Below are 123,120 nucleotides of genomic sequence, written 5' to 3' on the forward strand. Positions count from 1 at the left end.
CGATAAGTTTGTACATGATAAATTGGGAGTAGCTCAGTCAATGAGCTGAATCAAACGGTATCTATAAGTAGTTAATTAGTTTTATGAAACATCATTATCTACATTAATGCATTTTTGTCGATAGACATCAATCCAATCTCTACAAATTAATGCCTTAATGCGTACAAATGAATATAATCGAGATTATTGCGCGTTGGAGGACAGTGTTGTGTGTCTGTACTAATAGTAGCTGTTTGACATGAGTTTGAAGCTGGCTAAACAGTAATGGCTTGCAGTTGAGGCGTCGACATCGTCACGGCGATGCAGTTATGATCCTCTTGAACAATTCCTCCACTATTCTTGCCGCGCAAAACGAGCAGATTGATTTATAGACTGATGACGAGTACATTTTCAGGATGGATATATGTGAATGGTGATAAAGTTATCGGAGTATACTTTCATGTTTGCTTGAAAGTTCACTATAAATTCAGAGCTAGGAGAGGGTACCGGATGCAGTTATCTACTCCTATCCATGGTGGCTAAGAATTAAAATAGAGACTCGCATAATTAATTAAGTTGACTTTATCATCTTACGTTCCTGTTGTAAATTTATTAAGTGTTTATTGGCATGATGCTGATGTATAGTGCATGTGTATATGTGTACGTATGTATAGCGCGTGCATATGGAGACTTTGTTCAACAGTGCGCATGTGAATGATCTAGCAACTGTATATAGCTAATGTGCACGAATTGATGTAGGTCAAGGACGATATACATATAGATCGGATGAAGACCCTCTATTATAATGTCACTACTATTAATCATCATAATAATACGGAACATCTAATTAGTGATCATATTGTTTTTTTTTTGTTAATGTGAGAACTCCTGTACTGAGATTGATTACAGGAAGGGATTGGAAGGCTAGCTTCCCTTTTTAAACGAAAACTGTAAAATTTTGAGGTTTCAACATGGAACGAAAGCACATCCTGAAGTGAAACTTAAAATATTTTTTGAGAGTTCAAATTTGCGACAATATTAAAACAAAAGAGAGATTTGGATGAAGAGACGTCCCGACATCTCAGGATTAAAACCACACATCCCTTGCCACTGCACTATCAAGTGTATCTCTAAATTTGCAACAATAGGTTTGACTAAAGTTTAATCAAATTTTGGTGAAAATCATAATACCGCTGGGATCGATCAGGATCCAGCACTTGATAATCGAAAATGTGATCACTCTGGCGCGCTTGTACTACATGTGAAGAAGTTGGTGAAAAGGCAATTTGAATGAAGGAATGTATGTTGGGTCGGTTGGCGGGTGCATGTGCAGTGGATCGGAGCAAACATCACACGAGATAGATGCTCGTTTTGATGGCGATGCCAAGTTAATAATAATGCATTGCTAGCTAGCTCTTGCGGTCACACACGAGATACCATCGGTGGCCACATTGCCTGTACTCGAGTGCAGAAAACTTGCTAGCTTGCCAACACTATTCTCGATCTGTCACGGACTCACGGGAGCTCTGTCTGTTACTCCACAATAGTTGAAGGGTTATGTAATTGTTGGTAGAAAACATTATAGAAATTTAGAATAGTACTCCTTCCATCCTAGATATTTGACGCCGTTGATGACCATTCGTCCTATTAAAAAATTTTGTGAAATATGTAAAACTATATGTATATATAAAAGTATATTTAACAATGAATCAAATGATAGAAAAAGAATTAATAATTACTTAAATCTTTTAATAATATTATTCAAAAAATTTATGGTGCACCATAAATTCATCCACAAGAACATGCTCTTAATTAGCACAAACTAGGATGAGTAGCTGAAATCTTATTAAGGCATGTGAATATATAATTGTTCCATTTTACTACTACATTCCCACGTCACCGATCTTGTTTTTTTAATATTTTTTTATAACTTTTTAAACTTTTAACTTCAATAATGTATCATTCCAAAACTTATTTCTAAAATGTGAACATGCCACCTGTAACGGACGTGATAGTTTTATTATGTCGTGCCAGCTAGAGTAGCGTGGTAAGACAACGCTGTCACACCAACCAAACCTATGTGGCCAAATAACGCTGCCACGCCAGCCGGATTAGCGTGGTAGTATTGTTTTGCCATGTCAGCCTGGTTGGCATGACCAAAAGATTCAAATCGTGAAAATAAGTTTTGATAGTGTTTATTTTTAAATTAAAAATTAAATAAAAATCTATGATGGGTTGGAAGTATATGAATTAATAATTCAAGATCTAACCGCTTAGAGCGGTAGGGTGGGAGAAGGAGACGAAAGGAGAATCAAAATCCAATCTTTTTACGGACAGTGGGAGAAGAGGAAGGAGAAACGAAGAAATCCCTTTGTGAAGTTTTATGAGATTGTAGGTGTACGTTCTAAACAGCTAATGGCCAGTACAAATTATTCATATCACATTCCCAAAACTATAATTTCTCTAAAAACTCTGTATAACCTTTCCTCAACTTTTTGTTAGCTTTATATTATTTGATTTTATAACATTTAATTTATCCATACGCACAATTTTCCTCTATCTGTAATCAATCAAATCATCCCATTAGAACTTTGAAGTTAGAACATGCCTGTACGTAGGGTTTGAGGTGATGTGTAAGGGTAAGGAAGAGAATCAGTATAGTTCAGTACTAACCGGCGTCCCTTCGGTTTTAAATGGGGGGGAAGAACATACATTGAGCAACATACGTACCAGCTGAATAGCTGATGGCGGTGCAACCACTAAAACACCGTACCCATCTCTCTCTCTTTCTCTCTATAAATTTGACACAATAAAAAGAGGGGTCATGGTTGGGTGCTCCTCATTTCTCTAGTGATCTTCTTTTTCTTTTCTTTTGTTTTCTGTCTCTAGCGAACTACTAGTTCTTGGATCCGATCGACCGACCCTACCACCCTTGATTTCATGGAGTGCATGGCGAGTACTGAAGAGTCTCTCCCAGCTTCTTCCTCCATGGATAGTTGCAGCGGCGAACTGCCGACGACGACGACGACGGCGCCGCAATCCACGGCGTCTTCCGGCTGCCGACCGCCGGCGACGGCGGCGAAGCGGCGGAGTCTGATCAGCACAGATCTTCGCCTCGGGCTCACCCTCTCCTCCGTCGTCCACATCGACGGCAACAACCCTTCTACCCCAAGGCAAGATTTCGATCTCTGATCATTCTGCACACCTACTGCTTTAATTTCAGAGAAATTTTAAGATACTTGAGAAGGTATTCGATACATAGTCGTAAGAAGTTTGCTTTCGGTCTTTTCGGTTTTCGATTTTTTTTCCTCCCTTGTTCCCTGGCAATGGCCATTTGACCGGTTGCATCGTGTAATTGAAATCTTGCCTTTTCTAATATATTGACATGTAACTCTTTTGCGCGTTTGTGAAAAAAAGAAACATGATAAAGAAATTATCTTTATGTGAAGATACCAATTTTTATAACATAGAAATTAGAAAATGTGATATATGTTAATAACTTAAGCGATTAACTTGGTTGCTACTACCTGTTGATCGAGCTTGATCTTAATTTCTTAGGAGTTCCCTCACGACGGCGACGGTGACAGCTGATCGAGGCGGCGGCGGCGGCGGCCATGGACGGCGACGGTCACTGTTCGTGAAGGTGTACATGGAGGGCGTCCCCATCGGCAGGAAGCTGGACCTGCTGCCGCTGGACGGCTACAAAGGTCTCGTCGCACGGCTCGCCTCCATGTTCAGAGCATCCATCACCTGTACGTAACATTATTCAGGCATTGATCGATTTGTCTATATTGATTGATCACTAAACTCTGAAATTGCTGTGGCTAATTTGCTGTTCATTTGATCATATATGCAAGATCATCATTGCCATCGACAGTTCGCCGTCGTCGGGATGAAGACGAACAAGGTTCATCATGTTCTGACATACGAAGACCAGGAGGGAGACTGGATGATGGCTGGAGACGTGCCATGGGAGTATGGCAAGCTAGCTCAGCTCTGACCACCTAATTTTATATTTATTTAGACTGATTATATGATTAAATTGCATGAATTTTCAAAACAACGAAACACTGATATATTTGTCTTTTTTTCTTCTTTATTAATTCTCAAATTATATATTTTGAACTAATTATTCTCCTTAATCTTTTTTTTTTGGATGAGGCAGGCTGTTCCTGACAAGCGTGAAGAGATTGAGGATTGCAAGAGCGGATGACAAGTACTGCTATAGCTGTTGAATGATTGGTTAACCAGGATGGTCAATTAATTCTTCCAGAGTTCTTGGATTTCATTCATTCTTACTTTGCTCATTTTGGTGGAGCAATTTAGATTTGAGATGATTGTTTTCGGGAGCGAAAATTTACTAGTAAAAGCATAGTGATATTGAGCAGAGGATATTGTACAAAATATATTGTACACACTAGTAAAAGAAAAGAAACATATACATAGAAATACCATTTTACTTCTCAGTCTAGAATAATTTATTCCGAACTGGCAATTTTACTGTATGAAAAATAATTTTCTCCGGTTGCACATGTTTTATTTGGGAATACACAAGACACACAATTTTTATTAAGAGGAATAAATGTATTTACATAGCGGGCCTGAAAAATAAAAAGAAGGGGACATGGTACAGGAGAGAGGAAAAGAAAAGTATAAGCCTAATCTCCCGAATGATTCGGCGACCCAAGAACAAGCGAAGGGACTGTCATGGTCGGTATGGCTGATCTAGCCATCCGTCGGAGGTCCGCTTCCCACATCATAGCCCTAGCTATCTCCATCCAAGGTCTGCTCTTCTGGTTGAAGACCTGATTGTTCCTTTCCTTCCAGATTGTCCATGCTACCAGTGTCGCAATTGTGTCAAACCCTCGGCGATGATCCTTAATCATCCTTTTGCGACTGTCATAGGCATGAAAGGACTACTCGTTGAGAGGTAGACATTCGGAATGACCGATAGCACTAAGAGCAATCCACCAAAGCTGTCGGGACTCCGGGCATGCGACCAGGAGATGATCAATCGTTTCGTCGCATTGATCGTAGAGGGGGCAACGATCCGGGTGTGACAGGCCTCGGCTTCGAAGGCGGTTCGCCGTCCAACATCGGTTGAGAGCAACCAGCCAGAGGAAGTAGCGGCATTGAGGAGGGGCGAAAGACTTCCAGATTGGCTTGTGCTGGAATTGAGTTCTCCCCAAGAAGAGAACACGATAAGCCGAGCGGGAGGAGTACTGCCCTAAGTTCTCCCAACGCCAAGAAAGCTTGTCCGGCTCATCAGACAGCTGCACTGATCGAAGGTGCTCCCAAAGCTTGAAGTATTCAAGGATCGCTTGCATCCCCAACGCCAAAGAGATATCGCGAATCCATCTCCTATTGTGCAGCGCCTTAGACACCGTGCGTTTGCCCCGCAACCGCCCTGGGACAGCCGCCCAAACAGCCGGTGCCAGCGACCGAATTGAAGTGCCCTGTAGCCAACAATCTTCCCAGAACAACACCGAGTTCTTGTCTCCCACCGAACATGTTTTACTCACTTGAGTGCGTGCATTAATAAAGTTGCCACAATTTTAAGCACATCATGCAACAAAAATCGCTATAATTTTATTGTCTTAAGAGTTTGGAACGAAAATTGGAGTTCTAAGGCCAAAATGGCCCTGATATTTTTTTCTATTAATAATAGATCAATAATTATTATATATCAGCTCATGTGACCCGTTGGCCCCAGCACAAGGAGACCCATGTAAGTCTACAATGTTTATGCAGGGCGAGGTAAGCTCTTTTGCATTTAAACCCCTAATCCGGACCGCTAAAAAATGCAGTTAGGTTCTCAGGACAAGATAGTAATTAGAAGAGGAATTTTACAATACTTGAGAAAGTTTCTTAAGGTATCTAAATTTTACATTAAAATTTTTGGTACCTTACTTAGTACTTAGAGGTAACAAATTTTACACTAGAAAATATGATACTTCTAGGTACATTCTCAAGAATGATAAAATTGGTGTAATCAGAAACATACTTCTCTCAAGTCACCCAAAAAAGTACCTATATATTACTAACTCAGCTCTTCATCAGAAAAAAAAATATTCGCAAAAAGAATATAACCGTGAAGAAACAAACAGTGATCCCTAGAATTTATGACAGTTCAGATATCACTCTCTCACACTTCTCCTCAAGGATCCTCACGGCTTCTGTGAAGAGTGCCTCTGGCGGTAGCCCTCCAGTAGACTCGATTGTAACTAGCCAGGGGAAACAATAGACAAAATTATAGTGAGTTGAACAAGACAATTAGCCTGATGCAACTACAAATTCTACAGAAGGTGTCAAAATCAAGAAAGGAGTAGTATAATAACAAATAATTAGGTTTGTCCACTACTTACAGATGAAGTGATCTCTGACGCGCCGTAGTTCTACTTGTTCCCTGCTAGGTCCCATAACACATTCCCTACAAAGGGTGCATGCTCTTGGCCTAGCAACAACTGCTCTCTTTTCCCCTGCGTATGGAAAGATAGGGGGTGATATTGAAGTAAAGGCGGCGACCATAGCTTGAATTATATGAGTTTGAAGGCTAAAACCATATTGATGTTACCTACGGTTTTTGATCTTTTTAGTGCTTAGTACCCTCAATTTTGGCAGTTTCGTAAAAAGTTCAGAACACATAATCCTATGAATTTTCTTTGGACATGATGTTTGTTTCCTTGCTTTTATTGTTTGAACGATATAAAGCTCAGAATACTGCCAATTATATTCACTTCTACTGAAGGGTTATTTCGAAAGAGCAGGCCTAAAAACCTACATCATATTGCTTAAGAAAATTTTAGGAATTGAGGGTCTACAAGGTGTTCATTTAGGTAAGAGCTTGTTACATTTATCATACGCTCTTAACGTGCATATTTGAAACATGTTTACATAAATAAAATGTGTTTATCATGTTGCAGTAACAACTGGTATTATGAGTAGAATTCCTTAATAAAGTGTCCATCAAACACATTAAAGTGACCACAAGTATAGAAAAGTCAGTAAATAGATGGCAATATGAAGTGATAAGCGTATGGCAAATCGTCACAATAGACAAGGTGATTTGTGTTTTATTATTATGAAAAAAAATCCCATTATCCCCTTATCCTCCTATGAGCACCTGCATTTCAATCGCATACTCATATATATATTACAAACAACACACCCACTTTTTCTCACTTCTATAGTAACTAGTGCTATGCCCATGCAGATTGGGAGGGATACAGATGAATGGTTTTATGGGGTTCAATTTTATCTATTCGGTTTTTCTAGTGGGTTGATTTTCTCGTGAAAACACTGCTTCTTGGGTGGGATGGTTTTTAGGGTTTTTTTTTCTTACGTGATGGGGTAAGTACAATGGTGGGGGAGGAGGATGAGTCCGCTTTTATACCATAGTAAAGAAATAAGTGCAACAACAATTAGGATTGACAATAACTCCCTTACTTAGTATAACAACAGTAAAATAAGTAAACAACTAATGGAAACAGAAGTTACCGTTTCCCAGGTCTTCAATATCAAAAACATTGACCGGGCACTTTTTCACTAGCTTCTCTGCGTTATCACCTTTGATTTCTTTACGGAAAACAACCTACGTTATAATAGAACACTAATACATGAAGGCAAAAGCAAAACATGGCAACTCACGATTTTCTTACTAGAAATTCCCACGAAAGAATTTACCTCGGGGAACATTCTGTACCATGCTGTAGCAACTGGAGACCACTTGGCATGCACTTTCCCCATTCCCTTAACAGCATGCACCTCGAGTTCAATAGCCTAAAACATAGCTGATCTATATTAGAAGGTACATTAGTTTGCAAAGAATCACCCCCACAAAATATAAGTAAAACAATTTCAAAGTAACAGGTCTCCATAAGAAAGTATCTTTAGAAAAGTTTGTATCAGCACGCACATGAACTTAGGCTTGGTGAGTAATTAAGCCAAAAAAAGAATTCATATATAGCTACATATAACAAGACTCCATGAATTGACTGGATTGAAGTCTTCTCTCTATCATGTGGACTCAATAAAGCACCTTAGTCCAAATAGTTAATCTAAAACAATAGATAATATATAGCTACCAGGTACTCCTGTCATAATACTATCATGGAAAATAACCACAGTAACAAATTTACCTGGCCTGGCCCAAGCCTTGCAATAGTTATATCTTTAAATTTCACACCAAGAGGCTTTTCTAAGATATCGTTCTGGCTTCGACTGAAGGAAGTGTAGGTCTTTTGTTTGTCCCTAGATTGAGCAGGAGATGCCAAAGGTAGTCGGCTGCCTTCTGGCAACCACTCTAAATCACCAGACTTCACTGTGCATAAAAAACTATGTGAAAACTTGATACGGTAGAAGATATCAATCAACATTCTAGGAAATACAATACAGGCTTGTGCTGCTCACAATTATATAGAAGTACAACAAGAGAAATAATAACAAATACTTAATTTATCATTGGCATACATTGTTGGCTTTACCAAAGTAATTTGTTAGATGACTGATTAGACTGGTGGAAAGTCTGATTGATGTGGCATCAAAGTAGTTTAAATGATTTAGTTGTCTATAAGCTTCATAGCATATAGTGTGATGTTTCAACCAGAGAACAAATTGGATACTTCATTTATAAGATAGGACTCTTTGAAGGTTTACTAACAGGATCAAATAAGGTTATTAATATTAATTTATCCGATTGCAACTTGCATGTGTAGGGATTTCCCATCAAATGAGAAGCATATTATGTAATTCAAGACAAATTTGTAAACATGATGCTACTACCTTACTTATTTAGTAACAATGAGAAAAAGCCAAAAATATGACATTTAGTTTTGAAAAGCAATGAATAAAAATGGCTCAGAAGAGTAAATTGGAGCAGATACACATCAGAGGGGCAAAAATCCGTATGGTCGACTTAGTAAGTTGGAAACTGTAAAAGAGTCTAGGTTGCAGGGAAGTAATATATACCAGTAAGCCACGGGGAACCCTTTTTACATGAAACATGGAGTTTGTACACAATAGTGTTTCTTTCATTTGGGACATCATTTTCTACAAAATACAACAGAGGAATAGGACAGCTATATTCGTGTATAACAACCAATTTATGAATATGAATTACAACAAATTATGTTACTGACCTGACATATATTCAAAATGCCTAGGATCTGCATCAAGTGGAATAAGGCCAAGCCTATGTAATAGAACTTCATCTGCTATAACTGAGGTGTTGTCAACCATTAATACTTTCTCGATTGCCATTGTAGGAAGCTGAAAATTTGAGACAATGAAGTACATGTATTGAAACAGAACCCCCAAATATATGACACATTTACAAATTTAGAATACAGCAAATAGCTTCTAAGATGGCACAGATGATAACATGCGCAAACCTCTGCTATAAGGATTCTCCGAAAAGCATTAGCTATTGATGCATCAATACCAATCATATCAAACTCCATATCATCTTCTGTAAGTCGACTTATCTCAACTTTGAAGTTTTTGCAAAATTTCTCCGCTGACACGCTATTATCAATTCCCATAGCAGAAAAAGCACTAGCGTATTGAAAACCTTCAGTCTTTAAACATATAAAACAATAGATTAGGCCTATTGTACACACACTGAAATTGCAATAAACAGAATGTTTCCTTTCAAACAGAGTATTAAAAAAAATCATGAAATAATACCCATTCTATCTAATAATCTTAAAATTAACCCATTAGGTGCAGTACGGTAGTAGAAAAAAAATACTAATGCTTAGGCTCCTTCACAAGAACAACTTATCAGAATTTCTGAACACATGATCTCTGAAGGATCGAATTTAACAAACAAAGATAGAAAGAGTTGGGATGAAAGATACATTAACGGGGGCGTCGGCCTTGCAGACAACACGCGTGCGCTGGACCTCAAGGTGTTCCGGAAGCTTCTTTTCCTGCTGCTTGGGCTCGTGATCGTCGTCCGTGTCCTTGCTCGATTTGCTCCTGTAACACTACGCCACCGCGAAACTCGCCGCCGACGAGAGAGAGAGATATTTAGACGAGATCGGAGTTGGGGATGAAGAGAAACAGAGCTGAGGCAGAGGAGAGACAGAGTTTGGAGAGAGATAGATTTGATTTCTTTTTGCCAGGTTGGCCACAGCCATTCTCTCTCTCGAGTATTTATCTCCTGATTACATGGACCATTGGCCCAAACGATTTAAGGCACGCAGGCCGCATTCTATTTGATAAAGTCTAGCCCAAAACACACACACTATCATTCACAGTTAAACCTCTTTCTCAGTGTCACCATTGCCGGTCATGACAGTGCCGCCCGCAGGAGTTTCAGCTTGTCCCCAAGCTGGAGCATCTGGAAAGCGAGTCTTCACAACATGATAGTCCTCCCAAGTAGCATGATCTGCTGGTAATAAAGACCATTTCAGCAACACCTGGACATGAGCTGCATTGCCGCGCTTCACTAGTCGACGCTCCAAAATCACCTCAGGAACAACGTCAGCAGCATCAAGAACCACTGGGGATGGCAAAGAAGTATAAACAGGAGTATGATCTGGCACCTGAGCTTTGAGTTGAGAAACATGAAACACCGGATGCACAGTGTTGCTGGCAGGTAGATCCAAACGATAAGCCGCCACTCCAATGCGCTCCAAAACAGTAAAAGGGCCAAAGAACTTATAAGCCAACTTAGGATATGGTCTATTAACTACTGAGGACTGAGCATAAGGCTGTAACTTCAAGAAAACAGCATCACCCACAGCAAAAACACGGTCAGAACGACCTTTATCAGCCTTGTTCTTCATACGCAGCTGGGCTCGAGTTAACTGCTGCTGTAAAAATTCAGACAAGTGCTGCCTTTCAGTCTGAACATCCACCACATTAGGCAGAGTAGCCAATGTCAGATCAGGAACTTGAGAATAATGAGGATCCACCCCACAAAAAGCCTTATGAGGAGAATAGCCAAGAGATGTATGATAATTTGTATTGTACCAAAATTCTGCCAAATGAATCCAATGGCTCCACTTCTTAGGGTTAGCCTGAGTCATGCATCGTAAATACATTTCCAAACACTGATTGACACGCTCTGTTTGGCCATCTGTTTGCGGGTGATATGTTGTGCTCATCTGTAATTGAGTGTCCCAAGTAGCAAAAAGAGTTGTCCAGAACTTGCTAGTAAAGAGACGATCACGATCAGACACAATAGAACGAGGGATGCCATGAGTTTTAAATACAGTTTTGTCCACCAGATGAGTCACTTGTGATGCAGTGAATGGATGATGCAAAGGAATGAAATTCGCATACTTAGTAAAACGATCCACCACCACCAAAATTGCATTATAACCATCAGAGCGCGGTAAACCTTCAATAAAATCCATGGAGATGTCCTGCCAGGCCTCTTTTGGAATTGGGAGAGGAGCTAACAGTCCAGGAAGCCGACAGTGTTCATGTTTGGCCTGTTGGCAAACCTGACATTGCTTCACAAAATTTTCAACATCCAACTTGAGACCAGGCCAAGCAAATAATTTCTTAATCCGATGATAAGTAGCAACAATCCCAGAATGGCCACCAAGTGCAGAAGCATGAAAAGCTTGAATCAACTTAGTATGCAGTCCTGCATTGGATCCAATCCAAATCTTATTCTGGAATCTAATAATCCCTTGTGTCAATGAATACCCTTGAGAATTAGGAGAATGCACAGCCAACTCAGCTAGTAGCTGCTGAGCTTGAGGATCCACTGTATAAGAATTGATCACCTCCTGAATCCAGATCGGTTGGACCACAGAAAGAGCACAAAATTGAGAGGAGGAAGGCATTCTAGATAAAGCATCAGCAACAATATTATCAACCCCTCTCTTGTATTGAAAAGAATATTGCAAACCCATCAATTTAGTCATTGCCTTTTGTTGTAATTCAGTCCCCAATATTTGATCATCCAAATGACACAAGCTTTTGTGATCTGTTTTAATGATAAATGGACCTCTCTGCAGATAACATCTCCACTTATCCACAGCCATCATAATAGCTAGAAACTCTTTTTCGTAAATGGACAATTTCTGATTAACAGAACCCAAAGTTTTGCTATAATAAGCAATAGGGTGACCCTGCTGACTTAAAACAGCACCAAGACCATAAGCACATGCATCAGTCTCCAAAGTAAAAGGAAGCTGAAAATTGGGCAAAGCTAACACTGGAGTGTTACTCATAGCTGTCTTCAACTCATCAAAAGCAAGCTGAGCAGCATCAGTCCAAAGAAAGGCCTTCTTCTTCAACAAGAGTGTCAATGGTCGTGCTATGATACTATAACCCTGAACAAATTTTCTGTAATAGCCTGTCAGTCCCAAAAATCCCCTCAATTCAGTAACAGAAGTAGGCACAGGCCAAGCCAGCATTGCTGCTGTCTTCTCAGGATCAGTACTAACTCCTTTGTTAGAAATGATATGTCCTAAGTATTCCAGTTGAGGGCAAGCAAAAGAGCATTTAGACCTCTTAGCAAATAACTGGTGTTGCCTCAAAATAACAAAAACTTGCTGAAGATGATGCAAATGACTATCAAGGTCAGGGCTATAAACTAAGATATCATCCATAAACACCAACACAAACTTCCTGATAAATGGTGCAAAGACTGAGTTCATAAGGCACTGAAAGGTGGAGGGTGCATTCGTGAGACCAAATGGCATAACCCTACACTGAAATTGCCCATGATGTGTCTTAAAGGCTGTCTTGGCTTCATCAGTTTCCACCATTCGAATTTGATGATACCCAGCTTTCAAGTCCAGTTTAGAGAAGAATTTAGTGCCTGAGAGCTCATCCAATAATTCATCAACAACCGGCATAGGAAACTTACTTTTAATGGTGAGAGCATTTAATCTTCTGTAATCCACACAAAAACGCCAACTACCATCCTTTTTCTTGACAAGTAAAACAGGTGATGCATAGGGACTCATACTAGGTGTAATTAAACCAACATCAATCATTTCTTTCACCTGTTTCTCAATCTCGTCTTTTTGTAATGGAGAATAGCGATAAGGTCTGCAGTTGACAGGAGTAGCATCAGGTACTAGAGAAATAGCATGATCAAAAACCCTGTGTGGGGGAAGACACTTAAGATCGTGAAAGACATCGTCAAAGTCAGTTAACAATTGTTGCACCGAAGAAGGAATCACATGCTGGACATCATCCTGGGAATGTTCCAACAAAGCAGCAACCCATATTTCACAACCCTTATGCCATTTCAAAAGTTGTGGCAGAGTGACAGCAGCAATTTCAGAAGGGACTGCAGCATCTTGTACTCCTTGAAGAGAAATCCAAGACCCTTGATACTGAAACTTGAGTGTTTTATTAGCCCAATGACAAGACATTTCCCCCCATTGCTCAAGCCAGTCCATAGCCAAGATGGCATCGTGACCCCCCAAAGTGACCACCCTCATGTCATAAGTAAATGTGTGCCCCTGAATCCACCAAGAAAAACCAGGAACCACATACTGACAAGGTAAGCAATCACCATTAGCAACTTTCACCAGAGTAGAAGGAATTGGTTTTAGAGGTAAACCCAGCATCTGTGCAAAGTTGTAATCAATAAAGCTGTGAGAGCTGCCAGAATCCACCAAAAGTAACAAGACTTTACTGTGAACCAATGCTCTCAAACGAATAGTAGTAGGAAGGTGAGCTTCTGTCAATGCATTCAGAGAAATATGACAGTCCTCCTCATCATCAGATTGTTCTGCAGCAATAACAGCATCCAATATGTCATCAGTGAGCACCTCTTCCAACTGCATAGCTTTGATTTGGCCTCCAACAGCACAACGATGTTCAGGAGTATATTTGTCACTACACTTAAAACAAAGACCCTGAGCATGTCGATAGTCTTTCAACTGCTTAGCCTTCCATAGATCCCCTTTATCTACTCGACCTGGAGTAGTATCAGAACTGACATCACTCTTGTACTGAGGAAGTTTCACAAATTTCCCTTTGAGAGCTTTGGTAGCTCTACTAGCCAAGACAGATTCCTGCATAAGAGCAATAGCAGATGCTTTCTGTACAGTGTCAGGCAATTGAACAACAACAGCAGCTCGAATTTCTTCAGTAAGACCATTCATAAAACGAGTCACTAACATTTTACCCCCCACAGATGGATCAAACACTCTGATCTGATAGACAAGAGAATCAAATTGTTCTTTATACTCAGTCACTGTACCAGTTTGAGTCAGAGTATCTAGTGCAGACATTTTCTCACGTTCCACAACACCCTCAAATTCTGTTGCGACTGCCATTCTAAACTGATCCCAAGAGTTAACCTCATTCACTAACTTATAAGAATGATACCATTGAGCCGCATTTCCCGACATATGCAACACAGCAGCAGAGACTTTGAAATTTTGAGTGATTTGGTACATGTCAAAATAAGTCTCACACATATCCAACCAAATCCGCACATCAGAACCATCGAAACGAGGAAAATCCATTTTAGGAAGTGGCTGATGATGCCAATAAATCCCATCACCAAAACCACGACCCAAATCAACCCCATCCAACACAGGAGGAACAGGTGGATTCAATGGCGGAGGAGTCGCGGAACCACTTGCACTAACCTGCGAGATCCCGGAAGGCGAACCCAAAATCCCGGCCTGATCAGAGCAGCTGGCCACCCGCTTCATCGAACGGGCCAACTCAGCACACTCTTGCTGCACCTTGCCGACGGAATCCATGGCGAGATCCACCTTGGTAGTCACCTTCTCGAGACTGCCACCTTGGGAATCCAGCCGCTGATCAATCTCGTGCATCCACTTTGTGATGCCTTCCAACTTCTCCAAGAGTTTGGACTCCATGGAGTCCATAGCTTGCTTCAAAGGGGCTGAAAGTTTTGCGGGCGCCGTGGTGAATCAGGAAGAATCCAACGCACGGCGACGCCCACAACCTGTCTCTGATACCACTGTAACACTACGCCACCGCGAAACTCGCCGCCGACGAGAGAGAGAGATATTTAGACGAGATCGGAGTTGGGGATGAAGAGAAACAGAGCTGAGGCAGAGGGGAGACAGAGTTTGGAGAGAGAGATAGATTCGATTTCTTTTTGCCAGGTTGGCCACAGCCATTCTCTCTCTCGAGTATTTATCTCCTGATTACATGGACCGTTGGCCCAAACGATTTAAGGCACGCAGGCCGCATTCTATTTGATAAAGTCTAGCCCAAAACACACACACTATCATTCACAGTTAAACCTCTTTCTCAGTGTCACCATTGCCGGTCATGACAGCTCCCCATCTTCCCCTCGCCTTCCCGTGTTACCAAGGAGGAGAAGGAGAAAATTAGCCGGCGAGGAGTCGCGTGGCGCGGGCACTAGCTAGCTAGGGCAACGAGCTGCCGCTGCTGCTACACGCGGGCGGCGGTGGCGGCCGGAAAGCCGGAGTTCGCGCCGTGATGATGGATGTCATTTGGGCTCTAATGGGCTTAGGTCTCGGATTTTTGGGCCATGATGGGCTTTTTATTTTGGGGCCTCCAGTGAATGGGCCTCAGCCCTTCACGCTTTAGGAAGTCCTCATCTCAGAAAAAAAAAAGAAGAAAAGAAAAAAAAAAAGGAATCCGAGCAGCCACGTCGCCGGCGACGCCGCCCGCCCTGACCGACGACGAACCGGCCGCCGCCCGCCGGCGAGGGAGATGAAGACGGTGAGCCTCGGCGCCGCCAGGCCTTCGTCTGTCAAGTTCCGCATGTACGTCGTCTCCCCCTCTCCCCTGCCCCTCTCTCGGCAGCGTTGCTTCTGCATCTCCACCTCCTGACCTCCGCCGCCTACGCGGCCGCGCCGCAGGCCGACGAGGGATAACCTGGTGCCGATACGCGTCGACGTCGAGGTGGACGGCCAGCGCTACAGGGACGCCTTCACCTGGAACCCATGCGGTATCGCCTCCTCCTCCTCCTCCTCCTCCTCCTCTGGGTTGGTTGCTTGCTGCCTCGTCTGCTCCGATCCAAATCTTCCTCTTCCTCTGTTGCGCTGGTGCAGACCCCGACTCGGAGATCATAAGCTTCGCGAAGAGGACGGCCAAGGACCTCAAGCTGCCGGCCAACTTCGTCCCCCAGATGCTCCACTCCATCCAGGTGCCCCCCTTTGGATTCCATCCTAAGATGAATGTTTCATACAGGGTGTCCTGCAAATCTTGCAAGATTGTATTCATATGTGTTCTTTGTGTGTTTCTAACAGGGGCAACTGGCCGAGTTCCGTTCCTACGAGGGAGAGGAGATGCAGATCAGGGAGAAGATTGTGCCCCTCAAGGTTTGCCTTCTCTTGCTAACCGCAGATTGTCTTTTGTACCTTTTGTTTCAACCATATGAATTGGAGTGGTGATGAATGTGCAGATTGACCTCCGGATAAACAATACTGTAATTAGAGATCAGTTCTTGTGGGTAAGTGTGCATCTGTACATTTCAGGATTCTTGTGTTTATTTGGAAGATTTTCCATTATCGAGTTGTTCGAATATGTTGTTTACTTAACTTTCTGTCTTCACGCCAATTTTTGAATTGCAGGATATAGGCAACCTGGATAGTGATCCTGAGGAATTTGCAAGGACGCTATGTGACGATTTGAACATTACAGATCCTGAAGTTGGGGTATGCTTTGAAATTCTGAATTCCTGATGAATTATGTTTTCCTTTTTGACACAGTTTATTCATTTGAAGTATCATGTCTGAGAAGGTTGGTTCCTTGTCACTTGGATAATTTTTTTTTTAAAAAAAAAAACTAATTTGTAACTGAGTTTGAATGAGGGAATGACCGTGTCCTACCGAGCATGTATGTGAAAGAAAAACCTCATGTTGGCCTGTCCTCTTCATTTTGAATCATTGGGGTTATGTTGCACACTTGTCTTTTAGTGGTAATTTTGGCTCGGTGTATATGCCATCAACCTATAGTTTTATGTGCTATTAACTTGAAACTCTTGTTTAAACCTACTTGCAACTAATGACAAAAGAGCTCTTTCAATTATTGCTGCTATTGGACCCAACTCTACTATTCGACTTTTGTAAGTATGGTAAAATCTTGTAGTGCCATTATATTCCATTGGATTTTGAAGTGGCAAAGCTTTGAGTGCTTGTGATTCTTTGCATAGTTTCTTGCTGGTGATGTTTTCCTGTAAACACATAATTTTATTATTTCTGCAACTTTGTTTTGGATTGACAAAGTATTGTGATTGATGTGCAGCCTGCAATAGCTGTCTCCATCCGCGAGCAGCTTTATGAGGTTAGCTATACTGCCCTTGCTATTTGAGTTTGCAAAAAATTGGCTGTAATTGCTTTACACGTTTATGGTTACCCTCTTATTCGGTAAGATCGTTGTTGATACGAAAAAAACAGTAATATTTGTCTTTGCAGATTGCTAGTCAAAGTGTTTCTGCTATGAGGGAAGCAGCTAGAGTTTCAAAGAAGGGGAGGCGAGCACCAGAATTTGCTTCAAATAGGTCTGTGCAAGTGTCTAGTGTTATTTAAGTTTCAATGGAACTGTGCGACAAATGAATATTCAAGCTACACTCTATCCTTTTTGGTATATTTCAAATTTCTGTGACCATGTTTTTGCAGTAAAGCCATGAACAATTCACTAGATCTATTCAAGTATTTCGGCAGCAAAGGGAGTGTCGTTCGGTAAGCTCTGCTGTTACAGAAGCTTTTGATATGTTAATTAATGCTTATATGTTCGCCTGTATGAGGGATCAGATCCATTGTTCCCCATCAATAAGCGACGAAGGCAAAGAATTTTCGCAGCTTTATCCATTGTTTAATTGTGGAGTATCATTTATCATGATTACTACTATTTGGTCTTAACTTAAGTTGCTCTTGTATTTCCTCTGTAACAGGAAAAGGAAGGAATGGTACTTGTATGAGCCTGTTGTAGATGTCGTAACTAATGAAGAAGTTGGAGTAACTGATGCAACAGAGGAGATTAACTCCAGGTGAGGAATGATCACATATAATCAGTGAACTCCATTTATTGTTCTAGATGTGACTATGAGCCATTATTTGTGGGCTTCCCTCTTGACTTGGAGCTGCAACCGAAAACAATTGTGGCCAGGAATGCATGAGCTGAAGCTGTAAACTGTACCGCATTTGATGATCCTGACGTGTTGAAAAGAAGGATGAGAGCCTCCAACCCATGTTACACCAATGCTGTTTGCAAAGCTTTCTGGTTGTGACTGCAGACCTCAGGAAAGAAGCCATTTCAATGTTTGTGTTTGGAAGGGAGGGCGAGCATTAGGAGCATTAGGTACCTGGCTAGGTTAGCTCTGTTCTGTAGATGTGTAATGTGTTGTACTCATAAAAAAACTGCATGGAAGCCATGGAATGTGACCTACCTGTATGGAGCTTGCCCTTCAGTTTGCTATTGTCTCGACCATGTTTTGGGCTTGTGATGTGTTTATTTTTTGGAAGAAGTGTTTTTTAGGCCGTCAGAGTTTAGGCCTACTAATTAAGCCTTGGACTTTTCGCATCTCTCATGGATTAAGTATGGATTGATTGTTGATACTCCTATGTCAATCAATTGGATCAGAGTATGTATTTGTATGATTCCCATCCAAATGTGGATATAGAATTCATAGACCTGGGCTACGGAATACCCTGTTTATGGCGTGTGGGGATATTCAGATAATCCGTAAATCAGATATATTTCGTCTAAAAAATTGCAAATCGGATATTGTAGTCAGATTGGTTGGAATTTGGAGAGCCTACTCCTGGCCCGTCATGTTTTCTTCATCCTTTTTTTTAATCCAAACAAAGTGATCAATTTATTATATATTATTATAATATAATAACAATTCTATAGAAAAGGAGTTGATTATCCAAAAATATATATAAGGGGTTGAATCTGTGTAATTGAAAGCGCTTGTAACGATGGTCAATGAATCTACTAATATTGTACAACATTTTATAAAAGAGAAAAATCCAACAAATATTTGAGACAACGCATCACCGCTTTCAAGGTTAGACTAGTATTTCCACTCAGAAAACGTTGCCAGATGGAGTGACAGCCAACTGATCAAATCCACTATCAACAAAGAAGGCCCACCCCGGGCCCAGACCATAATAGATAACAATGCCAGCTCAGACATCAGCTGCACACCACCTCTAGGAGCGAGTTCAATAATAGACTACAAATAAACTATATACACATGTGAAGAAGATAAGAGAAAAGAGAGAAGAAAAGCGGGCTACAGATTTGTAGTCAGTTATAGCATGGACTTCAAAATATTATGTGTGTATAAGATATGAGACCATATATTAATTATTTAGTATATATTTATATGTAACTATTGTATGGATGAGCTATCAAATTACTTTCTCCGTCCTAAAATATAATAATTTTTAGCTATAAATCTGGACATATAGTTGTAGAGAAATTGTAGCTAATAGTAGCTATACTATTAAACTTCCTCTAAGACACATTGATGTGGCACACTGGGTCCAAAAGACTAGTCATTGCCATGAAAGGCAAAAGGCACATTAGCCCATAACGGCATGAACAATGTTGTCATCTGCAAGGTTGTGCTGGCCTGCTGGGTTAGTTGTAGTTTTGGATTATATATTGATTCAGGGCAATTTTAAAGTTTGATTTTTACGAAAAATTTTAAGTAGATATTCACCTATGTTGTTGGCTATCAGCCTATCACCAAAATGGAGCTAGACGATAAAAGTGAAGAATAGAACCACTAAAATTAATTCTAAGATTAAATTCAAAACAAACTTTAGAGATTAACGCCCAAAGCACAATTAAACACAGCCTAAACTTTGTTGGGCTTTCTAAAAAAAGCCGGATCACTCTGGTGATATGTTTTATAAAATGAAAAACACAGCCTAAACTTTTCTGTTTTAGTAGTGGATGTATGTATCCATCCCTTAGAATATATCATGGGGGAAAGGAAACTCTCGTTCTTCTACATCCAGTTAGAACGAAGGAGGGTTCACTCCCTAACTTGTCAAAAATTACCATATCTCATATTTTAGACAAGTTTGATCAAGTCAACTCATTGTTTGGTTTATGATCACACTTGTGGCAAGATTCTCTCTTATTTCTCATGGTCCCACATGTCATCAACTCAAAAAAGTGTGGCACATCTTTTTTTCTAGCTAATGTGTGACTTATTTTTTTATTGACCACAACTAAGGTAAAATGTGGCACAAAAGTATGATAAATGATGACAATATTAGTACAGCATCCAAAAAACCTTATACCAGAACTAAGTTTTGTTCCTGCAAAATTTCTTCTAAAATTCTCCTTTCCTTGTGAGGACTCGACTTGACCCTACCAATTAGACCGAATCAGTTTTCCTACATACTAACCTCCATCTCAAATATAGCTACTAAGCTTATAACATAAGTTGTTATATTTTAGAATGAAGGTAGTACTTTTATAATGTCATTGGCAATTTTTTTTTACTTTCGTTGAATATAAAGATAGTTTAGCTAGCCTTTACCATTGTAGAGATGAAAATTACTATAATGGAGCAGGTATAATAGATCACGTTTATTAGCTACTACCTCCGTCCCATAAAACCTGACGTTTAAAGGTTCTACCAGTGTCCCATAAAACATGTCGTTTGAGCAATTTAATGGCCATCTGTTTTGAATTTTTGAATGTGCTCATGATTGCTTTGCCACGTGTTTTTTGTGGTCATAACTTCAGTGTGCAGAGATATATAAGTATTCCTACTGAATGCCCTGCACTCAATGAAATGACATCTGATTATTATTAAGTGAGGGCAACTTGGTTATTTTTCCTTCTAGCTAATTTGCTTTTGAAACCTTAAAGCGTCATGTTTTGTGGGACGGAGGAAGTAGCTATTAGCCTAGCTATACCAGTACAATCAAATGTGGAAGAGATAGAAAAGGAAAGGAAATATAAAGTGAGCTATTAACTTAGCCATGTCAGTACAATCAAATGCAACCGCCGTACCTTGGCAGCCACCAAGGGCAAAGGAGGCCTGCATCGGCGGAGTAGCCAACCACATGCCAGATGCGTAGGATGCTGGCAAAGCTTGAGGCGGCGGGCCGGGCAATTCCCTGTTTCGATCGACCCATGGTATAACAAGATTGTGTTGGCTGATTGGTATTGTGAGAAGGTATTTGGAGTCAGTGAAGGATTTACCGCTAAACCCTAGCATTTTTTTATAGGGACGAGAAAGATGGCACACGGGATGCAAAAGGCCCACAAAACGTGTGGTCTATGGACAGTATCGGCTGATATACAGGCTCCATGTTTGCTTATTTATGCATCTTGTTGCTCGGCCGGGCCGCCGATTGCATGAGTGCCTGCTTCATTCTCTCTCTTCCTTTGTATCTCATCCAGCTTGGATTGTGATGACATGTATGGGCTAATAGTAGGCTGATTAGCCCTTATTATACTTGCCCTAATCTACAGCTGGCTCTGGAAGGGCTTCAAGATAGATGCAGTGCAGCTGCCAACTTAAAAAGATACAAATGTGGAACCTCACATAGATTAAATTAAGTTAGAAGAGCCTATCTATTGTATCAGTTATCTCTTGAGTTGATTGTAGGTGATTTGAAAAAGAAATCGAAGATATTGGTAGATTATATTATTAGATTTACTCTTATCACCACCAGGTCAAGAGACGGTTAAGGGAAAGGCAGGCTTGGCTCGTGTTGCAGATGGCCTAAAGAGCGGTGTTGACTACTTGACTGGTGGCGCAAATCAGTGACGATGGTTACACATAAGCGAAATGACATCATGCTTCATGACCTTCCAGTTGCATCCCTTCGATCTTTAGCTGCAGGCTCCCATGATTTCCGAGAGAATGCAACAATACCGTGGCCTAAAAGAAAACATGGTTCGGATGGTAAGTTGGAAACCAAGTCTTATATATGACATTTTTGATGAGACACATGAAAGCATGGTGTGTTGGTTTAACAATGATGAGAATCGGTAACAAAGAAGACTGCGTGATAAGGGCAGTAGCTTTCCAGCTACACAAAGACAAGTTCAAGTTGCCATTAGCCACAGAAGGTGAAGACACCAAACATGTTTTATTTTCAAGGTTGAAATTAAAGTATAATAACAAAACAAACATAACAGTTTTTTTTTCCATTTTTTTAAAAAAGGGGGACACATATGCTAATTATGTACACCCTCATTTTATAAAAATATAAGTACTTTTACTTTCTCTGACCCAAAATATAACATCTTCCAGAGCTCAAATTTTATCATGAATATAACAACATAATACTTGTAAAATATGATTTTACCACTAAACTATCCATACTATCATTTGCTATTATAGTCTCAATGCAATAAGTCCGGACATATATCTCATCCACCCCAATAATGCAACCAAGTTTTTCTTTTTACCACCATTTCCTTAACACCCTATACCGAATGCTAAAACTTATTACATTTTGGGATAGGTGGAATAGAGTTTTTTTAAAATATGATTAAGGATATATGTGAAATTAAATGAGGATGGTGGTGCTAGATTAAGATGAGAAATTAGATGAAAAAAATCAAAGAGATAAAATTATGATTAGTTAAGATGAGAGAATAGGTGAAGAACTTTTAAGACAAATTAAATCCCGTAAGTAGCAATATTTAGAATAGATGGAGTAGATAACATATATTATATCCTTGGGGACAAATTTATCTCCCTTTCCTCCGTCTCTCTCAACATCTATATTTCCGATGATCCGATCTACTTAGAAATTCTTAGGATTAATCGATAAGACGCCCAAACGAAGCAATCGGTATCATATGTACAATGATTAAATACTATTACATCAGAATAAGACCATATACACGACGGATCACGGATGCTTTGCCGCCAAAGCAGGATATTCCACATCAACATGTCCAAGGTGTCTTGTGCTAAGCACTAGTGTTTCTCGATTCTTTTCTACTGTGCCTTCAAGTAACCGAAGGGGCACAGTTGCACTGATGCAGATTGCAGAGTGATGCACCATCCAAGCTGACACAACACACAAGCAGCAACATGTGGCATGCCAAAGAACATATTCCACGCGAGAACCGACCGGCCGAGCACGACGGCATCGAGGCGTACCTTTCACTGTTCACACGGGAATCGCACCATGACCGAACTGTGGAACAGCGACCCGGCTGGTAGCATGGTAGGTGTGGCTAATGAACCGGCTTGACTCCGACTTGTTAAATCTATAGATCTAAAAAGCTTAGGTGTTGGGTTTGATTTCTCGTGGGAATAAATTTTTCAGGATTTAATGGTTTTGTGCTTTCAGTGGTAATCGACGTACCCGTCAACAACGAGGCGTCTCTGGTGACTTTGTCAATCTCCAGAATAAATTTGCCGGCCCAGTCTTCGAAGATGCTCATAGGGGTAGGGTTTGCGTGCGTGCGTTCATAGGGGTGAGTGTGCGTGCATTGTGAGTGTCTGCGTTGTAGTGTGTAATTCTTAAAAAAAAACCCTTAGCTTGCTAGCTACTTCCACCGTCTAAAAATATAAAAACTAGAACTTAATGGGGCATGTCCAGCTTTGTAGTATTAGGAAATGTCTCATCCGATACTACGTTCTTATATTTTGGGATAGAGGCTACTAATCCAGATTTGTATTATTAGGAAATGTCCCATCCGATTCTAGGTTATTATATTTTGGGACGGAGGGAGTAGCCCATTAGATCCGTCAACAAGATTTACCGCATTTGCATCGTCTTTGTAGTTTTTTTTTTGTTTTTTTAGAGATGGATATTTTTTTTACCCGGCCTCTATATCCAATCGGATATATGCAACCTTTTTAAATTAGGAACTTAGCTTATCAAGCGGGTGCTACCCAGGTCACTGCAACCACTAGGCTATATGCCCTTTCACATGTAGTTTTAAAGTTTATCAATTTTTAATTTGAATATTTATCAGTTTATTTTATGTTAACATAATAGCAAACACTAATTAGTAAAGAAGCCACTAGATAAAAATAGTACAGAAATAATTAAAGTACTTAAGTCCTAGTTAAAAGGCTCCGTCCAAATAAGATAACTACTCCTATAGTTTAAATTGATATAAGGAGGAGCTCATAAGCTGACTCATTACGCTCGGGAACTAACAGCTTAGCTCGACTTCACTCGTTAAGTCGTTATTATGGCTTCAAGTTCGGACTGAGCTCAATGCAAGACGATGACGATCCATGCCAATAATTTTGAGTGTTTTTTTCTTTTCACCCCTGCCGACTAGCCGGCGACCTTTCTCCCTCTGATTTGCACAGAAGCAACAACAGTACAGTAAGGACGGTATGATACGTACCGTACCGGAGTGCAGCCGACTGGTGCAGTACTACTGCCACTGGAGTAGTACGTACACTCCACCAATGTACCGCTGGTAGCGTGGACAGATAATGCACAAGTATTTTTTTTGCTTTTTTATACCGTCCGTCCTCATTTATGCGCTTATGTGCCTAACGTTTAATCATTCATTTCATTTTAAAAATTTATAAAAAAATTAAAATATAAGTCATGCAGGAGTATTCTTCATGTTTTATCATCTAATAATAATAAAAATGCCCATCATAAAAAGTTTAAATAAGACAAACGATTAAACACTAGACATAGAAACTCATAGATAAATTTATTTTGGGATGGATGGTGTGCTCCCACCATCCTATAAAAAGCAAATCTAGACATATATATGTTCAGATCTATAATACTAGAATATCTTATATTTGGTACTAGTACTAAGCTGTTTTCTATAGGACGGTGTGTATGTATCTATCACAGTGTCAACGTGTCATTTCATTTTCGCGGCCTTGGAAATCGGTGGCACTACTGACCTGGATGATGGCTGTCATGACAACAACAGACAGGCTCACACACGCAGTCACAGTGTCACGCGACTTCCTGGCCTTGCTAGCTCTAGGAATTAGCTCTAGGAAATAGGAATGTGTTGTACTAGTACGGTGTGCTGCGACGTATACCGGTATACGTGAAAAACGTGCATCCGCTCCGTTTTTTTTCTTGTGCCGGATCAACGAGCGCGACGGCCAGTACGGAACGCATAGTGAGCAGCAGCGGTAAAAAGGTTGGCTTTTGGCTGGTCTTTTTTTTTTTTTCTGTTTCATTTCCTGGTTTGAAAACCATGCTATGAAAATAGAGAAAAAAGTGTAGATAATAATAAAGTTATTAGGCAGAAAACCACTAGAATATAGTCACCGAGAAACAATACGTGTGGCATAGCTTGTGAAAATCTTGAGATTTGTTTGTGAGGTTAGGAGAGTTTAAATTACTAGTTGCCCCTAGCTTTTGTTAACTCGAATCAGTTTTTCATATATCTTTTACATGAATTTAATGGCCCGTTTAGTATACTTACAATTTCTAAATTTAGTTTCAGGAGTTAAATCTGAAGTGGAGTTATGGAGTTGACTAAACCCAGCTTCACCTCTCTAATTCATTTTGTGAGAATGCTCCACCCAACTCTACTTCTATTTTAGATAGAGATTAAACTGTTTGGCTGAGTTCTAGCTCCCGAGAGATGGAGTTGGAGCTGAAACTGTGTAAACTACAGGTTTAAGTTGAGACATACACACCGGTGCGTGTTCATATTGGTACACGACAAGAACACAGTAAATGTTGCCAACAGTCTTCGAATTTTAGGCAGTTTGCACGCCAGGATGGACGATGAAAATTAAACGGTGAACAGTCAAAATTGCAATCCACTTGGAAACCGGCGATTAGTTGCCACTGGCTAGTCCTGGCAGGAGGTGGGCTCCACCCACTGGACCCCAAAAAGGACACTGCTCCCCCTTGTGTTGATTCCTCCTGGATATGCTTCAGTTCAGCTTAGGGGTATTTTTGCCAACAGATAATTTGCAGGAACGCTACTACTACCTTCAGATAATTTGCAGATAATTTTAGCCTATCATAGGCTCATGGTAGTAAGAATCTTCCAATGACAGCTGGATGCAATGAACAAGCTAGGATTGATACTACATCCGTCCCAAAATAAATGCAGCCATGGATATCCGTGTCCAACCTTTGACCATCCATCTTATTTGAAAAACTTATGAAAAAATTAAAAAAAAATAGTCACATATAAAGTGCTATTCATGTTTTATCATCTAATAGCAATAAAAATACTAATCATAAAAAAATTTTAATAAGACGAACGGTCAAACGTTGAACGTGAATAGTGCAAAACTGCACTTATTTTGAGACGGAGGGAGTAACTCATAAGCCCAAACAAAGCAACATTAACTATGACATCAATTTATCAGTAAATTTTTTATATAGAAACAATTGCTCATTTGACCATATTTCAGAACCTAAGTATCAAATTGACATTACTTTTTCTAGTTTGCTTATTTGATCCCTTTTTTAAAAATAAAGTGACCTTATTTGAAAAACTTATGAAAAAATTAAAAAAAAATAGTCACATATAAAGTGCTATTCATGTTTTATCATCTAATAGCAATAAAAATACTAATCATAAAAAATTTTTAATAAGACGAACGGTCAAACGTTGAACGTGAATAGTGCAAAACTACACTTATTTTGGGACGGAGGGAGTAACTCATAAGCCCAAACAAAGCAACATTAACTATGACATCAATTTATCAGTAAATTTTCTATATAGAAACAATTGCTCATTTGACCATATTTCAGAACCTAAGTATCAAATTGACATTACTTTTTCTAGTTTGCTTATTTGACCCCTTTTTTTAAAAATAAAGTGACATTATATACTTCCTCCGTTTCACAATGTAAGTCATTCTACCATTTCCCACATTTATATGGATGTTAATGAATCTATATGGATATATGTCTAGATTCATTAACATCAATATGAATGTGGAAAATGTTAGAATGACTTACATTATGAAACGGAGGGAGTAATATGTTTTGTCGGTTGAAAACTTAGGGGTTAAAAATAGATTGTGATGAAAAAACTTCCAAAATTAACTCTAAACTTTAACTTTTGTACTAGCGGTAAGCTAACAACTACTCACGCCGTTTCATGTTATAAGTCGTTTTGATTTTTTTCTAATCAATTTTTTTTTAAGTTTGATCAAGTTAATAGAAAAAATCTAACAACATCTAGAACACTAAATTGGTTTAATTAAATATATTTCAATAATATATTTATTTTGTATTAAAATGCTATTTTGTTTCTCTATAATTTTGGTCAAATTTAAAGAAAATTGGCTAAAAAAAATCAAAACAACTTATAATATGAAAGGAGAGGAGTAGATAATAGATGCCATAATTGTTTTGCGACGCCGTTCCATATTATTGTTTATGAAGTTAATCAAAAACCAGTCCGGTTAAAATTGTTCATACTGCTTGAAGAATCTTGCAGCGACAGTTAAAATAATGTAAAACCGTTCTTTACGTAGCCCTTTTTGATGACACTACATTCTATCATTTCGTTAAAAAATGCATATATTGCCTTCAAATAGAAGATAATATTTCACACTTAGCATATTTTTCAAGGAGCGTTGCACGTCTAACCTTTAGAGACTGATGGAGTGATGGTATTCTCCAAACTTTGTTCATCCTTCTAAAAGCGCGCGACTTGTACCGTATCAGCGATCTTTGTATATTTTATAAAAAAAACAGTACAAATGCAGGCATTCATAACGCACGTACATACCCTATCCTTATGAGCATATCTGAAAGACTGAGTCTAAGTCACCATGGACACCTCGCTGTCGATGGATATATCACCTAGATGAATGCACACACGCTATGAGCACCTCTGAAAGACTGAATCGGTATATCTTGAGATTGATAACTCACCACGAACGCAACAGATGTGTCACCTACCACTGAAAGGATAAGTAGCCGTAAATATAAACACCTGTATTAAATCTAGAATTTAAACTTGGATGAACTGGTTTAAAAAAATCTAACCAGTTAAATTATACTCACTTCGCGTATCAACGACCTTTTGGATTCAACTGTTCGAGTACCATGTATATTGGTGACTTTTCATGTTCTACTGTTTGAGAGACCAATTTGATGGTTGCTCTATCCTTTTCAGATAAACAACTGCACATGGTTAGCGAGTCTCGATAATATGTTTGTTTTTTGTTTGCGTCAGAAGTAATCACAAAATGTAAATTCCAAGGTAGGAGTAATAAATGTTATACCGTCCTGTCTTCTTCTTTCTTTTGCTTTGAAGATTTTTTTTTTTGAAACTTGCTTTCAATAATTTTTTTTATCATCAATTAAATTTGAGAAAAGCGGTCAACCAATCAACCATAATAAAAAGAAAAATCCTCACAATTGAGCAACTTGTTCATAATCCATGTTAGATAGCAACAAGCGTGCGAGACAACCAAATGATGTACCAATGTTTGCCCAATCCTCGTAAGTTCAAATAACTACAGTACGTTGTTGGAGCCATTATAAAAATTTCATAAGATTTGCATTATTGGCCCACTTTATTTTTTTATTTGTCATTTCGAACACCGTCAATGTATAAAGCACACACACCTTTAAGACTACTCCCTTCATATAAAAAATGCCCAGCCTAGTATTAGATGATACGTTCATCCAATATTAGATTGGTTTTTTATGGGATAGACGGAGTATAAGGAAAGATATCCAACCTATTATCTCGTGGAGCCGAGGTTAAGAGAACATATAAAAACTAAAAATGATGTGATGTGGCTGTTGTTGTCATTGCTTTATTTTTTTAATGTCATTTAGTATGTTATATATTATCGAAGCTAATATATATAGACAGTACATATCTCTCATGTTCATACTTTATAGTACGAATGATCGTTTGGTGACGGTTGAAATGATGCAACGACCTTTCCTACCTTAATTTTCCCTCAATGCGAACTGCATTCTATTGTTTCACAAAAGAAAGCGTTCCATCCTTCGTGACCAGCCAATTATCTCAAATATATATTCGTTTCATATATTTTTGTCAATGTTACTAACATTCAGAATCGAATGGAGTAAAAGAAGAACCCATGAGTCACTTGCTTACTGCTATTTTTCTCATGTCTAGATTCTAGAGACACCCTATATATAAATGGCATGCTCATCCACTTGCTGCAAGTACACTATAATCAGAGGCTTCCGATGATCGGTCGTTGAGAATGCACTCCTAAATCGGTAAGATCGCTATTTCACCACGCAACCACAACTTCGTTATTTTATCTCTAAATTCACAAACTTTATTCCATAATTTCATAATCACATTATATTATATGATTTATATTATCCTTTAAACGTAGCACCTTCTATTAGGATAGATTAGACTAGGTGCGAGATACCATGACAAACATTGCTAGGCTTGATTATTCATATATTGTGACAATCATAATATCTTCGTTATTAAATTTATGGTTGAAGTATAGCATCTGTCGTCTAATCTCTGCACCTCATCACTAGAGTTCGATTATGCCGTATATATGGGATCGAGATCCTTTAACTTTTAAGTCACATGACTTTGAGTCACTGACATGTGAGCCCTCTTTATTATGGACTCACGTGTCAGTGATTTGTTAAAGGATCTTAATGCGTATATATAAACTAGTTTGGTTACTACCCTCACACAAATATTGCATGGCCTGGTTTTTTCCTTGTGTGGTTGCTTCCGCGAGAACTCCCTTTGCCTGGATCTGTTTGTTCCTCGCACCATGTGAAAAGATCGGACGGAACGGCAGCCAGCCAGCCGGCAAGCCGCCGCAACGAGCGTCTGCACATGGCGAATTTCGCCGTATAAACCAACAGCGCGAGGCAAGGCGAAGACGAGAGAGTGAAACGAATGGGTTGTTCAAATTGCAGTCAAAATAAAACTTACCAAATTTTAACAATATCAAAATTTTAATAAGTTGGCAATATTTATTAAAATTTTGGTATGATTTTCTTATGTATCTATTGAAGTTTAGTGAAAAACTGAACATATACTTTCTCCGTCCTAAAATATAAGAATCTATTACTGGATCCGGATAAGACATTTTTAACTACTACGAATCTGGAAAGGCAAATATAAGAATCTAGAATCGGATGGAATATTTCTTAATACTATAAATTTGGACATGCTGTCTGTCTAAATTCTTATATTTTAGAATGAAGAGATTACATATTTTTGATAACTCTATAATTTAAAATGACATCAACCCCGTCACGACAAAGCGGTGTGCGAGTGAGACCTCCGCGAGGGGCAGAACGGTCAATCGGCTCGGGCCGCCACTTGGCGAAAGGACCGCGCACGTGGCGCCCGCCCTGGATCCCCCTTATCTCGGACGCAAATTACGGTCCTGCCCCTCTCTCTCGAGCAAAAAGCGCAAAAAGGGCACCCCGGGTGGGGCCCACCGCCCCCTCCTCCTCATCCACCTCCTCTCCCCTCCCCCCACTCGCTGCTCGTCTTCTCGTTCTCTCGCTCGCGCATCGTCTCTTGTGCTTCTCCACCTGTTGTTCCATTTTCTCCTCGCTTATCTCTTCCTCGCTCGCTCTCCCTTTCGCGCACCAGAAAAGTCGTTTTTTAATTTTCGAGTTTCCGTGGAAGATTCTCGATACCTGTCCCTCGTCGTCGTCCTCCTCCGCCGGCCGCCGCCGACGACCGCAGCAGGGGTGGATCCGGGGCGGCGCCGATTCGGTGAGTCCGGTCTCGCGAGCTCGAGCTGTTTGTTTGTTTGTTTGTTTGTTTGGTGGGGATTGGATTGGGTTGGATTTGCGTTGTGTAGGCTAGCCGCATCAGCACCGCTTGTTTGGTGGATTTCGTGAGCTGCTGCTGGATTAGGGGACTGGGATTGGGATTGGGAGGGGGGATGGATCATGGATGTCGGTGGATTGGGGGGGATTGGGTTTGAGTGTTCGATTTCGAGTCCGCTTGATCGTTTCTGTGGTGTTCCAGGGTGTTTGTTGTTGGGGAGTCTGAACTGATTTTTTGGTTTTCTTTCTTTTTGCGGACACTTCACGCTTTCTCTCGTGTTGCGTGGAGCGTACGTGAGTGGTTTTTGGTCCGGCTTTAGCTTTGAGCTGGACTTTAGCTGCTCAGAATTTGATTATTCTTCTTTCTCTAATTGGAGTACATACAAGTACGATGGCTTAGCATGTTTCAGTATCCAGTTCAGTTTTCAACTAGAAAATATTAACAATTTCATCCCCTCTGCCCTTTTGTCTACTGACATAATAGTCGTCTAGCGGCAACTGCGGTTAGATGCAGAAAGGAAGCCCTTTTGTATTCTTAAATTTGGATAATCTTAAAAAACAAAATAACATTTCTCTTGCTTATTTGAGTGGCTCAGAAAGTTTGTTGCTTTTATCCACACACGGCATGCTTTATATGATCAGAGAAGTGGGGTTAGTGCTATTTAAAACTTAGGATTAGTCCCGATAAAATTGTTTGTATTGTGGAGATGCATGCTTGTTGATTTACATTATTAGTGCTCAGAAAAGGTGCCCTTTTGATATGCAAAATAGGACATACCAGCGTCAAAAATAAAGGGACATAATAAAATGAGCAACCAGGATCATTGTTGGATGCACAGCTGGTGAAGTCCTATTTGTATTGCCGCTTCTAGCTCTTGCCCATGCATGCTAATAAGCCATCCCATGCTGGTACGAAAAGTGACTTTTATTAACTCAGAAATGCTATCAACTGCAGCTAGCATTTGTTTGCTGCATAGCTCCATGTTGCTAATTTCATGTTTTTCCATTGTTATCAGATGCATTGTACTGCTCTCTGCTAGACTTGTCTAGTGAATTGGTGTTATTGACCCTTATTTTTTAAACATGGATACTTTTTTTCCCCTTGTATGCTTTACAGAGAACATGCGCTTACAGGTTACAGACTGACAGTACATAGGATAGAAGATAAAACCGTAACATTTACCAAGAAGAACTTCCTGCAAGTAGTTTTGTGCCCTTCTATTTCAGAGACTTCTGAGTTCTTTATGCCCTTGCTAGCAAATCTTGGGTGGGATAATAAAACTCAAAAGTCTTCACAAATTGTTATACGCTACCTATATTTTAAATTGTTACTAAGTCAATGAATATATTGATTGCTCTTGTTGTGATACAATTGAAATGTTTCTGTTGGTTGCAGAGCAATTCAAGTGGTTCATTTCATGGCCTGTATCAATATACTTATATATCTCCAACACTTACCAAGGAATGGAAACAAACTCATCATGTAACATGGGCTGCAAAATCTGTCCCTTCTTTTCTAATTTGAAGTGTGCACATATTTGCTATATTTTCCATTAAAAAAATATACTACTCTCTTTCCATAATGTTCAATTATAAGTTTGTTGTTTTGTTACTTGTTACTGATTTTTGTTTTTGGCTTTTTGCACACCAGTATCCTGGTAGGATCCCACTGAATTCAACTGTTGAACAAAAAGCCAGGAAGGTGGCTGTTCTTGTGGCACTCAGTGCTAGTGGAAGTGCTCCAGTACTGTACAGGACCATGGATGCTCTTTGTGATTTCTGCGGGGAGCAAAGGTCAATGGTCTATTGCCGATCAGATGCAGCATCCTTGTGCTTGTCGTGTGATCGTAATGTGCATTCAGCCAATGCCCTTTCCCGACGCCATACAAGAACCCTTCTTTGTGATCGTTGTGTTGGACAGCCTGCAGCAGTCCGTTGTCTTGAAGAGAACACCTCACTTTGCCAAAACTGTGACTGGAATGGACATGGGGCAGCATCCTCAGCTGCTGGGCATAAAAGGCAGACCATAAACTGTTACTCGGGGTGCCCATCGTCGGCAGAGCTCTCGAGAATCTGGTCCTTTAGTATGGATATCCCAACTGTAGCTGCGGAGCCAAACTGTGAGGAAGGAATAAACATGATGAGCATTAATGACAATGACGTCAATAACCATTGTGGTGCTCCAGAAGATGGCCGCTTGTTGGATATAGCTAGCACAGCACTCATGAGTGATTTACCTACAGGAGACAAGTTCAAACCTTTAATAGGTTCTTCTTCAGGAGATGGGATGAATCTTCTGCCACTTAATTCAGATCAGCCAGCTGAGCCAGTTTCAACGACGCCTAAGGTGCATGCTTCTCATTCCCCTCCAAAACCTATTCAAGTATTCTGCTAAGTTTCTGCATAAGTCATAACATATTGCATGGACATATTATTACACCAAATGTTCACACTGCGTGGTTGCGGTTTCGACCATGTACTTTGTTTTGGTTTTCTTCTAGAAGTGAACGTTCAAAGGGAAAACTTTCTGTAGTTTGACCAATGGTACAATGACCATCTTTTGGTCATTATTTATTACTGTTTGCTACTTTCTTAAGAGTTCCACACTGTCAAAGCTTTCCTGGTGTTTTTCTCCTGCCGAGCAAGTTACTCTTATCTTCTAATAATTTTACCATTGAATGTGAATTCACCTAGATCTTATAATTCCCTAATGATGATGGTTGAACAATTGCTGCAGTTGGAATTTGTGTATTTCCAATATCATGATTCATGAAAATGTCATCTGCGATGCCTGTCATTATGGTGTCACTGCGTGCTTATCGAAACTTGGTTGCATAATTCAGGCACCCTGTGTCACAGACAAAGATATGTTCAATGATGGGAGCGTATATGGAGACTTCTGTGTGGATGATGCTGACCTAACATTTGAGAATTATGAAGAATTATTCGGTACCTCTCACGTTCAAACAGAACAACTCTTTGATGATGCTGGAATTGACAGTTATTTTGAAATGAAGGATGTGCCAGCAGATGAATCTAATGAGGTCCGTACCTTTCTGCATATAGTCTTTTTATCTGCTGTGTTTGTTGTAGGAAAAGAGCTCTGTTTTGCTATTTCTGACCTTCCCACCATAATCAGGGTTAATCTCGTTTTCCTCCATTTGTGCTTATATCGAGTTGACCCTACCATTTTACTGAGAATCATTAAATGATTGATTGGGTTAATTAGGAGTGGAATGTCTGCATATCTCATCGTCCATTTTATGGCTATTAATTATTTTACTAAAATTTTGGTATGACTGTTATACTTTCAGCAGCCCAAACCTGTGCAGCCAGAATGTAGCAATGTCGCATCTGTTGATTCTGGGATGTCAAACCCAGCTGCAAGGGCTGATTCCAGCCATTGTATTCCTGGTAGGCAGGCTATATCCAACATATCCCTTTCCTTCTCTGGTTTGACTGGTGAAAGCAGTGCTGGAGATTTTCAAGATTGTGGGGTATCATCAATGATCCTTATGGGTGAGCCACCCTGGCATCCTCCTGGTCCTGAAAGTTCATCTGCTGGAGGCAGCAGAGATAATGCTCTTACACGGTACAAGGAGAAGAAGAAGAGAAGAAAGTAAGTGCATCTTACTGTGCTTTTTCAGTTTTTTGAAAGTAAGTTCATACTGGTACTTGATATGCCATGGTTAAATGCATTACAGCTAAGAATGTGGCTGCAGTATCATTCAATTTTCAGCTTTGGAATTCTATATTAAAAAGCTTACTGTGCCAAATCGATATTTTCGTATACACGTGATCATTGTAGACATGTGGATGCTTGCTCCTAGTGCGAATGCTACTTCATGTTTTTCTTAAAAGAAGTTATTATATGGCCTTTCTTCACATATTTTCTTCTTAACAGATTTGACAAGAAGATAAGGTATGCTTCTCGTAAGGCTAGGGCAGATGTGAGAAAAAGGGTCAAAGGACGGTTTGTAAAGGCTGGCGAAGCATATGACTACGATCCGCTGAGCCAAACAAGAAGCTACTAAAGCCTTTCACTCGATTGGTTTCGTCTAGTGTTCAAGTAGCAATTTTCAGCAGCTGATTTGATGTTGGTTGCACGGCAAGCATGATCACTGGAGAACACAAGCAATTGCGGCAGACCTTGCAATTGAAAACGGGGAAAGGAAACCAAACGCTGTGATCAAATCAAATTAATGAAACAAAAAAAAAAAGGAAAAAATAGGATGCAAACATGCGAGAAGCTCATGGATGGTAATGCTCCATTTTCTCCTGTACAGTTCATGCATCTTCAGTTGCTTCTGGTTGAGATGTCTGAATAACTCTCTACCATCTGTGCATTAATCAAATACAAATACATGGGCCTACTGCACGACGACGAACGCACCTGCTTCTGTTGTGATGTTTTGTGTTGCGGCTGTCAGGCTGGATCTCTAGGTAACATGATTAATTATACTACTGATGGAATTTGCACCGCTGTAATATTATTTACGAATCACAATCTGCCGTGGGATTGTTCTTCTGTCGTGTATGTATGTGTATATAGATGGATGGCTGTTAAGAAAATATTGTGACGATTATAAAGTTTGCCTTTGTAAATGATAGTAAAATGCTGCATTGATCTGTAGGGTGAGCATAGAGCTTTATTCAAATTGAGACGTGATCAAACATGCGTGCTAATTTGGTAACCTAAATTGAAATCAAATATGCATGCAACCTAAGTAGATTACTAACTCGATCTAGCGCGAGGCTGCTGTCTCCTCTGTCAAACTGACATGAACGGTAAATCTAGCGCGAGGTCGCCGTCCCCGGGATCCGCCGTGTCGGAGGCCAGCGTGCAAGAATCCAAGCTCGACGCGAGAGCGTCGGCGAGAGGGTGCTGCGGCGGCGGCGGCGACTCTGACTCCGCGACGCCGCCCTCCATGGCCGCCGAGTCAGCGGCCGGCGGCGGGCAAGTGGCGCCCGTCTCGGCGGCGGGGACCAAGCCGCTCAGGCGGTGGTGCTTGATCCGGCAACCGACCGAGATGCGCGAGGCGCGGCCATCGACGACCGAGCGTTGGACGTGGCGGTGGAGGAGCATGGTCCCTTCGGCGCCGCGGGCGGCGAAGGAGTCGTGGTCGACGGCGGCGAAGACGGTGATTCGGTAGACGCGCCGGTGGCGCCGCACATCGCGGGAGCGCCCCAGCGGCGTGCACCCTTCGGCGGCACGGCGCTGCCTGCCGGAGTCGACGTACCGGAGGCGCGCGTTCTCCTTGGGCGTACGGTGCCTGACGGCGGGGCAGGCAGCAAACCTGCCCCTAGCCGCCGCACACAACGGTGTGGCCGGCGGCGGCGGCGGTGTCGTCGTCTTCCCCGTCACGATCTGGATCCTCTTTTCACAAAACGGTGACCCGTCGTAGCCGCTACTTCCTTCGATCGGGTGCCATCGTCCCAGCAGCATGTCAAACTCCTTGGGATCGTCGATGGCTGTGATATCCATCGATCCTGATTCCATGGGATCGTCGATGGCGAGTAGCGGCGACGAGGAGGACGGGAGATAAGATTAATTCTGATCGATCGGGATCGATTCACTAGATGCATTGGATGATCTTATATGGCAACGCGTCCTCGTTGGCATAAAGTTAGAATCGGACCGGGAATCCTGGATGGGCTGGCTATGCATGCATGGAACCACCACCCGCGTTTCCTGCTTAACTATAACATTTAACGCTAATGACGGCTAATTAGGGAAGATTATGAAGATTTTCTCTTTTTTTTAGATTTTTTACTAACAGATTGAAAATTTTTTAAGTTAGATTCGAAAACTTTCGATTTAAGATTTTAATTTTTAAGTCAAATTTTGAAAACTTTCAACTCGGATTTGAAAACGTTCAACTTAAGATTTGAAAACGTTCAACTCAGATTCGAAAGCTTTTAACTCGAGATCGAAAACTTTCAAGTTCAGATTTGAAAAAAAAGAAAATTTTCAACTTGAGATTTGAAAATTTGAAAACTTTCAACTCGATATTCGAAAACTTCCAAATCCAGATTTGAAATATTTGAAAACTTTTAACTTGATATTTGAAAATTTTCAACTTGAGATTTGAAAACTTTCAAATCCAAATTTGAAAAATTTAAAGTTAAGATTTAAAAATTTTCAAGTTATGGTTTAAAACTTGCTAATAGGCGTGAAAAAAATCAAAAAAAGAGAGAGAAAAAAAAGAAAAAGAATCGTGAAAAAAAGAGAAAAAGACGCAAAAGAGACGTGGTGGGGGCCGCGCGCGCCATATCCATATCTGGCGCGCACGCGCCAATTAGCAATCCTGCCGCTTTGTGCGATTTGGGGTGAGTGCATCGTCAGTTCAGGCCGTCCGCTTCGGGCGGTGTGGTGTTCTAGTTTGTTATTAATGAGTCATGACTCATTAGTATACAGTTGTAGTTTGTTGTTGGAAATTAGTGTTATGCCTAATGTCCTATTTTAAAAAAATTAAGATGAAGTTTTCAGCTTCCGGTTCTTACGAAATTGTTCCCGATCAGTCGATCGGGGGAGGGAGCAAAATCGGTCGCTCCCCCCCCCCATCCCCACACACACGCGCGCACGTGCCCCCCTGGCCCACCACATGTCCGTGACTGAACCTACCACATGTTTCCACCACATACTCCGTTGCAAAAATCACCACATATTTTGGAATTCAAGTAGTGTACACATAATATTTCACTATATATATATATATATATATATATATATATATATATATATATATATATATATATATATATATATATATATATATATATATATATATATATATATATATATATATATATATATACCTAATGTTGTAGTGAATTGAAACATTCTTTTGTTAAGGGAATTCGTTTCATTTTTTGTTCCACAAAAATGTTTCACCTAGTGTACTTATAATGTTTCACTGTGTAAGGATCAAATCTTGCAGTGAACTAAAATATTGTTTTTATATAAGGTGAAACAACGCCCGATTTAAACAATTGAAACATTTCAATTTAGTGAAATAATTCCAATATACTTGTTGGAACAGTGTGCAACATTTAAAAATAATTCAATAATAAGCTAATTTTTTTTGTTGGAATATATCCATGTGTGGTCTTGTTTTAAAGATTTAATTGCAACGAATTTAATGGTGCAATCGAATCATGATTTGGATAAATAATTTAAGAGAAAAAAATAGTTTAAAGTGGTTTTGCACGCATGCATCTTGCTGACGTCAGCATAATGGCGCCCGATTTTCCCACCCCAGGATCGAGCACCCAATTCTGAGTTGCGTCCTGGTTTTTATGTAGTTCATTTTGTGGCTTTTATATCTAAATTGATTGGAGTAGCTAGAGATTGTTAAAGCTTAGAAGCTCCCAAAGAGCCCGCTCCTCTCTTATCATTTTCAACCTATTTTAACATGGTAAGAACACAAAACATGAAAACTATTATAAACCCTCGAGAGAATGTCTACTCATTATTTAAATGCCACTCAAATATTAACTAACTAAAAGATTCGTATTTTTTCTTTCATCACCTTAATTTTTTGTCCGTGTATTCGACCGTAAACCTGTACATCCTAATTCGATTGTGTTAGGGATGGAAGAAATCGCAAAAAAAAAAAAAGAAACCCACTAAACCACCCACGGATTTGCAGCCGATTCATTACTGATTCACCTCGTTAGGAAGCCAATTCATCACAGATTCAATCACAAGGGGAAAATCAACTAAAAAGAGAAAAAAATGAAAAACAAATCTCTTAAAAATTCATCACAAAGAGAGGAGCCCTAGCGTGCCCGCCACCACCACCAGCTCGTCGCTGTCGTGTCCGCCACCGCAACACCTGCTCCAACCGCCGCCTACTCCTGCGCCCAACGAGGAGGAGGTCGTAGCCGCTGCCGGGGAAGGGGGCTGCCTCAATGAGGAGAGGAGGACGGGGTGGAGCCGGTGGTCGACTGGACCGACGCGGGAAGCCGACGTCGCCGCCGGATCCGCCCGTGGGAAGCCGCAGGAGGGCACCTCCACCGCCGCTGCTCACGGTGGGGGAGGGCACCGCCACAGCCGCTTGGAGAGGGCGTCGTCGCCGCCGCTGCTCGACCACCGCAAGAGGGGGATGGAGGAGGAGGTCATCACCGCTACCGAGGAAGGGGGCCACCGCAACGAGGAGAGGAGGACGAGGTGGAGCCGGTGGTTGACCGGAGTGGCGCGGGAAGCCGCTGCGCGCGCGCGGGAGGGGGGGGGAGGGCGCCGTCGCCAGGCTCTACCGCCGCCGCGGTCGCTTTGAGAGAGAGGAAGAGGATCGGGGGATTGGGCTGAAATAGATTTAGGGTTAAGGGTTTGGTTGACCGCTATTTATAATGGTCGTGGATCCATCGGTCCCAGCTTCTCCCGCATGGGGCCATCGCACTATTGGGCCGTATATTTGGGCCGGGCTAAAATCAGTGCTTTTTCCATCTCAATAATTTTAAGTATTTTTCTATTTCGTAAATATGAGAATTTCTATACCATAAGAGTCAATTTTATAGAGAAGTCCTTGAATTTTAAGGATATTACTAAACACACTATAATCTAGGCATATGAATTCCTAGGAAGGTTTAAATTGATGTACTAAAAAGCAAAAGTACCAAAGTAGTATGAAAATTACTTCGGTTAAAAATAAATATTTTTAGTTATAATACACCATAGCGAAACACGGGCATTTTGCTAGTAGTTATAAATTTCTTTAAAAAAATCAACAGGATAAATTAATGTGATAGATCAATCCGCAATCATGCAATGCATCTAAATGTCGCAATGAAAAAAAAATTTGACCGTGAATAAATATGATAGTTTAATTTGTTTTTTCTTTTCTTTTTTGTAATTTGTAGAAATTGAATTTTAAATTGTACTTCCTCCGTTTTACAATGTAAGACTTTCTAAATAGATTCATTAACATTTATATGTATGTGGACAATACTAGAAAGTCTTACATTTGTGAAACGGAGGGAGTATATATGTTTGTAGAGTGATATGTCACATGTTAATATATCTTCTCAATTTAACAATTTAAGTATCATACAAACAACGAGGGGTCATCTCCTCGAGAGTTTAAAATCCACTCTCCACAAAACACACCATTGCCGACATAAATCTACAATTTATTTGTTATTCTGGATCATTTTACTCTAAAAAAAATAAAAATTTGATAACGCCTCCAAATCCCCCTTTCCCCCCTTTTGCTCCAAAGATAAATATACAAAATCGTCCGTTTCTGTTTTACGACTCAGACCGACATGAACGCGAAATCTAGCGCGAGGATGCCGTCCCGGGGATCCGTCGCGTCGGATGCTAGGGTGCAAGAATCCAAGCTCGAGGCAAGAACGTCGGCGAGAGGGTGCTGCTGCTGCGGCGGCGGCGGCGGCGACTTCGACTCTGCCTCGCTCCCCATGTACTCCGAGTCATCGGCGGCCGGCGGCGGGCAACCGGCGTTTTCCGCCGTCTTGGCGGCGTCGGGGACCAAGCCGCTGCGGCGGAGCTGGATCCAGCGGTCCCTCATGATGCCCGAGGTGCGGCCGTAGACCGAGCGGCTGATCTTCCTCCAGCTGCCGCCGGTGTGGCGGTGGAGGCGCACGAGCTCCTCGTCGTCGCGGGCGGTGAAGGGGCGGTGGTAGACGTCGCGGGCGAGGTGGTGGCGCCACCTGGCGCGGCACGAGTCACCGGAGCGCCCAGGCATGCCCCTGGCGACCTTCCACCATTGCCGGAAGAGGTTCTCCTTGGCAAGCCGCCGCAGCAGCTCGTCCTCCTCCGCCGTCCACTCCCGCTCGGGCAGCCGCCGCCGGCGGGAGCACCTGCACTTCGCCGCAGCCGCCGCCGCCGCCGCCGCCGCCGTAGCCATGGACGTCTCTCCTCCTCGGGATCGTGGTTGGTTGCAGCGAGAGCAAGGGTATCGTCCCAGCTGCATCTTCTTCCTCATGGACATCTTCTCGATCAACAATCTCTCTTCTCGCCATTGCGATCGATTGCTACTCTCTCCTCGCCGTCCCCATCGCCACTGCTTGCTACTTCCATCGATCATCAGTTGAAAAAAATCCACCGGCACCGCCGGTATCGCGATCTCCTCCTTCTCCTCCTCCATCTCGATCCCCTAATTCGGATTGGGGTAGAGACGACGACGAGAGATTGATTGGTTATGATCGAAATTGATTAACCGCAGATCATCATATATGGCGAACAGAATTGGAACCGGATCGGAGTCGTATCGCGCTAGGACTTGTAGATCTAGTGTTGCCTTATTGGGCCGTAAGTGCTCGGAGATTTGGGCTGAGCCCATTGTTAGTTTGGGCCGTCCGCACCGGGTGGCGCGCCGTGTGCCGCTGTTTCCTCCCGAGTTTGATACGAAGCAACCGACTCGTGTAAGCTACTCCACCATGTTAGTTATTATTATGGCGATATGCATGGTGGGTGGCTATCTCGATGAATTTTACATAGCTGACCTACTTGTTAGTACTAACGACTTCGCTAGAACCGCAACTTTGAATGAGCTTAGCTGTAATCTTATCTGAAGGCAATGCAAACTAGTGCTATGTTGAGTTGTTGAAAATTCGGAGGCTACGGGGATACGGCTAAAGCGGAGTACTCGCACTCACACTCACACTCACCATCGACTGCGTGCAATTTATCTCGTCGCCACCGCCACCGTGCGTGGTCCACCTATTTTGATCTCCCTTTTTGCTAAACAGACGATCAGCTCTTGGTTCCCAAACAATCTCACAACCCTGGAACAAACCATGCACCGAAACGTCGCTTAAATCCAGCGAGAAAACCAACCAACCACTTCTTTTTTCGTGAACGCACAAAAAAAATTACACGTCAATATATTAGTAGAAGAAAACCGGCCAACCACACCACCTCGCGTGCCGGCGTGCCGCCACTACCACTCGCGTCGTGTCGCGTTCGCGCTCGTGGCCGCGTAGCGGAGTACGCTGCTGCGCACGCATTGATTTCATCCCACCATCTCGTGGTACGTACACGTCCGTCTCCGTCCCCATGGCGCGCGGCTAAAACGAGCTCTCGACCCCCGAAATAGCCCGGCACAAACACGCACCACCCGCCCGCGCGCCTACGCCTACCGCGCAGGAGGCAGGGCGAGCGAGCGGCCTCCCTCCCTCGCTGCTGCCGCGCGAGCGCGCCGACGCTGCTCGATCTTGGTTTTCGCCTGTCCGGGGGCGGGCGAGATGATGAAGCTGCGTTGGTGGCGGGTGGACGCGTCGGAGGTCGCGGCCGTGACGGCGATGGGCGTGTGGGAGGCCGTCCTCGCCGGCGGCGGCAGGAGGTTCCTCAAGAGGAAGGACAGCGACGCCGGCGAGACTGGTTCGTATTCGTATCGTATCGTACCGTCGATCGCCCGATCAATTTCATTTCTCACCAAACTCTTGCGCGTTTGTTGGGTTCTTCGTGGAAATCCCACCTTTTGCGCGGTTTTAGCGTTCGTGCGGTTTGGTTCGTCGGTCTTTTTCTCCGCATTTCAAGAGACGAGATCTTTTAGGCCAGTTTGGTGCATTTTTTGGTGAAATGCGGTGTAAAAACTTCTCCTTTTCTTTTGCACTTGCAGTTACTCTGCTCCTAGTTGCTCTTGCTCTTGCTCTTGCTTTTGTGCGTGTGTGAAGATTTTGGTGCTGGAAATAGCACGAAAGATGCTCCCTTTCGTGGTTGGTTACCATTCCATTCGAACGGCGAGGTTGTTGATCGACATGTTCATGTCATCATCGCATCGAACTTGCTTGCGTGCACTAGACCACGAGTGATGTCTTCTTTGGTTTTCATGGGAAAAAATCGTCTCCTGCATGGCAAATATTCTGTGAGCAAATTTAGGAAAGGAACCGAAGCAGCTGAGCATTTTCTTCTTGTTCTTCAGCGATTCACGACACACTCACTCACTCCTGCTAGAGCCCATTTTGCATCTCCTGGTGTTGGCCCCTTGTGTTGCTGCTTCTCGGTGTTGCTGCTGCGCCCGTGCCCCCCCTGAAATCAGTGGTCGTCCTGCTCTGTCGCTCTCGCCTACATGATGAAATGGTTGAATGATTCCCTGCAACGAAGGACATGCAGGTGACAGTGTTGGCATGTGAGCTTCTGAACGTTGCTTGGCACCTGTCGCACGCAGCGAATGGAAACACGATCACCACAGTGGTGTTATTAGGATTAAGGAACAGCTGGGTTCTTGTTTGTTTCAGTTACAGTAGGAATTTGGCGTAAGGTCTCTGACTGACCCACTCAAGCTGGGATATGACTGAACATATAGTATATCATACGAACTCGTGATAAATTATTATGATCCATTCTTTAACCTAATCCAAGGAAATTAAGTGCTGCAGTTCCCTGCATCAATGGTTAATCATGAAAAAGTGACCATTTTTCGATCGCTTCCTGACTGACTTTTGAACAAAGCAGGTCGTGCGTTGGAGGAGTTGCGGAGTTCATTGTACAATGAAATGCATAGCTCAGAAGGGGCCAAGCGACAGCAGCAGCGGTTCTGTGGACCAAGTGTTGCACTGACATTTAATTTTGCTGTTGCTGTTGGTATCATCATGGCAAACAAAATGGTAGTAATATTTTTTTTAAAAAAAAAGTGTACAGTTTTTTGTATACTCGTGCAAATTTTTTTTTTTGGTCTACAAGGAAACATGATTGTTCACACACAGGATCTACTGTCTTTGTAGGTGATGGGGAGTGTTGGGTTTAAGTTCCCAATTGCACTATCGCTAATTCATTACGCGGTTGCATTTGTTCTAATGGCCATCCTTAAGACGATGTCCTTGTTGCCAGTTGCTCCTCCTTCTAAATCCACACCTTTCTCTTCTTTATTTGCTTTGGGTGCTGTAATGTCTCTCTCCACTGGGCTTGCTAATGTGAGCTTAAAACATAATAGGTAAACAAGATTCTATTTGACAGCGAACTGCACTTGCATTTTATGTTCTGTCATATTGACTTTATATGCTTTATGTGTTCTCAGAATTTTCCGCTGTTCAGTGTAGGTTTTTATCAAATGGCTAAGATTGCTGTAACTCCAACAATTGTTGTGGCTGAATTTATGATTTTCCAGAAAAGGGTTTCCTCTCAAAAGGTAGGCTTTGACGAAATGTGCCTCTTACGCTATTCTGTACTACTGCTATCACATGGTATCACAGTAATTTCAACTCTGCACTCATTAAGCACAAAAACAGGCAAGAAAAATATTAAAATCTAGAAGAAAAAAAAATTAGTGTGCATGCTTTCTTCTCCCTCTACCAGACTGCACTCACGATATCTGTGTGCATGTTTTTGCTTGTGGGAGTGCTAACCTGTTGTTTTTTCTTGTCCAAATCTGTCTCCAACATTGCAGGTTATCACACTGGCAATTGTGTCATTTGGAGTGGCCGTAGCCACTGTTACTGATCTAGAGTTCAATTTCTTTGGTGCTGTTGTAGCATTGGCTTGGATTGTTCCTAGTGCAGTAAACAAAATTCTATGGTCAAATTTGCAACAGAGTGGAAATTGGACTGCCCTTGCGTAAGCTCTGAATTTACTTCCAATCTCTTGTTACATGTTTTACCTCACTAAGTAATAAGGATTGTTTAACCAGATTGATGTGGAAGACAACTCCGGTCACGATATTTTTCTTATTGGCACTGATGCCTTTGTTGGATCCCCCGGGCTTGCTGCTGTTTGACTGGAACTTCAGGAACAGCTTAGCTATTATCATTTCTGCTTTGTTTGGCTTCCTACTCCAATGGTCTGGCGCTTTGGCACTTGGGTGAGATATAATACATCATTTTACGTAATTGTGCTGGCTTCAATCATTCAAAATGGCTCTTTTTTTCCCAGGATTTGTGGTCAACCCTGCTTTCTTATCTTTCTTTTTTTTTTCTTTGTATCTTGCAATGAGTGTGATATCTGAAATAAATAATTTCCCATGGACCATATGACATTCCTAGTGGCGTGCAGAGTCCGATAAACGATAGAGTTACATCTTACTACGGGTGTGTTTAGTTCACACCAAAATTAAAAGTTTGGTTGAAATTAGAACGATGTGATGGAAAAGTTGAAAGTTTATGTGTGTAGGAAAGTTTTATTATATTGGAAAAGTTGAAAGTTTGAAGAAAAAGTTTAGAACTAAACAAGGCCTACATAGGATTGCAATTGATGTAACCTAGCTTCTAGTTTTGGCATCTTGTTGGGGGAGAGGATCATGAAAATGACGTGAATAAGATAGATGACCTGCACGTTTGATTTCTTCAGTCACACTTCAACTGAAATTTAAAGCTTCCATTAATTATAAGTAGCTGATAATTCCACATTCAAGGTCTCTCAGGTTGTTATGATGCTCAAATGTACTCTCTCTGGTTTTTAATGTTTGATGCTATTGACTTTTAAACACATGTTTGATATTTTTTCTTGTTCAAAAGAAATATAGAATTATCATTTATTTTGTTGTTATTTGTTACCTCATAACTATGCCTTTTTTTATATATGTATAGTTTTTTAAAATAAGACAAGTGGTAAAGGTATGTTTAAATGCCAACAATGTCAGCCATTAAAAACTGAAGGGAGAAACGTCCTGTGGTTTTCCGGCTAGCTTCACAAGGTGGTGGGCTAGACGACCTGGGTTCGAAGCCTCACCCCTCCTAATTATTTGATATTAGGTCCTTCCCTAATACTCGTGTTTTTCATTAAAAACTGAATGAGTAACATTTTCAGCTTGTTGGAGACAGAGATTAGCACACCACATCATGTCAACTATCAAGAAGTCCTATTTATCATGTACCATACTATTGGTTCCTGAAAACAGTTTGGCCATGCATCACTTTTCAGTCATGGCTGCAACAATCACTCCATTTCTGCAATAAAATGCAGCTTGGAGATCACTTCTAACTAACTTGCTCTTGATCGTTGCAGCGCAACATCAGCTCTGTCACACGTTGTGCTGGGGCAATTCAAGACCATAGTCATAATGCTCTCAGGTTACCTGATCTTCAGCTCGGATCCTGGAATCACCAGCATCTGCGGAGCCATCGTCGCTCTCGGTGGCATGTCCGTCTACACCTATCTGGGTCTGAAAGAGTCGACGACAACCGGGAAGAAACCGCCTTTAGCACAGAAGCCCAAAGCTGCTGGGGATGGTGAGAAGCCTGGTTTGGAGCATGAGGATTCTGTATGAGCTGAGGAGGATTATTCATCCTGGTTGGTCGATTGTACTATAAGCATACTTAGGTGATTCTCCAAGAGTTGTACGCCATTGCTGAGTCCATTGTACATAGAAACACTTCATGATTTTACCCTTCTACAGTTCTTAAAAAGTTCAAAAACATTGCCTCACAATTGTCTCTTCGTTTCTTTTTTCTTGCTGATAAGTTCCACAGTTAATGTCACGTCAGATGAAAAACATGTCAGCATGTCACATAGGATAGGAACCACATAGGAGGAAACCACGCTCTAAACCATCCGGGAAGGTAAATTGATCCGGTTTTAATAATTGACGGAGCATCTATACCCGGTTTTGTAGTTCATGAACATGAATTGGACTCGGCCTGCAGATTGAGGGAGAATATATGAACCTTTTGCCATATTGTTTTTCTAAGTTGAAACGGGGGACGCGTGCGAAACTGGCCCATTATTTCTTTGGATCAATATACTCAAGTTTTGGGCCGGCCTGGCCCATCTAGCAAGCGAGGTAGTTATAGCTCTCTCGCCGAGGGCCCGAGGCCCAGCATTAAAACGAGCGGCTCTTTCCCCTCTCCGCCCTCTCTCTCTCTCTCTCTCTCTCTCTCCCCCTCTCCCATGGCGAAGAAGGGCGCGCCGCGCAGGCAGCCGCCGCCGCCGCCGCCTCGGCAACTGGCCGCGGGGAAGAAGGGGAAGGCCTCCCCGAAGGCGGCGAAGAGGGCGGCGCCCAAGAAGCAGAGGCTGCTCGAGTCGTCCTCCGACGACTCCGAGCTGGAGCAGCAGCAGGGGCAGCTTCAGGAGGTGGAGTCCGGGTCAGACCTCGACGTCCCCTCTGATTCCGGCGCCGAGGAGCTCTCCGACTCGGACGACGCCTCCTTTGAGGGAGGAGACAGCGGCGACGACGAGGAGGAGGAAGACGATGAGGATGGCGACGACGACCCCCTCGCTGACGACTTCCTCGCCGGCAGTGACGACGAAAGTGGTAATGCACGGATTACTATTGAATCGAATTAGCTTTAACAGCGTGCTTTTCAGCCTTTTCCCCATTAAGTCATTCGATTGTAGCATTCACGCGAGCTAGTATTGTAATAATCGATAATGGGAATGCAATGCTGTATTGTACATCTAGGGGAATATCTATTGATGATTGTATTGTGTTTTGTAGACGGAGGAGACGACTCTGGTGTGGACTCAGATGAGTCTGATGACTTAGAGGCGAAGTCGCGAGCGATTGATGAAGAGAAAGAGAAGGCAGAAGAAGAGGCTGAGGAGGAGCTCAAGCTCAATATTAGATCAGAATCTGATGAGTTCCGATTGCCCACAAAGGAGGTTGATTTTTCCACCTTCTTTTATGTCTTCAGTTTTACGTGCCGCTGAAGGTCCGCAAGTGATGTGCACATATATCATAGTTTGTATGCTCTGCAGGAGTTGGAGGAAGAGGCACTTCGACCACCAAACCTGCCGAATCTTAAAAGGAGGATATCAGAAAGTGTGTTCATATATATATTTTGCATTACCAAGTTTATGAATTTTTTAGATGAATCAGAGAAAACTCAATTGAGATTTGGCATAATATTAGTGAGCTAACAAGATGTAGCTGTTCTCTTGTGTAAACTCCAAGGCACTTCGACCACCAAACCTGCCGAATCTTAAAAGGAGGATATCAGAAAGTGTGTTCATATATATATTTTGCATTATCAAGTTTATGAATTTTTTAGATGAATCAGAGAAAACTCAATTGAGATTTGGCATAATATTAGTGAGCTAACAAGATGTAGCTGTTCTCTTGTGTAAACTCCAAGGGCAAATTTAAGCTTTATAACTATGGTCATTTTGCATTGTGATAGAAGCATTGAATATTTCCCTTTCTGACTTTTCTTTGTGCCCATTGGTCTTCCCCTCTAGTTGTCCGGGTACTCTCAAACTTTAGTAAGCTGAGGCAAAAAGATGTGCCGCGAAAGGATTATGTCAATCAGCTGAAGACAGATATAATGTCATACTATGGATACAATGATTTTCTCGTTGAAGCATTTATTGAGGTGAGCTTGGTGCCGTTTGTTTCTTTCCATTGAGCTGTGCGTTTCCCCAACTGCATCAGGTTATAATTAGAAATTATTGTCTGACATGCTTATTAAAATATGACCATGGTTTACCTGCTATGAGTTAACAGTATACATATTTTTACTGCGCAGATGTTCCCAGCTGTGGAGCTTGTTGAACTACTGGAATCTTTTGAGAAAAGACCGCCTGAATGCTTACGAACAAATACATTGAAGGTAACTATTTCAGATCTCCTGATATGTATGTATGTGGTGCCATGGAATACATGATTCTTTATATGTGCTTCAGTCTTTTCTTTGCGTTCTTCATCGTCCTTACCTGCTTTGTTCATGATGTTGGCAGACCCGGAGAAGGGATCTTGCTGCTGCTCTTATACCAAGAGGATTTAATCTGGATCCGATAGGGAAGTGGTCAAAGGTATGCTTTGTTCGATCTTCTCCTTTACTCAAGTAATATATCCAAAATCCCAAAGCAACTCTCCTGGTATAAATGGCAGGTAGGCCTTGTTGTATACGACTCCACCATTTCAGCTGGTGCCACTGTTGAATATATGGCTGGGCATTACATGGTACCTTCTTCTCCGATATCATTGTGTGTAGATTATTTCATTTGCTCTCCTTCCACTAATGTTGGTATTAAAAAATGTGACTACAGAAACAAGGTGCAAGTTCTTTCTTACCTGTGATGGCTCTTGCTCCTCAGGAGAAAGAGCGAATTGTTGATATGGCGTAAGATGTTTTCCTTTGTCTCATACACTTTTGGCAATTGTTCACTATCATGACTTCTAAGTTATTATGTGATCCTTTTTTTTCAATGAACATGTAATTGTAATATGCCATGTATGTAATCTAGTCATGCTGTCTTGATATACCACTTTGCTTCTGAATTTGATGATACATTCAACTGAATTAATTATCTTGAATTCATGGAATTCATGTCCTCGTCTCTGATCAGGAACTCATTCTTTTCTTGTTTCCAGGGCTGCCCCAGGTGGCAAGACTACATATATTGGAGCTCTTATGAAGAATACTGGTCAGTATGCTGTGCCTGTTTTTAAATACATTTTGTTCCTCCATTGGAGTAATTTTGTTTTGTGTGGTTTCTTGCCAATTGAAATGCAAATATACTGTTTTATTCATTTGTCATGCACAGGAATAATTTATGCAAATGAGTTCAATGAGAAAAGGCTGCATGGACTTTTGGGCAACATACATCGCATGGGTGTTACCAATACCATAGTTTGTAATTATGATGGTAAAGAGGTGAGCAAACAGTACAAATATTGTTAACGTGCTATCTGATAGCCAAAACATAATCAACTAATTTTATGCATTAAGAAAGAATCTTGATTTGTGGTATTTGTCAAGTACTTAGTATAATGTAACTACAGTATATTGTTTTGTACAAAACGATAACAGAATGAAAACACATTATAAGTATTGTTACATAATCTCTGACCAATAATTTTTGGTCCATTTTAATCATGGAGAAGATAAATGTCAAGTCCTAATAATTTTTGGTTGCTTGAATTGGGTGCAGCATTTTCTCATTGAAAACCTATTTTGTGATAACATTCTGTTTATTTCAGCTACCTAAAGTTCTTGGGATGAATTCGGTTGACAGAGTTCTTTTGGATGCACCCTGCACAGGCACAGGGGTAAGCATCATATAGTTCGTATAAGCTCCTACTCCTGTCATATTTTCTCATTTATTTAAACAGATGCTTACTTTTTCTGCAGACCATTTGGAAGGATCCACAAATTAAAACGTCGAAGGGCATTGAGGACATCAGAGACTGTGCTTTTGTACAAAAGGTGCATTTCTTGTATTTCTAGGTCTTGTTTAAATTGAACCAACTTACCATTTGGCATATTCCCACCTAACAATTCTAAATGCAATTCTTCTTATGTTATCGAGGAAAAGAACTTACATTCCACTCACATTATTCCAATTTTGATTCTTAACCAAGTCACTTGCTTAAAACATTATTGGTTCGTCCTCGTGTTGAGTTTGTTTTTTGGGGGTCATTTCTAAGCAATTTATATTGTGCAGTTGTGCTGATTCTTACATGGAAATAACATATAACCCCAGAATTGCTATGTTCTGTTTGCTCATTTTTATGGATTATGTTTACTTAATCTGTATTTGCTAAGCTATGTGATTGTGTTCAATCATAATTTGGTCTTTTAAGCTACACAATTTTTGTTTGGTCAGTTTTTTCTAAATCGAGCTGTTATTCTATACTGGTTGAGTACCTCAATCACCTTGAAATTGGTATGTATACCACTATTTACTGTCTAACTGATGAGTTGTTTTACAGCAATTGCTATTAGCTGCTATTGATTTGGTTGATGCCAACTCCAAAACTGGCGGTTACATTGTTTACTCAACATGTTCATTGATGATTCCAGAGGTAAGTTCATTGGCCTTGCCAGTTCAATGATAGTCAACTTAGTTTCTTGAACCTCTCTCCATTCTTGCAGAATGAAGCGGTTGTTGACTATGCCCTTAAAAAGAGAAACGTAAAGCTTGTACCTTGTGGATTAGATTTTGGGCGTCCAGGGTACTGTAAATCTCTCTCCCATGACCTGTTATGAAGAATTTCTACATTTTTATCTTATTACTATCCGTTTATCCTACAGATTCATCCGGTTCCGAGAGCATCGATTCCATACTTCTTTAGATAAAACAAGGAGATTTTATCCCCACGTAAACAACATGGATGGTTTTTTTGTTGCGAAGGTAACACCAATGCTAAACTTCATGGTGAAATATCTAATCTATTAAATAGGTTGTTTGATCAGGTGCTTATTTCATTATTAGGATGTGCTGAATGTATTGAACTCTATTATGAAAAGTTTAATTTTCTTTGCTTAGTTTGGACATACCATCTGATTAGGGTACTTCCTTTGACGCAGCTTAAAAAATTGAGCAATACGATCCCAGTGGCATCTGAGTCATCTAATGTGCCTGAAGAAGCAATTGAGAAGGCTGATCCTAGCAGTGACGATCCTCAAAAACAGCCCATTCAGTCAAAAAAACATAAAGATGTGAAGACGACGAATGAAGAGACAAGCATCCTTGATGGGGTGACTAAGGACAAAAGGCAGACACATGAGACACTCAAGAACCACAAGAAGGGTGAGAAGAAACGCAATGGCCCTGAGAGTACTAAAATAAAGGGAGACCAGAAAGAAACACACAACGAACAAGAAGAGCCTACAAGTGAAAAAAAGCAGCCTGTGTCTGCTAAAATAAAAAAATCTGTTCCCAAGAGAATATCAGGTAACAAAGGAAAGAAGCTGGATACGGGCAAAGGAGAGAAGAGGAAAAGAAACTGGATGGTGAGGCGAGACTGGTGAGATAGTACAATGATGTTGTGCCTTTTCATGCCTTGGAATTGTTGTTTTCGTTGCTTTATTCTGATTTGGTGTAATGATCTTCTAACAGGGAAGCTTATAAGAAGTCGAGGAGTAAACAAGTATGAAAGGCACGGATGAAGGAGCTCTAGCCGTTGACAAATTGCAGTTAAATTTGAAAACCCACATACGGGGAAGATGTTAGAAGGAGCGAGAATACACAATTTTGGCGTTGGTTCAAGTTCGAGGCGAAGGAAAATTTTTGTTGTACTTAAGTCTAGTGAAGTGATCGTCTGTAGTTTTACCCTTTCTTTTCCGTCTTGGTTTAATGTACCAATACTAGGCACTTCTCGGACATGAGTTATGGGAGTATGTGATTGACTTCGTCATGTTGCCTGGTTAGTACTATGCTGGCCGATGGAACAGTATGATGTTCTGCTTGCTAAGGGCGACGTGTGGTTGTGCTCAGGGTTAGGGGCGGAAATCGTGCTGGCTCCGCTTTTTATTGAGCTTTCTTTGAAATTAATTTACCTTCATATTTAAATATAAGCTATTCCTCTGAAAAATATATAATCCTGTGGTCTTTGTGTGTAACTCTGATATTGTTTTTCTATTAAAATACAACGATAATATCTAACATAATTATACTAATTGTATGAAAGTATTTAGAAAGAAAAATCTACCCAAATCGTTCAAAATCGAATAATTTTTATCTTATAAGAAACCAAGCCAGTTAAACGACTAATTAAACGAGTGGGTTTATCGCTGCTTCACATAGTTATATTCCTTATGTGGTGGATGCAACTATGGCTGAAGCAGCAGCTTTAAGAGATGGATTATTATTGGCACAACAAATCGGTCGTAGTCGTGTGGAATTCCAATCGGATTGCATGGAAGTCGTCACAACAATGCAAGAGGGAGGTTTTTCTGCCACGGCAGCAGTTGTCATTGTATTAGAGATAGTAATGTCGTGGCTCATGAGCTAGCTAGGCAAGCTTTGATAGGCAAAAATTCTTTTGTTTGGATAGATGATCCCCCTGATTTCATTCGGCAACTTCTTCTTAACGATGTAACTATTTTCTCGAATGAATAAAGCTAGCTGTGAGAATTTTAAAAAAAAAACGAGTCCAAGCAGATTAGCGTTCGAATACTCGAATTGATAGGTTCATGACGTTGCGGGGGTTCAGGAAAATGAACTCCGACCAGGGATGGATCCAGAAAAGGCTCAGGGCCTGTTTAGATCCCACTCTAAAATCTTTCACTCTATCACATCGAACGTTTGAACATATGTATAAAGTATTAAATATAGGCTAAAAAATAACTAATTGCATAGATTGCGACTAATTTGCAAGACGAATCTTTTAAGCCTAATTGCTTCATGATTTTACAATGTGGTGCTACAGTAAACATTTGCTAATGACGAATTAATTAGGTTTAATAAATATGTAATTAGTTTTTTTTATTAGTGTCAAACACCCCATGCGACACCCTATATAATACTCCCTCCATATACTTTTGATAATCATATTTCTAATTCTAAAAAAAATATTTTTATAGGTATATTTCAATCCAACAATCTATCCTCTTGAAAGATTGACTACATGGACATCGAGAAATGTAAATATTAATGAATCGCTTATTTATGAGGAATGACTAGTAACATGTTTAAATGGATAATAAGTAGAATTACTAATCCTTGGTCTGTGTGGCAATATGTAATATGACTATCAAAAGTAGATGGAGGAAGTACCCGATATGACACGCTAAAACTTTACACCCCTCATCTAAACACCTCCTCTGTTCGATGCCCAGCTATAGCCCAATTATTTATTTATTTATTTATTTATTTATTGTGGAGAGAAATATTCAATTTTGATGGATCATTGCAGTAATAGCCATGAAACCAAGCATTAAACATGGGATCTTTAGCGGAAGATAACATTAACACGAAAATACCAAAGAACAACCTCACACAAAACCACTATTTATTATTCCATTTACGAGAACTTACATGACTGTAACTCAGTAACACTTTGATAACTAATCACATCCTTAACCTGCTACTTAGGGCAATATATTCATCCTAATAAAGTAACTCCTGATACTAACTAAGACGACCGTGGCTGTGGTGAAGCATCAGATATACCAAGGCGACACACCTGCCAAAACACAAAAATAAAAAAGGTGTTAGATCCGGATCACTTTTTTTTTTTTAAAAAAAAACAGATTGTTCAAAATTCAGAGAATTCCAAACATGAATTTACCTGAAGATCTATGGCGACACGGAGGGGCTAGCAGGCGCTGGAGCGGCAGGAGACCTCGGAGGCACCAATGGCGGCACCGATGGAGCTGTCAAACACAACAACAACAGATTAGATTAATCCCTTCATCAAACAGACAATGCGCATTAAAAATAAATAAACATGATTTGTGCTAGGGTTTAATGAGGTGTAATTAATTGAATTTTAACTTACAGGAGCACATGAACAGCGTCTGCAGTGGTGGCATGGCGCCGCAGGTGATCGGGAGGAGCATCATCTTCATCGGGTCGACGGGCGTGGGGAGGAAGCTGTTGAGATCGCCGTTCATGCCGTGGCAGAGGCAGATGGGCGCGGTGCTCACGAGCGACCTGAAGCCGTCGCAGCAGGTGGCCGGCGGCGTCGGCACGGCGGTGTTCGTCAGGTAGTCCGCGCACGGCATCACGGACATCAGCGGCGTCATGCACTCCTTTGGCTGCGGCTGCGCCGGCGAGCTAGGTTGCGGGAGCGGGAACGGCAGAGGGAACGGGAGACCCGACCCGGACGACGGAGGAGCGCCAGCGGCCGGCGAGCCATGCGCCGGGAGCGGGAGCGGGGACGGCATTGGGAACGGGAAACCCGACGACCCAGACGACGGCGGAGCGCCAGCGGCCGGCGAGCCAGGCGCAGGGAGCGGGAGCGGGAACGGCAACGGGAACGGGAAGCCGCCGGACCCAGCCGACGGCGGAGCGCCGCCGGCGCCGGCCGGCGAGCCAGGGATCGGGAACATCAGGAACGGGAACAGCGGGAACGGCAAGCCGGGTAGTAATCCCGGCAATGTCGTCGGCGGTTGCTGCGCTCCTCCGCTCACCGCCGTTTTCTCCACGGCAATGGCCGGCTCGAACCCTTGGACCCTCGCTTCCGCGGCCGGCGCCAGCGTCGCCGCCACGACGGCGAAGGCGAAGAAGAGGGCGGCGGCGAGCTTGGACGACGGCGCCATCTCTCTCGTCGGGATCGGTGGCTTTGGGTGGAGGTGGAGAGGTGGCTGATTTGCTGTGAAGAGCTACGTGGGATCGCTCGCAATATATAGTGCCTTTTCAGTTGGAGATTTGGGGTTTGAAACTTTGAATATTCATGTAATGACATTGGACTCTGGATTAATTTTCGTACGTAATTAAGCAGGTAAACATATATCCAGCGAACTCACGAGTTCAAAATATGTTTGATGCTTTTGTAAAAAAAATAAAATCTCTGCTCTCGTTTGCCTGTAGGGCTGTAAGAGATGATACAGCGTACTTGCACTTGCAAATTGCAATGCGGATATAATCTCAGGTACGTGAAATTCTTCACATTTTTCAGATAAAAGTAGCCAGATTTTAAATGTTTCCCGTTGTTTTTCATCCCTAAGAGGAGAAGACTACCATTGTTACGTTACATGCATGGTGAAGTTGGAGCTAATACTTCTGTTTGTAATAATGAGAATTCAGGACTTTGCACTGAAGAATTAACTAGTCCAACTAGTATGAGGTTCTGGCTCTGATTTTGCTCTTCCTCGAAGAGATAATACAGCCCCTAAAAAGTTCTGAATTTTCTGACGATATTGAGAGCATAGAACTCTTCAGTTTTCAGAGAAATCGCAGAGTCTAGTTAGTGGAGTATGACGTTTTGTCTCTGATTTCGCTTGCGTCAAAGAGATAACATAACTCGTAATAGAAATTCTGAATCTCTGATGATATTGAGAACATATAACTCTTCATTTTCAGATAAAGTAGAGAGTATTATCAATTTCTTAATTCCATAAGGTAGAAGTACGCCATTGTTGCGACACATACATGATAGTCGAGAGTTATGTAGGACTACTAATCAGAGCTATGCTGAAGACATGACACTCTGCAGTCCTGAATAAATTCAAATTGCGTCTTGTCATAATATCCAGTTTCTTACTCCCTCCGTCCCAAAATAAGCGCAGCCGTGGAAATCCGTGTTCAACGTTTAACCATCCGTCTTATTTGAAAATTTTATGAAAAAATTAAAATAAGTTAGTCACACGTAAAATACTATTTATGTTTTATCATCTAATAACAATAAAAATATTAATCGTAAAAAAATTTCAAATAAAATGAATGGTCAAACGTGAGACATGAACAGTGCAAAACTGCACTTATTTGGGGACGAAGTTAGTAGATGGGGTCTTTGATTCTTACTAGTAATTTCTATTTTCTGGATCACAAATTCAAAACGACTAGATACGGGCCATTATTGGGCCGTCCCTGCGTAACAGGCCTAAGCTGAGCCCAATTCCACGGCCTTTTCGGGAGTTTCTTGATAGAACGGGCAGGAAGGGTCGGAGTTTTCTTCTCCGAACCCCTCCCTCTACACGCACACCTCGCCGGAGCAGCACAGCCGCCGCATCCTTGCCATTCCCTGCTTCGGTCCAACACCATGGCACTCACGGACGACAGAGAAAAGCTATCTAGAGCGTCAACTTGGCAAAGTTCTAGGGCGAAGTAGAAAAATGCCTCTGATCTTGTTAGGGAAGATATTTTGTTCTTTTCGAAAAGAGGGTGCTGCCGTAGAATTTCATGGTCCCATTGTTTTATGCAGCTAGCACAGAGTTATGGTTTCGAGAATTGCACTCAATAATTCAGATGTGGCTAATGTTAGTTATTTCAGCACTGTCTTGGTTACATTGACAATGTGATCTGACTGACTACATGTTTTTAGCGGATACACAGTTAAAAACGTTAGCTTTGGAAGGCCATCAGAGACCCCAGGAGGGTCGGAATTCGGATCTCCGACCCGTATTTTCCTTCTCCGCTGCCATGGCAGTCCTTGCTTGCTCTCCCTTTACAGCTTTCTTTCCTCATAGTGGACTCCGGACTCCATGCCACCGCCATCGCTGCCGCCTGCCGCACGCACCAATATGCATGTGTGCTGATGTGTGCAAGGAGACCGTGATAATTGTCGGCTCATCTGATCCGTATACTCCGAATCGAACGGCCAACGGGGTTCGGAGTTTTAATCCCCGAACCCCCTCGGGCTTAGCACGATTGAAGAAAGTGTGTGATTGGTTAAAAAGAGAAAGTAGGTGAAAAATAAGGGTTGTGATTGGTTGAGAGTAGGAGGTAGAGAAATAGCTTTATTTTAGGATAAGGTGTTGTACCAGAAATACCTACATTTTATAATGGAGGAAGTAGTAGACAGACCAGGCCACATCCTCCTCTTCTTTCGGTCTTTCATACCTGCGTCAGAAAACCGAACAGTTGGCCCTGAAAGTTCAGTTAGGCCCAGGAGGTAGTCCGCGAATTCTCTTCAGATTTCAGCGCCGGCGCCCGGCGGGCGTGGCGTGCACGACGAGGAGCGGCCGCGTCCATGTCTCAGCCTCGTCGACACCGCATGGGTCGGCGGCTCGGCGCCGCCGCGCGAGCGCCACGGCACGGCACGGCACGAGTCCGTAACACGACGCGATCCGCGCGCGGCCGTCCGCTGCCGTCCGCGTTTTGCAGATGGAGAGGGACGTGTACGTCCGATCCACGCGCGCGCGCTAGCTTAATTTCAACAGGTCGGCGCGCGCCGCGCAACGGATCGACGCCGCGTCCCCGTCCGTCTCTCCCTTGCCATCTCCTGCTGCAGCACGCCTGCACCGCCCGCACGCCATCGTCGTCTCCGCGAAGGCGATTATCGTTGGAAACCGGGAACAGCGCAATGGTGTGTTTGTTTTGTTGTCTATCGTCTCTCGTGGAGTCGTGGTCGTGCTATGCAGAAGGAGCATCTTTCTCCCACGCATATGACGCATCATTGTTCTTGGGTAAACACTGATGTGTGTGTTTATTCTCTTGAACAGTCTCTCCAAGGACAATTATTGCCGGCTTCTTTATCACTACGCTATGCATGTTTGAATGTGACGTTTAATTAAGTTTTTTTTTTCTCTTCAGCGTTACACTTTCATGTATTCCCTCACATGGATGATGGATGTATAGCAAATCTCTCTCACTGGCGCTGCAGAAACTTTGGACTTGACAAGAAGACAGTGACAGGTCTCCGTTCCAAAGGATGCTTCCTTGACAGTGCACTATACTGATCAACCATGTGCCCTGCACATGCCTCCTCTCAACGGGGCAAGGCAGGAGCAGCTTATTCAATGGGGGAGCAACTGTTGATTGAGTAATTGCAGGGGTTGAAATGTTGCGTTGTGAGGTTATGGATTCTTAAGATGCCATCAAGAACAGTACTGTACCTAGCTAATTAAGCGGCTGCATGCCTGCATCCATGTGCCAACGCACACGTACTGCGTGTGCTCCCTAGATAAAACTCTGGACTTAGTAGTTTGATCATAACTTGTTAGGTGTTATATACTTAATTATATGAACTTCAGGTCTAGTTAGCCTCGTCTTGGGGTTCGTAATCGGTATAATGAAATTTTGTTATAATTCAACAAATATCATCAACAAGCCTCACGGTTCAAAAAATATCATTAACAAATCCAACTTCATGGAAATGCTATCATACAAACGCATTTGTCCTCAAAATACTATCACCGTTAGGTCTCTATTAGTAGATCTTCGTTAAGTACTATAAAAAGACCATTTTACCCGTACGAATTGTTGAAAACTCATCAAAACATTTGCTCTTCGAGTCAACTAACAACAGTTTAGTGCAAATAACGACCTAGAAATTAGTCTAAGCTTATAGAAAGAGCAAAATTTTTAATCATCTTTTAGCAATTCGTAGGGGTAAAATGATCTTTTTATAGCACTCAACAAATGATTGCTAACGGAAACCTAACAGCGATGGTATTTATGGGATAAAGACATTTGTACAATGACATTAATTTCTAAGAAGTTAAATTTGTCGATGATATTTCTTTGGATTGGCGTTCGCAAAAAAATGTATTTCTTTGGATTGGAAAGCTTGTCGATGGCATTTTTCTGGATTTTCCCTAATAAGTAATAATATTGTCTCCGGTATTAACCCCGAACGTCATAGCAGAAATTCCAAAAAGACTATTAAGAGGTCAGAAATCGGAATCAAACTCTGCTTGTGAGCTTGTAAATTAGCCAAGGAATAATTAAGGTGCTCCGTCGTCAGGTCATGCAATTGTGCAACGGCTGGTGGAGAGAGGAGGTAATTAACTACGTTAATACTGTAGCTGACAATTGGCCTATCGCCCTACGGTGATTAAAATTTATATGGCGTCAATAATCTCGCCTTGACCTTGATCGACGGGTTCCTGTTATCCTGTACTCCATGCTATGCTAATAGCTTGGCCAATTGTGCACATCGTACACCCGTTGGGTGCCGTTTTGGATAATTAACTAGCTGCACAGTGGCACACATGCATATGCTAATGGTCTATTTAACCACAACGTCCATAGCCGCTCGACCTTGTACTATCTGTTTGTCCCTGTCTCTGTCTCTCCTTTCGTTACTTTCTTGCAAACAATGGACATTCATATGATATATACTCTTAGAAAAAGCTTTTTTTTCATCAACGTGCAAGTGTAGTACTCCTATGTAAACTAACAACTAACACGCATGCATGCATGATTGGCTAAGCTGGGGACATTGAGCTTGAAGCCTTGGAGAAGATGAAAGGAGAGGGAGGACAGGGAGGCAGATGGGCACACTTCATGGCGTCCCATGACCCTTTACCGTGCAAAATGTACGACGGCGACCGGCGCTAGCTGAGCTGAGCTGCGGCTGCAATGGCATGGCGTGACCACGACGTCGAACCGGCCGCCCGGCCCAGCACAGCGCGGCAGTAGCAGCAACCACACCTAAAAAATTTTGCTTGATTGATGTGGCTGCACCTGCAAAAGCATGCAGGAGGCAGCTTCCGGCCGAAATTTAGAGCAGGTACATTAGCCAGCTATAAATATATTTTAATGAGATAAAAGATGAGAGAAAAAAGCAGTCGGCTATAGGCTTTAGCCAGCTGCAGCACGGACTTTAAGACGCAATATGTGCATGACAGGTGGGACCATATATTAATAGTATAATAAGTAACTATTATATGAATTAACTATTAGATCGGATATAGATAAATTGTAGCTGGTATTAACCGGGTTGGAGCTGCCGTTCACCGGGCGGTTTTTTACTTGCCGCCCGGACTTCGAAGCAGATCGATCGATCATGAGCTGGTGATTGGCACAAGTACTAGTTCTTTTTTTTTCCTCTTCATTTTTTTTGGCGCTGATTCCGTCTCTAGAGTCTACTCCTAGAGGCAAGAAAAAGTTCTGTTGGGAGTTGCAGTAAAAATGAAGTGACTCCATCTATAAAAATAAAATAAAAAAATGAAGTGACTTGAGAAAGGAGGCCGGAATGCATTTTGTCATGTCTTATTGATTATTTGGCTTTAATTTGAAGCCTTAGAAAAACAAATGAGGCAAAGAAAAATAATGTCAGGATAGGACTTAAAAATCATGATTTTAAGAAAACAAAACGATAAAAAAAGGTCTAGCAGAATTTAGATTTTGGTTACGGCTTACAATTTTTTTTTCTATCCTAGCCCAGGGTGGGAATTTGTTGGAATGTTTTTTTTTCTTAATTAATGCTGATAACAATAATTCCTAGCCCAAGGAATTTATTCATGTGAAAATAATGTACAATTAGGCCCTGGGCTGTTTCAGGAACGTGTTGAAAATAATGTACAGTTCCAGATGTTTCAACTTTCAAGTTAGATTCAAATTCCTAGCCCAAGGAATATCTAATCTAACGTGGCTACGTAGAAATTGACATCGTCAAGCTCCAAAAATGGTAAACTTGGTGATTCTGGTCGGCTAATAATTGAGACAGAGAGCAACAACATCAACAAGGCATTCTTTTGTTTTTCTTAAAAAGAAAAATCATATTCAGGGACCCAAAACTATAGACAAGATCATTGCATTTGGGATTAACAAAAGCAATAGAAAAATAAAATCAGGGAAGGTGATGAGGAGGCCAACCTTTAATACAGTCGAGCCACCAGTTTCCTGCCCTCCTCCTCGCATCCATTTCTGCAGCACATTGCTGAACCCCACCACGAACAGCTCAAGTACACAGCCACGAGAACTCGTGGAAAAACCAGGCTAAATCCAACGCCTCTCCTGAGTAGAAAACCGCTACCGCTCGGCATCTTCCTTCTTGTTTGATTCGTGAGCAGTTGGGTTCAGCCTTCCGGGCTCAGTTCAGTCTGGTGAGATTTCTCTTCTCCTGCCTTTTTCTCTTCTTCTGGTGCCCAATTCGGTTCTTCAGAGAATCCTCTGCTTTGGCCCTGTAGATCTGCCTTGGCTTGATCGTAGTAAACCTTTTCCTCTCTGTTTTTATCTTTCTTGCAAAGAATGTAAGATTTCAGTCTGCTGCATTTTGCAGAGAGACGAGAAAAGGGCTTTCCTTTTGGCGTGTTCTTGATTCTTGCTTTCCTCACCTTTCTGCGCTCACAAATGACATGTTGACATTTTACTGGAACGAGGTAGGCCGATTGATATGTGCTACCACTTTGTTTATGCAACCTCTCGGAAGGAATACATCAACAGGCACAGCTTTTGCTCAACTAGAGTGATGCTGTTTAATTTAGAAGAAAGAAAAGGCTCCATTTGCCATTTCTCTCTTTTTTTTGGTGGCCCCTTTCATGTGCTCTCATCTGATCAAACACTTGTTTATTGTGAAAGGGAACGCTAGATCTGTAGTGTGTTGCATGATTATTGGCCTTAGTGGAGGGTTAGGCAGGATAGATGGTTTTAATGCCATAGGAAGGAGCTCTCCATGGCTTTAGCTTTCGTAGTTAAGCAGACAAATTCCTGTGTGTGGCACACAATAGTGTTAAGTGTCCATTTGAGGGGAGGTTGATGGAGAAGGGTGTGGACTGTGGAGGCCATTTCTTGATGTTTATTTTTCTTGACTGAAACCAAACCATTGATTGACTTGCCTACTTTTAAATATCTTAATCAGGTAATTAGTTTGTTGTTGGCCACTACATCTCTTTTGTTTGTTTGGTGAATCTTTACCTCCTAGTCCAATCATGGAATGATAGTTGGTTTCATGAATGCACCTTTGAATTTATCAGATATTTTTTTCTCCTTTGCAGATGTGAATGGAAGTTTCATCACTATTCCAAGGTTGCTATTTTGATTAACTATAGCTTGTGGCAGTATTTGGCCATCTTGCCTGATAAATAACCAGTCATGGCGACAACGGCTTCAAAGACAATTCCTCAAACCCTCCCAGAAATCCCAACCACCCCAGAACCACAGCAGTATACTAAGACTGCTCCAGACATCCCCAAATCAAACAATTCTCGTTCTTCAGTACCTAAATTGCTACAAGAATCAGACCGCGGCAAGTTGAATCATAAATTGGAGCCAAAGGAACAAAAGCCAAACCACCACCTGAAAGAGTCTGTTGATGTTTCATCGGCCAAGTGTCCGACAGAAGTGAGCGAAGAAATGGTTTCAGAAGGTATTGCAAGTCAAGAAAAGAAGGTTGTGGAGTATGAGAGTGTGAATGGGAGCTCCACCTCATTTCACACATGCGAAGGGAGTGGTCCAGGAAAAGCAAGTGGAAGTGCTAGGATGACGGATCGATCCGAGACCGGTGAAAGGGGTAGTAGTAGCAGATGCAGGCCAAGCACAAGCAGTGATATCAGTGATGAGAGTTCGTGTAGCAGCATGAGCAGCACCACGAAGCCTCATAAGTCAAATGATTCACGGTGGGAGGCGATCCAGACGATCAGGGTGAGAGATGGGATCATTGGGTTGAGCCATTTCAGGCTGTTGAAGAAGCTAGGCTGTGGTGATATTGGCAGTGTATATCTCTCTGAATTGAGCGGGACGAAAAGCTATTTCGCGATGAAGGTTATGGATAAGGCTTCATTAGCAAGCCGCAAGAAGTTGCTTCGAGCTCAAACTGAGAAAGAAATTCTGCAATGCCTGGATCACCCCTTTCTTCCTACATTGTACACTCACTTCGAGACTGACAAGTTCTCATGCCTGGTGATGGAGTTCTGCCCAGGAGGAGACCTGCATACCCTTAGGCAGAGGCAGCCGGGCAAATATTTTCCAGAGCAAGCTGTCAAGTATGTCTTTTCACCATTTCTTTCAAAAATCTGTTTATCTCCATTTTACCTTCTGCATGTACTTCACCACCTAACAGAAATGGTGATTTTCTTAAAACTTGTTCATGTGAAATCAGTAGTGACAAATGGCAAGTCTAGCTTACTATAATTTATGACCTTTTGCCTTCTACTGTCTTAGGAGCCTTACTAATAAAATGCTGCATTGCTGTCATATTACAGATTCTATGTAGCAGAAATCCTCTTGGCATTAGAGTACCTGCACATGCTCGGCATCATATACCGTGATCTCAAGCCAGAAAACGTCCTCGTTCGGGAGGATGGGCACATCATGCTATCTGACTTTGACCTCTCACTCCGTTGCGCGGTGAGTCCAACACTAATAAAATCATCCAACCCGGACGCTGAAGCACTCAGGAAGAACAGCCAAGGTTACTGTGTCCAGCCAGCATGCGTCGAGCCATCCTGCGTGATTCAGCCATCATGTGCAGCCCCTACAACCTGCTTTGGCCCTCGATTCTTCTCCAAATCCAAGAAAGATCGCAAACCGAAGCCTGAAATTGCGACCCAGATCAGCCCTTGGCCGGAGCTCATAGCGGAGCCCAGCGATGCTCGTTCAATGTCATTTGTTGGAACACATGAGTACTTGGCCCCAGAGATCATCAAAGGCGAGGGCCATGGTAGCGCTGTCGATTGGTGGACCTTCGGGATATTCTTGTATGAACTTCTGTTTGGAAAGACACCATTCAAGGGCTCTGGCAACAGGGCAACACTGTTCAATGTCATTGGTCAGCCATTGCGCTTCCCGGAGTACCCAATTGTCAGCTTCTCAGCAAGAGATTTGATAAGAGGTCTACTTGTGAAGGAGCCCCAGCATCGGTTAGCTTACAAACGCGGCGCCACAGAGATAAAGCAGCATCCGTTCTTCGAAGGCGTAAACTGGGCGTTGATCCGATGTGCAAGCCCACCGGAGGTACCAAAGCCTGTCGAGATTGAGAGGCCACCAAAGTTGCCCCCATCCACATCTGGAACTACTGATGTGTCCAGTGGTGCGCCTCAGAAGGGTTCTGATGGCTACTTAGAGTTTGATTTTTTCTGATGAACATATGGATTTCGATATATATCGATTGTGCGATGAGATGTAGTTTTCTTTAGGTGTAGTGTTTCTGGCAGATGATAAGTGTTGTAGACTGTCCACTGCAACCTGTTTCTGTTATTTCCTGCATAATCTATATTCTTTTACAGCTTGTGTTTCCACAAGTTCTGATTCTGTTAATCTTTCTGGCCAAGCAGTATGCCAAAGTTGCATGTGATCCATTATTATCCCAGTTCAGTCCAATTCAGGGGGTTCATGATGCCATGTGATTGCTAACCAGGCCAGTGGCCATTCTACTGTAACTATTTGATGCCTTGATGGCCACATGCCAGAATTACAACGGCTTGCACTATATGTAACCAAAACATTTAAGCTGAGGATCACACTTCAACACAAATGGAAAGTTAAATCGTGGGCACACCATATCTCTGAATGTTTGCCACCATCATTTAAGAATGGCTGGCAGTTCAGCACATGTATCTGCGACTGCAATATCTGCAGCAGCAATTGCTTGCCGCCTCCATTTCTTCTTACACACATCCTAGCTTGGACGGACCACAGATACCAATCGATCACGTATCCATTTCACTATTTCAGCAAACGATGTACTGCATTGGGCATGTGCTCTCTCATCTCTACCTGTGCAGACGTGCAGTCTAGTTTTCTGTTGTCCACAGCTATTTGCTGTACAGAGGAGATTTCTGAGATCGGAACGGTGATGCTTTATAGTATGAGCCTGTGATAAATAATGTACTGTATTTTTTTCTTCACTGCTTCTTCACCAGCTTAGATTTGTCCTAATATTTTTTTTCTTACTTTTATGGAACTAATATTTCTCCGATCCCAATCCCCTTATTTAGCACAGTATCTTGCCAGTAAAATCAAGCGCTGTAGAGGCGTACCAGGTAGAAGCAGCAGTGAAGTAGTTGCATCGGGCGTGCTGGTGAGTGGTGACGAAGCGGTTATGTTTGGACCTGAAACGCTGTGTTGCCGGAGCGTCAGTCTCCACTCCAGACGCCGCAGCCACCTCCGGTGCCTTTCTGCGAGAACAAAGGGGGCTAAGAACAGAATTGCCATGTAGAGAATACTTGAGATCCTCTTAATATTTTGATCAGAGCCACCACGGGGTCCACGGCAAATTGAAAATGAAATATTTATTACCATATAAATGGAGTGCTCAAAACATTCAACAACAGGAGCAGCAACCAGCGACAAAAATACAAGCTGACCATTTTCTGAATAGCATGCATCCACATGCTGAAGAACACCTCCAGTTCAAAATAAAGATAACATCGTCATGTCGAACAGCAGGGTCACTGCCTTGCGAAGGTAAACAAATAGGCAAGGCGTGGGAAAACTTGGAGATTAAGCAGAGTTTCACATGAGGACGACATTACCCAAAACAACTTTGGTCACTTTCTTCAGATTAGCTACTTTAAAGTTCTAATCTTGCATTACTATGCACACGTAGTATATTATTCTCACAGCAGACTGTTTTACAGCAGTAGACTGTCCTTAGTGCACAAAACCTAGCCCTGTTCTGAGGATTCTCAATTGAGGTTCTTGTAGATCCTGAAAGCGACGAACACCGATGCAGCAGCTGCAACAATACCAAGAGCAGCATAGGTGTCAGCCGTTTCCCATGTCTCAAACCAGGTTGGCATGGAACACATCTTCATGTGCCTCTTCTTGCTGCCAGCAGCACACTCTTTGTCAGCCCCCTTCTCGGAGCTCTTCTGGTTCTGCTCAGCTGTGATGCTCTTATCCTCCTTTGGCAGATCACTCTGGCAGCAGGTAAAGCCTCCATTGCCCTGGCAGCAACCACCTGCAGCGACAGGGTTGCAAGCAGAACCGTTGGTAGTTTCTTCAGGGGATTCATGGGCACCATCCTCGGTCACACCATTTGTCACGTGTTTAGACTCCAGGGCTTTCCTCTGCTCTTCTTCAGACAAACCCATCTGACCCCTGCAAAATAGGATGATACATATAAGAACCACAAAGAGAAGGATCACTTGAACATACTTGACATATTGGGTTTTGCATAATATATGGAAAGCAAGATTACAAGTTTTTGTTAATGATTAGAATGAGAATTGTGATTCTTTGAGGCGGAAAAGAATAACCACATAAAGGTTATTTCCTTATTTCAGAGGTTGCCACAATTAAATCTAAGGGAGATTTGTAAATGCAACAAATATAGCAAAATATCCTTATCCTTGCGTATATTTATAGACAAGATGTGAGCCGACAAACACATAATATAGGCACCGATGCTTCAACCATACTCATTTGAGAAAAAAAAAACTCACATCAACAAGGGGGTAATTTGAACAAACTAGAAGGCAGAATAAACAATAATTTGGCGATGGAATCAAACAAAAATAAGCATTCCTGAATGAATAACAATTCAGCTGGATGAAGTCAAAGTCAACTCTACATCAGAGTTCATCTCCACACATGCTTGTAGCACATGGTTTTGACCTACTTTATTATAATGCTCAAGAAAATTTCAAATGGAGACTTCTGATACGGTATCGTATCTCCCTTAAATAATAAAATAATAATAATTTTGAAGATTGTGAGGGGCACTTGAAGTTAACCATTTTTTTATATAAGATAAAAAAATAAATGCTGCAAGACGTACAACCAAAGTATCAAACTAGAACAACAAAGCAGATTTTGTACAGTGTTTAGACTATCAGTCATAGATGCTGACATGCTGTGATGTGCGTTTGCATAAGCATATCATGTGACATGCATGCTGATAACAACAGCAAGAGAAAGATGTAAAATTGAAATGTTGACAGTCCTAAATGGCACCACACAGCACAAGATACAAATGATTGGTAGAACTAATATCAACCTTGTTGACATCAGCCTGTGATTTAAGTACAAGAGGGTACCTCCATAGATGGTCCACGATCTCTCCTTGTCCAATATGTTTATGTAGCAAGACAGGCACATCATCAGGAGAAACATAACCATACCTACAAATGCAATTTAGGTAAGCAAGCACTGAGTTATAGTGCATATAATTAAAATGAGGAGCTACATTAGAGCATTAAGTTCAATGGTGCATACAAATTTAATTACACTTTCGTTCTTACCAATGACCAGTCACTTCTCCCTTGGCATCTGCACTGAAAACAATGACATTTCCTGCATACTTATGGCCTCCCACATGTGAGCATGCACTGACTGACACCTGATCAGCAAGGCCTTGTACACCTATCTCTTCCTTGAACCTCTTAATCAAAGCAGGTCCACAGACACCACACCTCTTATCCCTGCTTGCATGGCAGCAAACAAAAACATAGGAACCTTTTATAGCCTCAGGAGATCCAGGAAGCCATTCAGTATCTTTCACAAGCACTTCTTGAACAAAGTTGTCAACATCAAAGTGAGTCAGCCCTCTGCAAACATTACATGACAAATTGAATAGAGATAATCAACTGGCTTATTTATCAGAATATCTAACACAAGAAGAAAGATTGTATGTTTATTTTATTTGGGGATTAGAACTTACCTGTATCTGATCATATCTGGAAAGATCAACACGTCTCCATTGGATGACTCAGTGCCATCTTCTCCTTCACAAATGGTCAATTTGGTCTGAGGAATGAATACACCACTCATTAGCAAGAAAAATACCAATTAGAAATACTTCCAATCCTAGAATTTTCTTCATAACTAATGAGAATGAAGCTAGCATAAGGCCAGGTAATAAGCAACTGTAGGCTGGTTGATAATACTGAGTAATGCCATACCCCCAATTCTAACAAACAATAAATACTGCCTCCTCTATAACCTGGCAACACAGGGGCGAATACTCTCTTAGGACAAAACAATAGCCAAAAGCATTTTGCTGCACTTTCGGTAACTCTGTAACTGCAATACTATATGATACCACTGAATCACCGTTTATTTTAGTAAGCACAGCCACAATATACACAAACAGAATAAGTAAAATCCTGAAAATGTCCAAACTCCCAAAACACAATTCACATGTCCAACTGAAATAGCCCTAACCTCAAAGGAGAATACCGATAACCACATCGTTAACCAAAACACAATAATAGAAATGGTAACAAGTGACACGAGGACCATATAGCATAAACTGACATGAAACATCAGCTTATGAACAGCACTGCACCTTGGATCACTGCAACGTCAACAAGCTCTACTTCTCAATTTACAATCACAGGCAGGTAACAATTAAACCATCTGGCAAAACACCCATCAAATCGACCAATTTGTTAGCAAGGGCTAAAACCTCGTACACGAAATATCACCTCATCATATGCTGCCACCTGACAAGCAAAATCACACTACTCCACATGATAGTTCAAGCTAATCGAACTCTATTGGCGAGCACAATCCTAGGGTTGGGCCAAAACCACCAAGCAGTTCCCACTACACACCGATCTAAGTAAAAAAACACCTACCAAAATCAAGAATACGACATGAAAGCACCGAATCAGCTTATCTCAGCCCCCAAAAAAGGGGGAGGGGGTGAAGAAACACTCACTTTCTTCTTCAAGTCCGACTTGTGGGTCTTGATGGCGGCGGCGAGGAGGCGGGGGAGGCGGTCAGACTCCGCGGCCTCGACGTGGGACGGCCACACCTCGGGCCCCTTGTAGCAGAGGAAGACGTGGCGCTCGTGGAACTGCACCGTGCCGGCCAGCTTCTCCGTCCCGAGCTCCGCGCGCTGGAACCCGAACTCCGCGTCCGCATCGGCCGCCACGGCGAGGGCGGTCGCGTCCGGCGCGTCACCGGGCGCCGCCGCCGCCGCCAGGAGGGCGTCGCCGGCGGCGGCCGCGGTGGGGGAGGATCTGGAAGGGTCGGCCATGTGGCTACGGCGACGTGCGTGCTGCGAAGGGAGGAAGAGCAGTTGAAATGGAAATCGCTTCGGGAGCTTGGGGAAAATGGCGAGCATTCTTTTTTTTTTCTCTCGGGGTTTTTATTGCTCGAGATGTTCTTGCGAGAGGGGAAAGAGTGATCCCACGTATAGGGTCCCACTTGTCAGTGACGTTTTGCGTTTGAATTCTGTTGCTTTCTTTTTGGCGAGAGCGGGGCCCACAAGAGGAGGCGATTGATGTCAACTAGGAGCGCGTGTCACACTGTCAGTCCAGTGGGCCACACCTGTCAGTAAGATTCCGTGGACGAATAAGTTCACTTTGACTCCCTTAACTATTGGTCAAATCTAATTCGTATCCTTGAAGAACAATACTGGATATCTCGACCCTCAACTATTAAAATCAGTGTAATTTGACTACCTCAACGATTTTGGATGGCAGATTCACTAACGTGATAACTACGAGACGGTGTTTGACCTGGTCTTTGTCCTACATGGCACCGCCGCCGGGTACCGTCGCCGGGGGAGCTTGTAGTAGGGAGAGACGGGGGAGATGTGAAGCTGGCCGAGACTTGGTCAACATAGCGGTGGCATCACGTAGGACGAAGACTAAGTCAACACCACCACGTAGTCACCACATCAGCGAAACCATCCTCCAAAATCATCGAGGAAGTCAAATGTGCACCGGTTTTAATAGTTGGGGGTCGATATATCGATATTATGGTTTGGGATACGAATTAGATTTCACCACTAGCTATGGGAGTAATATTGAACTTATTTCATTCCGTGTAGTACTACCTCACGGCCTAATAAACAAAAAGGCCCAATAATTGCAGCCAGCCCACAAAAGTGTCGCATAAAAAAGCCAAGCCCGCGACTGGCAAAGCGGATAAGCCCCCCGCGCCCGCACACAACCGCACCGCCATTTCGCGGTTCCGCCATGGCCACCGCCGCGGCGCTCGCGCTCCACACGCAGTTCCGGCCGCCGCGCTCGCCTCGCCGTCTCCGGCAGCATCTAGCCTTACCCTCAGGAGTCCTCATCAGATCCCCCGTCCGCGCCTCGGCTGCGTCGGCGTCGGCGCCGGCGCAGCGGGAGGCCGCCGCCGCGGGAGTCCCGTGGGGCTGCGAGATCGAGTCCCTGGAGAGCGCCGTGTCGCTGGAGAGGTGGCTCACCGATTCGGGGCTCCCCGAGCAGAGGTTGGGGATACAGCGGGTGGACGTCGGTGAGCGCGGCCTCGTCGCGCTGAAGAACATCCGCAAGGGGGAGAAGCTGCTCTTCGTGCCTCCCTCCCTCGTCATTACAGCTGACTCAGTAAGAAAGCCCTAGCCTCCCTCTCACTAGTCACTACCCCCGCTCGTTGATAGCTTTAATGGTGGATTTCAGGTGCTTCATGTGATGAATTTACTGTCAATTTGGTGATTTTTGTTGTGCTTCTTGTATAGGAATGGGGCTGCCCTGAGGTGGGGAATGTGTTGAAGAGAAATTCTGTGCCGGATTGGCCGCTTATTGCTACCTACCTTATAAGCGAAGCTAGTTTAGAGAGTTCGTCGAGGTGGAGCAGCTACATAGCGGCGTTGCCAAGGCAGCCTTACTCTCTGTTGTACTGGTATAGCCTGACGATTATTGTTGATGGGGGAAGTTCGGTGGGGCTTGGAGATTGCATTCTCAATCTTGTACAGCCTTTATTTGTTGTTGCAGGACCAGGCCTGAGCTTGATGCATACTTGGTGGCTTCGCCAATCAGGGAACGCGCAATTCAGAGGATCACTGATGTGGTCGGAACGTATGTTTTTTCTTTCTTTCTGCTGTAGTCCTGATGGTCATTTAGCCTTAATTGTAAAATCTTACTCTGTTGGTTTTGGCAGATACAATGATCTCCGTGACAGAATATTTTCTAAGCATTCAGATTTGTTCCCTGAGGAGGTATGTTTCACAAAAGTTAGTATGTTCTTTGTTGAGACTAATGACACAAGAGGCCTTTCCGACCTAGATTCTACTTTTTAAGTCTCAGCAAGTTAAAATATATAACAAGGCTAAGGATTATATCATTCTTTAGCTTTCAGTACTAACACAAAGATGTGAAAGTGGTCTACATACTACGCACTAAGAAATGTACTGGTTCACTCACATGAGAGATATCACATATTACTTCTAAAATATCATGTGTTTTTAGTGTAACCTGGTTGGTTTATCTAATATAACTTAACTTTACTATTTTAGGTTTACAACTTAGAGACGTTTAGATGGTCCTTCGGCATCCTCTTCTCACGCCTGGTAAGCTAAAGTACTATGAACTTACCAAATGCAGTAAAAACATTTTTTTTACTTCCACCATGTATTCTCCAGTTACCTGTTTTGTTACAAAATTGAAGGCTTTTGCATTGCTTGCTGTTGATGTCATTCTGCTAAACAAGAATGTTCATTGGAATGATTTGCAGGTTCGATTGCCATCAATGGATGGAAGGGTTGCACTAGTTCCTTGGGCAGATATGCTTAACCATAGTCCTGAGGTTCGTTTTGTATGTTAGTAACAAAGAATCATTATGAATAGTGCACAGAATTCCTTAAGCACTCTGTCTCCCATAGTTTTCATTACTTGTACAATTTCATAGGTCTTCATGACATTCTTATTGTTAGAGATTACTTCATAAGTTTTTTGCAAAATAAATTTTCAGGTGGAAACATTCTTGGATTATGATAAATCCTCAGGCGGAATAGTTTTCACTACCGATCGTTCATATCAACCAGGTGAGCAGGTAACGCTTTTCATTTATGCTTTAGCCCTATATTGCTGTTTCAAGATTGGGGATTTTTAACTTAACCTTGTGAATATGATAGCAATTTTTTTTTACTGTTTCATTCAACTTACTTTACGTCAAAAAAAAATTATTACGTCAAAAAAAATTCAACTTACTAGGATCCTTGTTTTCTACCAATAGATTGGTATCTCTGCCTATTACTACCTCCGGTCACAAATAAGTGTCATTCTAGACAGCAACACAGTCACCATTACAGTTGTTTTATACAAATTACTAGTATAAAACTCATAAAATATATATCAAAGTTATAATATTTGGAAACTATTTTTTGAAGATGAATCTAACCATATCACTTTCAAAAGTTGAATCAAGATATTTAAAGAAATTGATGGTGACGATTAAAGAAATATTTAAAGAGAACATGTTGACTGGACGCATTCCAAAACGTTACTTATTTGTGACCAGAGGGAGTAGTAAGCAAATCATCTTGAATCTTGACACTAGTTTTAGGATGCGTTCCCAAAACATCTGGAGTTCATCCATTTTATAAATTTTGTTTTGTGCAAACATAGCATACTGTACTTAAGTGTGATTCATGGAACATTTGGATCTGTCAGCCATCCTTTTCTTTAAAATGGAGTTAATGAGATTTTTCTGTGGGTTATGTCTAGGTGTAGTTATTTCATGCAGTTAACTCTTAAACTTATCCGTTTCTAAAATATCCTCTTCAGGTGTTTATATCCTATGGCAAGAAATCCAGTGGCGAGCTATTGCTTTCATATGGTTTTGTTCCAAAAGAGGGAACAAACCCAAATGATTCAGTTGAATTGCTGGTGTCTCTTAATAAGTCTGATAAGTGCTACAAAGAGAAGCTACAAGCACTAAAAAGAAATGGTTTGTCAGAGTAAGCGATCATATCCTTGCGTGCTAACAACTCATAGTGAGTGAAAGAAAATGTTCTCTTAACTGTCGCGTTGTTGTGCCTTTATATCATCTTGCTAAAATGAACATCCATTAGACCTTAGGCTGGAGTATTTTGTGGCATGTTTGCTCTCTTATCGCCATTTGAACATGCCATCAAGAACGAAGTCTGAAAACAGTATTTAGTTGTGTAACCGGTGTGGTCTGCAGAAGAAAAAAAAAATGAGTAAAATTTCATAAATATTAGAATATGCAGTGTTGTTTCAACTCCCCTGCGATTATCTTACAGTGCACATCTCTGTCACTATCAAATCGTACTTTTGCTATCAATATAAGTGGATCTGATCACTGATTCATTACTTACAGGTTTGAAAGTTTCCCTTTACGCGTCACAGGATGGCCAGTTGAGTTGATGGCTTATGCCTTTCTTGTGGTCAGCCCTCCCGAGATGAGCCAACGTTTTGAAGAGGTTTGTCATTTCTGTTTTGCACCGATATTTCGGGATCTTGTTGACTGAGGTAAAACTAGGGGTTTGTTGAAGATAAATTGAGCTTACACTTATTCTATATGAGTGATCTCCCAAAGCTTATCCTTTCAGATGGCTGTCGCTGCATCAAATAAAAGTCCATCCAAGCCTGGACTTAATTATCCTGAACTGGAGGAACAAGCTCTTCAGTTTATCTTGGACTGTTGTGAGTCTAACATAGCAAAATACACAAAGTTCCTAGAGGTGAGATCCTTTCCATGGAAGATCTTGCAGAACTTCTAGTTAATTTATCGTGATATTTAAACAGTACATTATGCAAACTAGTTCTCTGATGATCCTATGGATACTTTTGTGAGTGCTAACAAACTAATGTACGCCAATCAATAATGTTTCAGGGTAGCAGTGGGTCTCTGCAACTTTCAACCAATTCAAAGCAAGCCAACCGGACGTTACTGCTAAAACAACTAGCAAGAGATCTTTGCATTAGTGAACGGAGAATCCTGTATCGTACACAATATGTAAGTCAATAATGCATGCTATATTGTATCTTCTCTGTGTTCATCATGTGGTTATTCTTAACTTCTTACAAGTTACAACCCTCTTTTTTCTTACAGATATTGCGTAGGAGACTGAGGGACATGAGAGGTGGTGAACTTAAAGCTCTGTCATTGTTCAATGGGCTCAGAAAGCTCTTCAAATAAACGGATGGATTTGTTTTTCAATGTTAGCTGAAGATTTCGAGGACAATGTTTAATCTCTAGTATCTTGGTAATTCTCAATATATCTCATGTTAAGCCACTTTCAGCTGTTGGATACCATATTACTGACTGGGCACTATATTCTGCAGCTTCTTCCTTTCAGGTTGTCTTTGTTGCTGATGAAGCTCAGACTGTTGAAGAAAAGGAAATTGACAAATCAGATTACAATCTCAGCCGACAAGCAACTGATGCTAGAAGACTAGAAGTGGTCACAGCTCAATAGAAGACACTAGTTGTAACTTGCGATTGAACAGTCCATATCTTGGTTTAAATCTACTATAGCACCATGCAACAATGTACCAGTGGAGTCATCTCGTGTATATTTTGTTTCAGGGGTTTCCCCTCGATATCTATAGCATAATATCCCTTCTATTTCTGCTGTTTTCACCCCAACTTCCATGCCTGCAACGTCCATTTCATCATCTTCTCCTGATGAACAGTAATGCTGCTCTACTAGACGTCAAACTTTGCAGTGCAGCCGCGGGTGGGTGCAAGCCTTGGACGTTCGCTTGTGTTGACCATCTACTAGGCTACTCAGTAGTCAGCAGTAGCACTCACCCACTCCTCTGAAGTCCCAGTGCCATCTGCTCCATACTTCGCAGGTAGGAGGGAGCATGGCGGGGAGCGGCGGGGGCGTCGTCTCCGGCGGCCGCCAGCGCGGGCCCCCGCTGTTCGCGACGGAGAAACCGGGGCGGATGGCGATGGCGGCGTACCGGGTGTCCGCGGCCACGGTCTTCGCGGGAGTTCTTCTGATATGGCTGTACAGAGCCACTCACCTGCCTCCCGGTGGCGGCGACGGCGTGCGGCGGTGGGCGTGGCTCGGGATGCTCGCGGCGGAGCTCTGGTTCGGCTTCTACTGGGTCCTGACGCTTTCCGTGCGGTGGTGCCCCGTCTACCGCCGCACCTTCAAAGACCGCCTCGCTCAAAGGTACCTCCCGGCTCTCGATAGTACCAGCAACTGCTATCAAGGTTAATCTGTGTCGCAATTCCTTCTCCTTGCTTGGTTTGTTCTTTCATTGGATATGTACTGATTATCCTTTGCTCAAAAAAGATATGTAGTATTGATTACGTTTGCTCAAAAAGGATATGTAGAATTGTTGTTGAAAGACATGCTATGATGCTAGAATTTTGATTGCAAACAGCTACAGTGAAGACGAGCTTCCCAGTGTGGACATTTTTGTCTGTACAGCGGATCCAACAGCAGAGCCACCGATGCTTGTCATCTCCACTGTTTTGTCTGTCATGGCTTATGACTACCTGCCTGAGAAGCTGAACATCTACTTATCTGATGATGCTGGTTCGGTTTTAACATTCTACGTTCTATGCGAGGCATCCGAGTTTGCAAAGCATTGGATTCCATTTTGCAAGAAGTACAAGGTGGAACCCAGATCACCAGCTGCTTACTTTGCTAAAGTAGCTTCCCCTCCTGATGGGTGTGGACCTAAAGAGTGGTTTACCATGAAGGTAGAGTTGAAACTGTTGTGATGTAATGTAGTTCATCTCAACTAAATTGCTGTTGTGCACTATTACTTTTTTTTCGCCGGGAAGGCCGAAGGAGGCCATCCAAATGTATTAAGAAGGAGTAAAAGTTACAAGAAAAAAAAAACATCACAATGCACCAAGGTGCATGACCTCACAGCACGCACTACCACCCAAGCACAAACCGCTGAGGGTGAAGCCTAGCACCAAACGACCCCCGCTAAGAATGGCCGAACGCCGCTAGGCCTACGGCAACACCACAGAGACTAGACTCCGAAAACGAAGCCACCACGGTGGTCACGACATCCAGGATGCCGCCATCGCCCATCTAAAAAAGATGTGGTTTTCACCCAGAGAAGCTTATCGAGAAAGGAAGAGGGTAACCCTCGACAACGCCCCAAGGAGGTTACGACGCCCGAAGACATAGCCGCTGCCGGCCCAGTGAATCACCGGACTAGGCTTTCGCCTGGGACCCTACAACCTTGACTGTAGATCGCCGTCCACCAACTCAGAACCACCACACAGACAAATGGCAACACGTAGCTTCCACCACACTGCACTGACGCCCCTCCGTCGGCCGACTTCATCGAACCACACCGCACTGACGCCCCTCCGTCAGCCGACATCAACCACCGCCCCTGAGAGCTGGCCCAGGACCCCTCTGTTCCACCACCCGCCGGCCTCCTCGCCAGCTTTGGACAAAAGGAGAACCCGGGACTGGATGGCATTGCTTTGGCAGCCTGAGTTTCCCCCGCTGACGAGCTGCCGCCTCAATCCAACATAGATACTCCCCACAGAGAAGGGGAGGAGCTCCAGGAAGGGCGAGGGTGCCGACCGGCAACGGAGAAGACGACCCATCGCCGCCAGCTCCCTTTACACTGCCATCTGGGCTTGCGCCGACGCCAGAGACGCTTCTGCTGCTCCGGCTCTGGCGCAACCCACCGGCGCCCCCGTCGCTCGGCCGCCGCACCCCATCTGGCCGCGCCGCATAGCCCACCCGGCTGAGGAGGGCACCGCGGCGGCACCCTGGCTGCCCGGCTGCCGAGGCCTGCCTGCGCCATGGGGGCTCGCGGCCGCACTGCCGAGCCGCGCGAGCCCGGGCTGCCCGGACCGGCCGCGCGCCGAGCTGCCGCCGCCGCTCCCAGCCGCCGCCGCCTCTAGGCAGCCGCCATCCCAGCCGTTGAGCCACCGCCACCGCGCCCAGGCTGCCGCACCGGGCCAGCCGCGCCGTCCCTGCCGTCGCCGCCGCCGCCCCCCCCCCAGCCACCTCGCGCCGCCGTTGCGCCAGATCCAGGCGTGGGGTGGTCGGATCCGGCCTTGGAGGCGCCGGATCTGCTGCCTCCCCACACCGCGCCGCCATCGCCACCTCCGGCCACGGTGGAGGGTCTTCGCCGGCGTCATCGTCCTGTCCACGTCACGCTGGGGGGAGTCGCCGGGAGGAAGAACCTCGCCGCCGCCTTCCCTGCTCGCTGCCGGCTTTGCCGCCGGCGAGCTCCGGCGGCGGCGAGGCGGTGGGGAGGGAGTGGAGGCGCGGGCGGCTAGGGTTTTTTCGCCCCCCGAGCCACCCGCGCGAGAGCGACGCGAGAGGTTGTTTTCAGGTTATCAGTTTAGTCTGTGCACTATTACTGGCTTCCATTTGGTGCACTACTAGTGATTTACATGTCTACTTATTACCTTTACTTTCTTTTTTCTGTGTTTCAGGAACTGTACAAAGACATGACAGATCGTGTGAACTCAGTAGTAAATTCAGGTAGGATCCCCGAGGTTCCACGATGCCATTCCAGAGGCTTCTCACAGTGGAATGAGAATTTCACTTCTAGTGATCACCCTTCTATAGTTCAGGTAAAAGTTATGTGGTGATGACCAGGTTAACAGATGAAGAACATTTAATTGAATTCAAAATTCAGAATAATGAGATGATTAGAAAATTTTAAAACAAAGCTGGTGTGTTGGCTCTAATCATAATTGCTAACATATAAGAATGTACATGCACAAGAAACTTTAATGGGATATGAAATTTGTTTTTCTTGTCTGCAACATATTTGTGGATTCTGCTGATCAAAGTGTTCTCCATGGCTAGATTTTAATCGATAGTAACAAACAAAAGGCGGTTGATATTGATGGAAATGCATTGCCAACACTTGTATATATGGCACGTGAGAAGAAACCCCAGAAACAGCATCACTTCAAAGCTGGATCTTTGAATGCTTTGGTGGGTCTTTTAGCCACTCTATGGTCCATGATTTTCTACCGCAACAATTTAGAGTCAACCTTATCGTGTTTCTAGAATTCCTTAAATTATGGTCAATATTTGCAGATAAGGGTATCATCAGTGATAAGCAACAGTCCAATCATCATGAATGTTGATTGTGATATGTACTCAAACAATTCAGAGTCCATCAGAGACGCATTGTGTTTTTTCCTAGATGAAGAGCAAGGCCAAGATATTGGTTTTGTACAGTATCCTCAGAATTTTGAAAATGTGGTGCACAATGACATCTATGGCCACCCAATCAATGTTGTCAACGAGGTCAGTAGTAAGATAGCATAAGCATCTCCTGAAATTTCAGTGGACATACTTACACAATTGGACCTAACTTTGTTTGTGATTTCATTCCGTTGATCACCAGTTGGATCATCCTTGCTTGGATGGTTGGGGTGGAATGTGTTACTATGGCACTGGATGCTTCCATCGGAGAGAGGCCCTATGTGGACGAATCTATAGTCAAGAATATAAGGAAGATTGGACTAGGGTAGCAGGGAGAACAGAAGATGCTAATGAGTTGGAAGAAATGGGCAGGTCACTTGTGACTTGCACATATGAGCATAACACCATCTGGGGAATTGAGGTATGTTAGTCTCTTACTTCATACCCTGAACATGTAAACTGTTGGATTTTATCCTCTATAGCCATCAACCAGCAATGGGCATTCGCATAGTTACAGAACTTTGTTCATTTTGTACTGATTACTGCTACTGACTTCAAGTTGCTGAATTGCAGAAGGGGGTTAGGTATGGGTGCCCACTGGAGGATGTAACTACAGGATTACAAATCCAATGCCGTGGATGGAGATCAGTGTACTACAACCCCAAAAGAAAGGGATTCTTAGGCATGACACCCACCTCACTAGGCCAGATCCTGGTCCTGTACAAGAGATGGACAGAAGGGTTCCTCCAAATATCCCTCTCACGGTACAGCCCCTTCTTATTAGGTCATGGGAAGATCAAGCTGGGTCTTCAAATGGGCTACTCTGTCTGCGGCTTCTGGGCCGTGAACAGCTTCCCCACCTTGTACTATGTCACAATTCCTTCTCTTTGCTTCCTCAATGGCATCTCCCTCTTTCCTGAGGTAAGTTTCCATATGCTTTAACGTTTGTTCAGACATTTGTACGCACTTGGCTTAAAGTTTAACACAAGATTTACATCTGCAATTAACTCAGAAAACTAGCCCCTGGTTCATACCCTTTGCGTACGTTATGGTGGCCGCATACTCCTGCAGCTTAGCAGAGTCACTGCAATGTGGTGACAGTGCAGTGGAGTGGTGGAATGCACAGAGGATGTGGCTCATTAGAAGGATCACCTCATACCTCCTGGCAACCATCGACACATTCCGCAGAATATTGTGCATCTCTGAGTCTGGATTCAACCTGACAGTGAAGGTCACTGACTTGCAGGCCTTGGAGAGGTACAAGAAGGGGATGATGGAATTCGGATCCTTCTCGGCGATGTTTGTAATCCTTACGACAGTTGCGCTGCTCAACCTGGCATGCATGGTGTTAGGAATTAGTAGAGTTTTGTTACAAGAAGGCCCAGGGGGTTTGGAAACTTTGTTTCTCCAGGCTGTTCTATGTGTACTGATAGTAGCCATCAATTCTCCGGTTTATGAGGCGCTCTTCCTCCGCAGGGACAAGGGCAGCTTGCCAGCTTCTGTCGCTCGAGTTTCCATTTGCTTTGTGTTGCCACTCTGTATACTCTCAATATGTAAATGATATTACGTACAGTATGTACAATGCTATATATCAGGAAGAAATTAAACTTAAAAGAGCTTCAATACTGTGGAGGGGTGGCACATAGATGTTCTCTTCTGAGGTTACATTCTGAAAACTGTGCAGACCGGGAAAATATGTATCCATGTGTAATGAAAACCTGAAAATTACCTAGGATACACAAATAGAAATCTAAGATTTATTCACATCACCCGAGTAATTCACCACGAGTAAATTTTTTATTGCCAGGATGACATGGATAAATCTTAGACGTGTATCTGTGTATTTTAGGTAGGAGTAAAATGCACCGCTAGTACCTCAACTTGTGAGATGGGTGCAATTTAGTCACCCATCTTGTAAAATACTCAAACAAGTTACTCATCTTGTTTTAGGATGCAAATCATACAAAACATGTGTTGTGTGGGATGTTCGCAATGAAGTTATGTGCTATGTTAATTTGTTTTGTAAACATGGTCACACGATCCATAAATAAGTCAACGTACAATACTACCAGTATTAAAATCCAATTAAAGATGAATTTTTTATTGATTGTCAAGCATAATATGGCCATGTTCATTGAAAGCGGGAGTATTAGCATATACATGAAAAATATGAGTGCTAATTTGTAATTGTAATGCTTGCCCTACCCACATGGCTTAAAAAAAAGAATGACATGTGGGTCAGGATGGCATATCTCAAATTTTGCGAAATTATAATGGCATGTTCCAATTTTTCCAAAAAAAAAAATGTAAGATGTGAGGTCAATACAACCTCTGATTGTTTTTTTAAAACTAATACGACCTCCAATCTAAAAACAAATAATCCATGTGACAATATATTCGGTAAAATTTGCACCATTGAAGTAAGATGAGTGACTTATTTGAGCAATTTGCAAGATTGAGTGACTAAACTGCACCCACCTCACAAGTTGTGATACCACCTATACATTTTACTCTTTAGGTAGTTTCTAGGTTCTCCCTACATTTTTTTCCCATGCAGGTTCCAACAAAAGTGGGTACCAATATATAACCTTACTGAAGTTACAGCAGGATCAGAAGTCTGAATTGGGCACTGGGCAGTACAGTTTCAGAATTACTAGTTGACAGTTGATGAAGTTGAGGAAGGATCACATTGCAGAACCATAAGAAAAAGGACAAGAGCGAATGGATAATTACAATCAAACGTCAACGAGTACACACAAAATCATGACGTTTTTAATCATCATATACCCATAAATTTCTCATGTAACAGTCATACACTCGTACATGGTTGGCCCGGCGGAAAACAAATCATACATGGCGCTGTTGTCACTGACAGATAGGCTTGAGGAGCTCAAGACCAGCCTCCTCACAACAACAGAGCAATCATCACAGAATAACACCGGGCCATTTTCAACTGGGTGTGTATAATCATTACTATATGCATTAACAAGGCGGCAGTAGCAGCATCATGTTATATTTGGTATTCCTTTGCTTCCTCAAGGTTGGGTGGGGCTGGGCGACACACAGCAAAACCACTTCTTCTGCAAAAACAGATCAATAAACAATAGTAACTTACATGTAACAAGCCAAAGATCTGATGATGATCTCTTTTTTTTTTCATTTTCATCGAGATCAATAATGTGATGCTAAGGAAGGAAATGGAAGAAAGGAAGTATATATATACTGATGCGGAGTTTGTCCTGCGGTGGTAGGGGTTGATCTTCTCTGTTGCCTTATTGTTATTGGAGTCTTTCATGTCAGAGTTTGACCTGGTGCTGGCGTCCACGTTGACGGGGCCCTTCTTCTCATCCCTGGCTTTGCTGAAGATCACCGTGAAACCGTCGGCAGAGGCCGGGTTGTTGACGTCCCATGCGCCGAACTTTGGAATGGTGCGGCCAGTCTCGTCCTTGATGAGAAAAAAAAAACCAACCCATGTATATGACAAGATCAGTGTGATTATGCATGATACGAGTAAGCTAGCGTGCTATTGCAGATTGCTTCTGCATCACGCATATCAATTGGGCTATTTAGAAGACAAATCGGAATGGTCAAGTTTGAAAAATGAAGAGTTGAAGACAATACAAATTAAGGGTCACAATAGCGTGAGGGCATATTGTACCGTTTGCCCTGTTTCGTCCCGATTAGAGAACAGAGGGAAAAAGTCCCAATCTACGTTTCTATAGATTAGTTTCATTCTTGTAATCAATCTCTCTAGGTTGCTCCTGTCGATCCAATTTGCGAGAAGTTCCTCGTCACACATCAAATAAAAAGACATGGATATTAGAGGAGGACTTAATATCAAATAATTAGAAGGGGTGAGGCTTCGAACCCAGATCGTTTATCATCACTCGTTTATCATCACCTTGTATAGCTAATCGGAAAACCCCTGAACGTTTCTCCACACATCCAATTGCCATCAGGTACTTAATTGATTCAAAGGAATAAACGGTATAATGCAAAGATATACCAAATGGCAGCATCGATCGATCAATCAATGCATATGGTCAAGAAAGAAAGAACCGAGAATCCAAATCAAATTGCACGTACGTAGATGCAACGCCTCTAACAAACCCTGCAGAGGACGAGCACTCACCGACATGGATCACGGCTTCCTTCAACCGGAGGCGCAGAAAAATTTTGCCCTTTCTTTGATCGTCCGTGCAGAAAATTATTTTGGGGGCAAAATTTCTTCCCCGGCCGGGGGGAGAGAAGAGAGGGGGGGAACAGGAAGAGGAGCAGAGGAATCGGAATGCTTTGCATGGGGCGCTGCATGGAGGCGCCTACTTATGCCCTGTTTCTTGTGGCATGCTTTGCATGCGACGCTGCCTAAAATCGTTTCGTTTTCAAACGATTACTTCGCCTGTTTTGAGTTTTTTTCGGTTGATTTTCCCAGGTTCTGGACGACCTGGAAACTAGAGGCGGACAACCAACCGGTGGCCCGGCGGCCGCAGGCGTGGGCGTGGGCATGGGCGCGGGCGTGGCAGCGTACGTGGTCGCGGGGGATGTGGACGAGACGGGAGCCGAGCGCGCGGCGCGAGCGGTGGAACCGGGCGTGCGCGGCGCAACAGAACGCGGACGTGGAGCTCCCGTTTCGCCGGTGGAATCGCGCGCGCGGAACTGAACTGTTCCGGACTTTTCTTTCGCCTGTTCAAAGTGAGATCGACTGGGCCGTTTAACATGAATGTATTTTCTACACATGTACATGTAATTTAAGTAGTTATATAAAAATTTTATAAAATTTGATAAGATAAACTATGATAATATAAGACACTATTACAAACATGCAAATCTAAAATTAATCTACATGTGAAGAAACAATAAATAACAATTTTTATCTGCGTCATACATATAAGATTTATTATTTTTGTTTCTCTAGTTATAGATTAAATATAGGTCCCGTTTCCGTTTAGTTCCTCAAAAGTTTTTTCCAAAAACAACACATTGAATCTTTGGACACATGCATGAAGCATTAAATATAGATTAAAAGAAAAACTAATTGCACGGTTAGAAAGGAAATCACGAATCTTTTGAGCCTAATAAGTGTTACAGTAACCCACATACATCCGGTCAAACATCCGATTTGATATCCAAAATTTTTTTATTTCGCGAACTAAATAGGCCCATAGTCATATATGTTTGTGTATAAATTTGTATCATCAATTGTACTGAATTTTTTTTAAATTTTTTCTGTTGTATGTAAATGATAGGTGCCATGACACTTAAGTAGAAAATTATTATCCGCCGTTAAACATAGGGAGCTGCACAGTTCAACTTCCATGGCAAATCAAACAATCACTCCAGTGGATCTGAGGGCATTGCCAAGTCGATCTTCACAATAAAACTGGTGGGATTTTATTGAGGGAATGGGTTTACGTACATAAGGCCATAAGGGTTTAATTAAGTACCCTAGACAAAACATTGGAACACCCTAATTAACAAAAATGGACTCGATCCTGTCATCTACCGCGAGATGGCATGACACGTTCTTCTTCTTCTTCTTCTTGGATCTCAGAATTATAGCATTAATTCCTATCAAAACCGACGATACTACCGACCGACAGAGAGCTAATTAAACCTCTCCAAATAACCTCAAACCAAGATGAACACGGAGACGACACACACGACGAGAAGCGCTGCTGCCATGGAGAAGCCCGTGAGCGCGCGGCCAGATGCACCGCTCGGCGCCTGTGCCGGCCCAGGGCTGGGACTCGGGCTGGTTCTGGCGCTCGGGCGCGAAGCGGACGGCGATGTCGGGGTGAACGCGGCGGTGACGGCGGCCGGCCTGGGAGCGCCGATGGGTGGACGACGCAGCGTCAGCGCCGCCCTCGTTGGCCCCGGCGCCGGCGCCTGCGCCGGCCCCGGAGCGGCGGGCCTGACGCGCAGCCTCATCCGCAGGCCGCGCTCGCAGCGCTCCTGCACGCCGCTGATGAAGAAGACGAGCCCCGGGCGGTCGAGCAGGTACTTGGTGTCGCCGTCCGTGAACCGGATCACCGGGCTCAGCGAGCTGCAGTTCCTGTAGCCCTCGTGGTTCACCACCACCACCGATTCGTTCACGTACTTGAACTCTGCAAAATGATGCGAACTGTGATAATGATCGCCGTTCGCAGATCGGCGATGATCTTGTACTTACCCACGACGTCGCCTACGCGGAAGCGATTCTTTAGACCCCAATGGTTGTACGACTCTGAGCCTGTGGGCGGCACTGCCCACCCCCTCGCATCGCCGACGGTGTACAAAGCCGCCGACGACGACGACACCGAGGCGGCGAGGAGAACGAAGGCTACAGCGGCGAAGATTGCAAGGCTAGCCATTGTCGAAGAATGTTGCTGCTAGCCTCTCTCGTCTCGATCTGTGCAAGTCTAGGGTTTTGTGTTGTTGCGAGCGTGAGCCGTGGCGGTGTCTCTGGCCGGGGGAGTTTATATAGAGGTTTTCTTCACGAAAGCGAGTGGCGCCGGCGAAAGTGGTGGTAGTGGGCTGCGTACGCGCCGGGCGGTTGGGTTTGGAGAAGAGACGTTGCTTCACTGAGAGCCGTTGATCTCTTACTGGCTTCCGTATGGACAGCCGTGATTGGCGATTGACTTGGTAAGAGATGCCGCACCATGCAGATCGTTGGGGGGAGTCTAACCGCTCTGAAGCTACCGAACGGATCAACCGGTCAATGGCTCGAAGGAACAGCAGTACAGCACACACATTTCGCTTATGGGCTCCAAGATGGGCCTCATCTACATGGCTATTTGGGCCGTGGCAAATAAGATTCGCGTAGCCCATAGGTTTGCATCCTGGATTGAGGCGGAATTTTGATGTACGCTAACTTCACTAGGAGGCGTACTTTTGTAATACGTTTGAGGTTATTTCGGTAATTCGGTCACGTGGTGCCGAGAAACCAAAAACCCCTCTCCAAACCGAGCCACTGCTCCGGCGGCGGCGGCGGCGAGTTGAGATGGCTGACGACGCGGCGAGTGAGCAAGCCACGGACGTGGCCGCGGCCGGGGCCGCGGATGAAGGGCAGCCTCCGGCGATGTCGAAAAGCGCGAGGAAGAAGCTGCTGAAGCAGGAGAGGCAGGCGGCGCAGAAGGCGGCACGGAAGGCGGCGGAGAAGGAGCGCCGGCGCGCCGACATAGAGAGGCGAAGGCGCGAGTGGGAGGAGGCGCTGGCCGCGGCGCCCTCGGAGGAGGCCCGCGCCGAGATGGTGGAGGCGCGGCGGCAGACGCGGCGCGAGCGGGTGGGGCGGCGCGCGGAGGAGCGCGGCGCACGCGCCGAGCGGCTCCGCCGCGCGGCCGAGGGCGCCGGGCAGAAGGTGGTGCTGGACCTCGAGTTCGGAGATCTCATGCGGCCCAACGAGATTCACAGCCTCACGCAGCAGGTGGATTTGCTTTGCCCTTCTCGCTTTTGTACATTTTGGGCTGAAACTAAACTTCATGCTTGAAATAATGCTAATATGCGAATCATGTGTGTATTGATATATATGATATCCGAAGGACATTCCAGTAACTTGATTACTTGTGAAATGTATATGGCAGATCACATATTTGTATTGGCATGGCTTGTTAAAGGTGCCAAAAAAATCCTGATTCTTTTTTTCCAAAAAAATAAATAAATCTTTATACTTTTATTACTTGTCCATAATTTCTACTGGATGTTAGCAGTTTCACGTATGAATCTTTTATTCATGTGTCAACTGGATGTTAAGTGTAGACCTGTAAGAGAAACCAGTTATATGAATCTTGCATATATGATTTTTCTATTTCGACAACCTGGTGGCTTGTGCTATCTGGTTTTAATCATATATATCAATATGTGCTAATGCTATAGCATTGATCTCTTATTCTATCTGAAGTATGTTCTGATATTGACAAAAGTTAATATCAAAATGTCTTTATGTACCAAAATGCCTTCTACCTAGAAATTTCTAAAAAAAAAAAAGCATTCTACCTTCATTAATGTCTAGTTCGAGCAAAATTGTTACCCTTGTACTAATGCAAGTTACAGATCATGTACTGTTATGCAGTTAATGGGAGGTCTACGAACCCTGCTCATCTATGGTTGACAGGTTGCAATGGAGAAATGGCAACCCATCTTCAATGGATTCCTGGGTATGATAAGTGGATGATTGAAAAGGAGGCCAAGTCTTATCTTGAAGCATTTGAAGATCGTAAAGAAAACCTTGTGTACCTTACAGCCGATGCTGAAACTGTGCTTGATGATCTAGACATGTCAAAAATATACATCATCGGTGGCCTAGTGGACCGGAACAGATGGAAAGGTATTACACTGAAAAAGGCGGTTGATCAGGGGATTCAATGTGCCAAGCTCCCTATTGGAAATTATTTAAAGATGTCAAGTTCTCAGGTGATCATATGGATATGTTTTTCCCAGTACAGAATGTTGGCTTGCCTGATTTCTTTCAATCAAATGGTGTTTTATGTTTCATCCATACTTCCAATAAGGGTTCAAAATAATCCAGTATGCCTACATGTTGTGACATCTTCTATCAGATAATACAGTGATATGTTATATTATCTCTCCGCATGTTAAATGATCCTGAAAATTCTTTTAGAAAAAGAAACGTTTTTTTTAAGATCTTCTCCAAAGGCTTCAAACGTGTTAGTGCAGTAGTAAGAGTTTTGTATGTTTTGATTGGCTCTTATTATTAATATTATGGCAATCATTTATCATGGATCAGTCTAAATAGAGGGTTATTTAGAACAACCCTAGTTTATAAAAATGGCCCGGAATTTGGATGTTGGAGAATTTGTGCTAAAGACTTGAAGATTGCTGACTCTCCTTGTATGTAATTTATGCAGGTTCTGACAGTTAACCAAGTGTTCGAGATAATGCTAAAGTTTGTGGAAACAAGGGACTGGAAGACTTCGTTCTTTCATGTGATCCCACAGAGGAAAAGAGGAGAAGCTGAAGCTGGAAATGATGGGGTCGATATAAGCATGAACAATGTTGATGCCGCCGAAGGGGCTGAGAATCAAGGTGACCTTACCAAGGTTTTTGATGAGGATGTAGATGATGACGATGTAGATGATGACGATGCTGTTGATGAAGAACTACAAGAGGAAGACACCGATATGGCTAAGAAAAAGCAGTGTATTAGACATGAAAATGGTGAGGCAGAGGATGCCTCCACCAGGCCAGCTGAGGATCACTCTCCCGGTGCAGCAGCAGAGACGACGACACCCACCGGAGGCGCTCTCCCCCAGGCTGAGCAGAGTAAAGAAAGCAATGGTGCCGATGACTGAAGAAGACTGGACTGTAGGTGTATGATCACTGTTCTGTAGAACTGCTTTTCTTTAACCCGGGGTTTTAACTCGGGCGTACATTGTTTGGAGCGCTCTCTTTTCGTGTATCTCAGTCGTGTTTGACAGCCTACTCTTGTCATTGATGACTATAACAAGGTAGCCCTGAACCCGTTGCAATGCCTGCAAGCGTTTGGCCAGTGATGTTTACCAATATTTTAAATAGCGGGCTAAGACATTTAGCGGTTAGCTTCTCAAACAGTTATAGTAGGCTAAATAGAGCTATAGCGGCTAAACTGTACATGAGATCAAATAGCTAGAACCTTTTTCAAACAACTATAGCGGGAGATAGCGCCAGCTATAGCGAGAGATTTAAAACTCTGATGTTTACCAAAGGGAATCCAAAACATCAAATGTGAACAGAGTGCTTTCTTCTCATCCGTAAATTCAGAAACACACATCACATCCCTCGAGTAGTTTTTGAGTTTAGGAATCTGTATGATAGCTGCAATTCAGTGTGCACTGGGAAAGTTGTCATGCATGTCATCACTAGAGCCTAGAAGAGGGTACAGCCACAAGGATACTACGGTTGGTACAAATTGTTGACGGGCCCGAAAGCGGCAGCGCACAGCTAAAATTCGTTCTAAAGCATGCGTGCGCACGTTGGAGCCAGGAATCGTGGTACGTACCACTAGCAGCGCGCGCGCGCCCCTGGAAGCAGCTAGTAAACAGTCGGTGGTAAAATGGGGAGGAGTACACTGCTCTCCCGCATGGCGAATGCAGGGCGCTGCACACCTGCATGCATGGCTACAGCGCCGCACAGGGGGGGACGCAGATGTTTCGTCACGCACGCATGGCATCATTCAGCGCCGGTGCGGGTGCAGTGCAGGTGCAGCAGCCACAAGAAAGAAAGAGAATAATAAGAGCAAGTTTAATATTATAGTCCACTACTACAATGTAAGGTCATTCTCAACCCAATGACTAGTATGGTGTTTATAGCATTAAATAAGCTGTCACCTAGGATGAAAAATGATATAACAAGTGAATAAATAAGAAAAGAGAAGGAAACCATGTCTTGCATAAGACATGGTTTCTACACATCATCCAAGATATCATGTGAGATAAGTAGCATTAAAGTCAAGTATGGAATAGTGGTGTTTGCATTGGAATAGTAGTGTATAGTACTAGTTTCTTGATGATGTGGAGTTTATGAAAACTATGTCTAGTGTTTTGAGTTGGGAATAGCCCATTCATGCAATAATTGTTTATTATACTATTAATATCTAGTCTCATCTGTCATACACATATTACGTATTGGAGTCTATGTTGCAGCTAGCTACATATATGTAGCTCGCTGCTATTCTCTCTTTTTCTTTATCTCTTTAAAATATATTATATTATAGTTGGCTTATAACATGCTATTGTACCTCCTCTAATAAAAAAAATCTGACCTGACCTCACCCGGTCGTGCGTACAGTAGGGGAGAGAGACATACAGAGGAGAATGCATCGATGGATCGATCGATCGATCGACAGGGCCCCCGTAGGCAATGCATGCATACATGGGGAAGGAGCTACTAGCTGCGATCGATGCTGGAGAGAGCTCACAAAACTAGGCGATGCTGCGGCCTGCGGTTCCCAAAGCGGGCAGCCGAGACGGGCATGCACTGGCCACCGATGCAGGGGGTAAACGAAACGAAGCCCCTGATACTGATCCACGCGGCTGAAAGCAGCATATATTAACGTACGCCCGCGGGCCGCGGCGGAAGAACCGGGCAACCCTCCGCGACGCGTATACGTCCGTGTGCCGGCAGCGAGACGACGTACCCTCCGCAAGCAAGCTAGTTCGTGTGACGCGCCATCCAAATTAACATCCGCTGGTGTGGCAGCGCGCGCGCGTGCCCAATTATACGATCTGAGAATCCTGCTATACATATGACTAGATAATATGATTCGCATATGACTCTATCGCGTCCTCCAATTACTGTGCTTAAGTTTCTTAGAGTATCATAATACGGACCCGACGAGCAACAGCTGTGTCTGTACATGCCCGTATCGTATGTATGCAGATTGAACACTCGGGTTGGATACGTAGCAATCTATTCGGGTTGGGTAGATATGTTAGTATTCACGATCCGTATGTACGTATGCGCCGTGCGTGCGTGTCGCCGGTGCCCGGTGATGGGCTCGGAACGTAGTACGTACGACGAGGGCGCGACGCAACGTCGATCAGGCGAGCGACCGTGAGTCCTTGACCGGACACACGCGTGCGTCCGCCCGGCCGGGGAAGGCAAATCACGCGACACTCCAGTAGTACTCCACCCGTATATGGCGCCGTATCTCTCTCCCTCTCTCTCTAGATCTCTCTCCGTCTCTCTCCGTTGGGTTGGTATGCAGTGCGAGTGCGCAAGTGTAACTTTGTTTTGGTAACTTTATTTTGAGCAGTCAAAATCTTATTTGTAGGTTCTTTTTAGAGGCATACTGACTTCGGGAATAGGCTCAACTATAAAGGTACGGTGATCATATCAAGCTAATAAAAGATATGTGTCGTAAACTTGAGACAACGATTATGCAGCATTCTACCAACTTTTGGTGGAGATTCACCAATAGAATTCAGTAATGGTTAGTCTTTACATTGTTTGTGGTTTTTATTAGTTTGCTTTTACTTTTAGTTTTGTTACTTTGGCTACTTCACTGTATGAGTTTGCTTTTATATGAACCTTGTAATAGTAATTGACAACTCTTGAGGGATCAATACACAATTGAGTAAGTGTACGTAAGCTTCCAGGCGCTTAATTAGTGTTATAAGACAAATTCCACTTGAAGATAAACATGCGATCGTCCGATCGACACAATTGCGTTAAGATTAGAACAAGGGTAACTAGGAGTAGTACTAGCTGGATCGAGTACATGAACGGTGAATTAAACTGACAGTAGGAAATTAAAATCTCATCGATCACTACCTGAACGTAGCAAATTAATTAAACCACACACGATCACTAAGTCTTAAGTTTTTAACTGGTTCAAGTTAGCCAGTTGCACTACTAGCTCGATCTGCATGCGATACGTGTGCATGCAGGTGCAGACCGATCGCCATTCTGCTGCTGTTACTACTTGTATCCGAACGGATGCTGGTGCTCGAAGTTGACGGTCTGCGGCGTGCCGGCGCCACCGCTGCCGCTGCTGCCGCTCCCGTCGCCGCCGCTGCCGGGCGCGTACATCCCGCCGTAGTACGCCGCCATCCCGTGCTCGCCGCCGTACATGTCGTACGGCGGCGCGTACTGGCCGTGGTGCGGCGGCATGAGCTGGTGGAACGCGTGGTGGTGCGGAGGAGGATGCGGCGGCGGCGGCACCGCGCCGCCACCGTACATGGCGGCGTGCATCTGCATGTCGTGGTGCGTCACCATGGAGCCCTGCGCGCGGGACTTGAGCATCCCACCGACGTGACCATGGTGGTGGTCGCCGCGCGCGGCGCCGACGCCGACGCCGACGCCGCGGGACTCCCCCTCGAACTCGCGGTAGCGGTGGAGGTAGACGCCGAGGGGCTCGACGTAGTCGTCGAAGCCGAGGCGGCTCATGGCCCAGAGCACGTCCTCGGCGGTGATGGTCTTGCGCTGCTCGCGCTGGCACCGCTCGTTGGCCTCCCCGGTGATGAAGCTGATGTACTCCGACACGCACTCCTGGATCGTCTCCTTGGCGTCGTCCGAGATCTTGGCGTGCGCCGGGAGCACGCGGCGCATGATGCGGATCACGTTCGCGATCGGCATCAGCCGGTCCTGCTCACGTATAGCCGGCGCGGCCGCCGCCTGCTGCGCGCCACCGTTCCCGTCGGCGGCAGCGCCGTTCGCCGCCGCGCCCGGGTAGCCGGCCTCCATTGGCTGCGTGGGAAAGCTAGGGTTGCCTCCTGTGGGTGGTAGCACTAGCTAGCAGCTAAAGTGTGAAACTGTTGCTGGGCTCGCTTGGTGGTGGTCGATCTTGTGATGCGTGTGGATACGTTAAATAGGGACGCTACGAGGTGTTGACCACAAATGGGAGTAGCTAGCCGTAGAGAGGCATGCGCCGAGGTGGCACGGCGCCTGTTCGTGACAAGTGGCGGCGGCTTCGCTGTGGTCACTGCTCGAATTTTTTAATTTTATTTATTAAAATATTTAAAAATAATTTTCTATTTAAAAAAATTACAAAACTATTAGTCGTCCGTCGTCCTCTGGGAGGACGATTTTGCTAATGTGGCAGACAGCCGTTGGCCCTCCCATAATGATCGGCATCGAGGGAGGAGAAATTTACAGACGGCCCCCTCGTAGCCTTTTGGGAGGGCGATTTTTTACTTTACTGGGGGCCGCCTAAGAAAGGCCCCCCTGCACTGTAGAAAATCGTCCTCCCAGAGGGCTAAAGGGGGCCGTCTACAAAAATACCACCCTCTCCCCTATAGTAGAAAATAGCCCTCTTAGACTGCGGCAAGGGAGATGCCTGCAAAAATTCTAGGCAGCCCTCCCAACCCTTTTGCAGGTGGCCCCCTAGAGCCAAAAATCGCCCTCTGGGAGGGTGGCAAGGGGGCCGCCTGTAAAATTTGAGCGTCCTCGATGGCCCGCCGTTATGGTAGAGCCAACGGCCGTCTACTACTTCAGAAAAAACGCCTTCTGGAAGGGCAAGGGCGATGGGCGACTAGTTTTGTAAAATTTTCAAATCAAAAATTATTTCTGTAAATATTTTAATAAATAAAATTAAAAATAAAAAAATTCTTCACTGCTCCATCGGTGTGGATGAGCTGTCACATGCGAAGAAACGGATGGAACGAAAGATTGGGTGATTTGGTTTAGAGCAAGTTTAATCCAAATCCCTCCATAAAAAAAACTAAAACGTGTTTATTTTGTTAACAAAATCAAGAAAAAAAAACTAACTCATCTATAACAGAGACAAAAAAAAATTATACGTGTGCTTGTAACTAACGAATATTAAGATGGTTGCTCAGGTTCCGGTTAATGATTTATTCTAGTATGGCAAAACGAGAAATACAATCTCTTTATTTAAGTCTTACATATATGGAGGCTACAAATATGATCATCTCATTTGAAAACCCCGAAAATAAAATATGCTTAAGACTTTTCGATAAATGGAGTATAATTATTGTGTAATTACTCTAACTTACAAGAGCCTCTTTGGTGCGGTAGCAATGCGTTGGTAGCCATGCGTGCGTGTTAGTATTTTTTTTTCGTTGTGCCTGCATGAATGGAGCACGTCTACGATCCAAAACTCAAACATACTTGTTCCATAATTTCTGATGACAAAAACCTATCAATTTCTTTGATTTTGGTCAAAGTCAAACTACTTCAAGTTTGATCAAGTTTATAGAAAAAAATAGTAATATTTTTAAACCAAGATAAATTTATTATAAAAATATATTTAATTATTAATTTAATAAAACTAATTTGGTAGTGTAAACATTACTATATTTGTCTATAAACTTTGTTAAACTTGAGCAGTTTGACTTTGACTTTAATAAAAGTCAAAATATTTTATAACCTGAAACGGATAGAGTACTATCATTTGTAAATTAATGTACTCTTGTACAATACTTTAACAGGGCGGATCCATAATTCAGAGTCACCGAGGTCAAGACTTACTTGGATTAATATCGTGTTTGGGAGGGAATCAACGCACGCAGCGAAAATGAATAGACGTGCTGCGTTCGGCCTATGCGACTTCAACAAATTCCTTCGGGACGACCCTGTCTAATCCCCTACTCCTAGTACACTTTCTAGTTCAAATTTGAATTACAAGGGTGCACTTATTTTAGAACGGATTTAGTAGATAATTTTAACATGGTCACATGGGCTAACTTATATGGTTAAATCAATTTATGGGCTAAGCAAATGGATGGGCTAACTCTGCCGGAACATGGTGGCGTCAAAAGGCAAATCATATACTAATGTAATTCATTGAAGAACATAATGTCTACGTAGGTTAAATCAAGATTCATTGATGCCATGTGACAATAGCCTAACATGTTGGCTCCACGCCTCCACTGCTGTTTGTATGTATTTATGTCCTCCGCATATCTAGAAAAATAAAGAGTGAATTATATAGGCGGTCGCTAAACTTGTGCAGTTGTGTCATCTAAACTTTCAAAATACATTTTTAAGTCCTTGAACTTGTCTTGGGTAGCATATAGGTCCAAACCGGTTCTAAATTGTCCCATATGCTGACGTGGCATGACATGGTGACAACTACATGTTAGTAGGATCCACATGTCAGTCATGTATAACAAATAAAATTTAAAACCATATTTTCTCCTGTTAGGTAGAGAGAAAAAAAAGGTAAACTTAAAAAATAATTTTAAAATAGAGAGGAGAATATATATATATATTTAATTTTATTTTTTCTATGTAACTAACATGTGGGTCTGACTAACACATAGGCACCATCGTGGCATGCCATTTTAGCGTATGGAGCAGGTTGAGAGCCCGTTTGAACCTATATATATAACATCTAAGACAAGTTTGGAGATTCAAAAATATATTTTGGTAGTTCAAGGACCTAGATGATACACACATACAAGTTTAGAAACCGCTCGTGCACTTCACTAAAAAAATAAATGCATTCATTGTTGGAACAATTGTTTTTATTCTTCACGTATATATATGGACATGTCATTATTGCTAGTTTGGGGTGTAACACACCTTTTGCCAACACTGGATATTACTCCAGGATATTACTCCAGTGAGATATTACACACACACGGAGAGAGAGAGAGAGAGAGATCCTAGGCAATAAACTAAATCAAATAACATCTTGGATCTACATGTGTAAATTTCTCTTTTGGGATTTGTTCATCAGTGTAAAACATATATGTATAAGATCGAATTGTATATCGACAGGATATTTCATTTGATTTTCAATACAAAATATTTTTCATAGTATATTTTTTGTTGCGGTTGCTACAGTAACATTGCTAAAACAACTATCTCATGTGGAAATAGTTGAAAGCCTAGAAAATTCCAATATATATATACTGTCGACAGGTGATACCCGTAGACCGGATATAGAGGGTATTGGGGTACGTTGGTACAAGGATCTACGTAGTACGACATTGAACAATCAAAAGACAAGAATTATACTAGTTCAGGCCCCTTGGTAGGTAATAGCCCTAATCCAGTTGATATGGGATTATATGGTGGAAAACACAGATTATAAAGGGAACGATGGAACTTGTCGGATCCGGCGAGATCGTAGTCGAGTGGATTCGACTAGCTCTCGATGACTTGGCTCCTCACAGACTTCGACTTCGTAGGCTGTGTGGGTTGTGTTGGCTCTGAGATTCGATCCCCTATGCCCTCCCCGTGGTCCCTTTTATATCACAGATCTGGAGGTCTCCAAGTAGGACTCGGAGATATCGGACCCAATACGATACGTCGACGACCCAGTTCTGTCCAAGAAGGACTCTTCCCATCTGTAGATTTCGTGAAAGGTTTCCTTAGGATACGTAGGAAATATCCGCGTGCGCGTGGGTATGCCATGTCGATATGTAACGTATATCGAAGGGTAGAGGGTAGGCCTGACCCGTAACCCTGACAGTAGCCCTCGACTTCTGCTTAAAATGAACTCGTGCAACCATTTACGACTTCGGGTGTCGAGAACGTTGTCATTCCTAGTGCGAGGACCGCGGAGATAGAACGTAGTCGAGCATGCCGTTTGAAGCCCAACGGTCACGAGTGAATTTTGAACTGAAGTCCAGAAAATTGCCGCGCGTAACGGGCCCAGAGATTTCCGGCGGGGATCTCTCTCCGTTCCTTGGAATTCGCACCGTCGGTAGTGCGCTTATTTAAAGGAATTTTGGGAGCCCATTTTGAAGTCTGCCAATCTTGTTGAACACACACCGCCTGCCAGCGCTCCTTGCCTTCTTCGCCGCCACAAGAAAACCTAGTTCGCCAACTCAGGCTCGTTTTCCGGCGATCTTGGAACAGCAATGGATCTCGGCAAGTCGTCTTCCACCGACGCGACGTTGAAGAACCTTCAGGAGGACGGCGCCCTTCCTGGCCGTGGAGACATGGAGAGAGAAGTAGGAGGTACTGATCCTCAGCCCCTCTTGGGTCGCATGGTTGCGATCGAAGATTACGTTCTCTGCGGTTTTCTTCCTCCACCTTCCAAGTTTCTTCTCCTGGTGTTGAAAATTTCTATGGTCTTTCTCTTCTCCATTTGAATCCTAATTCCATCGCCTTTCTTAGTATCTTTGTTCATCTCTGTGAGGCCTACATTGGGGTAGAGCCTTTTCTCGATCTCTTCCGTTTCTACTATGAACTGCGTTGGATGGAATCCAATAGGGTGTCTGGTTGCGTCGGGTTCCGACTTAGTGATGGCATGAAGTCACGTTATATCCCCTTCCAATGTCCTTCTTCCCACAATAAGTGGCAGAATAGGTGGTTCTATTTTGAGATCAAGGACTCGAACCCTGTCTTCGTTGTTCCCGAGGATCAACCGGACAAGATTTCGGCCTGGACCGCCAAGCCCCCTTTGACCCCCTCTCTTCAGTCGTTTATCGACATCATCGATGATCTCCGAGAACGGGGCTTGTCGGGATATGAAGTCGCTGCAGACTTCGTTGGTAGGCAGATCCAGCCGCTCCAGGCTCGGGCCCATCCAGCCTATAACTATTTCGGGCCGGATGACGCGACCCGGGTTTCTCCTCGGGGTATCTTTCTCGTATTCATCTTGGCGTGCTTGTACTCGCGTTCCTCTTGACTTATCAAAAGTTGGTTCCCGTTTAACAGGTCTGAGCAGCGAAGCTGTAGAGCGGCGCGTCGGTCAAGTGATGATCAGCGGTCCGACTACGGCTAGCGACATCCCCGTGTCCCTTTGTGAAAAGGGGGCGGCAGAACGTGATGAAGCCATCAACGTAAGTGTATTTGATAAGCATCCCGTATTCTCCTTTTGAAATCACCTTATGACCTAATTAAGCGTAGGCCCTTCCTTTGACTGACATCATCGGGCCGCTTGCGGACCATCAGGTGGCGACATCTCTAAAGGAGAAGGTTGTCAAGGAGGCATCTGATGCGGCCACCACTAGCGGTGGCAAAGTCCTGACCAAGGCGAGGAAATTCTCGTTTGTACTCGGACATCGCCGCAAGGCAGCGACCCCCTCGATAATTTCATCTTGTCGTCAGATCGTGCAGCAAGGAGGGTTTCTTCTTACTCTGTATTGATTGTCTTTCAGGCTTCAGACGCGTCCCCTCCACCTCCACGACGACAGCGCATTGTGGCGATCAGCGAGAAGTAAGTAAACAGATTCTTGGATTCTCGTGCTTCTCGTTCAAATGGTGTTTGATTCGTGGTTGTCCGTAGGGAGGCGTGGGCGAAGGCTGCACGGGCCAAGTCCGGGGGAGCTTCCAGCACGTCACCTGCCACGGCCTCGACAGATGTCGTGCCCGTGACCAGGAGCCGGGAGGTGATGCCTAGCGGCCCCGTCAACGATCACGCCGGAGGGCACGTGCTGGCTTGCCTACGAGATCACCGCCCGCGCCTGGACCTCGAGTTTCTCCGCGAAGGTTTTGCTCGTTCTCAGAGAACTCCGGCGGAGATAGACCATCTGGCGAGGTCGATGTCGCCGCTAGCCGAGAAAATCTTCCAGTCTATGGACTAGCGTTGGCCTTCTTGGTAGTACTCGTGCCCTTTCATAGATATCTTAGGGAAAGATGTAATGTAGTGGAAAATTTATGTAAAAACTGTATGAATCATTTTGTGAATAAAGAAATATTCCTTAAACAAATGTATCTTACTCTGGATGTCGTGTGTAAGAGTGTGTTCTTAGTTAACGACTTTGGTCAGCTGTTTGAGTCGTACACTCTCCCTAGCCCCTAGCCTTGTCGTCGGAGGAATTTTCTCGGAGGATAAGGCTCTTGGACCCTTGACCTGCCTTGGTTGAATAAGCTCTGATCCTAGCCCCCAGCCATGAGGTTGGAAAGTTGATTTCCGATTTCACAGCTTGGTTAATACGCATGGCGAGAACTCTTACACGACCAGATCTTACATGGTCTTTTTTCTCTACAGGATCTGACAAGGCCTTATCGGCTCTGGGTGTCCCTAGCCGAAGATCCCTTAGGTTCCTCGGAGGCCTTGTCGAGACAGCGTAAAGGGACATAAGGACAGGTTTCAACGCTAGGTGTCATCAGAGTAAGGGATCATCGGGTGAAAACACTTTGATTGTGATATGGGACCTAGAAATAGGCTTTATTGATACTGTAAGGGTACTTACAGGTACAGTGGTATTGACTAATACATAGAATTTACGTAGTTGGTCAATGTTCCAAGAATTTGCTAATTCGCGACCGTTGCCGTCTGCGATTTTGAATGTGCCTGACCGCAAGACTTGTGTGATCGTGTAAGGTCCTTCCCATTTTGGTGAGAGTTTGTTTCGCCCTGCTTGGGTTTGAACTCGTCAGAGGACATAGTCGCCGATCGAAAGTATGCGTGCTCGGATGCGCTTCTCATGATAACGGCGGAGGGACTGTTGATAACTGGCTGCTCGGACGGCAACTCGCTCACGATGCTTGTCGAGAAGATTTACATCGATGTCTCGGTGTTCCTCCTGGTTCTCGTCGGAATACTTCTGTACTCGTGTACCCTGATGTTGTAGCTCGCCGGGGAGCATGGCCTCGGAGCCGTACACGAGGAAGAAGGGTGTTTCCTTATTGGACGTTATCGGTGTGGTGCGTACGGCCCATAGTACTGATGGGAGTTCTTCAACCCACCTTTTGTCTTGTGACATGAGCCTGTCGTAGACGCGGGTTTTCATTCCTTGTAGTACTATGTCATTTGCCCTTTCGACTTGTCCGTTGCTTTGAGGGTGAGAGACCGAGGCGAAACATATTTTGACTCCCAACCAGATGCAGTAATCTTAGAAGTCGGCGCTGATGAATTGGGAGCCGTTGTCGGTTATGATGCGGTGCGGTAGTCCGTATCTGCAGAATATCCCTCTGATGAATTTGATGGCGTTGTCGGCCTTGATTTCCCCCGTGGGCACTGCTTCTATCCATTTGGTGAATTTGTCGATCGCCACAAATAGGAATCTGTAGCCGCCTTTTCCTCGTGGGAATGGCCCAAGTATATCTAGCCCCCAGCACGAGAACGACCAAGTCAGAGGGATAGTCTGGAGCGCTTGCGTGAGTAGCTTTGTGTGTTTACTGTGGAATTGACAGGCTTCACATCGCTGGACCATGTCGCATGCATCTTTAAGGGCGGTTGGCCAGAAAAAGCCTTGTCAAAAAGATTTGCCAACCAATGTCCGACCGGCGGCGTGTGACCCACATATGCCTTCATGTATGTCGAGGAGGAGGTGTCTGCCGTCGTCCGTAGAGACGCATTTGAGAAGTACCCCGTTTAGAGCTTTTTTGTATAAATCGTTACCGACCATATAGTAGATCTTTGCTTTACGGGTTATTTTCTCGGCCTCTGTATCGTCCTCGGGCAACTCCTCGCTGCTGATGAATTTGATTAATGGGATGCGCCAGTCGTCTGTGGTTTCGATATCAGCAACGGTGCGTTCTGCCTCGGTGACCTCCGAGCTGATGTCGGGGGTGTTCGGGCTAACTTCGCCGCTAACTTCTTTCACCGATGGCTTCGTCAGGATATCGAGAAAGGTGCCGGGTTCGAGCGGTTCTCGTCTGGACGCGCGTCGTGCTAGGTCGTCTGGCTCGACGTTGTCCTTGCGATAGACGTGTCGGACCTCGATCCCATCGAATCTCTTCTCTAGCTTCCTGACTTCTGCGAGATACTTGGATAACTCGGGGTTAGAGCATTTATAGTCTTTGTGCACCTGGTTCGCGACTAGCTCGGAGTCCCCTTTGACGATTAGTCGCTTGGCCCCAAGTGCGGCTGCAGCTCGTATCCCGGGGAGTAGTCCTTCGTATTCTACAGTATTATTGGTCGCCCTGAAGTTGAGGTGGATTGCGTGCTTGAATTGAGATCTGGAGGGAGACGTCAAGATAAATCCTGCCCCTGCTCCTTGGCTGTTGAGTGCGCCATTGAACGCCATTGTCCATGTTTCGTTGTCGCCTTGGTTGTCTGATTTGTTGTCTGGCATAGTCCAATCGGCAACGAAGTCGGCGAGTACCTAGGATTTGATGGCTGTCCGCGGCACAAAGTGGACATCAAATTGGCTTAGCTCGACTACCCATTTCGTAATGCGGCTGACAACGTCTTTGTTTCTCACAACTTCTCCAAGGGGGAAGGAGGATACAACTGTGACTCTGTGAGCTTGAAAGTAATGGCGCAGCTTTCTTGATGTCATGATGACTGCGTAAAGCAGTTTTTGGATCTGTGGGTATCTTGTCTTTGCGTCATGGAGAGCTTCGCTAACGTAATAAACTGGTCGCTGTACTTTCTCTCTCTCGACAACAATGACAGTGCTAACGGAATATGGCGTGGCAGCAATATAGAGGAATAATTCTTCATTAGGTTGGGGAGCAACAAGTACAGGGGGGTTTGATAGGTAGCGCTTGAGTGCAATAAATGTCTCTTCAGCTTCCTGTGTCCATATAAATTTGTCTTGTTTCTTCAATAGAGCGAAGAAAGGTTGTCCTCGTTCTCCCATCCTAGTGACGAATCTGCTTAGTGCTGCCATGCATCCGGTTAGCTTTTGTACCTCCTTGAGTCTCGTGGGCGACTTCATGTTCTCGATTGCTTTGATCTTCTCGGGATTTGCCTCTATTCCTCTGCCAGAGACAAGGAATCAGAGTAGCTTGCCCGACGGTACTCCGAACGTGCACTTCTCAGGATTGAGCATGAGGCGATATCGTCGGAGGTTGTTGAACGTTTCCCGCAGATCGTTAATCAATGAGTCGCTTGTCTTGGTTTTGACGACGATGTCGTCAACGTAAGCCTCGACATTGTTGCCAAGCTGGTTGCTAAGTGCGCCCTGGACCGTGCGCTGGAAAGTATTCCCGGCGGTTATCAGTCCGAACGACATCTTAACATAGCAAAATACCCCGAACGGCGTGATGAATGCTGTCTTCTCTTCGTCCTCTTTTGCCATGCTGATTTGGTGGTAGCCAGAGTAAGCGTCGAGGAAGCTCAATAGCTCGCAACCGGCTGTTGAATCCACCAATTGATCTATTCGAGGGAGAGGAAAGTGATCCTTGGGACAAGCCTTGTTGAGGTCGGTGAAGTTGACACACATTCTCCATTTTCCGTTGGCCTTCCGCACCATGACTGGATTGGCTAGCCACTCTAGATGAAGTACTTCTCTGATGAAGCCAGCTTTGAGAAGTTTGTCGAGCTCTTCTCGTTTGGCTTGTTTCCAGTCTGGTGCAAATCTCCGCAGTCTTTGCTTTACTGGCTTGGCATCTGGTCGCACCATTAGTTGGTGCTCAATCACCTCCCTGGGGACCCCCCGGCATGTCGGACGGCTGCCAAGCGAACACGTCGGCATTGTCGCGGAGGAAGGTGATGAGCGCGAGTTCCTATTTCTCGTTTAGTGTCGCCCCGATCTTGACAGTCTTGTCGGGATTGGCACTGGAGAGTGGAACGATCTTGATGGCGCCGTCCGGCTTCGGCGTCTTATTTGTCTTGCTCACTTTCTTGGGTGGCTCAGTCGTGGCGGGTGGGCTGGGCGTTTGCTCGACTATGGTGAGGCTCCGCTTGTCGCACTGCACCGCTAGCTTTGCGTTCTCCTGAATGGTGATTGTTCCCTTCGGTCCCGGCATCTTGAGCACTTGATATGCGTAGTGAGATGCGGCCATGAACTTCGCAAGTGCAGTTCTCCCGATGATGGCGTTGTAAGTTGTATCGAATTCAGCGACATCGAAGGTGATCTGCTCTGTTCGGAAGTTGTTGGCCTGGCCGAAAGTCACAGGCAACGTAATCTTGCCCAAAGGTCTGGATGATGATTGGGGAGTAATTTCATGGAAGGGTTGATCGGTTGGTGTTAACTCACTTTGCGGAATTCTCATTGCGTCTAGAGTACTGGCGAAAAGAAGATTGATCGAGCTGCCACCGTCGATGAGAACTCGTGCTACCTTGATGTTCCGAATAGTGGGTTCGACCACGATCGGATATCGTCCTGGGATAACGACGGTCTTGGGGTGGCCTTCTTCCGAGAACTCTATTTTCTACTCAGACCACTTCATCTTGGGTGCAGCCCCCCGCCATGTCGAACAGACTTCACGTTCCACTTTCTTGTATTCTCGCTTGGAGGAGTACGTTGTGGAGCCGCCGAAAATGTGTGAGACGTGGAGGTCGGAGTCTGAATACGCAGAATCCGATTCGTGAGGAGCCGTCTCTTCGTTCTTCTCGACAACGCGTACTCGCTTGCCTTTTTCAAATGCCATGTGCTTCTTGAGCGATTTTTTGAAAACAAGGCAATCTTGCAGAGAATGTCTGTCCGTCTTGTGTATGGGGCACCAAGATTTCTTTGTGTCGCTGCCTTGTGGGTCTAGGCGCTTGGGAGGGTTCGCGTATTCTGCAGCGAGGACTTCCGCTTGAGCTTTCCTTTTCCCATTTTTGCGATTTTTCTTCTTGCTTGACTCAGATGCGTCTGTGGCTGATTTCTTCTCTCCCCCGATCTTTGGCTTGTCGTTCTTGCATCTTAGCGCATCGTCCACATGGGCGCATCGCTCAACGATCTCGAATAACCTCCGAGTGGTTGTGATGCGTCTTGTCGCCAATTCCTGGGTAGTGTAACGATCTCTGACACCGGATTTGAAGGCGCGGATTACAGAAGCGTCGGTGATTTCAGGGATTGTGTTTTTGCATTCGTTGAAGCGTTGAACATATTCCCTCAATGATTCACCTGAATTCTGTGTCCGTGTAAGTCGTCTTTGATCGCGTGGCGCTTGTACGTTCCTTGGAAATTAGCGACGAATTGTTGCCACAGTTCTGCCCACGAAGAGATTGAGTAGGGAGGAAGATGCATCAGCCATGAATGTGCAGAACCCTTCAACGCAGTTGGTAAATAGTTCGCTAGCGCGTTGTCGTCTGCTCCGGCAGCATAGAGTACTGTGGAGTAGACTTGAAGGAATTCTTCTGGGTCGGTGCTCCCATCATACTTTTCAATTGCTCCGGGTCGGAATCTCTCAGTACAGGCCATCGGACATCACGTAGGGAACGACCGAAAGCCCTACACCCAGCGTTGGGGGCGGTGGGTTGTCGGCGGTCGTGTGTCCTTCGTGGATGTCTGTCTGACGATAAGGAGGACGCAGATGATGATGATGAGGATGGGTCGCTTGGTTCCGACACACGATTACGAGGAGGACAGCCTGGATCTCGGGAATCCTGTCGTTGTCTCTCGCTGTTGTCTCGGCGCCGATCTCCATTATCGTCGTCGTTACGGCGGCGGCCATGACCAGCATTGTCTGGCCCCCATCGTTCGCGATCGTTGCGATCGTGGTGGTTGTCGTGATCCCGGTCCTCATTTGAGCGGTCTCCTCGATTTCCGTTATCATGGCGCCGTGAAGAGACATGACGCCGAGAGCGATTTACATTGTCTCGTGTGCGTCGTGCTTCTCGGCGGCCGTTGATTTGATCTCGGAGATCGCCAGCACCGCGAGGTGGAGGAGTGGCTCGTTGAGGTGATTCCCTCCGTTCCGGATCTTCACCATTAGCGTCGCCAGTTGGCGGCTGATCTTGGTGCGCTGCGGTAGCGGCTTCTTCAAACGCGTTGCTGAGGTTGGTCACCGATTCCCGTAGCCGTTCTGTCCAACGCTCGAGGTCATCGTTCAGAATGGGATCGTAAGGAGTTTCCCTCAGTATAGCTTGAACGACCTTGATGTGTTGGGCTGGAGTAGTCGATTGATTCGCCGCTTCTGCATTGGCTTGCGCTGACGTGCCAACGTCATCGATAGCCAATACCTCCCGCGGCACGCTCGTTGTCGATGACCCATAGTCTTCGAGAAGATGTAAGACCGATGGTTCGTGAGGATCGATATCGATTACCCCAACGAATCAATCTGAGGCTGGAGTCGCTCCTTGTTCCTTGCCGTTATCCCTGACGGGGACGTATGACTTAGGAGACGGAGCTTTCATGGCGCCGAGGAAGACTTTGCAACTCGAGAGGTCGTGATTCTTTGTCTTGTGAATAGGACAATAGACATCCCGAGTTGGAGAAGTACGTTGAATTCCACGTTCTTTGCAGGCGCGAATTTCAACACGGACGTTGAGGAAAACCCAACAATCTTGCAGGGTGTGTTTCTTAGTTTTGTGGATAGGACACCAAGACCTTGTGGCTTCGGAAGTCATCTTTGCCGGCTCGTGGTTTATGTCGGAAGGACAAGGTTTGGCCGTATCAGAATCCTTCCCGAGCTTGGATGTCGTCGATGATCTGTTCTCCGTTTCGACGGGTGGATTTTTCGACATGGAGTCGCCTTGGTTTGTAGCCACTGCGTTCTCGTTTCCGATCATTGGAGGACCGGTTGAGATCGGCGTCGTGGTGTAAACCGGGAAGACGATTTCGCCGACTTGAGTCCATACCAGCATTGTTGAAGCAGGGAGCGCTTGGCTGAGGCTGGTGTTGACGTTGTTGTCGACGAAGCTGGATGACATAGTAGTAGAACCTTGAGTACCAAGTGCCCCTACCTGGCGCGCCACTGTCGACGGGTGATACCCGTAAACTGGATATAGAGGGTATTGGGGTACGTTGGTACAAGGATCTACGTAGTACGACATCGAACAATCAAAAGACAAGAATTATACTGGTTCAGGCTCCTTGGTAGGTAATAGCCCTAATCCAGTTGATATGAGATTATATGGTGGAAAACACAGATTACAAAGGGAACGATGGAACTTGTTGGATCCGGTGAGATCGTAGTCGAGTGGATTCGACTAGCTCTCGATGACTTGGCTCCTCGTAGACTTCGACTTCGTAGGCTGTGTGGGTTGTGTTGGCTCTGAGATTCGATCCCCTATGCCCTCCCCGGGGGGTCCCTTTTATATCACAGATCTGGAGGTCTCCAAGTAGGACTCGGAGATATCGGACCCAATACGATACGTCGACGACCCAGTTCTGTCCGAGAAGGACTCTTCCCATCTGTAGATTTCGTGAAAGGTTTCCTTAGGATACGTAGGAAATATCCGCGTGCGCGTGGGTATGCCATGTCGATATGTAACGTATATCGAAGGGTAGAGGGTATGCCTGACCCGTAACCCTGACATATACATACTTGTGAACAATTTTGTTGATATCTACTACAATTAATGTTTTGACCATTTTTGTTTGTTTTGTCTAGTCCGTTACATGTTCAAATTGCCTACGGATAGTATATTCTTGGTTTGAATCAACAGACACTGGTGGAGAAACCATCTTTCGTCGGTCGGCCGAATTCCACAATAGTCCCGGTTGCAATAAAAATCGGGGCTAAAGATGATCTTTAGTTCCGGTTAAAAAGGGTAACGGGTATATTTGATCTTTAGTCCGGTTCAAATGCTATCAGGACCTGTCAGCCCCCCCCCCCCCCCCGGACTAAAGATCGTAACTTTAGTCCTGGTTGGTGTTACCAACCGGGACTAAAGATCACGGGGATCTTTAGCCCCGGTTCATAACACCAACCGGGACTAAAGTCCCACCCCTATATATATGTCTTCTTCCTCCTCCACCTGCCCGAGCAAGCTTCAAAATTTCTTCAAAAAAGAGGGGAGGTCATGCCAAAATTTCTAGTGAATTTATTTTGGTGATTATATACAAATCGGAGGTGTCTAAAAAGGTTAGCAACTTCATCCTCCAATGGTTTTTTTGTCATATTACATTTGGAGCTATGTTTTGCACACTATTTTGTCTCCAAAATTTAGTTGTAAGTTGATGAGAGAGAAAATTTGTGTGGAGAAGAAACAATATATAGAAATTTAGTTTATTTGCTAAAGAAGGTTTTATAAAATAGTTGAGAAGGAAAATATAGTGAAAGTTAATCTTAAATAATAGAAAACAAACTAAAATGAAAATTAAAAGAAGTACAACACATTAATATTAGTTTAAAACTTTAGAAATAGTAAATAAGAATTATTTGGTGTAATATTTTATAATTTTTGTATGAATAATGATATGTCATTATTGTATGACTGTTGAAAGAGTTTGTAATTATTTTATAATTATTGTATGACTGTCATTATTGTAAGAATAATTATTTGTGTACGATTTTTTTTCATCTCATGTAGATGGATCGGCAATGGATGTACGCTGACCGGCGGTCCAAAGAGTTTATTGATGGCGTGCATTATTTTTTGAGAGTGGCCGAAGCTAACAGGCATAAGGGTTTTATTTGTTGTCCATGCAATAAGCGTAAGAATCAGAAGGGGTATTCTGCATCCAGGACTATTCATTTCCACTTGTTTGAGTCGGGGTTCATGCCAAGCTATAACTGTTGGACATCCCACGGAGAGCAAGGGGTTGAAATGGAAGAAGATGAAGTGGAAGACGACAATATTCCGGACTTTGGTCAGTACGCTGGATTTGAAGGAAATCAAACGGGCGAGGAGGAAAGGGATGCTGATGGTAACGACGTTGCGGATGATCTTGGTCAGATGTTGCAGGATGCCAAGGAGGACTGCGAAAATGAAAAGGGGGCCCATAAATTGGACAAGATGTTAGAGGACCACAAAACGTCGTTGTACCCAGGTTGCGAGCAGGGGCACGAAAATTTGGATACCACTCTGGAGTTCTTGCGATGGAAGGCAAAAAATGGTGTTAGTGACAAGTCATTTAGCGATTTATTGAAACTCGTCAAGAACATTCTTCTGGAGGGAAACAAATTGCCCGAGACAACGTACGAGGCTAAGAAGATAGTCTGCCCTCTAGGACTAGAAGTTCAGAAGATTCACGCATGTCCGAATGATTATATCCTATATCGTGGTGAGGAGTACGAGAACCTAGAAGCATGCCCTGTTTGCAAAGCACTACGATACAAGATTAGACGAGACGATCCAGGAGAAGTTGACTGGCAGCTAACAAAGAAGAGAATTCCTGCTAAGGTGATGTGGTATTTCCCTATAATACCACGGCTAAGGCGTTTGTTCAGGAACAAGGGGAATGCTAGAATGATGCGATGGCACGCTGAAGAGCGTCAACAGGACGGGATGCTGAGACGCCCCGCTGATGGTTCGCAGTGGCGAAACATCGACAGAAAATTTAAAGACTTTGGAAAGGACGCACGAAACATACGGTTTGGTTTAAGTACGGATGGCATGAATCCTTTTGGAGAGATGAGCAGCGGCCATAGCACTTGGCCTGTTACGATGTGTATCTACAACCTCCCCCCTAGCTATGCATGAAGAGGAAGTACATAATGATGCCGATTATTATTCAAGGCCCTAAGCAACCTGGTAACGACATCGATGTGTACCTAAGACCACTGGTCGAAGATCTTAAACTGTTGTGGAAAAAGGAAGGTGTCCCCATGTGGGACGAGGACAAACAGGAGGAGTTTAACCTACGAGCACTGCTGTTCGTAACCATCAATGATTGGCCTGCACTTAGCAACCTTTCCGGTCAGTCCAACAAGGGGTACAAGGCTTGCACTCACCGTATGGATAAAACAGAAAGTACGTATCTTAAGCACTCTAGGAAGGTTGTGTACATGGGTCATCGTCGATTCCTTGCTGCAAACCACCCGGTACGGAAGAAAGGCAAGCACTTTGAACATAAGGCGGACCACTGTACGAAGCCTAAACATCGCAGCGGGAAAACAGTGTTTGCTATGGTTAAAGATCTTAAAGTAGTGTTCGGAAAGGGGCTTGGAAGCTAGCCTATAGAGAACGAAGATGGTCACGTGGCGATGTGGAAAAAGAACTCTATATTTTGGGAGTTACCCAATTGGGAATTCTTGGACGTCCGCCACACAATCGACGTGATGCTCCTCACTAAGAACCTTTGCGTAAACCTTCTTGGCTTCCTAGGTGTATACGGAAAGTCGAAAGATACACTGGAAGCACATAATGATCTGAAGCATATGGAACAACGCGGTGACCTTCACCCGGAACCAAAGGAGAAAGGAAGCCATTACTTGAGTCCAGCCAGCTACACTCTTAGCAAGGCAGAGAAGGAAAGTATGTTTGAATGCTTGGAGAGCATAAAGGTACCGTCTGGATACTCCACGAATATCAAGCGAATAATAAGCACGAAGGAGAAGTAGTTCACAAACCTAAAGTCTCATGACTGTCACGTGTTGATGACACAACTGCTACCAGTTGTAATAAGGGGTATCCTTCCAGACAATGTCCAGGCAACAATAACAAAGCTATGTGCTTTCATGAACGCAATTTCGCAGAAGGTCATCGATCCGGATAGATTAGAAGCCCTTCAGAATGATGTGGTGCAATGTCTTGTCAATTTTGAGTTGATATTTCCACCTTCATTTTTCAATATAATGACGCATCTGCTTTGTCACCTTGTCAAAGAGATCAGTATTCTCGGGCCTGTGTACCTACACAACATGTTTCCTTTCGAGATGTACATAGGCGTTCTGAAGAAGTACGTTCGTAACCGTGCTCGTCCAGAGGCAAGCATCGCCAAGGGGTATGGAACAGAGGAGGTCATCGAATTTTGCGTAGAATTTATTGAAGACCTTCGCCCAATCGGGGTACCTGAATCACGCCATGAAGGGAGACTACGGGGAAAGGGAACTCTCGGAAGGAAAGCAATAATGACGGTAGACAACAATTTATTCCGTAAATCCCATTTCACGGTTCTGCAACAATCTTCATTAGTAGCTCCTTACATCGAGGAGCACTTGGCTCTAGTTCGCGCCAGAAACATCGGTAAGTCCGATACATGGATTACACGGCATCACATTGATACTTTCCCCGCGTGGCTACGACAACATCTCATGGGTAACGAGACGATCAACCAACAACTGGCCTTCCTGGCGAGGGGACCATCTGAGTCGATCGCGACATTCCAGGGATATGAGATCAATGGGTACACATTCTACACGAGAGCCCAAGACATGAAGAGCACGAACCAAAACAGTGTTGTTTGTATTGATGCCATGGGACACGATGGAACAACTGGCACGTATTACGGTGCCATCGAGGACATATGGGAACTTGACTATGGTCCTCTCAAGGTCCCTCTGTTCCGGTGCCAATAGGTTAGGTTGACTAGTGGAGGCGTAATGATTGATGACAGTGGGATGACAACGGTTGACCTTAACTAGGTTGGATACTCGGACAAACCTTTTGTCCTTGCCAATGATGTAACGCAAGTCTTTTACGTGAAGGACATGTCTAGCAAAGGAAAGAAGGGCAGAGGGCCTGACGAGCCGAAGCGTCACGTGGTTCTCCCAGGCAAAAGAAAAATCGTCGGAGTTGAGGACAAGACTGACGAGGATTATGATCAGTTGGATGGGCAACCCCCTTTCACGGTGACGATTAACCCTAGCATCCTCCTATCAAATGAAGACACCCCTTACTCACATAGCGATCACAAGGAGGGAACAATAGTGAGGAGAAAGTACGTGCGGTCAACCGTGACCGCCAATGTATTGCCGTAATTATTGTGTACACAATGTAAACTATTTTGGATGTATTAATTATCCATATAAATCAATTGTTGTATTGCATATGTTAATTACATACGATTATTAGAGGTTTTAACAAATTTAAATCATGTAATTGCTAGATATATGCGATAATTAGAATTTTTAAAAGTTTTAAATCATGCATGTGGCATTTACATATGATACTTAGAGTTTTTAACAATTTTAAATCATGCATATGCTAGTTATATGCGATAATTAGAATTTTTAAAAGTTTTAAATCATGCATGTGGCAATTACATATGATACTTAGAGTTTTTAACAATTTTAAATCATGCATATGCTAGTTATATGCGATAATTAGAATTTTTTAAAAGTTTTAAATCATGCATGTGGCATTTACAGATGTTAATTATAGTTTTTAACAATTAATTTAATATCATTCATATGCTAATTATATAGGATTATTACAATTTTTATTAATTTTAAATCATGCATGTCGTATGTATATACATATGTTAATTACAATTTTTAACAATTTAATATCATTCATATGCTAATTATATAAGATTATTATAATTTTTATTAATTTTAAATCATGCATGTCCTATGTATATACATATGTTAATTACAATTTTTAACAATTTAATGTCATTCATATGCTATGTATATATGATTATTAGAATTTTTATTAATTTTAAATCATATATTTGCTTATTACGTTTTATCCACTTAATTTACTACAGACAACAATAATGTTTCGAAGTAATTGTCATTAATTTTTCGACTTTAAATAATTTTAATGCATTATTTTCTATTTTAGAAACACATATGTAATGGAAATTAATATTCAGTGCGCTTATCAGTAGTCTCGGTTCTTAACCCTAACCGGGTTTAAAAAGAATTTGGAAATAGCGGGAAAATATCTTTAGTCCCGGTTGATGAGAACAACCAGGAGTAAAGATATCTTTACTTCCGGTTGTTGAGAACAACATATCTTTACTCCCGGTTGTTGAGAAGATCTAGGGGTATATATATTCCCGATACGCGCCCTCGTATTCTCCACCAACACTTAGAAGTTTTTTCCCCGATCGATCTCTCTCGGCTTCTCCTTCGCCGCCACTGCCTAGGGCATCCCCACGCCGACGCCGCTGTCATATCTCGCCGTCGTCTCGCGCGCGTCGTCTTCGCCGCCTCCGCCACCGCCGCATCTCTAGGGTGATAGCCGCCGCCGCCTCCCTCTCTCTCTCTCTTCGACCTCGATCTCTCTCTCTCTCTCTCTCTCCCCAAACCACCGCCGGTCGCCTCGTTGCCGACGCTGCCGCCGACGTCGTCGCGGCCGAACACGACTCCGCCGCGCCGACGATGCCGACCCCGACCTCGATGCGGCCGTCACCGGCGACGACGTCGCGTCGGCAGTGCCGACGAAGCCGCGCCACGACGCCGGGCCGCCGCGGCGGCACGCCACCGCCGCGTCGCGCGCTTCGTCGCCGCCGCGCCACGCCGATGCCGCGCCGCCACGCCGCCGCCGCGCCAAGCCATAGCCGCGCCGCCACGCCGCCGCTCTGCTGCCGCCACACCGCCGCTCCATTGCCGCCACATGAACGAACGAAGAACGATCGTGAACGAACGATACGTACGTGAACGTGAACGAACGAACGAACGTAAACGAACGAACGAACGTAAACGAGAACGTGAACGAACGAAACGTACGTGAACAAACGAACGTACGTGAACATGAACGAATGTGAACCTAACGTGAACGTGAACGAACATAAACTTAATGTTGTATGTGAACGTACGTAAACGAACGAACGTGCGTGAACGAAAAGTGAAGTTAACAAGAACGCGAACATGAACTTAACGTACGTTAACGTGAACGCACGTGAATGAACGAACGTAGGTGAACGAAACATGAACTTAACGAGAATGCGAACGTGAACGATCGTGAACGAAATGTGAACTTAACGAGAACGCGAACGTGAAATACAATATATGTTACTTTGCGTTTATCCTAATACATCTTTTTGTTGCAGAAAAGACGTTGTCGTCATCGTCCCTCAAGCCGGAGTGGTAGCTAGCCCTCGAAGGAATTCGCGCAGGCAAGTGATGTAAATATATGATTATTAGATTTTTAATGCAATTAAGACTATTAGATTTAATATACGACACTTAGACTTAGCATATATGATTATCTAGGTTTGTAATGTACGACACTTAGATGACTTAGCATATATGATTACCTAGGGTTATACGACACTTAGACTTAGCATAGTATAAGATTATTAGATTTGTAATAAGACTTAGCATATAAGATTGTTTGAGTTAGCATAGTTCTAATACGGATCAATTGCTACGTGGCGCACCAATCGAAAAGGCGGAAGTGAAATACATGTACGAACTCGGTAAACCGCTTGTCAAGCCTGAGCAGCTGCAGTCCCTACCCACACAAATGTACAAGTTCCATCAACTGTACATGGAGATGAGCGCCACTGGTAGAGGGATGATCGGAGCGAGGATCAGGGACACGGACTTCTTGCAAGGAGATGACATTCTCTAGATCAATTTCAAGGGTATCTACGAACTATACCAGCTGGACGCCCTCGACGTCTCTATTATGAGTTGCTGGATTTTGTAAGTATCGTTCAGTTAGATTTCTTATTACGTTTCCTTTAATTAATTAGGTCCTTGTATATAAGTAGACTATATATAATATATACTTCCTTTTATCGTTGTAGAATGGAGATTCAAAGGGCCCGACAGCGGGGGGTTTTCGATACTGGATTCATCGACCCTCGGAAAGTAAACGTCGCAATACTCGACCAGTATCCGCAAGCCACAGAGGACAATCTCGTCCATCTCCTGAAGGCGCAGCATTACAAGACGTTCATACTATTGCCGTACAACACAGAGTTAGTTTTTACTGTCTTCCTATAACAAATTTCATTCCCGTAGGAACATGCTAAGTGTTTCATATGTAATGCATCCCACGCACATTGCAGATTCCACTGGGTCCTTTTACTCTTCGACCTGGAGGCCTGCACCGTCAACGTATATGACTCAATGGATAAAAAAGAGTCTACGTTTGACAAGGTTTTCACAAGGTTTTCGAACTTATAGACAGGTACTGTCATAAGTTCCTATGTTAATTAAGAATCTTGTTATAATTAATTGCTACTACGAATCATAGCTTTAAACTCCATGTAGGGCTTGGTATAGGTTCCGTCATTTGGTCCGCGGCAAATGGAGAGAAAGACTTAGGCGGAAGTTCAATTTTCCTGTGAGTACACATGCTCTACATTTATATTCAATCTCCAATTCAAATACATACAAGTGTATATTAATTAGATCTCTCGCCGTTTGTCATTTATTTATAGTGCGTAAAGCAAAAGCAGGGAACTAACTTGTGCGGCTACTACGTGTGCGAGTATTGCCACTGCCTTGCAGACCAAATCATCACCACAAGAGAGCTCGATGTACGTACAAATAAATTCAAAATTTCATTGCGTACGTATCGATTTGTTGTTTAATTACTAATTAATTTCATACATTCATATAATTTATTCGCATGAGGAATAACCTGATCACACACAAGGAATTTATCGTGGCGGTTCAAGAACAACTCATGGGATTCATCAACGAACAAATCCTTGATCCCAAGGGTGAATTCTACTACGATGGAAATACAATTCATAGGTCCTTAGCTTCTGAGATAACGACTACTACTACGTCGAAATTGTAGCTAGCTAGGACATCATAATGGATTGTAATTAATACATGTCTATTTTTCTATATGCATGTACACATTTTCTTTAATGTAAATATATATTTTGGTCATATATATACACACACACACATATGCATTTGCATAACATATATATGTACATATATATGTATAAATACATATATATTATGCATGTATATGTTTGAAACATATATAAATATAATATATATATATATATATATATATATATATATATATATATATATATATATATATATATATATATATATATAAACCATGCAGCAACAGGGCCATGCAAAAAAAAACAAAATGTCAGCTCGATCTTTAGACACCAACCGGGACTAAAGATCGATATTTAGTCCCGGTTATTTCACCCGGGACTAAAGATAGCGATCTTTAGTCCCAGATTGGTAGTCCCGGTTTAAAAACCGAGACTAAAGGGGGGTTACGAACCGGGACTACAAACGTTTTCTCCACCAGTCAGAATAAACGCACAGGATAGTTGAATTTGCGATATGATTTTAACACACATGCAATGGATACAGTAAATACGCAAACATCAAGCATTTTATTTGATGCAACGTCATTTTCTTTTTCTCGCATAACCCACCCACGTAAAGGATTACCGGATGAGGACACACAACGATACATGACGTTTTTTTTACAAAGGAAACAACGATACACAACTTATATTGTCACTAGAGACTTATTGAAACCACCACAAGAGTCTTGACTCTGTTTGACCCTCCACGCATGCATGCAGTGTACACACACACATGCATCAAGTTGTTCACATATTTTTGCCATAGCCATATCCATAGCCATAGCCGCCTATGGCTGGTGATGAGCCGCTATATTCATCATCACTTCTGGAGGGGATCACCGACCGGAGAAACTGCAGCTCTGCGTCGGTGAATGTCGGTCCACCGGGCGTCAGCGGTGTAGCTGCCGCCGGAGGAGGCGGCGCCACCCTCCTATTCCCACCAGCCCTCTCAAACTCACGGTAACCATGGATGTAGGCATCCATGGGGTCGACGTAGCGATCGAAGCCAAGGTCGCCGAATGAGCCCAAGTAGTCTTCCGGCGCTACGGTGCGGCGGTGCTCCGCCTTGGCCTTCTCGGAGGCCTCGTCGCCGACGAACCCGACGAACTCCACCGCGCAATCATGGGTGAGACCCTTGGCTGCTCCCCCGATCTTCGCTTTCCCTGGGAGCACCTTCTTCATCAAGCGTACGAGGTTGGCCATCGGCAGCTCGGCGTTGGTCGCACTACCTCCCACCCCATCCGATCTCACTGCCGCCTTCTCGACCTGATCCATGTTCCTGCCACCTGACATCCAAAACAAATGAAGAGGAACAATCAAAATGATCATCCGATTCTTAATTACCACTTTGAATGCAAAAATGATAGTAGCTTTTTGTTGTGCTAGTTATCAAGTACTAATCCTAGTACTGACTATACTACTATACCACGCTTTCTGTTCCCTGCCATGCTCTCTCAAGTCTCAATGACCTGTACTATGCTTATGTTGTGAACTTGTATTGGATTGTGATGGCTCTCTCTCGCTCTATGCTTGGGCAGTACTTATACCAAAGGACTTACATCAGGGCTTGGACAAATGCAAGCAGCCAGCCACGTCAAAGGTGCAGCTGTGGCACCAAGAGGAGGAGAAGTGGCTGCCAGATTGCCGCAGAGGCGGTGAGCCATAGTATTAGCGTTACAATCAAGGTAGGAGGGACTTCAATTTTGACCGGCCCCTGCCTTGCATGACTGTGCAGTTTTTGTTAGCATGTCACCTACCAGCAAGGTCGCCAAGAAGGAAGCACACCATCAAAAATGGATGTTTCTGTTGAGGGACCATGTTAATTCAACGGGCTTGGGTGGCCAGGGGACGTAGGCATGGCTCCTACATGTCATCCCTTCGGTGCAAGAGCACAACTGTTCTACTCTAACGATAAATGCTTGGGGTAGGTGGAAGCAATTAATAATGAGGATATGGATGGGAGGATTTCATACATTTACTCTACATCTTAAATATGACCTTCATTTCAAAATATATGGTAAATTGTGAGTTGGCACGATAATATCAAAATATATAGCATATTGTGAGTTGACATAATAATTTTAAAATATATGACATATTGTGAGTTGGTATGATAATTTCAAAATATATGGCTTATTTTAAGTTGGTACAATAATTAAGGAGGGTGCATAACTAGAAAGAAGATAAGTTGAGATGACCATACCATCCATACCTTAGAAATAGACGAGAAAATGTACGTTGGTGTGTCGGGATGTTTTTATTATATAAATATAGGAGAGATATTGTGTGATTAATTAGAGCTAATAAGCTAAGTAAAAGAAACAATAAATTATATGCAAGACTTACAATCTGCAACAACAATTTTTAAAATTTAGTACCTTCAAAATATATTAGAGCTATGTATGAAACTATCTCCCTTTTTTTATATATGACATGGTTGACTTTTAAACATGATGCGACCAATCGGCTTATTAAAAAATGCTCTAAGTATCATTTGTTTTGTTGTGGCTTGTTTTACATTAAAGGTACTTTACGCATTGTGCAAATTTGCACTAAATCTTTGTACAAGATAAATTGTTAAATATTGTCATATTCAAAAGTTAACAATGCCGTATATTTAAAAGCGAAGGAGTATTTAGAAGATTCAACTTTGTAGGAGTAGATGCCTTCCAAATTACTTATCATTCAAGCATTAGACATCTCCAAATAATTCTTTCAATAGTACCTTCAAAATACTAAATTATTCATGAAAGACTTATTTTTAAGGAGAACCTTAATTGAATAACAGGAAGGAAAATGAAATTGTTGAGTGCAACAGTTGCGAGGAGTTCTAAAAAAAACAGTTATGAGGGAAATGAAGGCTCATGCTTAACCACTCCATTTTAACACAACATCAACCCAATATAACATTATATTTGGAACATATTGCTTAAGTATTTTCTAACAAAATGGGGAAAATATCTCATACATTGAAGCGGGGAATGTATTGTAGGATAGCACATTTATGGAGTGTACAGAAGGAGTAACTAACCGCATCTTCAAAAACAGGGGGAATATGTCATGAGCGTACTGGCGGACTGACGTAGATCCTCTGACGTAAAGAGTTCACGGTGCGCATTTGCTGACAATGAATACATTGGCTACTCAAACCTACGACATTCCTATAGCAAATTGGAGGATTCACATCAATGCACATATAGTGCGAGAGAGTACGTATGTTCACAAGGCTACAAGAGCCGACATTCCGATTGATAACCATAGGGAATGTAGATGTCAGTCTATAATTATAGATAATGTCCACGTATGTACCAATGTCAACGTTCACATTATTTCTTTTGTAATGTAGCATAATTTACATATGTCAACGATAGTTACCTTTGAGGTTGTCGTCTATAATAAATTATAAACTTATATATCATATCCTACCCTTTGCCTCTTATAATGAACAAGCATCACCCCTACATACTGTTTTCAAAAGGGGAGAATAAAACAAAATGCTATTGTTGTTTTTGGCCCATAACGAAACCATGGGCCCAGTCCAACTTAGAAAGATGGCCTTTTGGACCAAATAGAACAGAAGGCCAAAAAACCAAACAATGATTCAGGCCATATTGAAAAGGTATTTTATGAGGACTCAATTCTTTAATTAACTAGGTGATTCCCCGCGCTTTGCTGCGGAAATTCCTAAGTAATAATCGAGCTAAAAGTAAAAAATTATATTAGTTATTAGCAACACAAAACTAATTTGTCAAACTATATTCATAGAGAAGTATATTTAGTAGACTCTTTATGAGATTGTACATGAAATATAATATCCCACACTTTGATTATATATATATATATACACACACACACACACATACAAAAACTATTCTACACCCGGGTATAGAATAGCTATTCTATACCCCCCTCCTCCCTCCCAAGGGCCAAACCCACCTCCCCTCCCTTTTAAGGGCTCAAAACCCACCTCCCACCTCAGTCAAAGGTCAGTCAAAGCACCCCCGACGTCGGTCAAAACCCGGTCAAACTGCCTACCAACTCCCCCACCACCCACCTCTTCTCAGCTCTCGTCTTGCGAAACAGTGCAGTAAAGCGACAGCCATCATGCAGTAACACTGTGTCTTACATGCAGTAACAACATTCAAATTTAATTGAAATATAGTCATGACGGATCTACTTTTGATAAGCATTTTTTTTTCTAACATCATGGTGCAAACAGTTTTAAAAAATCATACATCACATGAGAGATATTGTTATTCGAAGCTTGGGTTTTTTGGATCTTAACTCTCCACAAGTAGTAATACTATAGCATTACTACTTGTTAGTACTATCTGTTACGCGTTACTACAATCCCATCGCGACGTTACTGTAAGTGTGTAGTAAAAACCATAAGTTTTGTAGTAACAATGCGTCTTACTGCAATTTATGAATAGTATTACTGTATAAACATGTGGTAACGTGTACCTGCCATGTAGTAACACTTCCACTTTGTGCGGTAACATGTATATTTAGCATGTGAGACTTTTAACCTATATTTTTCTTTTGATTTCTGGTTTACTACAATTTCACCATGATGTTACTGCCAAAGGTGCAGTAATGTTATATATGTTCTACAGTAACAAAGTGTTTTAATGTAGTTATTGGATAGTGTTACTACGTAAACATGCGGTAATGTGTAACTGTCAGGTGGTAACGTGTATATGCCGTGCAGTAACACTTTTGCTTTTGTGCAGTAACAAGTATATGGTTAGCATCTAAGAATTTGAACCCATATATTTTTATTTCAATTTCTGGTTTAGTGTAATTCACAACAATATTACTGTCAAAAGTGCAGTAACGTCATATACATGCATGCAGTAACACTATATTGGAGGGAGGAGACTGGTTTTCTTAAGAAGAGGGAGGAAGAACAATTTCTTAAGGAGGAGAATATGTAGATGCATTTTGAAGTTTAAACCTCCACATGCACTACAGTATCATTGTGAAAACGGTTTTAAAAAATAATACATATCTTGTGAGATATTGCTTTTCAAAAACTGACATTTTGAACTTTAATCCTCCACATGCAGTAACAGAATGTGTAACTTACAATAACAAGGGCCTATACATGCAGTAACATGGTTTTACCAAATGTATAAAATTGTTCAAAACACTCCTACATCAATCAGACCTCGCTCAAAGCCACCAACAGACTTTACCTATAGCCCACCTATTCGATCCTTATCTCGTAAACATGACATAGTAAAACTACAATTATCGTGCAGTAACATAGCTACTTGGAAGTGGTAACATGCACCTATCATGTAGTAATACTTCTACTTTTGTGCAATAACAAGTATATGGTTAGTATGTGAGGCTTTAACCCAGTAATACCAGTCACTTGACTGTAATAACAACATATATATTTTGTAGTAAACGGACGCGTATCGTTACTACATGTTCTGTGCCAGATACTACAAGGATTTAGCACGTATGACAAGATAATTTTTTACTAAGAAAACTCTCTCATAACTGAGAAATAGCCTACTGGTTAGTGCCATGTGGTAATTTGAGTTGAAGGTCTTGAGTTCTATTCCCATTGAAGGCAAATTTTTCCTTTATTTTTTTCTCTCTCAAAAAAGGGGAGGGGTGGAGGTGGGATCGGGAGAAAAAAAAAAGGGAGAGGTGGGGGGAGGAGGAATCTCGAGGAGGCGCGTGGGGTGGGGGGGAATCGTGAGGGGGTATTGAATAGTCTTACTCTATATATAGAGAGAGAGGACTATGAAAATGATGGATATATACATGTTAAAAATTTTGTGAAAAATAATGTGAAGGAAGATGATTGGATGTTGATTTGTAGAATTCAATGAATTATAGATTACGCTTGCATAGGTTTTGCATGTAATTATTGCTAGTGGATGATGAGGTGGTATAAGTTTTAAAATTAGTGGATTATAATTTTATAGTAAGTTAGGATTCTCAAAACTAGATAGGCTTCATGCCTCTACCTAGTTTGACCATTATTTTGACCCACATACGTTGAAATAAGATCAAAACTCAAAAGTAGGTTTTGTGGGGAGATCGTCGTTTTGTATCTACCTTGGACAAATGACGTGGGTTGGAACCATAGCTCTCACCGTTACATATTATAATATGTTTTTTACTTTTTCCTAATTAAGCTTATTTAATTTCAATTAAATTATAGAAAAAATTAGCAAACATCTATAGCATCAAATTAGTTTTATTAAATTTGACATTGATTGAATATATGTTAATAGTATGTTTTGGGTAAAAAATGTTACTATATTTTTCTATAATCTTGACTAAATTTAAATAAGTTTGATTAGAAAGGAAAAGTCAAAACATTTTATAACATGAAACGAAGGGAGTCCTAGCGCACTGTCATGTCTGTTTTTGAGAATTGAGGCTCGAGCTTTACTTGTAAAACTGAATCAAGAGTTCAAAACGAAAACTGTCCATTTTTGAATGTATAATAGACTACTACTCCAAGTTTATGCATAACAAGTTTATGCGTGTCCAATGTTTTCATGATCTCTGTGTTGCGGTACTTACATCCCCGGAGAAAGTAAACCATATGTCTACCTAGTACACCGTATCAAAAAAGGCAGAGTAGGAAGGCAGCTAAAGCCGGTGCTCACATCTTCTACTACGTTCTAACGTGTTCATCTTTCCGTATAATCCTAATCCGATCCATGCACAGTCCAGCTCGGTTTGCAGGAACCACTTTGCTTCGCTTTGATCTCTTTACCACACTCCTACTTGCACTTCTTTAAGCAAAGATCGCATGCTCTCTGTTACTCTGTTTACTGCTGACTATTGTGTATACTACTACTCTCCCAGCTCTTGCAGTGCCCTTTTAGCAAGATCCAAAACGTACCAGGCAAGCAAATTAAGACCGGAGATGCGTTCTTTGCAGGCTTGAAGTTGCAGCCTTGCTGATTTGCTCAATCTGGCTGCAAAGGAAAGGAAAGATAACTAGGAGTCGGTGATCAGTTTCCCCTTCAGTTTCTGCAGCCCAGCTGTAGTAATAACATTCGTACCTCGCCTCAGATCTAGATACTTTCGACGAACAGCGTGAGGAAAAAGATCGAAAGGAAGAAGGGGAAAAAAACGCAAGGAAAGGATCGAAAGGAAGAAGGAAAAGACCGTCTTAGCTAGGCCTAGCTACGCTTTGTCATGATCTTTGAATTCTGCTTCCCGAACTGATGCACTCGTCCATGCATGGGCAGCTTTGGCTCGTCCGTGCATGGAAGGCAAGCATGTGCTTCGCTGTACAGGAAGATGCTACTGATACAAGTGAAGTGACCAGTGGGCAGTGGCTATTGGCTAGCAGCAAAGGTTGCTGAGCCTGATCTGGGCAAAAGCTACGGTTGAGTACTTGAGTTGCACTGCTTGGTGCTATACTGACAGTAGTGTTCTTGTGGGTGTCAAGCATCTTGTTTCAGAAACGCATAGGCGCATTCAGTTTGGAATTTGATTTGTTCTTTTGATGCATATCTGTTCAGTAGCAAGCTAGATTTAACAGTAATCTTCTTTTTGTTTCACCTCTCACGTTGTAATCTTGCGCAGAAGACGCGTGCAGCAGAAAGACAATTTGGTAAGACTGCATTTTACATGTCTACAGCTGCATGCAGAGTCATTTTCCCGTTCACGTATATGCATATCTGAAGAACAGATGCATTTCAGTTTGATCAGATCATTACATAATTCGACTTGGAGTTTTGGACTCAGAATACAGCTGATGAATGATCATACGTTCGCGTGCAAATTAAGTTGACGACACAAAATGGTACTACTAACTTGCAAACCACAATTCAACACATTTCCAAGCACCAATGCACCATGAACCTAAGGTACCTAACAGTGGAAAAACTCACGAAATCCCCAACAAAAGTGGCACAGAAACGTGCAAATTCACCCAAAATGAATTTCACAAGACAACGTTGGTGATCAACTTCACAGTTTCACACGATCACCAATTCACCACGAGGATGGCACTGGCAGCCATGAGAAACGCCAGAGCGAAGGGTAGCCCACGCGGTGCCGCGCCGACGCTGGCGCCGTTCTTCTTGCCACCATCTCCTCCGTCGCCGGATTTCTTCCCCTCGTCGGCGCCGTCGTCGGACGACGAACCTTGCCCCACCGGCGACGGTGCAGCGTGTGCACCAGCATTCGGCGGCCCGTGCTTGGACGAGGCGTCCGTAGAGTTGGGCTTCGACTCCGTCGCCGACGACGGCGCCTCGGCGGCCGGGGACGTGATCACGGCGCTGACCTGCAGCACGGAGATGTTGTAGGGCGCCTCGTGCACGGACTTGACGTAGAACACGTTGGCCCGGGCGTCGTCGACGTCCTGGGGCACGAACGCGACGCGGCCGCCGCGGCGCACGGCGATCTTCACCATCCCCTCGCTCCCGGGCGCGTCGCCCGACGCCTGGAACAGCGTGGACACGACCGCGGAGCCGCCGGGGAGGCGGTGCAGCTTGGCGTCGTCGTAGTAGTCGACGAGGACGTGCAGCGAGAGCACGTGGCGCAGCGCCTCGCGCGGGAGCCCGCGCGCCCTGAGCTGCGCCATGTGGGCGTCGTCGACGGCGAGCACCGTGATGGTGTTGCGCCCGTCGATGTCGTCCGCGAGGCCCGTGGCCGTGAGCTGGCGCCCGAACTCGGCGAGGTCGCGGTGGTCGGCGAGGATGGCGGTGATGTTGTGGGTGGCACGGCACGCGCCGAGCGCGACGAAGAGGAGGAGCATGACGTGGACGACGCGGGCGCGCGGCATTGTGGCGCTGTAGGAGAGGAGGAGGAGGAGGAGGAGGTGGTGGTGGAGGTGGGAGGGAGAGAAGTTGGCGCGGGGCGGCGTCGCAGGTCGCAGCGAGCGTTGCTCTCCACGCGACGAGCCGTTGCGCGCCCTTGGTTTTTAAGGGCGAAATTGGCTTTGCCAGATGCGCGTCGCGCCTGCAAAACTTACGTGTCGCCGTTTGCGTTGTGCATGACTGTCCTATGCGGCCAGAAAATGGGTCGTGACAGAATATGTCGTAATGTGTCACATTCTACATTTCTGTGAGTTTTTTTTCTTCCGGGGTCCAATTTTGACGTCATTCTCCCTCTTTTTAGTTTTTTTGGTCCAGTTGCATTGATGATGCAAGCATAGGAATGTCTTCACCTGCCGAAAATTTCATTCAAATATATTTCGATAAGCCGTAAGGAAAACCATTAACACAGAATCTAAATGATAAGATGTACTATTTGGAGAGTTTATGATTCTGAGGGAGGTTGCAGCTGCTAAGAAGAAAAATGAATAAAATGCACCAGCGGTCCTTAAACTTGTCAGAAGGTTTCACTTAGGTTCACGAACTTGCAAAGCGCACATCGAGGTCTCTAAACTTGATTTATTGTATCATCCCGGTCCAAAGCTGCGTTTGACCGTGGTCTTGCCTACGTGGCACGCCACGTGGACGATGACATAGATTTTTTTTTGTTTTTTCTCCCTTCTTCCTTTTTTTTCTCTTTCTTCCTTGTCGAAAAGACAAAAATGCCTCGTACACATCATCGTCCATGTCATCGTCCTTTCATAAAAAGAGAAAAAAGAAGGAATAAGGGAGAAAAAAATAAAAAAAAATCATGTCATCGTCCACATGGCGTGTCACGTAGGTAAGACCATGGTCAAAAGTGGCTTTGGACCTGGATGATACAATAAACCAATTTTAGGGATCTCAATATGTGCTTTGTAAGTTCGTGGACCTAGGTGAAACCTCCCTACAAGTTTAAGGACCGCTGGTGTATTTTACTCAAGAAAAATCATTCACAAAATCTTAATGAAAAGTTGTATTGTTTGGAGAGATTTTGATTTTGAAATAGGTTGCAGCTGCCAAAAGCTCTCTCAAACATACCATAGTTTCATTTAGAACCAATGTCAGGCTCCATTATTTTGGCCCAAAACTGGAGTGGCACCATCTGCGTTGGAACAGCTCCAAAAGTGTTCCTATACTAACATAGCATAGCTTACTACCATGGTGGCCGGACAAGAGCATGTGCAGAGCTGCAAATCGATCGGGCCGAGCAAGGGTGAAACGAAACGAGGCGGGTCACATGGCAGGCAAAACCCAAGCACAGGTAATTCCGGCCCAAATGCAACCGCATTCACGTGGCAGTGTCACCCAACCCCATGCTCTCTCAAGTGCTGACGTTTTTCTTCTTTTTCAGGTTTCTGTCGTAATGAAACCCTGGCTGGCTGCCGCTGCAGACCGGGAGAGAGAGGGACAGAGAGATCATGAATTGTTCCCATCATTTTGGTGATGAATGGCTTGCCTGGCAGCTAACAGCAATATCCGGAGCATTCATAGTTATTCAGTTCATCCTGTGTGTGTGTGGCAAGTACAGATGAGTTAGATCCGTAATCCATTCATTCGGTTGAAGGGATAACATCGGGTGGTAAAAATCGACCGAGAGATTGAGATTTCTTCAGCGTAGTTTCAGTCTGACAGCGTCGCATTAGAACAAAGGGAGTATTGGGCCGTGCTACTCAGAGGCCCATTAGAAAGTGGCCCAGTGTGAAGCTTCCTCATGGGCCGTATGTGAATGTAAGGCCTCGAACGGAATTCCTCCCATGTTCTTGGGCCTCAAATCAATTAGGGCCTCACCTAGGGATTCGGATTCCCCCGTCCAATGGCGGTTCCAGTCGCCGGCTCCGGCGAGGCGGCGACACCTGCCGGCGGGGCTCTCTCCGCCGTCAGCGCGTCCCAACCCCCCCCCCCCCCCCCCTTCCCAACGATGAACGTAAGTAAGCGCTCTTCCGCAATTTTATTCAGCTAGCATTGGTTTTTGAGGTTGGAGTCATGGTGTGCATTGCCCCTGAGGTGGTGCTTTCAGGTGGCGCTGGTTCAAGATGTAAGGAGTACGCCGTATCTGCTAAAATTGTTGAAGTGGAGTATTTCTTACTAATGTTGTGGTGGTCTGGTCTGGTGGATTTGAAAACGTTTGCTCCGACAAATATAATCTTGCCCGGCGAAAAAAAACAAATATAATCTTTTGTTGTTCGTGGTCGACACTACTTTCACATGTTAGCTTCTTTCCCCACTTCTTGAGAGTTCAGCAAGCTTGTCTGTAAATTTTAGATTGAAATAATATTCAACTTGTCAAAAGGTGAATTTGTATGTTTTTCCTTCGGTGTACAGGTTGCATACCGTAACGTGTTCCAACTCCTTGATATCTTGCAGATAGTGCCAGTGTTTCCCGGACTGTCATTTCTCCAGTGTGAAGATCATGATGCCCAATTTAAGCTGATGTCCTCTGAGGGACAAGCTAACTCATCATCCATGTCATATTCTCATGCCCATTGTAAGTTACCCTTCCAGTAACCTTAAATTTCCC

The 123,120-nt window shown here is 43.5% G+C and overlaps 19 protein-coding genes across 26 annotated transcripts; 9 read left to right on the plus strand and 10 right to left on the minus strand.

The window, feature by feature from the left end:
* The first annotated feature begins 2,688 nt into the window (after positions 1 to 2,688).
* On the plus strand, positions 2,689 to 4,438 carry LOC127763607 (auxin-responsive protein IAA8). Of its 3 annotated transcripts, none has more exons than XM_052288369.1 (4): positions 2,689 to 3,152; positions 3,538 to 3,731; positions 3,837 to 3,954; positions 4,141 to 4,231. In XM_052288369.1, the coding sequence occupies exons 1-4, from the start codon at positions 2,920 to 2,922 to the stop codon at positions 4,190 to 4,192; spliced, it is 597 nt and encodes a 198-aa protein (XP_052144329.1). In that variant the 5' UTR covers positions 2,689 to 2,919; the 3' UTR covers positions 4,193 to 4,231. The 3 variants fall into 3 exon arrangements, with proteins under 3 accessions (XP_052144329.1, XP_052144330.1, XP_052144328.1); XM_052288370.1 differs by having other exon boundaries at positions 2,692 to 3,152; positions 3,837 to 3,959; positions 4,145 to 4,438; XM_052288368.1 differs by having other exon boundaries at positions 2,694 to 3,152; positions 4,145 to 4,438.
* A 1,661-nt stretch (positions 4,439 to 6,099) lies between these two features.
* Positions 6,100 to 9,950, minus strand: LOC127764653 (uncharacterized). The gene is made up of 9 exons (XM_052289558.1): positions 9,837 to 9,950; positions 9,369 to 9,554; positions 9,117 to 9,246; positions 8,947 to 9,027; positions 8,118 to 8,299; positions 7,663 to 7,758; positions 7,477 to 7,570; positions 6,345 to 6,458; positions 6,100 to 6,203 (listed from the first exon to the last, which is right to left on the minus strand). The coding sequence occupies exons 2-9, from the start codon at positions 9,516 to 9,518 to the stop codon at positions 6,100 to 6,102; spliced, it is 951 nt and encodes a 316-aa protein (XP_052145518.1). The 5' UTR covers positions 9,519 to 9,554; positions 9,837 to 9,950.
* A 5,552-nt stretch (positions 9,951 to 15,502) lies between these two features.
* Positions 15,503 to 18,470, plus strand: LOC127761321 (chromatin structure-remodeling complex protein BSH). The gene is made up of 11 exons (XM_052285595.1): positions 15,503 to 15,674; positions 15,771 to 15,859; positions 15,963 to 16,057; positions 16,161 to 16,232; positions 16,316 to 16,363; positions 16,485 to 16,568; positions 17,158 to 17,196; positions 17,328 to 17,413; positions 17,532 to 17,594; positions 17,807 to 17,902; positions 18,022 to 18,470. Exons 1-11 carry the CDS (start codon positions 15,622 to 15,624, stop codon positions 18,029 to 18,031), a joined length of 735 nt encoding a protein of 244 aa, XP_052141555.1. The 5' UTR covers positions 15,503 to 15,621; the 3' UTR covers positions 18,032 to 18,470.
* Positions 18,471 to 30,258: 11,788 nt separating this feature from the next.
* LOC127763596 (zinc finger protein CONSTANS-LIKE 9-like) lies at positions 30,259 to 35,183 on the plus strand. Of its 5 annotated transcripts, none has more exons than XM_052288349.1 (6): positions 30,259 to 30,522; positions 31,975 to 32,061; positions 32,230 to 32,925; positions 33,422 to 33,622; positions 33,893 to 34,197; positions 34,483 to 35,183. In XM_052288349.1, exons 3-6 carry the CDS (start codon positions 32,338 to 32,340, stop codon positions 34,610 to 34,612), a joined length of 1,224 nt encoding a protein of 407 aa, XP_052144309.1. In that variant the 5' UTR covers positions 30,259 to 30,522; positions 31,975 to 32,061; positions 32,230 to 32,337; the 3' UTR covers positions 34,613 to 35,183. The 5 variants fall into 5 exon arrangements, with proteins under 5 accessions (XP_052144309.1, XP_052144308.1, XP_052144310.1 ...); XM_052288347.1 differs by lacking the exon at positions 30,259 to 30,522 and adding an exon at positions 30,695 to 31,487 and having other exon boundaries at positions 33,896 to 34,197; XM_052288346.1 differs by lacking the exon at positions 30,259 to 30,522 and adding an exon at positions 30,697 to 31,487.
* Positions 35,184 to 35,209: 26 nt separating this feature from the next.
* Positions 35,210 to 36,130, minus strand: LOC127763597 (uncharacterized). Its single transcript, XM_052288351.1, has one exon. The coding sequence runs from the start codon at positions 36,076 to 36,078 to the stop codon at positions 35,350 to 35,352; it is 729 nt and encodes a 242-aa protein (XP_052144311.1). The 5' UTR covers positions 36,079 to 36,130; the 3' UTR covers positions 35,210 to 35,349.
* A 3,705-nt stretch (positions 36,131 to 39,835) lies between these two features.
* LOC127762648 (transcription factor MYB3R-5-like) lies at positions 39,836 to 40,687 on the minus strand. Its single transcript, XM_052287123.1, has one exon. It carries the CDS (start codon positions 40,685 to 40,687, stop codon positions 39,836 to 39,838), a length of 852 nt encoding a protein of 283 aa, XP_052143083.1.
* Positions 40,688 to 41,549: 862 nt separating this feature from the next.
* On the plus strand, positions 41,550 to 45,932 carry LOC127762827 (nucleotide-sugar uncharacterized transporter 2-like). The gene is made up of 7 exons (XM_052287333.1): positions 41,550 to 41,922; positions 43,000 to 43,151; positions 43,269 to 43,477; positions 43,579 to 43,672; positions 43,931 to 44,097; positions 44,171 to 44,341; positions 45,484 to 45,932. Exons 1-7 carry the CDS (start codon positions 41,787 to 41,789, stop codon positions 45,743 to 45,745), a joined length of 1,191 nt encoding a protein of 396 aa, XP_052143293.1. The 5' UTR covers positions 41,550 to 41,786; the 3' UTR covers positions 45,746 to 45,932.
* Positions 45,933 to 46,325: 393 nt separating this feature from the next.
* LOC127762826 (26S rRNA (cytosine-C(5))-methyltransferase NOP2B-like) lies at positions 46,326 to 51,556 on the plus strand. The gene is made up of 17 exons (XM_052287331.1): positions 46,326 to 46,729; positions 46,913 to 47,076; positions 47,173 to 47,236; positions 47,653 to 47,786; positions 47,940 to 48,023; positions 48,151 to 48,225; positions 48,305 to 48,376; positions 48,463 to 48,536; positions 48,788 to 48,840; positions 48,961 to 49,070; positions 49,397 to 49,465; positions 49,548 to 49,622; positions 50,129 to 50,221; positions 50,292 to 50,371; positions 50,451 to 50,550; positions 50,727 to 51,166; positions 51,259 to 51,556. Exons 1-17 carry the CDS (start codon positions 46,366 to 46,368, stop codon positions 51,293 to 51,295), a joined length of 2,088 nt encoding a protein of 695 aa, XP_052143291.1. The 5' UTR covers positions 46,326 to 46,365; the 3' UTR covers positions 51,296 to 51,556.
* A 1,588-nt stretch (positions 51,557 to 53,144) lies between these two features.
* Positions 53,145 to 54,438, minus strand: LOC127764477 (vegetative cell wall protein gp1-like). Its single transcript, XM_052289362.1, has 3 exons — positions 53,642 to 54,438; positions 53,432 to 53,516; positions 53,145 to 53,326 (listed from the first exon to the last, which is right to left on the minus strand). The coding sequence occupies exons 1-2, from the start codon at positions 54,402 to 54,404 to the stop codon at positions 53,440 to 53,442; spliced, it is 840 nt and encodes a 279-aa protein (XP_052145322.1). The 5' UTR covers positions 54,405 to 54,438; the 3' UTR covers positions 53,145 to 53,326; positions 53,432 to 53,439.
* A 5,962-nt stretch (positions 54,439 to 60,400) lies between these two features.
* LOC127762021 (protein kinase G11A-like) lies at positions 60,401 to 63,729 on the plus strand. 2 transcript variants are annotated; one of them, XM_052286368.1, is made up of 4 exons: positions 60,401 to 60,578; positions 60,755 to 60,854; positions 61,470 to 62,456; positions 62,676 to 63,729. In XM_052286368.1, the coding sequence occupies exons 3-4, from the start codon at positions 61,567 to 61,569 to the stop codon at positions 63,550 to 63,552; spliced, it is 1,767 nt and encodes a 588-aa protein (XP_052142328.1). In that variant the 5' UTR covers positions 60,401 to 60,578; positions 60,755 to 60,854; positions 61,470 to 61,566; the 3' UTR covers positions 63,553 to 63,729. The 2 variants fall into 2 exon arrangements, with proteins under 2 accessions (XP_052142328.1, XP_052142327.1); XM_052286367.1 differs by lacking the exon at positions 60,755 to 60,854 and having other exon boundaries at positions 60,402 to 60,578.
* Positions 63,730 to 64,686: 957 nt separating this feature from the next.
* On the minus strand, positions 64,687 to 68,500 carry LOC127762022 (uncharacterized). The gene is made up of 5 exons (XM_052286369.1): positions 68,078 to 68,500; positions 67,076 to 67,161; positions 66,657 to 66,962; positions 66,453 to 66,536; positions 64,687 to 65,514 (listed from the first exon to the last, which is right to left on the minus strand). The coding sequence occupies exons 1-5, from the start codon at positions 68,483 to 68,485 to the stop codon at positions 65,100 to 65,102; spliced, it is 1,299 nt and encodes a 432-aa protein (XP_052142329.1). The 5' UTR covers positions 68,486 to 68,500; the 3' UTR covers positions 64,687 to 65,099.
* Positions 68,501 to 69,300: 800 nt separating this feature from the next.
* LOC127763185 (ribulose-1,5 bisphosphate carboxylase/oxygenase large subunit N-methyltransferase, chloroplastic) lies at positions 69,301 to 73,680 on the plus strand. Its single transcript, XM_052287820.1, has 13 exons — positions 69,301 to 69,716; positions 69,848 to 70,011; positions 70,104 to 70,187; positions 70,270 to 70,327; positions 70,625 to 70,678; positions 70,843 to 70,914; positions 71,080 to 71,160; positions 71,895 to 72,067; positions 72,451 to 72,553; positions 72,683 to 72,814; positions 72,967 to 73,089; positions 73,186 to 73,339; positions 73,419 to 73,680. Exons 1-12 carry the CDS (start codon positions 69,345 to 69,347, stop codon positions 73,270 to 73,272), a joined length of 1,503 nt encoding a protein of 500 aa, XP_052143780.1. The 5' UTR covers positions 69,301 to 69,344; the 3' UTR covers positions 73,273 to 73,339; positions 73,419 to 73,680.
* Positions 73,681 to 73,802: 122 nt separating this feature from the next.
* Positions 73,803 to 78,861, plus strand: LOC127763184 (cellulose synthase-like protein E2). Its single transcript, XM_052287819.1, has 8 exons — positions 73,803 to 74,257; positions 74,472 to 74,793; positions 76,510 to 76,650; positions 76,889 to 77,020; positions 77,126 to 77,338; positions 77,439 to 77,657; positions 77,810 to 78,157; positions 78,249 to 78,861. The coding sequence occupies exons 1-8, from the start codon at positions 73,944 to 73,946 to the stop codon at positions 78,795 to 78,797; spliced, it is 2,238 nt and encodes a 745-aa protein (XP_052143779.1). The 5' UTR covers positions 73,803 to 73,943; the 3' UTR covers positions 78,798 to 78,861.
* A 1,039-nt stretch (positions 78,862 to 79,900) lies between these two features.
* LOC127764065 (protein NOI4-like) lies at positions 79,901 to 81,542 on the minus strand. The gene is made up of 3 exons (XM_052288890.1): positions 81,369 to 81,542; positions 80,460 to 80,681; positions 79,901 to 80,316 (listed from the first exon to the last, which is right to left on the minus strand). The coding sequence occupies exons 1-3, from the start codon at positions 81,372 to 81,374 to the stop codon at positions 80,272 to 80,274; spliced, it is 273 nt and encodes a 90-aa protein (XP_052144850.1). The 5' UTR covers positions 81,375 to 81,542; the 3' UTR covers positions 79,901 to 80,271.
* Positions 81,543 to 82,579: 1,037 nt separating this feature from the next.
* Positions 82,580 to 83,655, minus strand: LOC127764086 (early nodulin-like protein 1). The gene is made up of 2 exons (XM_052288911.1): positions 83,406 to 83,655; positions 82,580 to 83,340 (listed from the first exon to the last, which is right to left on the minus strand). The coding sequence occupies exons 1-2, from the start codon at positions 83,584 to 83,586 to the stop codon at positions 82,865 to 82,867; spliced, it is 657 nt and encodes a 218-aa protein (XP_052144871.1). The 5' UTR covers positions 83,587 to 83,655; the 3' UTR covers positions 82,580 to 82,864.
* Positions 83,656 to 84,149: 494 nt separating this feature from the next.
* LOC127761453 (tRNA (guanine(9)-N1)-methyltransferase) lies at positions 84,150 to 86,720 on the plus strand. The gene is made up of 3 exons (XM_052285744.1): positions 84,150 to 84,638; positions 85,265 to 85,624; positions 86,080 to 86,720. The coding sequence occupies exons 1-3, from the start codon at positions 84,216 to 84,218 to the stop codon at positions 86,521 to 86,523; spliced, it is 1,227 nt and encodes a 408-aa protein (XP_052141704.1). The 5' UTR covers positions 84,150 to 84,215; the 3' UTR covers positions 86,524 to 86,720.
* A 2,611-nt stretch (positions 86,721 to 89,331) lies between these two features.
* LOC127763837 (nuclear transcription factor Y subunit B-8) lies at positions 89,332 to 90,468 on the minus strand. The gene has a single exon (XM_052288634.1). The coding sequence runs from the start codon at positions 90,392 to 90,394 to the stop codon at positions 89,630 to 89,632; it is 765 nt and encodes a 254-aa protein (XP_052144594.1). The 5' UTR covers positions 90,395 to 90,468; the 3' UTR covers positions 89,332 to 89,629.
* Positions 90,469 to 112,387: 21,919 nt separating this feature from the next.
* LOC127764701 (nuclear transcription factor Y subunit B-1) lies at positions 112,388 to 113,034 on the minus strand. Its single transcript, XM_052289613.1, has one exon. It carries the CDS (start codon positions 113,029 to 113,031, stop codon positions 112,504 to 112,506), a length of 528 nt encoding a protein of 175 aa, XP_052145573.1. The 5' UTR covers positions 113,032 to 113,034; the 3' UTR covers positions 112,388 to 112,503.
* A 6,328-nt stretch (positions 113,035 to 119,362) lies between these two features.
* Positions 119,363 to 120,657, minus strand: LOC127763877 (fasciclin-like arabinogalactan protein 1). The gene has a single exon (XM_052288678.1). It carries the CDS (start codon positions 120,527 to 120,529, stop codon positions 119,729 to 119,731), a length of 801 nt encoding a protein of 266 aa, XP_052144638.1. The 5' UTR covers positions 120,530 to 120,657; the 3' UTR covers positions 119,363 to 119,728.
* Between the last annotated feature and the right edge of the window lie 2,463 nt (positions 120,658 to 123,120).

Source organism: Oryza glaberrima, chromosome 2 (genome assembly GCF_000147395.1).
Source record: "Oryza glaberrima chromosome 2, OglaRS2, whole genome shotgun sequence".
Lineage (NCBI taxonomy): Eukaryota > Viridiplantae > Streptophyta > Magnoliopsida > Poales > Poaceae > Oryza > Oryza glaberrima.

Excerpts from the sequence above, each read along its gene's own strand:
- LOC127763607 (XM_052288368.1), top strand. The coding sequence starts at position 2,920 with ATGGAGTGCATGGCGAGTACTGAAGAGTCTCTCCCAGCTTCTTCCTCC. Across the intron at positions 3,153-3,537 it reads AACAACCCTTCTACCCCAAG|GAGTTCCCTCACGACGGCGA; the intron begins GCAAGATTTCGA and ends TTAATTTCTTAG. Across the intron at positions 3,955-4,144 it reads GCTGGAGACGTGCCATGGGA|GCTGTTCCTGACAAGCGTGA; the intron begins GTATGGCAAGCT and ends TGGATGAGGCAG.
- LOC127764653 (XM_052289558.1), bottom strand. The coding sequence starts at position 9,518 with ATGGGAATTGATAATAGCGTGTCAGCGGAGAAATTTTGCAAAAACTTC. Across the intron at positions 8,300-8,946 it reads GGGTTCCCCGTGGCTTACTG|TGAAGTCTGGTGATTTAGAG; the intron begins GTATATATTACT and ends TTTTATGCACAG. Across the intron at positions 7,759-8,117 it reads CAAGGCTTGGGCCAGGCCAG|GCTATTGAACTCGAGGTGCA; the intron begins GTAAATTTGTTA and ends GCTATGTTTTAG.
- LOC127761321 (XM_052285595.1), top strand. The coding sequence starts at position 15,622 with ATGAAGACGGTGAGCCTCGGCGCCGCCAGGCCTTCGTCTGTCAAGTTC. Across the intron at positions 16,569-17,157 it reads TTACAGATCCTGAAGTTGGG|CCTGCAATAGCTGTCTCCAT; the intron begins GTATGCTTTGAA and ends ATTGATGTGCAG. Across the intron at positions 17,414-17,531 it reads CCAGAATTTGCTTCAAATAG|TAAAGCCATGAACAATTCAC; the intron begins GTCTGTGCAAGT and ends ATGTTTTTGCAG.
- LOC127763596 (XM_052288346.1), top strand. The coding sequence starts at position 31,464 with ATGCTAATAAGCCATCCCATGCTG. Across the intron at positions 32,062-32,229 it reads AATGGAAACAAACTCATCAT|TATCCTGGTAGGATCCCACT; the intron begins GTAACATGGGCT and ends TTTGCACACCAG. Across the intron at positions 34,198-34,482 it reads GAGAAGAAGAAGAGAAGAAA|ATTTGACAAGAAGATAAGGT; the intron begins GTAAGTGCATCT and ends TCTTCTTAACAG.
- LOC127763597 (XM_052288351.1), bottom strand. The coding sequence starts at position 36,078 with ATGGAATCAGGATCGATGGATATCACAGCCATCGACGATCCCAAGGAG.
- LOC127762648 (XM_052287123.1), bottom strand. The coding sequence starts at position 40,687 with ATGGAGGAGGAGAAGGAGGAGATCGCGATACCGGCGGTGCCGGTGGAT.
- LOC127762827 (XM_052287333.1), top strand. The coding sequence starts at position 41,787 with ATGATGAAGCTGCGTTGGTGGCGGGTGGACGCGTCGGAGGTCGCGGCC. Across the intron at positions 41,923-42,999 it reads CAGCGACGCCGGCGAGACTG|GTCGTGCGTTGGAGGAGTTG; the intron begins GTTCGTATTCGT and ends TGAACAAAGCAG. Across the intron at positions 44,098-44,170 it reads GGAAATTGGACTGCCCTTGC|ATTGATGTGGAAGACAACTC; the intron begins GTAAGCTCTGAA and ends TTGTTTAACCAG.
- LOC127762826 (XM_052287331.1), top strand. The coding sequence starts at position 46,366 with ATGGCGAAGAAGGGCGCGCCGCGCAGGCAGCCGCCGCCGCCGCCGCCT. Across the intron at positions 47,077-47,172 it reads TCCGATTGCCCACAAAGGAG|GAGTTGGAGGAAGAGGCACT; the intron begins GTTGATTTTTCC and ends TATGCTCTGCAG. Across the intron at positions 50,372-50,450 it reads TTAGATTTTGGGCGTCCAGG|ATTCATCCGGTTCCGAGAGC; the intron begins GTACTGTAAATC and ends TTTATCCTACAG.
- LOC127764477 (XM_052289362.1), bottom strand. The coding sequence starts at position 54,404 with ATGGCGCCGTCGTCCAAGCTCGCCGCCGCCCTCTTCTTCGCCTTCGCC. Across the intron at positions 53,517-53,641 it reads GACGCTGTTCATGTGCTCCT|CTCCATCGGTGCCGCCATTG; the intron begins GTAAGTTAAAAT and ends TGTGTTTGACAG.
- LOC127762021 (XM_052286368.1), top strand. The coding sequence starts at position 61,567 with ATGGCGACAACGGCTTCAAAGACAATTCCTCAAACCCTCCCAGAAATC. Across the intron at positions 62,457-62,675 it reads TTTCCAGAGCAAGCTGTCAA|ATTCTATGTAGCAGAAATCC; the intron begins GTATGTCTTTTC and ends GTCATATTACAG.
- LOC127762022 (XM_052286369.1), bottom strand. The coding sequence starts at position 68,485 with ATGCTCGCCATTTTCCCCAAGCTCCCGAAGCGATTTCCATTTCAACTG. Across the intron at positions 67,162-68,077 it reads AGTCGGACTTGAAGAAGAAA|ACCAAATTGACCATTTGTGA; the intron begins GTGAGTGTTTCT and ends TTCATTCCTCAG. Across the intron at positions 65,515-66,452 it reads ATCGTGGACCATCTATGGAG|GGGTCAGATGGGTTTGTCTG; the intron begins GTACCCTCTTGT and ends CCTATTTTGCAG.
- LOC127763185 (XM_052287820.1), top strand. The coding sequence starts at position 69,345 with ATGGCCACCGCCGCGGCGCTCGCGCTCCACACGCAGTTCCGGCCGCCG. Across the intron at positions 70,012-70,103 it reads CCTTACTCTCTGTTGTACTG|GACCAGGCCTGAGCTTGATG; the intron begins GTATAGCCTGAC and ends TTGTTGTTGCAG. Across the intron at positions 72,815-72,966 it reads AATACACAAAGTTCCTAGAG|GGTAGCAGTGGGTCTCTGCA; the intron begins GTGAGATCCTTT and ends ATAATGTTTCAG.
- LOC127763184 (XM_052287819.1), top strand. The coding sequence starts at position 73,944 with ATGGCGGGGAGCGGCGGGGGCGTCGTCTCCGGCGGCCGCCAGCGCGGG. Across the intron at positions 76,651-76,888 it reads ATCACCCTTCTATAGTTCAG|ATTTTAATCGATAGTAACAA; the intron begins GTAAAAGTTATG and ends CTCCATGGCTAG. Across the intron at positions 77,658-77,809 it reads ACACCATCTGGGGAATTGAG|AAGGGGGTTAGGTATGGGTG; the intron begins GTATGTTAGTCT and ends GCTGAATTGCAG.
- LOC127764065 (XM_052288890.1), bottom strand. Across the intron at positions 80,317-80,459 it reads GCAGGACAAACTCCGCATCA|AAGAAGTGGTTTTGCTGTGT; the intron begins GTATATATATAC and ends CTGTTTTTGCAG.
- LOC127764086 (XM_052288911.1), bottom strand. The coding sequence starts at position 83,586 with ATGGCTAGCCTTGCAATCTTCGCCGCTGTAGCCTTCGTTCTCCTCGCC. Across the intron at positions 83,341-83,405 it reads CCGCGTAGGCGACGTCGTGG|AGTTCAAGTACGTGAACGAA; the intron begins GTAAGTACAAGA and ends ATCATTTTGCAG.
- LOC127761453 (XM_052285744.1), top strand. The coding sequence starts at position 84,216 with ATGGCTGACGACGCGGCGAGTGAGCAAGCCACGGACGTGGCCGCGGCC. Across the intron at positions 84,639-85,264 it reads TTCACAGCCTCACGCAGCAG|ATCATGTACTGTTATGCAGT; the intron begins GTGGATTTGCTT and ends TGCAAGTTACAG. Across the intron at positions 85,625-86,079 it reads TAAAGATGTCAAGTTCTCAG|GTTCTGACAGTTAACCAAGT; the intron begins GTGATCATATGG and ends TAATTTATGCAG.
- LOC127763837 (XM_052288634.1), bottom strand. The coding sequence starts at position 90,394 with ATGGAGGCCGGCTACCCGGGCGCGGCGGCGAACGGCGCTGCCGCCGAC.
- LOC127764701 (XM_052289613.1), bottom strand. The coding sequence starts at position 113,031 with ATGGATCAGGTCGAGAAGGCGGCAGTGAGATCGGATGGGGTGGGAGGT.
- LOC127763877 (XM_052288678.1), bottom strand. The coding sequence starts at position 120,529 with ATGCCGCGCGCCCGCGTCGTCCACGTCATGCTCCTCCTCTTCGTCGCG.